The sequence below is a fragment of the Salmo trutta genome, chromosome 19 (genome assembly GCF_901001165.1).
Source record: "Salmo trutta chromosome 19, fSalTru1.1, whole genome shotgun sequence".
NCBI lineage: Eukaryota > Metazoa > Chordata > Actinopteri > Salmoniformes > Salmonidae > Salmo > Salmo trutta.
This window is the reverse complement of record NC_042975.1, coordinates 40761882-40906060: the sequence shown is the minus strand read 5'-3', so window position 1 is coordinate 40906060 and position 144179 is coordinate 40761882. Positions and strand designations below refer to the sequence as shown.

The 144179-nt window shown below is 41.9% G+C and overlaps 4 protein-coding genes across 11 annotated transcripts; all 4 read right to left on the bottom strand.

The window, feature by feature from the left end:
- Positions 1 to 60251: 60251 nt before the first annotated feature.
- On the bottom strand, positions 60252 to 76673 carry LOC115154588 (amyloid-beta A4 precursor protein-binding family B member 1). Of its 4 annotated transcripts, none has more exons than XM_029700974.1 (15): positions 76527 to 76673; positions 74927 to 75747; positions 74557 to 74762; positions 74220 to 74282; positions 73970 to 74046; positions 73798 to 73858; positions 70118 to 70264; positions 69902 to 70029; positions 69680 to 69685; positions 68626 to 68740; positions 68388 to 68472; positions 67005 to 67100; positions 64619 to 64734; positions 64306 to 64482; positions 60252 to 63403 (listed from the first exon to the last, which is right to left on the bottom strand). In XM_029700974.1, exons 2-15 carry the CDS (start codon positions 75726 to 75728, stop codon positions 63242 to 63244), a joined length of 2241 nt encoding a protein of 746 aa, XP_029556834.1. In that variant the 5' UTR covers positions 75729 to 75747; positions 76527 to 76673; the 3' UTR covers positions 60252 to 63241. The 4 variants fall into 4 exon arrangements, with proteins under 4 accessions (XP_029556834.1, XP_029556836.1, XP_029556835.1 ...); XM_029700976.1 differs by having other exon boundaries at positions 67020 to 67100; XM_029700975.1 differs by lacking the exon at positions 69680 to 69685.
- A 3490-nt stretch (positions 76674 to 80163) lies between these two features.
- Positions 80164 to 86830, bottom strand: LOC115154591 (fibroblast growth factor receptor homolog 1-like). 4 transcript variants are annotated; one of them, XM_029700986.1, is made up of 12 exons: positions 86168 to 86830; positions 85899 to 86038; positions 85708 to 85804; positions 83746 to 84004; positions 83507 to 83645; positions 83286 to 83384; positions 81410 to 81570; positions 81145 to 81282; positions 80942 to 81053; positions 80751 to 80850; positions 80535 to 80634; positions 80164 to 80391 (listed from the first exon to the last, which is right to left on the bottom strand). In XM_029700986.1, exons 2-12 carry the CDS (start codon positions 85999 to 86001, stop codon positions 80323 to 80325), a joined length of 1377 nt encoding a protein of 458 aa, XP_029556846.1. In that variant the 5' UTR covers positions 86002 to 86038; positions 86168 to 86830; the 3' UTR covers positions 80164 to 80322. The 4 variants fall into 4 exon arrangements, with proteins under 4 accessions (XP_029556846.1, XP_029556845.1, XP_029556847.1 ...); XM_029700985.1 differs by having other exon boundaries at positions 86172 to 86830; XM_029700987.1 differs by having other exon boundaries at positions 86260 to 86830.
- A 54-nt stretch (positions 86831 to 86884) lies between these two features.
- Positions 86885 to 112845, bottom strand: LOC115154587 (ubiquitin carboxyl-terminal hydrolase 32). 2 transcript variants are annotated; one of them, XM_029700973.1, is made up of 34 exons: positions 112586 to 112845; positions 107417 to 107544; positions 105725 to 105830; positions 105328 to 105446; positions 104818 to 104977; positions 104592 to 104723; positions 104394 to 104501; positions 99453 to 99568; positions 99251 to 99313; positions 99073 to 99156; positions 98912 to 98973; positions 98713 to 98815; positions 98411 to 98603; positions 98093 to 98256; positions 97837 to 97977; positions 97609 to 97729; positions 96800 to 96954; positions 96559 to 96640; positions 96401 to 96475; positions 95122 to 95260; positions 94842 to 94947; positions 94529 to 94702; positions 94191 to 94365; positions 93776 to 93927; positions 93554 to 93671; positions 93035 to 93240; positions 92739 to 92923; positions 92537 to 92623; positions 92325 to 92445; positions 90088 to 90279; positions 89642 to 89885; positions 89153 to 89544; positions 88933 to 89025; positions 86885 to 88792 (listed from the first exon to the last, which is right to left on the bottom strand). In XM_029700973.1, exons 1-34 carry the CDS (start codon positions 112641 to 112643, stop codon positions 88619 to 88621), a joined length of 4728 nt encoding a protein of 1575 aa, XP_029556833.1. In that variant the 5' UTR covers positions 112644 to 112845; the 3' UTR covers positions 86885 to 88618. The 2 variants fall into 2 exon arrangements, with proteins under 2 accessions (XP_029556833.1, XP_029556832.1); XM_029700972.1 differs by having other exon boundaries at positions 93548 to 93671; positions 112586 to 112841.
- Positions 112846 to 118084: 5239 nt separating this feature from the next.
- On the bottom strand, positions 118085 to 139925 carry LOC115154590 (amyloid protein-binding protein 2). Its single transcript, XM_029700984.1, has 13 exons — positions 139523 to 139925; positions 128973 to 129061; positions 128611 to 128762; positions 126571 to 126694; positions 126289 to 126457; positions 126101 to 126190; positions 121355 to 121422; positions 121158 to 121263; positions 120950 to 121074; positions 120471 to 120556; positions 120035 to 120225; positions 119596 to 119761; positions 118085 to 119482 (listed from the first exon to the last, which is right to left on the bottom strand). The coding sequence occupies exons 1-13, from the start codon at positions 139658 to 139660 to the stop codon at positions 119226 to 119228; spliced, it is 1761 nt and encodes a 586-aa protein (XP_029556844.1). The 5' UTR covers positions 139661 to 139925; the 3' UTR covers positions 118085 to 119225.
- Between the last annotated feature and the right edge of the window lie 4254 nt (positions 139926 to 144179).

Here is a 144179-nt window from a genome sequence, read left to right as displayed (position 1 = left end):
TAGTGAGGTCGGGCACTGATGTTGGGTGATTAGGCCTGGCTAGCAGTTGGCGTTCCAATTCATCCCAAAGGTTTTCGATGGGGTTGAGGTCAGGGCTCTGTGCAGGCCAGTCAAGTTCTTCCACACCGATCTCGACCATCCATTTATGTATGGACCTGGCTTTGTGCACGGGGACATTGTCATGCTGAAACATGAAAGGCCAAACTGTTGCCACAAAGTTGGAAGCACAGACTTGTCTAGAATGTCATTGTATGCTGTAGCGTTAAGATTTCCCTTCACTGGATTTAAGGTGCCTTGCCAGAACCATGAAAAACAGCCCCAGACCATTATTCCTCCTCCACCAAACTTTACAGTTGGCACTATGTCAGGTTCAGGCTCTCCTGACATTCGCCAAACCCAGATTCATCCATTGGACTGCCAGATGGTGAAGCATGATTCATCACTCCAGAGAACACGTTTCCACTGCTCCAATGTCCAATGGCGGCAAGCTTTACACCACTCCAGCCAACACTTGGCATTGCGCATGGTGATCTTAAGCTTATGTGCAGCTGCTCAGCCATGGAAACCCATTTCATCAAGCTCCCAACAAACAGTTCTTGTGCTGATGTTGCTTCCAAAGGCAGTTTGGAACTCGGTAGTGAGTGTTGCAACTGAGGACAGATGATTTTTAGGCACTACGTGCTTCAGCACTCGCCAGTCCCATTCTGTGTGCTTGTTTATTTTTATTTAACTAGGCAAGTCAGCTAAGAACAAATTCTTATTTTCAATGACGGTCGAGGAACAGTGTGTTAACTGCCTTGTTCAGGGGCAGAACGACAGATTTCTTTACCTTGTCAGCTCAGAGATTCGATCTTGCAACCTTTCGGTTGCTAACGCTCTAAACACTAGGCTACCTGCCACCCTTGTGTGGCCTACCACTTCGTGGCTGAGCCATTGTTGCTCCTAGGTGTTTCCACTTCACATTAACATCACTTACACTTGACCAGGCAGCTCTAGCAGGGAAGAAATTTGACAAACTGACTTGTTGGAACAGTGGCATCCTATGACGGTGCCACATTGAAAGTCACTGAGCTCTTCAGTAAGGCCATTCTACTGCCAATGTTTGTCTATGGAGATTGCATGGCTGTGTGCTGTCAGCAACATGTGTGGCTGAAATAGCCAAATCCACTAATTTGAAGGGGTGTCCACATACTTTTGTAAATAGAGTGTACTTTTTCAGTCACATTCCTGAAGCCCAAAAAACAAACACTTAGCTTCCTAGTACATTATGAATTACTTTTTGGAGGGTTACTATCAAAATTATTTATTAAATGTATAGACAATAGACATTGATGATAGGCACATGGGCCCCCAGAGCGTGTGGCTGCGTGGAGAGTCCAGTACGCCAGTGCTTCCAACCTCTCCATATTACCTTCTCCCTTATCTCTTTCTGTCCGTCCGTTGTCTCATGGCCTCATTCACCAGAGCCTGGGAGAAGTCCAGTCAGCTTTGTTACTGCATCAATTTCACTTTGTGTCCATCCATGCTGCCTGCCAAGCTGGCTGTCGGGCTGTGTCTTGCAGGTGGATGGTTTATTGTGTGCTCGAGCCTTGCCCTGATAGGGTGTCAGGAGACAGAGTGAAACACAGGGCAGGCCAGTTGACGCAGAGGAGTGCCAGCCTCTGCATTATAAACATGGGATGGGGCGATGCTGATGCCATCGAAATGATAAGCAGGGGTGGAAAAAGTACAGAATTTTCATACTTGAGTAAAAGTAAAAGTGAAAGTCACCCAGTAGAATACTACTTGTGTAAAAGTCTAAAAGTATTTGGATTTAAATGTACTTAAATATCAAAAGTAAAAGTATAAATCATTTAAAATGTCTTATATTAAGCAAACCAGACAACACGATTTTCTTGTTTTTTTTATTTATGGTTTGCTAGGGGCACAGTTCAACACTCAGACAAAATTCACAAACGAAGCATTTGTGTTTAGTGAGTCTGCCAGATCAGAGGCAGTAGAGATGATCAGGGATGTTCTCTTGATAAGTGAGTCTGCCAGATCAGAGGCAGTAGAGATGACCAGGGATGTTCTCTTGATAAGTGAGTCTGCCAGATCGGAGGCAGTAGAGATGACCAGGGATGTTCTCTGTTTAGTGAGTCTGCCAGATCAGAGGCAGTAGAGATGACCAGGGATGTTCTCTTGATAAGTGCGTGAATTAGACAATGTTCCTGTCCTGCTAAGCATTCAAAATGTAACGAGTACGTTTGGGTGTCAGGGAAAATGTAAGGAGTAAAACGTACATTATTTTCTTTAGGAACGTAGTGGAGGAAAGTAAAAGTTGTCAAAAATATAAATAGTAAAATAAAGTACAGATACCCCAAAAAACGAATTAAGTAGTACTTAAAAGTATTTTTACTTAAGTACTTTACACCACTGATGATAAGCACCCTTCACCCATCAACAGGCACAGTCACTGTTGCTGCACAGGGAGAGTGTGCATTCAGTAATGTACACTGAACAAAAATATAAACACAACATGCAACAATTTCATTACCAGGCTTGATTACCAACAATGACGAGACAGCCTACAGGGAGGTGGTGTGGTGTCAAGAAAATAACCTCTCACTCAATGTCAGAAAAACAAAAGAGATGATTGTGGACTTCAGGAAACAGCAAAGGGAGCACCACCCTATCCACATCGACAGGACAGCAGTGGAGAAGGTGGAACGTTTTAAGTTTTACATTTACATTTAAGTCATTTAGCAGACGCTCTTATCCAGAGCGACTTACAAATTGGTGCATTCACCTATAATATCCAGTTCCTCGTGTACATATCACTGACAAACAGAAATGGTCCACGCACACAGACAGTGTGTTGAAGAAGGCGCAACAGCGCCTCCTCAACCTCAGGAGGCTGAAGAAATTTTGGCTTGTCACCTAAAACCCTGACCAAATTTTACAGGTGCACAATTGAGAGCATTCTGTATCACCACCTGGTAAGGCAACTGCACCGCCCACAACCGTAGGGTTCTCCAGAGGGTGGTGCGGTCTGCACAACGCATCACCGGGGGCAAACTACCTTTCCTCCAGGACACCTACAACACCCAATGTCACAGGAAGGCAAAAAAGATCATCAAGGACAATAACCACTTGAGCCACTTCCTGCTCACCCCACTTCCATCCAGAAGGCGAGGTCAGTACAGGTCCATCAAAGCTGGACAGAGAGATTGAAAAACAAGGCCATCAGATTGTTAATCAGATTGTTAAACAGCCACCACTAGCACAGAGAGGTGGCTGCCTACCTACAGACTGATATCATTGGCCACTTTACTAAATGGAACACTAAGTTTAATAATGCCACTTTAAGAATGTTTACATCTCGCATTGCTCATCTCATATGAAAACTTAGCAAAAAAAGAAACGTCCCTTTTTCAGGACACTGTCTTTCAAAGATAATTTGTAAAAATCCAAATAACTTCACAGATCTTCATTGTAAAGTGTTTAAACACTGTTTCCCATGCTTGTTCAATGAACCATAAACAATTAATGAACATGCACTTGTGGAACAGTTGTTAAGACACTAACAGCTTACAGATGGTAGGCAATTAAGGTCACAGTTATGAAAACTTAGGACACTAAAGAGGCCTTTCTACTGACTCTGAATAACACCAAAAGAAAGATGCCCAGGGTCCCTGCTCATATGCGTGAACGTGCCTTAGGCATGCTGCAAGGAGGCATGAGGACTGCAGATGTGGCCAGGGCAATAAATTGCAATGACCGTACTGTGAGACGCCTAAGACAGCGCTACAGGGAGACAGGATGGACAGCTGACCGTCCTCGGAGTGGCAGACCACGTGTAACAACACCTGCACAGGATCGGTACATTCAAATATCACACCTGCAGGACAGGTACAGGATGGCAACAACAACTGCCCAAGTTACTCTAGGAATGCACAATACCTCCATCAGTGCTCAGACTGTCTGCAATAGGCCGAGAGAGGCTGGACTGAGGGCTTGTAGGCCTGTTGTAAGGCAGGTCCTCACCAGCCTTCACCGGCAACAACGTCGCCTATGGGCACAAACCCACCATCGCTGGACAAGACAGGACTGGCAAAGAGTGCTCTTCACTCATGAGTCGCGGTTTTGTCTCACCAGGGGTGATGGTCAGATTCGCGTTTACAGTCAAAGGAATGAGTGTTACACCGAGGCCTGTACTCTGGAGCGGGATCGATTTGGAGTTGGAGGGTCCGTCATGGTCTGGGGCGGTGTGTCCCAGCATCATCGGACTGAGCTTGTTATCATTGCAGGCAATCTCAACGCTGTGCGTTACAGGGAAGACATCCTCCTCCCTCATGTGGTAGCCTTCCTGTAGGCTCATCTTGACTTGACCCTCCAGCATGACAATGCCACCAGCCATACTGCTCGTTCTATGCGTGATTTCCTGCAAGACAGGAATGTCAGTGTTCTGCCATGGCCAACGAAGAGCCCGGATCTCAATCCCGTTGAGCACGTCTGGGACCTGTCTGATCGGAGTGTGAGGGCTAGGGCCATTCCCCCCAGAAATGTCTGGGAACTTGCAGGTGCCTTGGTGGAAGAGTGGGGTAACATCTCATAGCAAGAATTGGCAAATCTGGTGCAGTCCATGAGGAGGAGATGCACTGCAGTACTTAATGCAGCTGGTGGCCACACCAGAAACTGACTGTTACTTTTGATTTTGACCGTCCCTTTGTTCAGGGACACATTATTCAATTTCTGATAGTCACATGTCTGTGGAACTTGTTCAGTTTATGTCTCAGTTGTTGAATGTTCTTATGTTCATACAAATATTTACACATGTTAAGTTTGCTGAAAATAAACACAGTTGACAGTGAGAGGATGTTTCTTTTTTTGCTGAGGTTATATACAGTATACTGTATCCTTCACTATCTATTCTTTACTATATATTGCATCTTAGCCGCTCTGTCACTGCTCATCCATATATTTTATTTTATACTTATATATTCTCATCCCATTCCTTTACTAGATTGTGTGTATTAGGTTTTGTTGTGGAATTGTTAGATATTAGCTGTTAGATACTGCTGCACTATCAGATCCAGAAGCATAAGCATTTTGCTACACTCGCAATAGCATCTGCTAACCACATGTATGTGACCAATAACATCTGCTGGTGAGTATGGAACAACTGGAACATTTTCAGCTTCCAGGAAATGTGTACAGATCCTGGAGACATAGGGACGTGCATCATGAATGGCATGACAATGGGCCTCAGGATCTCATCACGGTATCTCTATGCATTCAAACTGCCATCGACAAAATGCAGTTGTGTTCGGTGTCCATTGCTTATGCCTTCCCCATACTATAACCCCACCGACACCATGGGGCACTCTGTTTACAATGTTGACATCAGCAAACCACTCACCTACACAACGCCATGCACACTACCTGCCATCTGCCTGGTACAGTTGGAACCGGGGTATATCCATGAAGAGCACACTTCTCGAGCATGCCAGTGGCCGTTGAAGGATTTCCCTACTGAAGTCAGTCACAATGCCAAACTGCAGTCAGGTCAAGACCCTGGTGAGGACGATGAGATGAGCTTCCCTGAGACAGTTTCTGACAGTTTGTGCAGAAATTCTTCAGTTGTGCAAACCCAGTTTCCTCAGCTGTCCGGGTTGCAGGTCTTAGATGATCCGCAGGTGAAGAAGCCGGATGTGGAGGTCCTGGGCTGGTGTGGCTACATATGGTCTGCAGTTGTGAGGCCAGTTGGACGTACTGCTAAATTCTCTAAAACAACGTTGGAGGCGGGTTTGTTTGCTGAACAGCTTTATAACTCTTATAACTCTGTCTTATAACTCTGTCAAGACTTGAGACATCTGTGGCATTGTGATGTGTGCATTTCAGAGTGGCCTTTTATTGTCACAAGCACAAGGTGCACCTGTGTAATGATCATGCTGTTTAATCAGATTCTTGATATGCCACATCTGTCAGGTGGATGGATTATCTTGACAAAGGAGAATTTCTCACTAATATGGATGTAAACACATTTGTGTAAAATATTTGAGAGAAATAAGCTTTTGAGCGTATGGAAAATGTCTGGGATCTTTTATTTCAGCTCGTGAATCATGGGATCAACTCTTTAAAGGTTGCATTTATCATTTTGTTGAGTATAAAAACATGAGCTGGTGCACACCCAGAGAAAATTATTTAGTGTAGAGGTGCTGACTAACGGTGAATAAACTGTAAGCTATAAAAACAAAGAGAGTGTTGGGTAAAACACCAATGTTTCGGCATCACTGTGCGTTCTTCAGGGTAATGTCATGAATGTTTGAACCAGGTTATGTAGACCAACAGTGTAATTAGTGTGTGTCATAATTATTTGGTTGATTAGAATGAATTGAGTGAAACTGTTTAAAGCCAGTAGTTTACAGCATATTGAATATATTAGGTTATTGTTATCATTAGCATTAGCATAAGATTAGCATCAACATACATTATTGTTTAATTTCATTTCACATATATATTTCATTGTTTCCAATTTCATTACATTTCTGTTACATGTCATCTTTTGGTTCAACCATAACGCATAATAAGCATCATCATACATTCACATGGACATAGACACACGTAGCACGCACACAAAGAGTGGATAAACACATGTATTATTTTTTACAGAGAAACACGGTGTATAACACAAAACCCAGATACTGTAACTGCAGTGCAACAGCGTTTCCCCCCTCTCTCCCATAATCAGTGCTGCAGGTTATTCCAGCCTTTAGTATCTGATGGATCTGACTCCCACCTCTTCCTATAACCACAAAGCTCTGGGCAGATCTATAGATTTAAAAAAAAATCCATGTCACTGTTTTTCCACATTGGTTTTGTGCCTGGGTGTGCACATATGATAATTAGGGTCATACTCTCCTGTGTTTTATTCTAACCTCTTGACAATCCTTCCAAATCTGTGTGGGTCCCCGTTATTGTCCTAGTGCTACAATCATAGAATTAGCTTTCATAGCGCTCTAGTGTTAGTATAATGGTTCTCAATGGTTTAATGGCTGTGTAGTGTGTGGTGAGGTGGATTTTCTTTCTTAACCTATTCTACCCAACCATTCAGTGGTGTTGCACGTGACAGTAATGACAGACAGGTGTGCCGTTTGGGAGTGTTTTCCAGTGGCAGTCTGTCTGTGACAATAGATGTGAGACAATAGACCTGTCTGTCTGGGGTTTGGGTCTGCTCTTGACCCAGAGCAGCTGCAGTACTTATCCCCCTCAACACAGAGAAGCAGTCCAGTGGCTTTAGAGAGGCCCCAGTCTAACTGTAGGGAGTATGTCCATCTGTCTATCCAGTGTCTGTCTGTCCGTCTCAGTTTTGTACACTCATATACTGTAGATCTCTACAGGTTACTAGACGGACAGAATGAAAAAGAATGAAAAATAATCCAGAATAACAGACAACCCGGGTAGAGAGACATACAGAGAGTCACCCTGTGGAGTTCATCTGGTAGAACACATTCCATAATGTGAGAATGGCCTGCAGCTTTATGGACAGGTAATTGATGACAATTTATAATGGCTGCCTGAGAAAGGGCATTGATGGTCACCTTTAAGCTGGCTGAATTTATCTGCACACAGACAGGCCTCACCCCCTCCCATTTAAATCAATATACCTCTCCCCTATTCAGCCTCTCCTGGGAGAACAGACAGACAAACAGAGGGAAGAAGACAGGGAAAGTTCAATACTGTAGCGATTATACAGCCCACTCTGCTCATCAACCGCTGCATCACAGGGCTGGAAATGAGCTTGATTAAGAACAAACTCATATTTATTTATTTCAGTTTATACACATCCAAATGTGAATGCTGTTTAAGTAAAACATTGCATGTTGTTCGTGTGAAACGTGTATTGGAAAAGGAGGGTAATAAGTAAGACTTAGCAAAGATAGATACAGGTTTATCATGTCTGCTTTTTTGTATCGCATACACAAACCCGAAACTAGACTGTCTTTCTGTTATGACAACATCTGTCTGCCCATGTACTGATGATGCTAACTGTGTTCACTCACCTCTCTTTGCTAGTGCACCCTTTCCCCTTTCGGCAATGGTCTTCATCTGACAGCCCCATGATCATGCAATGCCCAGGAAGGCTGTTCAGCAAACAAACCCAGTTAGAAAGTTAGAGAGGAGAGTAATAAACTCACTCTGGGTTTGACTCCTGGGGGACACATAGCCTGGGGGGGCAGAGTTCTCCTCCATAGCTATTTCTGTTTTTCTCCTCCGAGATGAAAGCTCATCTCACTTCCCATGAGCCTCTCTGAGGAGGTTTGTGAAGATAGGGGGTCAGGGCTGTATTGTGCTTCTCAAAGTATCCCCCAACTGAAGGAGAGAGGGAATATGGATGGAGAGAACAGGTCAAGGTCAGAAAAAGAAGAATGGAGAACAGGAGAGGAGGCGGAAATAGAACAGCACTACAGACATCTACTGAATATATCCCCTGTGAGCACGTGCGTACTCGTACATTTACCAAAAGAACAGATCGGTATTTTATGTCAGGTTTCAATGGCAGATAAAAAACATGAGCTGGCGCACACCCAGAGAAAATGATTTTATGTAGAGGCGAATATACTATAAGCTATAAAAAATAAAGAGTCGCACACTCTATACTGTATATAAACTCCGAGTAATGTATTGGGTAAATCACCAACGTTTCGGCATCACTGTACCTTCTTCGGGTTTCAATGGTAGGCCTGCAAAGACCTTGGCCAACCTATTTGTCAAACTATTTTGGAGTGCGCATTCTATGGAATTGAAAGTGTAAAATTCTAGCTGAAGTGTCTACTGAATCAGTTGCAACCTTCCCACTAGGCAAAAACTGGTTGAATCAACGTTGTTTCCACATAATTTGAACAAAAAAAATGTATGTAATGACGTTGAATCAACTTGAAAAACGTTTTGGACTTGCAGAGTCGTTAACATATGGGAATTTCACCTTTTTTTCACCCAACTTTTAACCTAAATCCAATGACATGGTGACATATTTTGTTGATTTTACGTTAGTTGACAACTCAACCAAATGTAAATAAAAAATTAATGTTGAACTGATGTCTGTGCCCAGTGGGTTGTTTTATAGTTTGAGGACAAAAATGTCCATGGTCTTTGGCTCTTTAGAGTATTTACAATGGCAATAATCTTCTAGACAAGATAGAATGTCCTGTTCTATCAAACCTGTAATACATTTAATCTCGACTGTGATGGGCTAGCAATTCAACAGAGAAAGTGCTCCTAATACTGTGAGGGAGGTGCTGAATTGTTCTAGTCCTGCTATCGAGACCAATTTGTTCTGAGGTCATCTGGACCAAATTACTCTCTCCGAGATATTGGAATGTTATAATTTCAGGCAGCCATTTGTTGATTGGCAAATAATCGAATTGATAATTGTTATGATTCTGATATTACTAGCAACAACGACATACTTTGAGCCAGGTCTACCATTGAAGGATAGTCCCACTATGGTCTGATTATGGCTGAATCCTGACTTGATATCCACATGTGTACTGTATCGAGAACTTTCACAGACAACCATTGCCACTCTCAGGCAATATGCCTCTCTCTTTTCGTTCTGCATTATTATCCTATTCTACAGTGACTCACCAGCAGCCAGCCAGACCCAGTGCCCGACAGGAGCATCGGGGCCTATTTTACTGTGTGAAAGGCTCGGCACGGTCAGGGAGTGCTCCACTACTGAGATGCCTGTCTTTGATGGCGGGAGATGTGAGAGTTAGGGAGAGGGGAGGAGAGGGGAGAGTGGGGAGGAGAGAGAGTGGCTTCAGTCACTGAAGCTGAGGCCGTTGGGGGTCCGGGCATGTCAAACACTCCACAGGAGGGTGTCAGTGAACATGGAGAAGAAAGAGCATGAGAGGGGTCTGTGGGAAAACCATGGCATGTGATAGCCTGCTGCCCCCAGAGAGATCCAACACTGACAATTGGCAACAGATAAACAGCACATAAAAAGGGAGAACAGAGTGGATGAAAACTGGGGGAAAACAGAAACAAGTAGAGAGTCTTGTGCTTGAACGTTTTTCCCTATTGTGGAAATAGCAGTTTCAATTATTCCATAGCAATGATTCCAGAGAGGTGGCACACAAGAAAATGTCAATAATCTTTTGGAAAGACAATATTTAACCGTCCTTGGCAAGAGTAAAAAAAAAGGATTGTGGTTCTTAGAGTGCTGCTCTGTTTGTGAGATAAATGTGTAATTCTACAGAGGCTGATTGCTATTTCTTCTACTCTTTTCTCCCTTTCCTCTCTGCTCTGCTCTGTTTATCAGGATTTCCTTATCAATACCCACAAACCTCAGGGGAAATAGGTGGAAAAGAACACTCCTGTAATTTAGCAGTTATACCCAAGAGCTATTGCGATACGGGTGAAGTAATGAACATTTTCTTCTCCTTCTCCACTCCTCCATCTCTCTCACTCACTCTGCACTTCCATCTTTCTCTCTCATCCTCTCTTTCATTACTGCATTCTCGGTTTTTCATTTGTCTGAGAAAAAAAACGTATTATGAACTCATCCCTATTATAATGAATAGCCTCTTCGACAATTTGGAGGCAGATAATTTGCAGTTATGATTTGACTCTTCTTCTACCCAACCAAAGTCTGTTTGTGGTGTGTCTGGGATGTTAGTGAGGTGGGATTGGAGACATTATTTTGTTAGTTGATATGCCTGATCTCAATGCCACAAGTTATATGTACTGTGCCATGGGTAATATGTCCATCTCTGAGTAAAATACAAGGGATTCACTATTCATCCATTAATGTGCTCATTGGTATGTATAGTGTTTTGATGTCATTTAAAAATGATCAGTAAATTTTTTTCCTCCTGTTTTTAATATTCACAGTGACAAACGATTATCATACTCTATCCATCCATCGGTGTGCATGGCAGTCTCTGCTTCTTTCATTCCTCAAGCTAATCAAACTCTGGCTAAATCTAAATCTAAACACAATCACATGGGGGACTTTGTAATCTAATCCTTGAATACGTATATAATGTTGTGCGCTGCTCTACATTCAGTAAACACGTTACATGACAACAGCCATGCTGTTCCTACATCATTCCCTGGTTGCCACACCAGCAAAGGAACGCTGTGCCGCCACACCAAGATTTTTCACTTAACCTGTCACAGCCACAAATGAAAAATAATAAAAGATGCAAATGATCATTAAAATGCTAATACTCTGAGGAGTTTTATTCAATGTGTTTCTATACTAAAGAAGGAGGATTGAAACAAAACGCTCTCTCTCTCCAGGCTCGTTAATATTGCATCATGGTTTCACTGCGGCGCAGGAGAGACATGGGTCACAGCCTGTTGATGAGTGGAGAAACAGAGAGAGGCGAGATAGTCCCTACTGGAGAGGGGGGCTGCTACTGCAAATCTGGAGATATGAAGGTACAGTATGAGAGAGAAAGGGGCCCACAATAATGCAAAGTACTGAAATGGAGGAGATTTGGAATGAATAGCATAATTACATTCTGCATTCTTTTGTTACATACACATCTTAATGTAATTACTCTCCTCATTCACACTCAGACTAATAGTCATGACGGACTGGAGATGTGGGTGATAAGAGCAACACAGCCGTGAGAGATGCTGAACCTACAAGCCAGTATGGAAATGACTAGACATACTATTGTTAGATACAGTGGAGGGCAGTAGCTAATTGTAGTGGGTTCCCATCACTGCCACTCTTTGGCCATTCACCCAAACCCCCTGTGTTTGTAGAAGGTGAGAGTTGATGTGTTTTGAGTCTGAATACTAGTCCTGTCACCTCAGAAATGTCTTCTGGGTACCCTGGGGAGACACTGTCATAATCTGACCAGGGAGTCCCAGGAGACCCCCCTTTGGCCTGGCCGTCTTTCTCTGTCTCTTACCAGAGAGTGTGGATTGATCGGAGCATGTAAATACTTATTGTTATTATACTTGGATGGTCAAACTTATCCAGTCAGTGTAGCCTTTCAGTCTATACGTCATTTTCAACCAATTACTCTACAGAGAAGGTATAGTCAAATTGGCTATAAACATTTTTCACATTTTCAGTAAAGCTCTTACAAAGGATGTCCGGTGATATTATCCTCAAATCCCTCTTATACCTGATAATATCACATTAGTATGAATAAAAGTGAGAGAGCGGGAATGAGGAGGCAGAGATAGAGCGAGGCGGAGATGGCCATTAGTTTGAAGCTGTTAAATTGAACCTCATATCAGAGTCACTGTGTAATTGACATTTGAGTTAGAGGACACAGGGATGAGCTGCCTTGTGCATTAGTCCAGTGATGAAGCATCAAATCAAACAGGATAAAACAACAGAGGTCCTCGGACAAGTGGCAAGGCTACATATAAGTGTGCACGTACACATGCATGCACATACACAGTTTCATATTCAGTAATTCACATTTATGTCATCTGACCTGGATTGTGTGATATTTGCCTTTCTGATTCCTCTTTCCATACAAATACACACTTTTCTTTAGACAATTTAACTTCCTGCTTCCCTCAGTCAATATTCTGAGACTCTGATAGGTGCAAATCTCCTTGGTGACCTGCTGGAGATATGACCCCTTGATCTTATCGGCCAGTTCTACATATTTTATACAGCGACTCGTTATCAATCAGTGGTGAACACAGGCACGGGAGAGAGAGGGAGATCAGTCAGTGTCTCTGCTAAAGGAAGTCAATTTACTCAGTGAGAAAGCTAGCCAGGTATGGCCCCCACATTTCCACTTCAAAAGGAGCAGATCTGGGCCCAGATCAAACCTGCACTAGCACATGAAAGAGGGGCTGAGCTAATCTCCAAAAATAACAGTGTGGAACTGCACCAGAGAAAGCCATGGGCTCCTTGGAGTGTTAAATACTGAGACCAGGTTGTGTTATACTGAACTGTATGTCAGAACAACTAACATACTTGGTCCCATAGAGCTCAGTTGGTAGAGCATAGCACTTGCAACACCTGGATTGTGGGTTCAATTCCCACAGGGGACTAGTATGAAAATGTATGCACTCACTGTGTGGTTGCTCTGGATAAGAATGTCTACTAAAATGTCTGTGTAGCTGTCCTGTTATCTCAGACCATTAATACAGTAAAGTAACAAATACACTGGCGGACAGCTGTGTGACAGGATAATTACCTGTTTCTGTGGTGAAGTGTACTGTATTTTCTCATTCAATTGTGAACTTAAGACATCACAGAGAAGCAACCTTGCTGTTTATTTGAGCAATATGAGATGGAAGGGAGTTCCATGCAATAATGGCTTTATATAATACTGTACGCTTTCTTACATTTTTCTGGATTTGGAAACTGTGAAAAGACCCCTGGTGGCATATCTGGTGGGGTAACTGTGTGTGTCAGAGCTTTGCGTAAGTTGACTATGCAAACAATTTTGGATTTTTAACACATTCATGTTTCTTATAAAAAGAAGAAGTGATGCAGTCAGTCTCTCCTCAACTCTTAGCCAAGAGAGACTTGCATGCATAGTATTTATATCAGCCCTCTGATTACAATGAAGAGCAAGAAGTACCGCTCTGTTTTGGGCCAGCTGCAGGTGAACTAGGTCTTTCTTAGCAGCACTTGACCACATAGCTGGACAATAATCAAGATAAGACAAAATCCAAGTGTGCACTGTATGAATTTATATGCCAGTAATGAGGGAATGTGTTTGTTATTCATGAGGTTAAATCATGTAAAATGAGGGGTCGTTAGGTGGGAAAACACAGAGGATCCAGTGTGATCATCCTTAAAATCTCCTGACACCCATGAGTCAATCGAATTAACATAATAACAACATTCCCATGGAAATCCATCAGTTTAAGCTAGAGATATCTGTTTTTTGCATGGGCTGCTACTCAATCCATCGCATTCACCTATGTAGTCCTTCCGCATCTGTGGTGGAAAGTGCAGGGCTACAGCGCGGTTTGTCAGACCAGGAGGAATCCTGAAAATCCGTCTTCTCACGAAAACGTCTGTAGCGTCCGAATGGTTTGGCCTACTAAGTAATCTGACCACTCTATGGAAATATGAGACTCACCAACACGATGGTGTTCTACGTTTTGCTCTACAACCCCAACAAGCCCCACAGGACTCGTCTGAAGTCAGTACTGCCGATGTGCCAACTTCTATCTGTAGCGTCCAAACTAATATGACCCCACTATGGAAAGGGGAGCCTCTCTCTGTTTTGCTCTACAACCCCCACAACTGAAGGTAACCCGGTACCGGTAGTTTTGTGCTAAAAAAAAAGAGGCTAGATATAGGACCTTATTCCTTATGATAATGTTTTTTGATTGTCTGTTTTCCATTTCTCAATGTGTTATTCAATGTGTTTCAGTGGGCTATAGTAGTAAAGACCAAATTCTATATTTTATCATATAAAAAATAAATACAAATAGCTAAATGATCCATCGTATGTCCTCCTTAAAAACAATTCCATATGTTAGTAGAACCCCTTTAGACTTTTAGAGGTTAATTAAAACCATGAGGGGGATGAAGTAGTGCTCCAGGACCGCACCCTCTCACCATCCCCATCGTCACAACATCATTGCTTAACAGATCGTTAACATGGAACAATGCTTCCCAAAGACCTTTAAACACACTCAGTTAGCTTTGATGGGGTTAATATTGTTTAATGGTCCTACCACCCCCACCCTCTCAAGCCAAATGCACATCTTCCTCACACAAGCTCTTTCTTTCAATCTCTGTATCTTCGCACTGTCTGTCTCTCACACACACACACCACCAGCTCCATTCACTCCCTGCCGCCAACTCGACATCACTCTGTTTATCTGTCGGTCCATTTTTGTGTTCCCCCTTGTTTCCTGAATTTGTGTGTCAAATGCTTTTAACAAATCGCTCAGCTTAAAGGTCAACCTCCCCTCTCATAAAAAAACATGTGATGGGTTTACCATAGGAAGGGTGTGTTCCTCCACACACAGAGTGATTCATGTGTCTGATCAATGGGTGCCTTGGAGGAAAGCCTCTTAAGGCACATCCTCCATCGGGGAGCTGATTACCTTTTTGGAGAGGTCAGGTCAGAGGTCAGGTGGGGAAATAGATCAGGAGAGCTGTGGTGTCACAGAACAGACTCTCATTAGCAACTACTATACATGGAAGCTCTAGAGTAGAGAGAGGCATAACTTTAACAGATCAAAAATCAAGTACATGCATGTTTGCGTATATGTGTGTTTCTGTGTGGAAGCTTGTATGCAGGAGTAAGTACATTGTTGTGTGTTTTTATACTGTATATCCCTACTGTATCCATTATGCCCTCTAAACCTTCATATAAAATCAAATCAAATCATGTTATTGGTCACATACACATATTATTTAGCAGATGTTATTGCGGTGTAGGGAAATGCTTGTGTTCCCAGCTCCAACATCACAGTAGTATCTAACAACTCACAACAATACACACAAATCTAAAAGTAAAAGAATGGAATAAAGAAATATATAAATATTAGGATGAGCGATGTCAGAGAGGCATTGACTAAAATACAGCAGAATAGAATACAGTATATGCATATGAGATGAGTAAAGCAGTACGTAAACATTATTAGAGTGACTAGTGTTCCATTATTAAAGCGGCCAGTGATTCCATGTCTATGTATGTATATAGGGCAGCAGTGACAGAGTCATATCAGTGTTACAGAGTTAACTCTGAACAAAGCACCCATATTGTTCTTGTGGGATTATTCCTCTCAGACATAGCTCTGCACCTGCAGCACAGCCAGACTATTCCACATGCTCTCCATAGGATATCACTCAGGTGACAAACTCATTGATTTCTGTCTGTTTTCAACGCACCAAACTCCCTGGAATCAGGTTTAAGACTAATGACTAAAGGGAGGGCAACAGTGGAGAGTAGAGGGGAGGGTTCTCTGTCTGTATGGCAAAAGGTTAAACCTTGAGTCATTCTTAGCACTAGTATAACTGAACAACAATGACAGTTCAAAAATACTGAACATAACCAATTCAAAAGCACCCAGGGCATGTTTGTCTTTCGGGAGATAATATTTTACGGAATGTGAGATCTCCCGTCTCAAGGAGCTTATTATATATTTTCTCAACAAAAAGTGAGGAGAAATAATTTCCTGGCCCTGTTGGAAGTGGAGGCTCTGGAGATTGCTGCTGCGTGCGTCTCAGCCGGAGACTTTGAGGGAGTTCTGATCTATTGGAGATTTATTCAAATGTATTTCCTGAATAAGTACACAGCCCACTGGGTGGCATGAATACCAACTGTGTTGACGACTAAGTCAGGCACACGTAGAGACAGAGCCGGACTCATCCAACCAATTACAGTGATTTAGACAGCTTCAACCAACATACTACAGTATTACTCTCATCTGTAGCCACTGCTACACCATGTACTATGAATGCTCAGCTTCATCTATTGTGCCTAAGCTCTGTGCTCTCCTACCAACACACCTATGACACACAGACTTTTCCCATAGTCCACCGCCACAGGACCTACAGGCTGAAATAGGGTTACCACTGCAGCCAACAAAAAGATACGTGCATTACAGACAAGCGATTTCATAGCTGTGAATACATTAGCATTCAAAGTGGATGGACGAACAGACAGAAATCCATACATACCATCAGGCAGCGATGTAGTGGTATTGAGTGAAAGCAAGGCGAGACCAGAGAACTGACGGACAAGCTTAGCTAAGTCTACCTCGTACCAGGGTGTAGACTGCGGAGTCGTCGTCCCCCCCCCCCCCCCTTCAGCTAACCTAGCCTGGAATTGGATCTAACCACCCATGCTTCGTATGCAGAGACTCATTGACATTATTCTGCTGCCTAGACTAGAGAACCACTATATTCAATGTGCTTTACATCCACAAGCAGTGCAAACTCAAATACCTGACATCTAGTGTGTGTTATTGGATGATACCAATGTACAGCCATTGTCTGTGTGGCCTACGTAGTCATGTTTCATCGTTACCAAACACAGAGAAGTGAAATACAACAGTTTGCTTGTGGACCACCTGCCCCTGCTTCTCCACCTCCGGTAATGTCACTGCCATAACCATGGATATCCATCACTCTTACAGTATCTTATTTATCTAACCATCTCTCCATTTTTACCATCACCCCATCCATCACTCTATAACTCTTTGTTTTCATCTGTCAAACCATTCATCCATCATGTCTCTCTGTCCATCCCTCTATCCATCCATCCATCAAGGTATTCAAATTAATCTACTTATCTATCTATCTCACTCTCTCTTTATCTCTATTGTGTGCTATTACCATATCCTTTGTTTTTCCTAAATAGTAATGAACTTGATGAGTGTAGTGTACTATTTTATGTTCATGCTTTCTTGTTGATAAATTAAGGTTGGTATTGATGAGTATCTCCTTTAGATAACCAAACAACAACATCATTAATTGGAGGCCTCTTGGATGCTCTCTGTGCCTCTTTGGCTTTAATACAAAGCTCATTAACTAACTAAATGAGACCATTAAAAACACATTGAGCTGGCTGTTACCTCCCTGACCTTCACAGTGTCGAAGTTCATCTGAGCCAAACACCTTTTGGTGCTACTGTGACAATAGCCAGAAGAAAAGAGAATGGAGGATATGCTGTTGTTCCTCAACTTAATTAAGTATATAGGTGATTAATCGCCTCTCTGATTATGATCGGCATGCACTTGAAGTTCAGCTTGCACTGTATGAAATTGTTTTGGATGCAAATGATTAGCGAATCCATGACAATAAGAAGTCAGAGGAGCAGGCAAGACTTATTCCCTACACCCCTGGGATTTCTGAGAGGCATAGATTGGTCCATCACAACGAGATGGGTGTCTCATTTTGACAAACTCACAATACAGTTACACCATCAACAAGCAATATAATAAACAGGAACTGATTCACATGTGGGAGCAGATTGGGTAGAAACAACAGTTACATATTGCCAGTGTCACGCCCTGATCTGTTTCACCTGTTCCTGTTATTGTCTCCACCCCCTCCAGGTGTCGCTTATTTTCCCCAGTGTATTTATCCCTGTGTTTCCTGTCTCTCTGTGCCAGTTCATCTTGTATGTTTCCAAGTCAACCAGCGGTTTTCCCGTTCTCTTGCTTTTTGCATTCTCCTTTTTCTAGTCCTCCCGGTTTTGACCTATGCCTGTTTCTGGACTTTATACCGCCTGCCTGACCATTCTGCCTGCCTTGACCACGAGCCTGTCTGCCACTCTGTACCTTCTGGACTCTGATCTGGTTTTGACCTTTTTGCCTGTCCACGACCGTTCTCTTGCCTACCCCTTTGAATTAATAAACATTGTGAGACTCCAACCATCTGTCTCGTGTCTGCATTTGGGTCTCGCCATGTGCCTTGATAGCCAGATTAATGCAAAACGTCACTCCAAAAACTATTGAGCCATAAGTATATTCTATTGCTTGTAACTGTCTTGTGAGTTGGTCAAAATGAGACACCCGAAGATCCCATCATTCAATTAGTTTATGGAGTGACATTTTGCATTAATCCAGAAATATGTAACTGTTGTTTCTACCCAGTCTGCTCCCACGTGTGAATCAATAACTGTTGCTTGACATTCGCATCTCCGATTCTTCTAATTGAATCAAGTGTAGATGAATCAGATATTGTTCCGAATGGGAATGGTAACTGAAACACTGAATGGAATTCTTGACCAGTTGTCTTATCTTCTGTGAAGCAAAGGTCTTTGTACAGGTACATCACAATGGCTGAGTGTTGGAAGGCAGCAGGAATAATGGTGCACCCTCCCTGCCTCCTAATGCCAGTCCTCTGTCTGCACAGAGCTACAGCCATTTCTATGGGAAGAATGGGGTGCTCCTGCAGGCTTTGAAGTCACTGGATGTTAGAGGCCCTAGTCTGTGTGTGTGTTTGGACTGGATAATGATTTATTGGGGAATAAAAGAGTGCAGAAAGAAGGGGAGACATGATGGAGGCATCCTCTACCTCATTTCTGCTCCCTACAAATGTCTGCTATTTTTGGCCAGTACACAACCATATGTATATACACATAGGCCTACAAAATACCAACAATAAAGCCATGCAGAAATGCAGGGACACACACATCCTACTGGGCACAAACTGGTTGAATCAGCGTTGTTTCAATGTAATTTGTCAACGTATTGTGACGTGAAATTTATGTGGAAAATATTAGAAAAAACTCATCAACTGTTGTTTTGAGGGTGACATTTCAGCTACATGATTGTCATTATGGTTACCAAATTTCAACATAGACAATGTGTTAAACTTGTACCTTAAAACAACGTCAGATGTTCTACGTTATATCCACTATAAGAAGAAGAAAAAAGGCTAGGCAGCTCCTCCTACCAGTGAACTGATCTACATCTACAGTTACCACCCCTTGGTCTCCCATCCAAGGTTTTACAGCCCAGCCCTGTTAGCTATGATAATTATCACTGACTATTACCAATGTGCTATCGTGAGAATGATTGTTAAGAGGTCTCTACTTAAAAACTAAATAGATTCACTGTTGCTGTAGAAGTCATTCCAAAGGGTAGGTTTAATAGAGCAAATAAAATATGACCGTACTTTATCACTCATCATCAATTAAGCTATTTATAGCATTTGCAAAGTCATCAATAGCAATTTTTTGAATTCAACACAGAATTCAACTAAAAATGGACAATACAATAGGCCTAAGGTTTCAAGCTCTGGTTGATTTCAAATCAAATTATATTCAGTAATGTTGAATTGTGTTTGGTTGTCAACGCAACCAAATATCAACATTTGAGGGAGATGCATCTTCTGCTTGGATAGTTCCATCTGTACCATTGACTAAGTGTCACGTCCTGACCAGTAAAAGGGGTTTGTTATTATAGTTTGGTCAGGGCGTGGCAGGGGGTGTTTGTTTAGGGTGTTTCGGGGTGTTTTGGTTTATGTTCTATGTTAGTGTATTTCTATGTTCGTTCTATTTGTTCTATTTCTATGCGTAGTTTATTGGGTTGACCTTCAATTGGAGACAGCTGTTCCTCGTTGCCTCTAATTGAAGGTCCTATTTAATAGAGGTGTTTTTGTCTTGGGATTTGTGGGTAGTTGTTTCTCTGTATAGTCATTTTGTCCTTACGAGACTGTTTTTTCGTCGTTGTTTTGTTTAAGTGTTTTGTATCACGTTTCTTTATAAATAAAGAAGAAGATAAGCACTTACATTCCCGCTGCGTTTTGGTCCACTCCATACGACGAACGTGACACTTAGTCTGGTTTTAATTCTAGTTTTTCTACAAATTAAAAATTGATATGTTGGATTCGTCTCCATCTCAACCAAAAATCTAAGTTAAAGAATAGGACTAAATAATATATATATCTACTGCTGTAAAGTTGCAAGAAAAAATATGGTGAACCCTTTGGAATTACCAGGATTTATACATAAATTGGTCAAAAAAATGTGATCTGATCTTCCTCTAAGTCACAACAATAGACACACACAGTGTGCTTAAACTAATAACACAACAATTATTGTATTTTTCTTGTCTATATTGAATACATAATTTAAACATTCACAGTATAGGTTGGAAAAAGTATGTGAACCCCTAAGCTAATGACTTCTCCAAAAGCTAATTGGAGTCAGGACTCAGCTTACCTGGAGTTCAATCAATGAGACAAGATTGGAGATGTTGGTTAGAGCTGCCCTGCAATATAAAAAAAACTCACAAAATGTGAGTTTGCTATTCACATGAAGCATTGTCTGATGTGAACCATGCCTCAAAAAAGATCTCAGAAGACCTAAGACCTAAGATTAAGAATTGTTGACTTGCATAAAGCTGGAAAGGGTTACAAAAGTATCTCTAAAAACCTTGATGTTCATCAGTCCACAGTAAGACAAATTGTCTATAAATGGAGAAATTTCAGCACTGTTGCTACTCTCCCTATGAGTGGTTGACCTGCAAAGATGACTGCAAGAGCACAACGCAGAATGCTCAATGAGGTTAAGAGGAATCCAAGAGTGTCAGCCAAAGACTTACAGAAATCTCTGGAACATGCTAACATCTCTGTTGATGAGTCTACAATACATAAAACACTAAACAAGAATGGTGTTCATGGGAGGACACCACAGAAGAAGCCATTGCTGTCAAAAAAAAACATTGCTGCACATCTGAAGTTTGCAAAAGAACAGATTAAACTAAAGTTGAGTTGTTTGGAAGGAACACAACACTATGTGTGGAGAAAAAAAGGCACAGCACACCAACATCAAAACCTCATCCCAACTGTAAAATATGGTGGGGGGAGCATCATGGTTTGGGGCTGCTTTGCTGCCTCAGGGCCTGGACAGCTTGCTATCATCGACAGAAAAATGAATTCCCATGTTTATCAAGACATTTTGTAGGAGAATGTAAGGCCATATGTCTGCCAATTGAAGCTCAGCAGAAGTTGGGTGATGTAACAGGACAACGACCCAAAACACAGAAGTAAATCAACAACAGAATTGCTTCAACAGAAGAAAATACGCCTTCTGGAGTGGCCGAGTCAGAGTCCTGACCTCAACCCATTTGAGATGCTATGGCATGACCTTGAGAGCGGTTCACACCAGACATCCCAATAATATTGCTGAACTGAAAAAGTTTTGTAAAGAGGAATGGTCCAAAATTCCTCCTGACCGTTGTGCTGGTCTGATACCAACTACAGAAACGTTTGGTTGAGGTTATTGCTGCCAAAGGAGGGTCAACCAGTTATTAAATTCAAGGGTTCACATACTTTTCCCACCCTGCACTGTGAATGTTTACACGGTTTATTCAGTAAAGACATGAAAACAGATAATTGTTTGTGTGTTATTAGTTTAAGCAGACTGTGTTTGTCTATTGTCGTGACTTAGATGAAGATCAGATCAAATTCTATGACCAATGTATCCTGAAATCCAGGTAATTCCAAAGGGTTCCTCTTAGTTTAGCTTGTGTAAATTCCCCCGATGTACAGACTGCATTTTGATACTGCTACAGTGCTATTTGGGTTGTTAATTGGATTTGTCACACCGTTCTTGATTTCTTGCCTTTACTTTATTGTATTTTTCTTTACATTTTAGCTGTTTGACATTTGACTGCATTGTTAGGAGCTACTAACATGAGGATTTCGCTGCACCGCTATAACACCTGCTAAACTTTTTTGTGCTTATGGAAGATTTCTGGGATTGTTTATTTCAGCACATGAAACATGGCACTTGTTGCATTTATATTTTTGTTCAGTGTAGTTATAATGGGTGTTATGGCTGACTTTCTTCCTGTGGTCATATGCTCTATTGTCAACTGTTAATAAGAGCTGCCACTTCAGAGTCTGCATTACAACTTATGTCATATGTTATTACATGATACATAAGTCTACATACCAGATGTTATAACAGGGTGCTATCAATTTACCAACCTCTGTGTCGCATTATTACATTGAATGGAACGATGGGCGTCATAACCATGTCATATGCTGAGTGTGCACAGACACCTTAAATAAAGTGACATTCATTTGAGGTGTTATAAAACAGTTATTAATGTGCTTATATCACATGGTGAGTTTAAAGTTTTACAAGCGAACCGTTCAAAGAAACAAAGGCAAATGGGAGCACAGATGTACTTTGTTTTTATTTCTATTTTGACGATGCTATAAGCTGCTCTATGTTGTACAAATTGGACCACGTTCAGATATATATAAAAAAGAAACTTAAAAAAAGAATAATAATAATTGAAAGGATGAGGGACACCTGTGAAAAATGAATGTGTGCACACTACAGTAACAATAATAAAAACCATTTTAAATGGCTAGTTAGTCAGGTAGTGTAAATACGTAGTTGATGTTGCAATTGCAACATTGAGTCGATTCCCAGTGTTGAGATCTTTGGTGAGGAGAATATTCCCCGCCGTGTTGATGGAATGTGGCAGCACTAGAAACAAGAAGAGGCCACAGGTAAGTATAAATTGGGTACCAGATTTAGTGCCACACTCACAGACATTGAAGTGTGGTCATCAATCTTACTCTTACAAAACAGTTTACTGCTTATACAAACGCACACAGACTTTATGGCAGAGGGTTGTTGGTTCCCAATTCATTCAGTTTCTCTGCACTTTGGCCTTGACCATTTCATGATAGCAGATCTGATAGCTGTATGACAGCATGATGTAAACAAAATGTTGGATGCTCAACATGAAGGTTTAGATCTAAAAGAAAAAGAGCTGAAAGTAACGTAGGTTATTTGCGTAGAGCTTCCTATTGGTTTATTCTGATACTTTGGAAAGTGGGGTATCATCTTTATACAAAAACTTTCCAAGTCGGAACTTTCCGATTGTTTTTTCTTTGTGTGATTTTTATAACATATGCAAAAGGATTCTATTTCAGTTCAAATTACTAGGCTTTCATGTCCTCGTGAGAACTTCCTAAGTTGCAAGTAGCATAAGAGCTATGTGCAGTTACAATGCAGTTACAAGTTATAAAACCGATCAGAATTCCGAAAGTCATGTCAGAATTTTTTTTTGCAGGATGTGATGTAATATGGAAGACCTGGCAAGCCAGCCTATTCCATATTATGTAAACTTCAACAGAAATAACTTCAAATATATAACTTCAAATTAAACCCCAACATTTGCATTCATGACGATTGGTTTCAATAAAATGTTCAACCAACTTACAAGCAAATACTTTATGAATTTATGGTTCCATATCAGCTTACAAGGTTGCTAGCCAACTAGCTTGCTAACGTTACGTTAGCACCAGGGGTCGGAACCGGAATCCGGAAAATAACAATATTTTTCAAAGAACAGAATCAGAACCCGGAACGAAAGTGATCTATACTCTTCTGGAACAGAACTGTTATTTTAAAAGCATGGGAACAGGTTAATAATGTTCTTTTACGGGCATTTCTTTAAAGTCCCACAAAAAAACGCAACAAAGTGCCTACTCAATTCCTCCCTCTGTCAACCAGAAACTTCTTCCAGCTTCTGCTTGCCAGCTGAAAATCTTTGCCAGTGTGTGTGCGTCTAGGCTACCTGCCCTATCCCCTCCGAAGTATAGCTGTAGTCTACTGATGTTTCAAGCTTCAAGAAGATAAGGAGAGAGATTTTAAATTAGAGAAGAATGGATTACATTTTTCAATGCTAATTAGGGATACTATGTTTATCACATTTCACATTGGAAGTGTTAGCTAGCTAGCTTCTCTGGTCCAACATTAAACCAACTCTGAAGTTCAAAGACATTCAAAGTTCCTGCATAGAAGCCGGTCCTGTAGGGATAATACTGTGAGCCTAATTCAAATAATGCATGTCATCACAAGATCCCCAGCGCTTCAAGCCAAGCCTCCTCCTCCACCCTCTCTCGCTCTCCCCCAAGAGCAAAATTTCAGTAGCATCTCACGCCGTCTTTCCATCACGCATGTAAACAACTCACTGTGCTATAGCTTGCCCGCTCCATAGCAAGCTGCTCTATCCACACTGCATGATTGTTTAAGTAATTATTTTAGCCTGCTAGGTAGCCTAGCCAGCTAACTAGCCTAGATAGCCGACCTTCACAGTCAACAGAGCTAAATAGTAAGCCAGAGAACTAGTCTAGCACAGACAGGAACCCACAGAACACACAAAATAACTGCAGTTATAAAGAGTACAGAGCGGAGAATTACCGATTGCCTGCTTAGTTAGCTACCAAAGAAGAGCCAAGGAGAGGCCTTGGGATAGGGGGCAGTATTTTCACGTTCGGATGAAAAGCGTGCCCAGAGTAAACTGCTTGCTACTCGGGCCCAGAGTCAAATATTTGCATATTATTAGATTTGGATAGAAAATACTCCGACGTTTCTAAAACTGTTTGAATGATGTCTGTGAGTATAACAGAACTCATATGGCAGGCAAAAACCTGAGAAAAATCCAACCAGGAAGTGGGAAATCTGAGGCTTGTAGTTTTTCAAGTGATTGCCTATCCAAACTACATAGTCTGTGGGGTCATTTTGCACTTCCTAATGCTTCCACTAGATGTCAACAGTCTTTAGAACCTTGTTTCATGCTTCTACTGTTACTGCGGAGAGAATAAGAGCCCATTCAACCAGTGGACTTCCTGAGACCTATGAGTTGTTTACTGCGCAGTCACATAGGCGCGCCGTTCCTTCTTTTTCCTATGTAATGAATACGCTATTGTCCGGTTGGAATATTAACGAATATTTATGTAAAAAAGACCCTAAGGATTGATTGTAAACATGGTTTGACATGTTTCTACTAACGGTAATGGAACATTTTGACTTTTCGTCTCTGGTTTTGCGCTCGCGCATTTTGCCTTTGGATAGTGATCTGAACGCGTGAACAAAAGGAGGTATTTGGACATAAATATGGAGTTTATCGAACAAAACAAACATTTCTTGTGGAAGTGGGAGTCCTGTGAGTGCATTCCAACAAAGATCAGCAAAGGTAAGTGAAGATTTATAATACTATTTCTGAGTTTTGTTGACTCCAGAACTTGGCGGGTAACTGTATAGCTTGCTTTGATGGCTGAGCTCTGTACTCAGAATATTGAACAATGTGCTTTCGCCGTAAAGCTATTTTGAAATCTGACACAGCGGTTGTATTAAGGAGAAGTGTATCTATAATTCTTTCAATAACTGTTGTAAATTTTATCAACGTTTATGATGAGCATTTTTGTAAATTGATGTGCTCATTCACCAGAGTTTTGGAGGCAATACATTTTCTGAACATCACGCGCCAATGTAAAATGGGTTTTTTGGATATAAATATGAACTTTATCGAACAAAACATACATGTATTGTGTAATATTGAGTCCTGGGAGTGTCATCTGATGAAGATCATCAAAGGTTAGTGATTCATTTTAGCTGTATTTCTGGTTTTTGTGATGCCTCTCCTTGCTTGGAAAATGGCTGTGTGGTTTTTCTTGTCAAGGTGATGTCCTAACATAATCTAATGTTATGCTTTCGCCGTAAAGCCTTTTTGAAATCGGACAATGTGGTTGGATTAACGAGAAGTTTATCTTTAAAATGGTGTAAAATAGTTGATTGTTTGAGAAATTTGAATTATGAGATTTTTGTTGTTTTGTATTTCGCGCCCTGCTATTCCATTGGCTGTTGGCGAGGTGTCCCGCTAGCGGAACGTCTGTCCATAACAGGTTTTAAGAGGTAGAGGCCGTTTCATCAGCCGAGGGAGAGTCAGCTAATCCAATAGCGATATAGTGAGGTAAACCCACATTGAATTTACCCGGTTTGTCTCCATCACTACTGACACTCTCAATGTACCAGTAAGTCGGCAGGAAACAGAGGTTTCAGGTTTCACATTCACTCTAGGCACAGCGCCTGATTCCAGTCAGAGTCTCATTCCGAATCCTGCCTTCCACCGGTTATACTAAGCCGTTAAAGTCCTCCGGGAAGTCCTCCGGGTTGAAATGAGCACCGAATACACTAGACATACTTCAACAGGACAAACCGGTCCCACTTCAAAGCTACTATCTTCTTGAGTCGTAACCCCATCCTTGTGGGTATTACTCCATTATGTGGGTATTACTGCACTAGTTACGGACAATGGAAAAATAATACAACGCTTGCGTGACTACCACTACCAAACACAGGAGAAGAGGAGATACAGTTTTTCACATTCATTTATATGGTTTCTTCTTCTTTGATGTAAATAGTAGCTCACCAATGCCAACACTTTGTCTTGAATGTAATGACATGCTAGCATGGCTAGTGGCTAATGTTATCCAGCTGGAGCTAGGTAGGTAGCACCGGTTTTCCATATGACATTGAAAATAGTGCATTGTGGGTAGCTACGAAGATATCCAAAAATAAGTTAATAAATATTTAAAAAACCCTAAACATAACTTCTTTTGGAGTTAAAGGTAACCCCACCGTGGCTACAACTAAGTTACCAAGTCTTTAACGACATGTTTTGACGACATGAGTAAAAACTCATGCTTCTTACCCTTTAAGCACTGGATTTCAATGATTAAAATTGTTTTTAAATGTTGTTTGTCAATAAATCCCCCTTTTCTTATTTCTGACATTGAATTTTACTCTTTTATTGATGTACACCGAGTGTACAAAACATTAGGAACACAGCAGGTGTCTCCCCACTTACAACTGAAAAGTCTAAACGGCTTCCTTGGGAGTGACGTCCCAACTCTGACGTCACCCCATTGAAGTTGACATTTTAAAAGTTTAGGGTTAGGTCACAGTTAGGGTAGGGGTTAAGGTTAGGGTTTAGGACATCACAAGGATTCCAGATAGCACTAACCCACTTACAACTGCACGGTCAACATAAGCTTGGGGTCACAGGTCACTTCTTTAATGTTCGTGCTTGTGTTCTACCTCATTTTTGCTGTCTAAGAATGTATTCTATTGTTGGCCAGTACAAAGGAGAAGGCACACACAACCATACAGTGCGTTCGGAAACTATTCAGACCCCTTGACTTTATCCACATTTTGTTACGTTACAGACGCTGCTATGAGACACGAAATTGGGCTCAAGTGCATCCTGATCATCCTTGAGATGTTTCTACCACTTGAATGGAGTCCAGCTGTGGTAAATTCAATTGATTGGACATCATTTGGAAAGGCTATATAAGGGTCCTCAGTTGACAGTGTATGTCGGAGCAAAAACCAAGCCATAAGGGTCGAAGGAATTGTCTGTATAGCTCAGAGACAATATTGTGTCTAAGTACAGATCTGGGGAAGGGCACCAAACAATTTCTGCAGCATTGAAAGTCCCCAAGAACACAGTGGCCTCCATCATTCTTAAATGGAAGTTTGGAACCACCAAGACTCTACCTCGAGCTGGCCACCCGGCCAAACTGAGCAATCGGGGAGAAGGGCCTTGGTCAGGGAGGTGACCAAGAACCCGATGGTTACTCTGACAGAGGTCCAGAGTTTCTCTGTGGAGATGTGAGTATCAAGGCACAAGGCGAGACCCAATTGCAGACACAGGATGCAGAAGGTTGGAGTCTTACAATGTTTATTCATTCAAAGGGTTAGGCAAGAGAATGGTTGTGGACAGGCAAAAAGGTCAAAACCAGATCAGAGTCCTGGAGGTACAGAATGGCAGACAGGCTCATGGTCAAGGGAGGCAGAATGGTCAGGCAGGCGGGTGCAAAGTCCAGAAACAGGCAAGGGTCAAAACCGGGAGGACTAGAAAAAGGAGAATGCAAAAAGCAGGAGAACAGGAAAACCGCTGGTTGACTTGGAAACATACAAGATGAACTGGTACAGAGAGACAGGAAACACAGGGATAAATACACTGGGGAAAATAAGCGGCACCTGGAGGGGGTGGAGACAATCACAAGGACAGGTGAAACAGATCAGGGCGTGACAGTGAGAACCTTCCAGAAGGACAACCATCGCTGCAGCACTCCACCAATCAGGCCTTTATGGTAGAGTGACCACACAGAAGCCACTCCTCAGTAAAAGGCACTTGACAGCCGGCTTGGAGTTTGCCAAAAGGCAACTAAAGACTCTCAGACCATGAGAAACAAGATTCTCTGGTCTGATGAAAGCAAGATGGAACTCTTTGGCCTGAATGCCAAGTGTCATGTCTGGAGGAAACCTGACACCATCCCTACAGTGAAGCATGGTGGTGGCAGCATCATGCTGTGGGGATGTTTTTCAGCAGCAGGGACTGGGAGACCAGTCAGGATCGAGGGAAAGATGAACGGAGCAAAGTACAGAGAGATCCTTGATGAAAACCTGCTCAAGACCACTCAGGACCTCAGACTGGGGTGAAGGTTCATCTTCCAACAGGACAATGACCTTAAGCACACAGCAAAGACAGTGCAGGAGTGGCTTCAGGACAAGTCTCTGAATGTCCTTGAGTGCCCCAGCCAGAACCCGGACTTGAACCCGATCTAACATCTCTGGAGAGACCTGAAAATAACTGTGCAGTGACGCTCCTCATCCAACCTAAAATACCCAAGAAGACTCAAGGCTGTAATTACTGCCAAAGGTGCTTCAACAAAGTATTGAGTAAAAGGTCTGAATACTTATGTAAATGTGATATTTCTGTTTTTTACATTTAAAAAAACAGTTTTTGCTTTGTCATTATGGGGTATTGTGTGTAGATTGATGAGGGGGATAAACTATTTAATACATTTTAGAATAAGGCTGTAATGTAACAAAATGTGGTAAAAGGCAACGGGTCTGAATACATTCTGAATGCACTGTACGAACGGAATTTATACATAGGCCTAAAACAACAATAAAGACAGGTAGAGAAGCAGACACATACACATACAGCGTGTGTGCACAGATACACACAGACACACACAGTATTTCCTCAAGTTTGAGGTCTGTTATTATCTCCCCAATTCTGTGGAAATGAGGCCATCATTGTGTCAATAATCAATATTCCATATTTCTTCTTGTTGTTCTGCTGTTTCTTATCAAGCCATTATCAAGATTGTAATTATCTTGAAATTACTGTTGTTATATTTGTTTCTTAACTTGCTTCTTATGTCTTTTGTTCATTCAATAGTGTACTGTAATGTATGCATTGTATCTATCTGCATCATTCACAACTGTATTGTTTCAGTAGTTATCACAATCCCAAGTTATCACAATTACTGCATTACTCATTATTACTCATTATTTGAACTAATAATAAGACATTTTGACACTTACATTTCCTTGGTGGATTGTGGTAAATGTGAGTGAAATTAATTGACACAATAAGATATTCAGTCTTATCCTTCAACCAAAATAATTCCTAGAGACTTTCATTCTGCAGAAAACTATGATATTCAATTGCGAAGTTTTCTTAAGTCTACTTTCATGTCTGGTATCTAATGTCATCAATTAATCAGAAGGGAAACGTGAATAAAAAACATACATTTTGAAGTATGTGATAATAATCCCCCCTGAAAGGCTTCAATGTTTTCGCTGAAGTAGCTTAATATGATTCAGCTTATTGGAGTGGAACAGCCGCATTTTTGCATGAATCACATTTTTATGAGGAAGCTAGTATTGATGCTTGAGGCCTACTCCAATAACTAACATCAATTGGGTTCCTTGAATCAAGAGAAGACAGTGTAATATACAGTGCCAGCTGTAATTATTGTGACAGTGAAGCATTTTTTCTTCTTTTGGCTCTATACTTCAAAGGTTTGTATTTGAAATCAAACAATGACTATGAGGTTAAAGTGCAGACTGTCAGCTTTAATTTGAGGGTATTTTCCTCTATAGCGGGTGAACCGTTTAGAAATTACAGCACTTTTTGTCCCCCCATTTTAGGGCAACAAAAGCATTGGGACAAATTCACTTACAATATATGTGTATTAAAGTAGTCAAAAGTTTAGTATTTGGTACCACATTCACAGCACGCAATGACTACACCAAGCTTATGACTCTACAAACTTGTTGAATGCATTTACTGTTTGTTTTGGTTGTGTTTCTGATTATTTTGTTCCCAATAGAAATGTATGGTAAATAATGTCATTTTGGAGTCCCTTTCATTGTAAATAAGAATATAATATGTTTCTAAACTCTTCTACATTAATGTGGATGCTACCATGATTTCAGATAGTCCTGAATGAATCGTGAATAATGATGAGTGAGAAAGTTACAGATGCACAAATATCATACCCCCAAGACATACTAACCTCTAACCATTACAATAACAGGGGAGGTTAGCATTTCTGGGGATATGATAATTGTGCGTCTGTAACTTCCTCACTCATCATTATTCATGATTCATTCAGAACTATCCATAATCATGGTACACTCCACATTAATGTAGAAGTGTTTAGAAACGATGGATAAAAATACCCTCAAATTAAAGCTGGCAGTCTTCACTTCAACCTCATTTCATTGTATCATTTCAAATTCAAAGTGCTGGAGGACACAGCTCAAAGAATAAAAAATTCTTCACTGTCCCAATAATTACTGTATTTCCCTTATAAGGATGTGTATCTCAAATATATTATCTATAAAGGTCAATATTGATTAAGATTGCCTTGGATAAAGATAAAGAAAAAAGAAAATAGCCTCTAAAGCTCGACTTATAGAGCTGAGCCCTGTCTCAGAGCGTTATGTAACATTAAAAAGACATGGCGAGAGAGCACCTGATCAATGTTAGTGGTACAAGGCAGTACGTTTTACAGACTTGGAAGTCAGCCAACACAACCATTTATAATTGCATTACCCCACTCTATTTATTAGCCTAGCAGATGCCCTTACTCAGGGTGACCTATCTAGCTCCATTTCATACAGAGGACTCCCTCCTAAGAGCAGACGTCTTTCACTTGGTCACTGATCAGGTGGACTGACAGTATACACTGGACAGGAGCATTCCATGCTGAACGTAGAGGTTACCAAAGGGGAGACTTTACAAAGGAATAGGATTTGTACCAACCTTCCCACCTGAATTGATTCTCATCCCCACAGTGTTAGTTTGCGTGACACAGAAATGTTATATGACAGAGACAACTAGCACGCTCTCACCAAGAAATTTGTCTCAAATCCACTCCTTCAATTCCCTTGACCAGGGCCAAACAGAAACCCTTACCTCTACCTCTCTGAGTGGCAGGGCCATACAATTCACAGGCTCTCTGAGAGAATCCTCATGATCCTCACAGTCAATGAAGAGAGCCAAGAAGTGAGATAAAGATTGCTGTTTGGCTTTTCTCTCTGGATAGTTCAGAAACTAACTGAGAAACTCTATCTGCCTTTCCATGTTAGGTAAAAGGTCAAAGGAAAAGTCAACCTACTGTGAGCCAGTCTCAGCAGGGGCACTGTATTGTATCCTCTCTCCAGGTGAAGAAGAAATGAATACCAGTGCATTTTCTATGTTTCTCAGAGATCCACATTTGGCAGCCACTGGCAAAATAACATGAGATGAACTTTTGGATCCATCTCTCACTACAACCCTGAGCAGAGTTACTGTGCTACAATGGCTAAAAAGGTCAACTATTCCAACATAGCAACCAATTACTACAGTCCTTGATAATCAGTATGTTTCCTCTCCTCAGTTCTACATGTGAAAAGATTTGGCATGGGCCCTCAGATCCTCAAAAAGGGGGCCGAACTCCCTGCCATCCAGGACCTCTATACCAGGCGGTGTCAGAGGAAGGTCCTAAAAATGGTCGAAGACTCAAACCAAGTCAAAAACTATTCTCTCTGCAATCGCACGTCAAACGGTACCAATGCACCAAGTCTGGAACCAACAGGACCCTGAACAGCTTCTACCCCAAGACATAAGACTCCTAAATAGGTAGATCAATTGTTAACCAATGAAATGCAAGAGAAAGGCCACAATGTATTATTCCAGCTTAGCCACAATTTAGATTTTGGCCACTAGATGGCAGCAGTGTATGTGCAAAGTTTTAGACTGATCCAATGAACCATTGCATTTCTGTTCAAAATGTTGTGTCAAGTCTGCCCAAACGTTTCTAGTATTATTTCCTACAACCGAGAAAAAAAAAAGTTTGTGCATTAGATCGGCGGTCACTCACCAGAAATTCAACCAGAAATGTGACTTCCCTGACCTGGATCCTTTGTTTGGACTACAGGGAGGATGTGAGAGCTCTAAAGAAAATGTTACTTTGTCCATCTTGTCTTTGGTGTCATTAACAATCCTTGGTTCCTGTCTGTGCCTGGTGAAGATATGAGGCGGGGACGTCATGATCTCCTTCTATAGACTATTTGGCAGAATGGCCAGAATACGTTTTTTAAGTTAAGATAGGAAATGGTGCCAGACACATGCCTGAACCAACCCTATGAACTGTGCCTATGTAACATCTCTGTAAACTACATTGTATAGGCATAGTTGGGACTGCCCCAGTAGAGCTCCTGACAGACTATGGTACATCAAGTTTGTTGGAACCTCTCCAGCGTGCTGATAATAAACAATGATTAATTTAAGATTGACTTCGAGTGTCCCTGGGTAAGAATTTCCACAACAGAGCCCTGGCGGAGTGGTGCAAGGTAAATAACCTCTGTCAACAAAATGAAGGAGCTGATCATGGACTACAGGAAACAGAAGAGAGTGCACACCCCCATCCACAACGACAGGGTTTCAATTGAGAGGGTCAAAAGATTCAAGTTCCTCTGCGTGCACATCACTGAGGACCTAAAATGGTCCCTCCACACCAACACCGTTGTGAAGAAGAAACAACAGCGCCTCTTCAACCTCACGAGAGAAATTTGGCTTGGCCCCTAAGACCCTCACAAACTTCTACAGATGCACCATCAAGAGCATTCTGTCAGGCTGTATCACCACCTGGTACGGCAACCCCACCGCCAGCAACTGCAGGGCTCTCCAGAGGGTGGTGCGGTCAGCCTAACGCATCACCAGTGGCACACTGCCTGCCCTCCAGGACATCAACAGTACCCGGTGTCACAGGAAGCCCAAGAATATCATCAAAGACCTCAGCCACCCGATTCACAGCCTGTTCACCCTGCTACCATCTAGCTGACAGAGACAGTACAAGTGCATCAAAGCCGGGACAGAGAGAGTGAGAAACAGCTTCTATCTCCAGGCCATCAGACTGTTGAACAGTCATCACTAGCCAGCCTCCGGCGAGTACCCTGCCCTGCATCTTAAACACTGTCACTAGTCGGGTACAGCCCGGGACACTACCCTGCACATTAGAGACTGCTACCAAACATTAAGAACACCTTCCTAATATTAATTTGCACCCCTCCCCCTTCGCCCTCAGAACAGCCTCAATTCATCAGGGCATGGACTCTACAAGGTGTCAAAAGTGTTCCACAGGGATGATACCCCATGTTGACTCCAATGCTTCCCACAGTTGTGTCAAGTTGGCTGGATGTCCTTTGGGTGGTGGACCATTCTTGATACACACAGGAAACTGTTGAGTGTGAAAAACCCAACAGAGTTGCATTTCTTGAAACAAACCGGTGTGCCTGGCCCCTACTACCATACCAGATTCAAAGACACTTAAACCTTTTGTATTTCCCATTCAGGCTCTGAATGGCACACACACACAATCCATGTCTCAATTGTCTCAAGGCTTAAAAATCCTTCTTTAACCTGTCTCCTCCCCTTCCTTAACACTGATTGAAGTGGATTTAACAATTGACATCAGTAAGGGAACATAGCTTTCACCTGGTCAGTCTATGTCATGGAAAGAGCTTCATGTTTTGTATACTCAGTGTCTATAGAGTCATTGAACACTGGCCACTTTAATAATGTTTACATAATAGCGAGATCCTATATTTATATTCCGGACTCTGACATTTCTCGTTGTAATATTTCTTATTTTCTTCTTTTTCCCTTCTGTTTTTGTGAGGGGGGATTATTTTTGTTTTAGTCTTGTACTGTTAGACACTTACTGCACTGCTGTAACTAAAAACAAGCATTTTCGCTGCACCTGCTTTAATATCTGCTAATCTGTGTAAGCAACAAATAAACTTTGATTTGAAATCTCTGTTACAGCCTCCATGGCAGGTGGCACTGATAGAGGTCTAGGTGCTGTTCCCATGTGGGATGAGGAGTTATTCATCCCAGACACTGACCTTCACATTCTCCCATTCAGCAAAGTGTCACATCCCATCAGGGCACATCCACTCTAATTCTTACTATCAAGCTATCTGCAAAGCCATGCTCCCGCTCTATAACGGTACCACTGCACACACTCAATTAGCTATTACTCTCTGTGTCCATGTCTGTGTGTGTTTGTCGTCGTCGCCCCCCCCCCCCCCCCCCATTCATTTTAAGAGTTTGTCCTGAAAATCAGTTGTTTCAACAATATTTTATATGCATGTATATAACGACATGTCTCATGTTTTATGTGCAAGATGTGGGGTCCGAAATTATTGACACCCTTGATAAAGATGAGCGAAAATTATATTATTTTATACTAATACTGTACAATTTCTCAGTGAAAGAGATTTTGTTTAACAAGTAATACTTTTTTCTCAAAACGGTAGGGGTCAAAATTATTGACACCGCTGTTTTCAATACTTTCAATACTTCCCATTGCAAGGATAACGGCACTGAACCTATTTCTAAAATGTTTTATGAGACACACAGAGAGGGATCTTAGACCATTCTTCCATACTGAATGCTTCCACTGGTCCTGGGGCTCTTGTTAAGGTCAACAGCATCATGAACTTTACCCAGTACAAGGACATTTTTTTGCCAAAAACCTGGTTGCCTCTGCCAGAAGGCTGAAACTTGGCCGCAAGTGTATCTTCCAGCAAGACAATAACCCCAAGCACACATCACAATCCACAAAGTAATGGTTAATTGGCCATAAAATCAACATTTTTCAATGGCCATCTCAGTCTTCAGAAACCCATTGGAAACCTGTGGTTTGAATTGAAGAGGGCAGTCCATAAACACAGACAAAGGATATCAGGGATCTGGAAAGATTCTGTATGGAGGAATGGTCTAAGATCCCTACCAATGTGTTCTCCAATCTCATAAAACATTATAGAAAAATGTTCAGTGCCTTTATCCTCGCAAGGTGAGGTATTGAAAGGCATTGAAAACAGGCGGTCAATCATTTGGATCCCTACCTTTTTGAGAAAAAAAGTATTACTTGTTAAACAAAATCTCTTTCTCTGAGCAATTTTATTAGTATAAAATAATTTCTCAATAATTTTTAGCATGCAATATAGCTCAGTATTTGAATTATTTTACATAGTCATTTTTGCTCATCTTCATCAAGGGTGTCAATAATTTTACTGAATTCAGGTCTATTTCCTTTTATTCAATTTGCAATTCTGTATCCTGTTTACTACTTAAATTCAAATTCAAGTCAAATTCAAGAATTCAATTGGAATTTGAGGCATTCTCAATACAATTCTTGATTGAGCCCAACCCTGACACACACACAGAGACAGACATGCACCCGTCAAACACGTGAATCCTTCAACAAGGTCAGAGTAGAAGTTAAAAGACCTGACTTGCGATGTCAGCGGAAACTGTCTTTTGGCTAACACTATTTACGGTTTCTATTAGATTAGGTCAGAGATTCCAGACCTAACTCAGCACAACTCAGGACCACCCTGTATGGATGCAGACTGTCAATGTCTCACCGTATGGGCTTCAGAAATAGTCAACCCCTGTTGTGATGTGCTGCATTCCAAAATATCGACCGTGGAGATTCATCAGCCAAGCCTGACCATGCACTTCCTGTTGACCTCACAACTGCACTATCATCAAAGTCATCTGTATCTGAACTCTTCTTTCTAAGCAAAGATGATTCAACTTTGTTTCAACACAAAGAGATTGCTTAGTTTATGAGTGCCTGTACTGTATGTGAACTTGACTATAAAGTAAGGTACACTCCCCTAGTCACGTATTTGGACAGTTTATTTAAAAAACTTTTTTTTTCTTTTTCACCTTTATTTATCCAGGTTGGCCAGTTGAGAACAAGTTCTCATTTACAACTGCGTCCTGGCCAAGATAAAGCAAAGCAGTGCAACATAAAACAACAACACAGAGTTACACGTGGGATAAACAAAAGTACAGTCAATAACACAATAGAAAAATCTATATACAGTGTGTGCATATGGAGTAAGAAGGTAAGGCAATAAATAGGCCATAGTAGCGAAGTAATTGCAATTTAGCAAATTAACACTGGAGTGATAGGTGTACAGATGATGATGTGCAAGTAGAAATACTGGTGTGCAAAAGAGCAAAATAAAGTTAATAAAAACAGTATGGGGATGAGGTACGTAGTTGGATGGGTTGTGTACAGCTAGAGCGATCGGTAAGCTGCTCAGATAGCTGATGCTTAAAGTTAGTGAGGGAGATATGTCGCCAACTTCAGCGATTTTTGCAATTCATTCCAGTCATTGGCAGCAGAGAACTGGAAGGAAAGGCGGCCAAAGCAGGTGTTGGCTTTGGGGATGACCAGTGAGATATACCTGTTGGAGCGCGTGCTACGGGTGGGTGTTGTTATGGTGACCAGTGAGCTGAGATAAGGCGGAGCTTTACCTTTACCGACAGTGATGCAACATTTTTAAATGTGTCTCTATACTCCAGCATTTTGGATTTGAGATCAAATGTTTCATACGAAGTGACTTTTGTTTGAGGGTATTGTCATGCATATCTGATTTCCCTTTTAGAAATGAAAGCACTTTATATATCTAGTGCCCCCATTTGAAGATGACAATTATTTGTACATATTTCACTTATAGTGTACCAAAGTAGTCATAATTCAGTTCGCTAAGCGCTAGGCACAATGACTACATCAAGCTTGTGATTCAACAAACTCATAGGATGCATTTGCATTTTGGTTGGGTTTTAGTTTTGTTTTGCCCAATAGGAACTGAATGATGACTGGAGTAATGTTCTTTCTAAGTGAGTAATAAGATATTTCAGTACACTTCTAAATCAATCCTGATAATTCCACGATTAAGAAAAATCATGAATGAATCATGAATAACAATGAGTGAGAACGTTACAAAGGCTACAAGAAAGCACGCTAACCTTTTTGGAGGGGTATGAAATTTGTCACTCTGCAACTTTCTCACTCATCATCGATCCCAATTCATGAATGGTTATTCATAATCACGGTAGCATCCACATTCATGTAGAAGTGTTCACAAATATTCTTACTTACAATACAACTGATTCCAAAATGAAACAACACATTATTCACCATTCACTTCCAATTGGACAAAACATAATCCAAATCAACCAAAACAAGCTGCAAATGCATCCAACAAGTTTGAGTCACATCTTGATGTAGTCATTGTGTGATAGAAATATGGGACGCAATACTCAACTTTTGTCTACTTTAATACACTATAAGTGAAATGTGTCCAAATACTTGTGACATCTTCAAATGGGGGGACTAGATATATATAAAAAAAAATCTAAATGGTAAAACTATTTGATCTCAAATCCTAAATGTTGGAGGAAAGAGACAAATTAAACATTTTTGTAGTGTTTGTGTCTGTTTCAAACAGCTATGCTGGGTAGACTTGTTGACTTAGGGTTTGTTGGCATCTAAAGCCAGTTTTTGAGAGTTACCGTGGCTATTGAGAGAGGATAAATTACAGGATATCCAGTACTTAATGAAAGGCCCAACCAGCAGCTGGAGAAATAAGTGTTCAGCCAGTCCTCTAAGCTCCAAAGCTTTATGATTACACTGCTCTGCTCAACACTGAGGATTTAGCTGAGCATGAGATAAAAAGGAAGTACACAGTCCATTACAGAATAGGGGCTTTTTCTCAGACAGATCTGCAGGTGAATCCCTCACACCTAACATGACTTTTAACTGAGCCAAAAAACTCTCTTAGGACATTCACTGCATATACTATACAGCGTTATGTACCAAAAATACAATGCTTAGGGGGTGGTTTAATGTACTTAAGTAAAAATACTTTAAAGTACTACTTAAGTCGTTTTTTGGGTATCTTTACTTTACTATTTATATTTTGGACTACTTTTACTGCACTACATTCCTAAAGAAAATAATGTACTTTTTACTCTATACATTTTCCGTAAAATACTCACTACATTTTGAATGCTTGGCAGGACAGTAAAATGGTCCAAATCACGCATTTATCAAGAGAACATCCCTGGTCATGCCTACTGCCACAAATGCTCGATTTGTAAATTATGTCCGAGTGTTGGAGTGTGCCCCTCGCTATCCGTAAATGTAAAAAAAAAAAATTGTGCCATCAGGTTTTCTTAAAATAAGGAATGTGAAATGATGTATATTATTACTTTTGATACTTAAATATATTTTAGCAATTACATTCACTTTAGATACTTAAATATATTTTAGCAATTACATTCACTTTAGATACTTAAATATATTTTAGCTATTACATTCAATTTTGATACTTAAATATATTTCAGCAATTACATTCACTTTTGATACTTAAGTATATTTAAAACCAAATACTTTTAGACTAGTATTTTAGTATTTTATCAGGTGACTTTCACTTTTACTTGAGTAATTTTCTATTAAGGTATCTTTACTTGTCACGACTTCCACCGAAGTCGGTTCCTCTCCTTGTTCGGGCGGCGCTCGGCATTGCCGGTCTTCTAGCCATCATCGATCCACTTTTCATTTTCCATTTGTTTTGTCTTGTCTTCTCACACACCTGGTCTCAATTTCCCTCATTACATGTTGTGTATTTTACCCTCTGTTCCCCCCACGTCTTTGTGCGGAATTGTTTATTGTAAGTGCATGTGCACGTTTCCTTTGGTGCGCGACGGGTTTTGTACCCATTTGTTTGTGGTTCTGGTTACTAGTGGTTTTATGAATAAAACTGCTCCGTTGATTACCAAGTTTTGCTGTCCTGTGCCTGACTTCCCTGCCGCCAGTTACGCACTCCCTTACATTACTTTTACTCAAGTATGACAATTGAGTACTTTTTCCACCACTGGTGCTAAGAACCCTACCAAATCATTAATCTACAGTGGGATTGTGCAGTCAATATACACTGCTCAAAAAAATAAAGGGAACACTTAAACAACACAATGTAACTCCAAGTCAATCACACTTCTGTGAAATCAAACTGTCCACTTAGGAAGCAACACTGATTGACAATACATTTCACATGCTGTTGTGCAAATGGAATAGACAACAGGTGGAAATTATAGGCAATTAGCAAGACACCCCCAATAAAGGAGTGTTTCTGCAGGTGGGGACCACAGACCACTTCTCAGTTCCTATGCTTCCTGGCTGATGTTTTGGTCACTTTTGAATGCTGGCGGTGCTTTCACTCTAGTGGTAGCATGAGACGGAGTCTACAACCCACACAAGTGGCTCAGGTAGTGCAGCTCATCCAGGATGGCACATCAATGCGAGCTGTGGCAAGAAGGTTTGCTGTGTCTGTCAGCGTAGTGTCCAGAGCATGGAGGCGCAACCAGGAGACAGGCCAGTACATCAGGAGACGTGGAGGAGGCCGTAGGAGGGCAACAACCCAGCAGCAGGACCGCTACCTCCGCCTTTGTGCAAGGAGGAGCAGGAGGAGCACTGCCAGAGCCCTGCAAAATGACCTCCAGCAGGCCACAAATGTGCATGTGTCTGCTCAAATGGTCAGAAACAGACTCCATGAGGGTGGTATGAGGGCCCGACATCCACAGGTGGGGGTTGTGCTTACAGCCCAACACCGTGCAGGACGTTTGGCATTTGCCAGAGAACACCAAGATTGGCAAATTTGCCACTGGCGCCCTGTGCTCTTCACAGATGAAAGCAGGTTCACACTGAGCACGTAACAGACGTGACAGAGTCTGGAGACGCCGTGGAGAATGTTCTGCTGCCTGCAACATCCTTTAGCATGACCGGTTTGGCGGTGGGTCAGTCATGGTGTGGGGTGGCATTTCTTTGGGGGGCCGCACAGCCCTCTATGTGCTCGCCAGAGGTAGCCTGACTGCCATTAGGTACCGAGATGAGATCCTCAGACCCCTTGTGAGACCATATGCTGGTGCGTTTGGCCCTGGGTTCCTCCTAATGCAAGACAATGCTAGACCTCATGTGGCTGGAGTGTGTCAGCAGTTCCTGCAAGAGGAAGGCATTGATGCTATGGACTGGCCCGCCCGTTCCCCAGACCTGAATCCAATTGAGCACATCTGGGACATCATGTCTCGCTCCATCCACCAATGCCACGTTGCACCACAGACTGTCCAGGAGTTGGCAGATGCTTTAGTCCAGGTCTGGGAGGAGATCCCTCAGGAGACCATCCGCCACCTCATCAGGAGCATGCCCAGGCGTTGTAGGGAGGTCATACAGGCACGTGGAGGCCACACACACTACTGAGCCTCATTTTGACTTGTTTTAAGGACATTACATCAAAGTTAGATCAGCCTGTAGTGTGGTTTTCCACTTTAATTTTGAGTGTGACTCCAAATCCAGACCTGGGTTGATAAATTGGATTTCCATTGATTATTTTGGTGTGATTCTGTTGTCAGCACATTCAACTATGTAAAGAAAAAAGTATTTAATAAGATTATTTCATTCATTCAGATCTAGGATGTGTTATTTTAGTGTTCCCTTTATTTTTTTGAGCAGTATACTATACCTGACCCTATCAAATGCAGCTATAATGGCCCCATCCCTCCCTGTTCCTCTGGATAATTTAAATATGTGCTAAATAAGATATCCATTACCACCAAGCAATCCTGTTGCCAATAAATCCTTAGATAATATAACATATTCACTTTCCACTAAGTTTCTTTAGTATGGATTAGTGATATTGATAGATACATTATTCACTAGGCAATTTGTTGAGGCTCAGCTATCGAACAGTCCTCTGTGAGTTCCTCCTTGACATGAGACAGAGAATGACAGACAGCTAACACTCAATAACTTGACACAGACAGTGATAGACCACAGGCGTCTAACCTGCCTCTGCTCTGTGCCATGCCGCATCTCCTCTGTGACAATATGAGCTATGTCACACTCTTCACAGGTGCTGCTTTGAATCTCACTTTCCATTCAGCCATTGGGGATTTCAGAGAAATGCCCGATCTTTTGGAGGTACTAAACTCTCTGTCTCCAACGTGTGTTAGAACTTCTCTCCCTGCATTATTGAACCATGTTATTGACCTGCATGCCTGTCAGCTTCTGTGCTGGATAGTGCAGTGGCATGAAGGAGCTGCCTTACGGAAAGATCATACACACAGCTGGGAAGACACTGAGCACACAAACACACACGCACATGCACTTTGGTAGCTTTGGGTGTATATAACCACTGCACAAGCTTCTTTGTGTTAGAGATCATTCACAAGGCTCTGACATCACTTTCTAATATTCCATCCTCTATTTCAAGCTGTCTTTAGCACACGCCCTCCCATTACTGATGCAGTGTCAGGGTAGATCACCACAAGCTAGTAACTGTCAATCAACGTGGTTGCCTGGCACAACCCTCCCTCTCTTGGGTGGCATGTGAGCTACTGTAAGCAGACCCTCCCCATCGTTCCACTGGCAGTCCCTCATGCAGGCAGACAGGCACAGTCCTCCACAGCAGAGTGGGCCTCTGGGAAGCCAAACTCATACTTACTCATGCATAGAGACTGGCTCTTAATTTACCCCCTCGAGGAGTGAGGAAGCATCCCTCGTGAACACCCCAACAAAACACCCGTCAAATGGTCGATACGCTCTCAGCAGCCATCTCTTATCCCCTCCTATTCTCCTCTGTCATTTATTATGGTTCTGCTTCACAAGGATGTTGTGATGACAGAGGGGAAAAGAGAGAGAGAGAATAAGAAAATATGATGCAGCTGATTGACAATCAACAGCAACAATACAGAAATGAATAGTGTCAATCAGCAGGAGTAGATTAGAATGCTGCAGTGTCTGTTCAGGGTGCTAGACAGTGTTTGGGAGGCCCGTGGTTGGTTGGAGCGGAGAGCTGTGTGTGGATGTAGTGAAAGAAAGGACAGGTCTCTGCTCTGGGCCTGACCTTTACCTGTGGGGAGCCAGACAGAACAGGCAGACGGCCTCGTTAGCACCAAGCACTGATAACATCCTGGGATTGAACGGCTGAAGGCATGACAGCCAGACAAAACGTCTGGCCGTCTGGAGGTATAAACAAACATAAACAAACGTTGGCTTCATTCCCCCACACCTGGCCTGTTGAATATCTAGCTCCAGTCACGCTGCAGGGCTCACGGAGCCATCTGAAAGGATAAAGGATTGACACTCAGATGTCGTCTCCTTTTTGTCTCCTTAAATGTTGTTCCCTTTCTATGGGAATGCCTTTGTTTGGGCGAACCATTCATCAATGGTTTTTGGGAAACCAAGCAGTAAATATCTGGCAGCATTTGCATATGGCAGATGAGACAGATGATGGAGATGAGAGGTAATGATAGTAGAATAGAATAGCAACGATCAGACAGAGGAGATGAATCGCCAAGGTTTAGCTCTGATGAGCGTGACCTGTCTGCTTGATGACAAAGAGATGTGTGATTTCCGGTGCACAGCCCCTTCTGTCAACTTCACAAACAGACTTCGTTATGAAAACACAAACATAACAGTATCAATGTAATTTGCTATGCTTTTATGTTGCAATATCCTTTTAAAAGTTCACTTCTACAGTTAAACCCATAACATCCTAATTTCTAAACTTCATAAACCCTCCTGGCAGGTTTGGTGCACTTCTCTAACAGGTTGGAGTAGAGATTTTTTGTTAAATCATTCATCCAGAATTGTAATTCCTCTCCCCTTTAGACCAGTGATTCATAAGTGAGCCAGCATTAGGATTCATGAGGTATGGCAGTCCTACACCTCCACAGTTCTCCACACTGCTAATCCCCCTCACCTCTGCTCTTGTGATGTGCGTCTCCATATTTAATTTCAACCATAAATCTTCTCCTCTCCCCTCTACGCACCCCCACAGTCCTGCGCTGGGCTGCGGAGCGTGTGATTGGAGGAGAGGCTGGGGGAGGGGAAGGGCTGTGAGCCCAGTGGGGGCCATAGTGGAGGAGAGATGGGAGAGAGGCTTTGGGGCATAAATAGAGACTACAGTGAAGCATTATTCAACACTGACTCCACCTGCTTTTTATGTCAATATCACCACAGGAGTTGGTGCATTGGGCCAACTGTAAGAAATCATACCAGCCCCCTTTTACTAACTTGTTTTCCACAATACAAATGATACATCGTTTTAAAATGGATGAAGTATGTTTTTCTATTGAGTGGCCACAAAGCTCCCACATGCTGTGAAAAGAAAACACTATAAGCACAGGGATCATTAGTTATTCCCAGAGACCCCACCCTATACAGAATCCCACGTTCACTCAACCGTGAAACATCATCAGTGTAATTGGAGCACAACCAATTAGTCAATGAGATCAATTACAAATGACTCCATTTGCCATTGATTCTGCATTGTGATGGGCTGACTTTTTCCCCTTGTTCAATAGGCCAACATGCTATTCATCTCACCCAACGCATACTCACAGAGACAATTAAATCTCTTGCAGGCAGCAATCGATGCTTAAAACTGTGTAAAAACATTATTGACCCAACACTTCAGAAAGTCTGAGGTATTGAGCTGCCAATCTAGTGGAAAGAGGCCCTAGAGCATATGTAGGCTATGTTTAAGGTTTTTGGGCAATGAATGAAAGATATCAAAATAAACATTTTTAATGACTAAATTCACTAATACTCCACCTTAAAGGAGAGTGTAGGAGTACATAATGAGTCTGCTTGGGACTGTTTATTCTTGTGTGGCGAGTGAAGGTGAAGCTATGCAGTGTGTATGTGTCTGTGTGTGTGTGTGTGTGTGTGTGTGTGTGTGGACATGTTTAAATATGTATACAAGAATAGTAAACAGACAAAATTTGACCAACTGGGGAAATTTTGTTAGTCCCCACAAGGTCAAATGCTATTTCTAGTGGGTTTAGGGTTAAGATTAGAATTAGTTTTACGGTTAATAGCTTGAGTTAGGTTAGTTATTTTACCTTTATTTAACAAGGCAAGTCCGTTAAGAACAAATTCTTACTTTCAATGATGGCCTAGGAACAGTGGAGTCTGCCTTGTTCAGGAGCAGAACGACAGATTTTTACCTTGTCAGCTCGGTGATTCAATCTTGCAACCTTTCGGTTACTAGTCCAACGCTCTAACCACTAGGCTACCTGCCACCCCAGGGTTAAGGGTAAGGTTAGGGAAAATAGGATTTTGATTGGGACTAAATTGGCTGTCCCCACAAGGTTAGTTGTACAAGACTGTGTGTATGTCTGCGTGCTTACGTACAATGCCTTGCAAAAGTATTCATCCCACTTGGCGTTTTTCCTAATTTGTTGTATTACAACCTGTAATTTAAATAGATTTTTATTTGGATTTCATGTAATGGACATACACAAAATAGTCCAAATTGGTGAAGTGAAATGAAAAACATTACTTGTTTCAAAATTCTAAAAAATTAAAAATGGAAAAGTGGTGCGTGCATATGTATTCACCCCCTTTACTATGAAGCCCCTAAATAAGATCTGGTGCAACCAATTGCCTTCGGAAGTCACATAATTAGTTAAATAAGTCCACCTGTGTGCAATCTAAGTGTCACATGATCTCAGTATATGTACACCTGTTCTGAAAGGCCCCAGAGTCTGCAACACCACTAAGAAAGGGGCACCACCAAGCAAGCGGCACCATGAAGACCAAGGATGTCTTCAAACAGGTCAGGGACAAAGTTGCGGAGAAGTACAGATCAGGGTTGGGTTATAAAAAAATATCAGAAGCTTTTAACATCCCACAGCGCACCATTAAATCCATTATTAAAAAATGGAAAGAATATGGCACCACAACAAACCTGCCAAGAGAGGGCCACCCACCAAAACTCACAGACCAGGCAAGAAGGGCATTAATCAGAGAGGCAACAAAGAGACCAAAGATAACCCTGAAGGAGCTGCAAAGCTCCACAGCGGACATTGGAGTATCTGTCATTAGGACCAATTTAAGCCGTACACTCCACAGAGCAGGGCTTTATGGAAGAGTGGCCAGAAAAAAAACATTGCTTAAAGAAAAAAATAAGCAAACACATTTGGTGTTTGCCAAAATGCATGTGGGAGACTCCCCAAACATATGGAAGAAGGTACTCTGGTCAGATGAGACAAAAATGTTTCTTTTTGGCCATCAAGGAAAATGCTATGTCTCGCGCAAACTCATCACCCCGAGAACACCATCTCCACAGTGAAACATGGTGGTGGCAGCATCATGCTGTGGGGATGTTTTCATCGGCAGGGACTGGGAAACTGGTCAGAATTGAAGGAATGATGGATGATGCTAAATACAGGGAAATTCTTGAGGGAAACCTGTTTCAGTCTTCCAGAGATTTGAAACTGGGACGGAGGTTCACCTTCCAGCAGGAAAATGATCCTAAGCATACTGCTAAAACAACACTTGAGTGGTTTAAGGGGAGACATTTAAATGTCTTGGAATGGCCTAGTCAAAGCCCAGACCTCAATCCAATTGGGAATCTGTGGTAGGACTTAAAGATTGCTGTACACCAGTGGAACCCATCCAACTTGCAGGAGCTGGAGCAATTTTGCCTTGAAGAATGGGCAAAACTCCCAGTGGCTAGATGTGCCAAGCTTATAGAGACATACCCCAAGAGACCTGCAGCTGTAATTGCTGCAAAAGCTGGCTCTACAAAGTATTGACTTTGGGCGGGTGAATAGAAGTTTTCATTTTTTTGGTTTTATTTCTTTGTTTGTTTCACAATGATTTTTTTTTTTTTTACATCTTCAAAGTGGTAGGCATGCTGTGTAAATCAAATGATACAAACCCCCAAAAAATCTATTTTAATTCCAGGTTGTAAGGCAACAAAATAAGAAAAATGCCAAGGTTGTTGAATACTTTCGCAAGCCGCTGTACAGGAGGTTATGTGCGGATGGTTACATGTGTGGTTCTAACAAGCCATGTGATGGTCTTTCTTTGATCCAGAGGAGCTTGGAGAGCCATGTTTTTTCTCCTCTTTCACTATGTGATTTTTAATGGCACACAGGCTCAGTCAACCCCTGTAGCAATTACCTCCCTCACTCTTTCTGTATTTCAAAATGTGGACAAAGGAGAGTTCCAGCATACATGCTCCAAGCTAGCCTGGCATGCTGAGAATACTGAAATGCAAATAAAGGTCAGTGCAATATAGTTCTGTTTACATGTAGTCACCTCTGCTGTGTAAACTATGTAGCTATTAATGGGGTCCGCAGCATATATTTCCTATGTTCCCTCAGCCCTATGATCCCTCATCCCTATGTTCCCTCAGCTCGTATGTTCCCTCAGCTCGTATGTTCCCTCAGCCCTAAGTTCCCTCAGCTCGTATGTTCCCTTATCCCTATGTTCCCTCATCCCTATGTTCCCTCAGCTCTATGTTCCCTCAGCCCTATGTTCCCTCAGCTCATATGCTCCCTCAGCCCTATGTTCCCTCAGCCCTGCTATGCTTCCTCATCCCTGCTATGTTCCCTGAGCACCAAGTTCCCTCAGCCCTAAGTTCCCTCAGCCCTATGTTCCCTCAGCCCTATGTTCCCTCAGCCCTATGTTCCCTCAGCCCTATGTTCCCTCAGACCTATGTTCCCTCAGCCCTATGTTCCCTCAGCCCTATGTTCCCTCAGCCCTATGTTCCCTCAACCCTATGTTCTCCCATCCCTATGTTCCCTCAGCCCTATGTTCCCTCAGCCCTATGTTCCCTCAACCCTATGTTCCCTCAACCCTATGTTTGCTCAGCAGTATGTTCCCTCAGCCCTGCTATGTTCCCTCAATACACACTGAAACAAAATTGGCTCAAATGCTTATTGTGCCAAGGTACAAAATGCTGATTATTTCAACATCTACACAAATATGCAAGGATATGCGCTGAGTGTACAAAACATTAAGGACACCTTCCTAGTCCCCTTTTGCCCTCAGCACAGCCTCAATTAGTCGGGGTATGGACTCTATAAGGTGTTGAAAATGTTCCACAGGGATGCTGGCCCATGTTGACTACAATGCTTCCCACATTTGTATCAAGTTGGCTGGATGTCCTTTGGGTGGTGGAAAATTATTGATACACAATCTCTGAATGGCACACATACACAATCCATGTATCCTCCCCTTCATCTACACTGACTGAAGTGGATTTAACAAGTGACATCAATATAGGATCATAGCTTTCACCAGGACTCACCTGGTCATTCTATGTCATGGAAAGAGCAGGTGTCCTTAATGTTTTGTGTACTCAGTGTATATGGGTCCTGCTGAATAATATGTTTAATCATTATGACCTTGACCTTTTGTCAATATTAAAGCAGAATTGCATTTTCTGAGATAAAAAAAAATGAATCTCAGCATCTACTCAAGTAAAAGAAATGTAATGCTTTATCGGAGCAGTTCTATGCAAGGTACAAAAACAATGTGTTACAATAAACATGCATCTGATCTGTAATTGATGGTCCTTGTTGATGAATTTATACAACAGAGGATCAACTCACTAGAAGACCTGTGTACATCAAGCATGTGAAAAATATATCCTATGTCAAATATTTATTTTCACATAACACATTTACCCTTATAAACAGGGGTACATTCCGTGCAGCTCCAAAAGTACTAGATATGAGAGAATTTGAAAAAAGGTTATTTCTCTCATTTGGGTTGCCGACCAATAGTTTAGAAGATAGAACTGAGTGAACATAGGTCTGAGGGAACATAGGGCTGTGAGAATTGAGGGAAGATAGGCCTGAGGGAACATAGGTCTGAGGGAACATAGGGCTGTGAGAATTGAGGGAAGATAGGGCTGAGGGAACATAGGTCTGAGGGAACATAGGGCTGTGAGAATTGAGGGAAGATAGGGCTGAGGGAACATAGGTCTGAGGGAACATAGGGCTGTGAGAATTGAGGGAAGATAGAGCTGAGGGAACATAGGTCTGAGGGAACATAGGGCTGTGAGAATTGAGGGAAGATAGGGCTGAGGGAACATAGGTCTGAGGGAACATAGGGCTGTGAGAATTGAGGGAAGATAGAGCTGAGGGAACATAGGTCTGAGGGAACATAGGGCTGTGAGAATTGAGGGAAGATAGAGCTGAGGGAACAAAGGTCTGAGGGAACATAGGGCTGTGAGAATTGAGGGAAGATAGGGCTGAGGGAACATAGGTGTGTGGGAACTGAGGGAACATAGGGCTGAGGGAACATAGGGCTGACAGAACAGGGCTGAGGTTACATAGGGATGAAGGAATATGTGGCTGAGGGAACGTAGGTGTGTGGGAACTGAGGGAACATAGGGCTGAGGGAACATAGGGTTGAAGGAACATAGGGCTGAAAGAACAGGGCTGAGGGAAAATAGGGAAGAGGGAACATAGAGCTGTGAGAACTGAGGGAACATAGGGCTGAGGGAACATAGGGCTGAAGGAACAGGGCTGAGGGAACATAGGGCAGAGGGAACATAGGACTGTGAGAACTGAGGGAAGTTGGGCTGAGGGAACATAGGTGTGTGGGAACTGAGGGAACATAGGTCTGAGGGAACATAGAGCTGAGAGAACATAGGGTTGAGGGAACATAGGTCTGAGGAACATGGGGCTGAGGGAACATAGGGCTGAGGGATACATAGGGCTGAGGGATACATAGGGTTGAGGGAACATAGGTCTGAGGAACATGGGGCTGAGGGAACATAGGGCTGAGGAACATGGGGCTGAGGGAACATAGGGCTGAGGGATACATAGGGCTGAGGGATACATAGGGCTGAGGGAACATAGGTCTGAGGAACATGGGGCTGAGGGAACATAGGGCTGAGGAACATGGGGCTGAGGGAACATAGGGCTGAGGGATACATAGGGCTGAGGGATACATAGGGCTGAGGGAACATAGGACTGAGGGAACATAAGGCTGAGGGAACATGGGGCTGAGGGAACATAGGGCAAAGGGAACATAGGGCTGAGGGAACATAGGCATGGCCCCTTATTTACATGCAAGTTTCTATCCAGCTCTATCACCCATTCCTTCTCTTGCCATGCACAGACATTACCCATCAACATAGGTCGCATGGAATGCTCACAAAGACTGCATTTGCACAGAAATAAACATGCACCAAAGCACACTGACTGACACCCCGTGCACGTGTGTGGATGACACCGGCTACCATCTACTCTCAACATCTGCTGGACCAGCTGGCTGCACAGGCCCTGTGTGTCCCCACATCCGCTACAGGGATTAGTGTGTTCACACACTGCCCCAGTCCCCTCCAGCGGGGTCCCCCTCTCCTCCCACCGGTCAAGTCTGGGTTGGGCCACATACTGGAGCTCAGCTGCACCATGTCCTGACTGTGTTAAAAACAACAAGACAGTAGAAAAGCACGTGAGCAGAGAGATCATGTTCACTAATGCCATTGTGATAGCAAATAGACCTCCACCTCCCTGAGGTAGACAGTTGACTAATCAAGATAGATTTATTGATTAAGTGTGAGAGAGACGGTGATCTGGCATTTGCCTCTGACACACCAAATAGAGAGCCAACATCTATGGTGAGGATAATGCATTACATACATAGGAACTGAGCCCTGTAAAACATACACTGTTCTTCCTTTAGTGGGTCTCAAGCATATATAATCAGTCCATTTGTAAAATAGTCTGTCAGGATCAGGTACGTCCAGACAGTCTGGACTGACAAAGGAGGAGAGAAGCGAGATAAGGCTCATGATTGCCCTCTTCTGGTGTCTGATGAATGTGTGTGGGTGCAAGTGTGACTGTGTGGCTGTGTGTGACTGTGTTGACTGTGTGTGGCTGTGTGTGGCTGTGTGTGCGTGTATGTGCTTAGAATGAGTACAATTGAGAGGGGTTTACAGGTAAACAACATCCTCAAATAGATTACCATGACACTCTACGTTCAGGCTTTTAAGCTTGGTCGATGAGCTCAGGTCATTTAGTCATAAGGGGATGACCAATGCCACTCACAGAGCCTGCTCATACTCAAGCTCATTCAAGTGGAACTCTCAGCATCCATTTTGACAAGCCTTTCAATATGGCAAAGCTGCTGCTTCTCCGATAACATGGAACTAGAGCCCATTACGGTATTTAAACCATAAACTACTTTTAATCTTTTCTAATCTGTCTTTTTTTTTTTCTCCCGAGAGTATCATTTCACAGACTCAACTGGGGATGGTAGTATTCATAAATAGCCACTAACCCTCGCCAGCCCTGAGGTGTAGCCTACCCACGCAACACCCTGTGGAGTATACATTCACAGTAGAGAGTCATATCTCCTTAGTTTAGCATCCACTCACATTGCATTTGACGTTACAGGATCTGGCTGCCATGAAAATGATTTCACAGGTTCAGGTATAGGTATGAAGGATCTACATGAATGAGTAGATGGGCACGTTACTAAGGGAATGAGAGGACTTGGGCTTACTTGACATACTGTATTCCTTTCAGCTCCTAGTGGATCAAAGGGCCTCATGTTAAAATTACAGAGCAACGTAACATTGTTCTAAACTAAAATAGTGGAGCAAGTAAAGGAGTATTTCCTTTCATGAGAGTTTAAAGCCGTCTTTGGTATTGCTACATGTAGAACTCGGATCACACAGGTCAAATCGTCTCTTGTCTAAAAGGATCTAAAATATTGAATATTTTATGTCAGCAAAAACGGAAATGAATTAGCTCTCTTATAAACTGAGGAACTGGCAACATATGCATGGGATTGAGTGCTGAAAGGGTTGAAGGTGAGGGCACAGGTAAACTCCAAAACACCCCATTCTACAGTATTTGAACAGACCATCACTCATGTGGATAGATTGGGCCTGAATCAGAATGGCTGATGATGCTGTGCAGGTGAGATATGGGGTGCCTACAATCCTCTAACAGGCAAAGCTATATATTTCATCAGTTGTCATACTTTTTAATTTTTTCTCTCCATCTCTCCACCTCTATAGTGTGCAGTTGCCCGCATGGGACTCCAGTCTGTGTGTGTCTGTGTCTGTTTGCGTGTGTGGCAGAAGCTCTAATTGCCAGCAGCTACAAGGTGATTAATGAAGCCCCATTGAATCTTTAATCATCACAGAAGAGATAATTTAATTCTAATGAGTCTATGAGCATAAACATCTGAACCACAGGTAATACAAGGAGTGTGACTGCATAGTAGAGGGTCAAAATTGAACACGTCTTTGATATTCCATAGTGATTTGAATTACTGCCTTACAATTTCACCGCAACACAGTATTTTAGGGAACGTGATTCCTTAGTATATGCGCGTTCATTCGGTGACAAAGGCAACAGAAATGGAACTTGTTCCTTATCCAGGTGTGAACAAAACGTCCGTATCTGATCCAGTTGAGAAATTATTCAGTACTACGAAGGTTACAACCTCAGTGCTTCGACTGCGTGCTGAAAACAGACTCGTTGTGTGTTCAAGTGTACTCGATTTCTCCTCTTGGCTGTACGATGGGCCTCTGTTCCCCCTGGCTCTCATAGGCAGGCAGCATCCCCCAGTTTTGACAATAAATCATCATTAGCTGATTCTCAACGTTTTATTAAACTCACACATTTATAAGCAATTAGAGGCATCCTCCAGGAGTGACTGCTTCACAGCAGAGAGCTGGGGGCCATATCTCACTGCTGCCAGAACCACACATACGCAGGCAGGCCACACAACAAAAAACACAAACAACATTTACAGTACACACACACACTACATTCTCTGTATATCGTCCATTACTCCAAGGCTTCAAATCCACAGAGAAAACACAAGGCAGAAATAACTTAGAGAAAAAAAGCGGTAGCTGGGTAAAACTGAGATATGATGGAGAAAGGAGGTAATGACGAGTTAGCCATTTCTCTGGTGTTATGGAACACCTTGGACATGTCATCTCGTCATTCCCAGTGATTACTGCCCATGGAAGGCCTAGCAGGCCAGCAGACACCCTCTGAAGCCAGTGATCTGTGCTGGCTAGGTCCTGCTTCACCTCCCCCTTTCCCCATCTCTCTCACGTCACCATTAACCCCAGGACAAAAAGAACCATTCACACACCAGCTTAATCATCCCCACAGCCATGGCAGGGCTCACCAGTGTAATCAAAGGCTTTTGAAAGGTATTTTAATTTTCTTATTTAACCTTTATTTAAGGTATCTGCTGGACGAAAGAGGACAGGTTAGAAAATGGAGGAGGAAATATATTGTATTGGAACAAAGAGCTTGCTAAGTGATAATCTTTAGTTGAAAAAATAACAAAGTGTACTCCATGCCACTTTTTCGGGATGGGGATGAAGAAATGTAACCACTCTTTAATTTATAGACAGAGCTATGGATGCAAGGGTTGACCATCCATGATTATAGTTTTAACTATGTTTTGAGGCTATCCAGTGTTTGTTTACATTTACATTGTTTTCAAACACTGGAGTAAAACAAGCTTATATTTTGAGTTCTGATAGCGTACAACGGTTAAACTAAGCTTATGCGGTATTTATAAGATATATTCTTCAAGAATGAAATGGGTACATATCATACATTTAGTCCAAAAAAGAATGTAGCAACTGCAGATTGCCCCTTTAAACAACAGACAGATGCTTTGCATAAAGATATTAGAAGTATCTGGCAACTCCTATCCTCTTAATGGCTGAGGTGAAATGGGGAAATTATTATTCATGCATTCTGTCACCGTGGTGATTCTGACAGCCTGGGTGAATGAATGACTACATGGGCTTTGAGGCAAGTGGCAGCTAAAGTGAAAATAAAAGCGCAAAGAAGCGCCAATTTGTGTTTCGTCATTCATTTAGAGATGTAGTGAGGCAGTCTTTTCATTGTGCTGACAGTCAGTCTCTGTGAGAGCACATCCTATTTAAAGGATTACCAAGCCTTACTGGGATGCTTCCCTGCTGTGCTCTGACAGAAACTAACATCAACATGTGCATTTCCTGTTTAGAATCCCCCTAGATTAATAATATCAGCATGAGCACTGCTCAGCAGCAGCATAAACCACTTGCATTTCCTTTTTGGTGCATTTGGAGATGAATAAAAGAAAAACTATATTTTGAAAATGTGAATTGTGGAAAAGTGAATTTGAGAGATAGGTGGGATAATGAGTATTTTATTGGACTGGAAGATACTTGAAAAGGTCAGAGAGCATCCCATTCCCTGAACCAATATATTTAATTAACTCATTTGCATAATTAACATTTCGAGCTAATCCACACAATTAAATTAGCATACATTAATGACATTCATTTGGTGAATATCAATCTAGCCTCGCTTGATAACATATTTCACGCATGCCTGTTATAAGCCCTCCTGGAATAATTACAAGACAATCCAACTGTTTTAATTGCATGTAATTTTACCTCTGAGTAACATTTCTAAAACGTCCAATGACTCATTTGTGCTGACATGTGGTGCAGTTTGAATAGAGAGACAGTACTTTGTGAATGTGGGTCCTGACTATATCGTCCTTCTCATTCAGTAGAGTAGTCTTTATTATCACTGGGGGCAATTCATTTTGCAGCACTTATTAAAAACACAGTGGACCCATGACAATAAATATACAGAAAAACTATATATACAGCAATATGTACACAGGTAGTGGACCCTTAAACCATGCATGAACAGTCAGTCAATACCTAACAGTACAGTACTAGCTACAGCTTATTGAGAAACCTGATAGCAGCTAGCATGAAGGAGAGTTTTGTTTAAAACTTAGGCAGCCTGTATCTGCGCTCCGAGGGGGGATGCTGGGAGTCCCTCAAAATGGATTAAGCCTTAAGTATGACTCATGTCTGATACAGATCAGAATGGTCAGTTATGTTCGTACCAATGATCCTGCTACTTAGTTTCACGATGTTACCAAGCCGGCAGGGTAGCGGCAGGGCAGCCTAGTGGTTAGAGCCGCCGTTGGTGTTGGACTAGTAACCGAAAGGTTGCAAACACCACATCACCTTGGAGACACAAAGCTATCCTCCAAAAGACTTCTCCCACTGCGAACAAACTAGTTAAATCAACGTTGTTTCAATGTAATTTGTCAACGTATTGTGACTTGGAATCTTCGTGGAAAATACATTAGAGCTATCCAAGCAACAGAAACGTCTCCTTCAAATGTTGAAACTTGGTTGCGTTGACAACCAAACAATTCAAGATCACTTTTGCAATAAGGTAAATAGCCGATTAACTTGTTAACAAATTATATGTTGGATTCACGTCTCCAACTCAACCAAAAATAAAAGTTAAAAAAAAAAAAAAAGGATTTAGCCAGTGGCTCAGAGATTAGAGCATTGGGACGGTAACAGAAAGGTCGCTGGTTTAAATACCCAAGCCGACAAGGTGAACATTCTGTCGATATGAACTTGAGCAAGGCACATAAAGCTAATTTGTTCCAGGGGAGCCGTACTGCTATGGCTGGCCCTGTAAAACATAACACATTTCACTGCATCTATCTGGTGTATGTGACAATCATTTGTATGTATTTTTATCCAAGCAGTAGATACATATCCTTTAAATGTTGATATTTGGTTGGGTTGTCAACCAAACCTAATTCAATATTACTTTTGTAAGACAGTAAATAGCCATATTCATTATCTCCAGCACCAAACCAGTCTATGATCTGTGGTTAAAAAAAATATAAGGTCCTAAATAATGCTTTTCTGTGACATCACAGGGCAAGATGAAAGTATAGTGTTCAGCTGACCACATGGGACTCCAGCCTCTGCGTGTCTGTGGTAGAAAGCTCTAATTGCCAGCAGCTAAAATGTGATTAATGAAGCCCCATTGAATCTTTAATCGTCACAGAAGAGATCATTTAAGTCTAATGAGCATAAACATCTGAACCACAGACAATATAAGGAGTGTGACTGCATAGTGGAGGGTCAAAAACAAACGTCTTTGATAGGCCATAGTGATTGGAATTACTGCCTTACAATTTCACCGCAACACAGTATTTTAGGGAACGTTCATTCGGTGACAAAGGCAACAGAAATGGAACTTGTTCCTTATCCAGGTGTGAACAAAATGTCCTTATCTGATCCAATTGAGAAATGATTCAGTGCTATGAAGGTTGCACCTCAAGTGTACTCGATTTCTCCTCTTGGCTGTACGATGGGCCTCTGTTCCCCCTGGCTCTCATAGGCAGGCAGCATCCCCCAGTTTTGACAATAAATCATCATCAGCTGATATAAAATATACGTATAATAATCAGTGTGTGATGACGTATCGCGTAAGTATTCATGTACTGAATAAAAATCTAAAGTTCAATGTGTTTCCATCGCATTTTCAATTCTACCAATAGTTTCGTCACAAAAACTGATGCATAGAGCGGAGCACAATTGGCTCAGCGTAGTCTAGGTTTGGCCGGGGTGGGCCGTCATTGTAAGTAAGAATTTGTTCTTAACTGACTTGCCTAGTTAAAGGTTAAATAAAAAAATAAATAATTAAAAAGCAAAATGTGCCTACTCTGGTCTTGGCATATGAGCACTAGCCAACAGCTTGCAGAATCTGTGCGGGTAGCTAGTCTACATAATGAGATTATTATGGATAAGAGTGAGAATATTTTTATTTGTCAAATGGCAGTCAAGCATTGATCATCATGTCACCAGAATAAGACCCTCAATATATATTGGAAAGGAGCATCAAGAGCGCCGTGCACTTTCACCACCCTGTGAAGTTTGTAGCCTAATAAACTGCATGGTTTCCCAGGTCGTAGCTTGACTCCAGGCTTACTTCGATATAATGGCTGTTAAATCAATATTTGCGCATTAAGGCATTTAGACCTCCATTTCTCGCATAATTCATTTTACAGACACAAAAAGATTCCACCACATAGAACGAACATATTATATGTCCGCGTTGAAAAAAATTATACAAAAAAATACGTTTAAATCACAGCTGTTGTAATAAAAAAAAAAATTGTACGGCATGGCTTTACTTGCATAAAAAATGTGGATGGAAACGTGGTTAGTGTTTGAAAATCACTGTTTTTAAAATGTTTTAACTTTTGATGTCATCGGGTAGAATTTAACATTATGCTTTATACAAAACATAGACATGCACCCTTTTCACATATGTAGACACTGGTTTGGTGCTGAAGAGAATAAATAAGAGGTTGAAAAGTGGCAGTTTCCCTTTAAAAACCTCTTAAGGATCATACCCTTTTTTTCAATTTTCGCCTAAAATAAAATACCCAAATCTAACTGGCTGTAGCTCAGGACCTGGAGCAAGGATATGCAAATTATTGATACCATTTGAAAGGAAACACTTTAAAGTTTGTGGAAATGTGAAATTAATGTAGGAGAAAATAACGCATTAGATCTGGTAAAAGATCATACAACAAAAAAAAAACATGCATTTTTATTTAATTTTGTTCCATCATCTTTGAAATGCAAGAGAAAGGCCATACTTTCAGATAGGAGTCTAGGTGTGATTTAATTTTGGCCACCAGATGACAGCAGTGTGTGTGCAAAGTTTCAGACTGATCCATTGAAGAATTACATTACAGCACAGTATTTTGGATCAAGTCTGCCAGGAGTTTTCACAAACGTGCCGAATTGGTCAAGTACATAACTAGAGAACATACAAAAATGATATGGTACTAAAAAAAAAAAGTTTACACACTACCAGGAATGTCATACATGCTTATACACTAACTTTCACACATCTAGATGGCCGGGCGGGGTGGGTGGGTGTGGAGCCAGAGACAGCAGTGGGGTCAAACTGTAGACCCCAGTTCCTACATTTTAACATAAACATTGATTTTATCAAACAAAACTATGCTACATTTTATTTCTGGGACCCTCAGGATGACAAATCAGAGCAAGATTACTGAATGTAATTCCATTATTTACCTTCAGAAGTGAATGTATCAAACCAGTTGACGTGATTAAAGTTTGTTGTTGTGCACTCTCCTCAAACAATAGCATGGCATTTTTTTCACTGTAACAGTTACTGTTAATTGAACACTGCAGTTAGATTACCACGAATTGAAGCTTTTTGCCCATATAAGACATGTTATGTCCCGGAAAGTTGGCTGTCGTATACAACGTCATTCTAGTCACATTAGTGCACGTTAGCAACAACCGTCCCGGTTTAGGGACACCCATCCCCAAGATGTTGATTAAGGCTATTTTACAAACGAATGTAAGAGTATTTATTCAATCTTGAAATGAGTAACACATCCATGGCCACATGTTGATGTTACTGTAACAATACGTCTTCTTATGTAATCATAGAAAGTGTGCATGTTCAGGGTCCCAGGTCTGTGGAAATCTTCACAATTGCTATAATAATCTGCACAGAATCTCAAACGGCATTGATCACTTACGCCATGTACTTTAATGTAATATCAACTGCAATCCAGGTCATTTGGTTGTGCTATTAGATAAAGCAGTGACAACACATTAAGTTGTTATATAAATAAACAATATATACGACATCGTTTTCCCATTTGAATTTTGATGTGTTTTTAAATGATTGAAAGCGCAGTGATAACACATTTAGGTGACAACTAAACCAAAAATCAGACATTGATTTTCCATTGGAATTTGGTTGTGCTTTTAGATGGTTGAAAGCATAGCGATAACACATTAGGAATTCGACAGACTTTTGACTCTTTTTGAGTGGGTGAAATAGGTTGGAATCTCATTGATCAACGTATCTACCAAATATTACCAAATTCTCCACATTGAAATGACGTTGTGTGCCCAGTGGGCTCATTAATTGTTTAAACAAACCTCCGAATATAGGAGAAAATTATGGAAATAATGACTGACTGATTAGTCTTAAAAAGCTGAATTACATTAAATCATGATTAGCACCTTGTGAATACAGGCAGAGTATATAAACAGCCTTTTTTCTTCATTTCAAACAGGGGAGATATAGGCCTATCAGCTGCATCTAAAGTAATACTCTATGATGAAAAAGTTCTGAGACAACAGTGTAGTTTGGACCAAGAAAGGAGACGGCATCGTGAAAATCAACAAAAGCACTGCTGGGGAACCCAACGTCTGTGACGATTAGGGAAACGGGATGAAAGCAAATACAGGGACGGGAGAATATGGAACTTGTAATCCACTGACTGTGTCAACTGGAACACAGTATATTTACATGTGAATATATTTACCCCTTGCTGTGTGTGTGTGTAACTCATTTAGGATATTAACAGCAGGCAAAGTGCAGAAGGGGGAATAAAACGTTGAAATAATTGTAGATGGTGTTGGCTTTGTTTTATTGACACAGCCTCATAAATATTCATGTTAGTAAGTCTTCATTTCAGCTGTAAACTGAGCTAACCAAGGGCATGACAATTATTCTCAATACAGTTCAGTCTTTTGAACAGTGGCACTCACATTGATGATAAAATAAACATATCCAAGTAACTCATTGTGAACTGTGTGTGTATTCATTAACTCTGCATTCATTCGTTTTTGAACAATTCCTGGAGTGCATCGTGAACATGAGGTGATGTGTAAGTAGCTACTCACAGTGTTATTTCAGCAAACACCACAATGGCCCACAAAACAATACAGTTCCACTTTTTACTTTGTCCTGTGACACAATATCAATATACATGTACACAGCACCAGTCAAAAGTTTGGACACACCTACTCATTCAAGGTTTTTTCCTATGTTCTATATTGTAGAATAATAGAAGACATCAAAACTATGAAACAGCACATATGGAATCATGTAGTAACCAAAAGTGTTAGACAAATCAAAATATATTTTATATTTGAGTTTCTTCAAATTGCCACCCTTTGCCTTGATGACAGCTTTGGCACTCTCTCAACCAGCTTCATGAGGTAGTCACCTGGAGTGCAATTCAATTAAGAAGGTGTGCCTTGTTAGAAGTTAAATTCCACAAATTATTTCCTTCTTAATGTGTTTGTGCCAATCAGTTGTGTTGTGACAAGGCAGGGGTGGTATACAAAAGATTGCCCTATTTGGTAAAAGACCAAGTCCATATTATGGCAAGAACAGCTCAAATAAGCAAAGACAAATGACAGACCATCATTACTTTAAGACATGGTGAGTCAATCTGGAAAACTTCAATAACTCTGAACATTTCTTCAAGTGCAGTCGCAAAAACCATCAAGGGCTATGACGTAACTGGCTCCCATGAGGACCGCCACAGGAAAGGAAGACCAAGAGTTACATCTGCTGCAGAAGATAGGCTGGTAACTCTAATAAACCTACGAAATTTCAGCCCAAATAAAGGACTCACAAAGTTCAAGTAACAGACATCTCAACATCAACTGTTCAGAGGAGACTGCATGAATCAGGCCTTCATGGTCGAATTGCTGCAAAGAAAACACTACTAAAGGACACCAATAAGATGAAGAGACTTGCTTGGGCCAAGAAACACAAGGTGACACTGTGATTTACTTAGAATTCAAGGCACACTTAACCAGCATGGCTACCACAGCATTCTGCAGCGATATGCCAACCCATCTGGTTTGCACTTAGTGGGACTATCATTTGTTACTACATGATTCCATGTGTTATTTCATAGTTCTGATGTCTCACTATTATTCTACAATGTAGAAAATATTAAAAATAAAGAATGCTTGAATGAGTAGGTGAACAAACTTAATTGGTACTGTATATACACACACACACACACCTCATTTACATTCTTCAGAAAACAGAACCTAAAAAAATACACATGGCTGACATACAGGAGTGTGAACAAACGGCATCACTTCACTGTAAGGTTTCCTTAATAAGGCTTAATAAATACCTCACATCGAACGGTTAACAGCACACTGAACACATCTGAAACAAAAAAAAGGCAGATATATATAAAAGTTCACGTTTGTTAAAAACTGAACCTAGATATTTTCCATGGCCTATGACAGAGGACATGATCAGAGCCCTATTATATTAGTGTTGCAGTACATTTGGATCAAAGTCTGTTTATTAACTTCAACACATGTAATCATTCAATAATTTATCTTAAGTTAAAGAAACGCATGTATTACTCATTTTTATTGCAATGATTAATCCTTAAGACAAATATGTAACCTTGAACATCACCAAAGCAACCTAAATATCTTGAGCATTACAACAAGGAATCTACATTGACAATCCGATGGGGTTTTTGTTAGTAGGGCAAACGTATACCAGTACTCAGACTTCCCATCGTGGCCTATATTTGTCCTTGCAGAGCTGAAAACACACTGAGGACCCTCTGTGCTCCCCTGTTCTGAGAAGCTAGGGTCAGTCCTTATATAACAGCCATGCAAAGTGCGCCCACCGGTTGACATCTACACTGGAGTGAATATATAAAATGGGTTATAAACGCTTTCTCAGCAAAACAAAAGAAACGGGTGAGCAATAAGTGGATTAGGGACATGTGTAGTGACAGTCACTGTTGAAATGGAAGGGAAAACATTTGACATGTGAAATGTACAGTCACATCTAAAGCCACAACATGCACAAATTCTTGAAAGTATTTTTGAGGCCTCAAAGCATGGTGCAATATTACAGTGTAAATTAAAAATAAATGATATACTAACACCAGGAAGCTCTGTTTGTACAATGCAACCAATGTCTGACAATTACAGTAAGTAGTGTAGAGTACTTAGTGTGTAGAGTAAGGAGTAAAAGATTATAGGAGTGATGAAAACCGCACAAATTCAGGTACAAAAAAAACCTACATTGTACATACACGTATCTATGTTTTTATTAGTCAGTACTTAAGAGTGAGCGAGCAACTAAAGCCAGACCAAAGCCTAACCTATGGCTTCTTGTCTGGTCAAATTGCTGTCCAAAACAGATGAGAGCTGGAGAAATGTGGCGCAATAAAGTGAAGGAGGGGGATAACTAGTATGGCGATACAGATTTGAAAACACTGCTGCACCAGTGACCACATAGTGGTAGGAACTGAGGCTAAAAAGGCATCTCCATCTCACAGATATGTTACACACACACTTAGAAAAATATAATAATTTCATTAAAAAAAGAAAGTATTTTTAACCAACTGCATTCAAAAACAAAAAGGGAAGACTACGCTCTCATCAGTCAACTATGGGATAGTGTATTTTAAAGATGTGTTTATATGATTTACACATACTGCACGCTAAGAAGGAAACTTCCACACATACTTCAGTCTGACTCTTTCATAGACAAACACTGTGGGTAAAAAATACTTTCCGTATTACAATCTTTGCACAACAAAATGCATCAGGCCTGTTAGCTCTCCTGTTGTGTTGTCAGACACACTGCTAATGAAAAATAACTATTCTTAAGCCCAGCAGAGGGCAGTCAGGAGCTTAAAAACAAATTAAAAAAGGAAGTGGGAGTTAAATGACTTGAGTTACTGACAGACGCTGTCAAGTTCAGTGACATGTCTATCACAATGATAGTGTTTCATCCCTTAGACCCAATTAATTAGGAGGCATAAAAGTTGTCAGATCTTATAAACAGTTTGAAAGGACAAGGGGGTAGCTATAAATAGCTCTGTCACTGCTCAGATGTAGCTAAATTAAACACACAAAACATGTTTAGACATACAGAATGGAGTATAGGAAAACAATTAACACGTGTAAAAATAAAAAAATAAATGGTTAAACAGATAAAAAAGTATGTGGTTACACAACAGACTAACATCTGATCATTAAAAAAAGGATGATAAAATCAACTTCAGGTCCATTTCCACACAATAGATCTGAAGAGGACCACCATAAAACACACGATTCTTTTAGCTGTGTCATCTGAATTCTTCCATCTTCCTCCAACATACTGTCCACTTGGAGTGCAGTAACAGATAGCCTAAGCTTTCTTTGAGACTTGAGAGGTTTCACTAAAACTTGAGTCATGCTCTAAAAGTATGCCATCTCCATTTTAGATTTGAGGAGTTGAACTATACACATTTTACTGCAATTTGCAATACACATACAAATAAAAATGCTGCTATAAAATAAAGATAATGCACTTGCTGGTTTACCAGCTCCCCCAGAAGGAAGAGGGGACTTTAAACAAAACGGCAAGACAACAAATGTACTATACAAACTATATATATCCAAAATATTTATTTGCCAAATATTATATTAGCTAGCTAGCTAGCTAGCTAGCATGTTTTAGTGCTTCCAGCTCAACACTTATTCACCATGCTGCATTTTATGTAGACTTCTCATGCCACTGTTTCTAATTTCTTTCAAGTCTATATCCATTTTGAAATGAAAACCAACATGATAGTGCCACAAGCACATGGCATGAGCTCAACCACATTCACAATTCAATTGCACATCTTCCATTTCTATTTTCACAATTAATATACTATATTTGTTCTGCAAAACAAATAGAGACAATGTTACAGAACGGAACTGTTTTCCTAAGCATAATTAGTGTTGGTACTTTGTAAACTAGACCAAGTTTAACCAACTCTTGCTGTCATTCAAACCACTGTCCAAGAGTCCAGCAGTTTCCTCTTAACAGACCAATAAGAAAGAGTTCCAAACATCTCTTCCTATAAAATATCATTTTCAGTCCCCCCCTCAGACCACTCCCTGACAGTCATAGCTAAATTCTTGACAAATTGCTCTTTGCTAAAAAGCTATTTTTGTTAGTTTTTGACCATTTTAACTGAAAACATATCACAGTAAGGTACTTTATTCTTACCCAGAAATTATTTGATATTGAGATAACTTCTGCACCTTTAATAATTCACAGATTAAACAAACAAGTGAAGGAAAAGATGGCCTACTTGTCCAACCAAGGGTGAAGTGAAGGAAGTGTAACGCATGGAGCAGCTGTGCGCAGCGCTAGGTTTACAGGTACCCCAACCCAACAGGCAGCCCACACTGCCCATGAGAAGGGAAGCAGGTTCTACCATAACACCTCAGAATGGGGGCGATAGAGAGGCAGTGGAGGAGTGAGGAGAACCATGGCTATCATGGTGGGCTTGGCCTGGGGGTGGAGTGGTGTGTAGTGGGTTAGTTGGCACCTCTCAGGGCGTCTGGGATCCAGACCTCTTGAAGCTGCCCAGCAGGCTCTGAACTCCCTTCTTGACACTTGAGCCCACACGGCGTGCCACGGAGTCAGCCGGCGGGCCTGGCAGGCAGGAGCTGGTACTGGGCGGCCTGGCGTCCAGACACTTCTGGTAGCGCAGCTGTCAACAGGCACACAACATTAGCACCAAATCTCATTCGAAATATAAACTTGGGATTCAAAATATATGGTGCAACAAGGCTGTGTATGTTTACTATTTTCTCTTCGTAAAACAGTCCAATCCCTGCAAACTCCTCATATCGAGAAGAACCACTCACCCAGTGTTTCTGAAAAAGTTGGCATATCAAATAAGAACCCATCCGAATGCAGTAATTTGTAGGGTAATGCTTTTTCAGGACTACACACTGCCGATTTACTGACATCACATGGAAGTGACTACAATAATTATGCAAGGAGGAATGATAGCCTACCAAGTCAACGTTGGCTACTTGCACAATGCACGTTTCTGTCCACCAGGCTTGTAAATATTCTCTGTTTCAGTGTCAATCTATTTTTCCACTTGTCTGTGCCTCCATCCTTGGTACAGTAGCTAGTTTGCAAATCAAGCTAGCTAGTTGGCTTTGTTTTGGACATTTTTAAGCTAACTACACAACCAAGCATTAGATTAGAGGGAAGCAAAATGACTTCATCTAAATACTCCTCTATGCTGCCCTTCTATGACATTTCCGTACATTTTCTTATAGGGATATCTAGCAAAACATAAAATAGCGGAACACTTCTCTCCTGTCTGCACACAGCTGTCACAAACTCAATGGCGCTTGAATCTTTGCGGGCAGAGCTCAGTTGATACAATGTTGAAAGTTTACTAGCGAGAGTGTGAGCTCAAAACAGACAGGCAGAGTAGAGAGATGATGCAATCGAAAGACAACCTGAACCAAGCTCCATGAACAGCCTATGTGATTTATAGAGGATATTGATTTAACAGGATATTTTCTGCTGGACAATTCATTTTTAATCGGACAAAAGCCAGCAATTACTGGCTGATGGAAACATTGCACTCACCATGCAGGCGGCCTGCACGGCCTCACTGAGGCTGGCTGCGTTGGGCTCACACCAGAACATGTGGCAGATGAAGTCCCCGGGGCCTTCGGCCATGATGAAGGCGAAGGTGTGGACGTCCTTCCCCACGCCCATGAAGGACAGGAACCGCACCCGGCACTCTGACAGAACCTCCTCTGTCTGAAACACAACAGGACACCTTCGGTTCTATTCCCACAGAAACTTAAACAACCTCAGACCTTCAAATTGGAAAGACATAAAAAAAAAATAGAGATTGTGCATGTACATTTGAGTGCGACCATCTATGTGTGCTCACCTCAGCAGTGATTATGGTAAGTGTGGCTGAAGCCACGTTCACAGTAACTGACGTCCACTCTTCCTTGTCTTTGGAATTCATTGCTGTGTCGAGGGCAACGTTAACTAGGTCCATACCTGGATAGGAATAACAACCAGTGCATTCGGAAAGTATCCAGACCCATTCCCCTTTTCAACATTGTTACATTAGAGCCTTTTTCTAAAATGGATTGAATCCTCATCACTCTACACACAATACCCAATAATGACAAAGCGAAAACAGGTTTTTAGATTTTTGTGCAAATATATAAATATAAATAAAACAGAAATACCTTATTTACATAACTATTCAGACCCTTCGATATGAGACTAATTTGATTTCAGGTGCTTCATTTTTTCATTGATCATCCTTGAGATGTTTCTACAACTTGGGAGTCCACCTGCGGTAAATTCAATTGATTGGACATGATTTGGAAAGGCACACATCTGTCTATATAAAGTCCCACAGTTGGCAGTGCATGTCAGAGCAAAAATCAAGCCATGAGGTCGAAGGAATTGTCCGTAAAGCTCAGAGACAGGATTGTATCGAGGCACAGATCTGAGGAAAGGGTACCAAAAATGTTTTGCCGCATTGAAGGTCCCCAAGAACACAGTGGCCTCCATCATTCTTAAATGGAAGAAGTTTGGAAGCACCAAGAATCTTCCTAGAGCTGGCCACACGGCCAAACTGAGCAATCGGGGGAGGGCGGCCTTGTTCAGGGAGGTGACCAAGAACCCGATGGTAAAAGCTCCAGAGTTCCTCTGTGGAGATGGGAGAACCTTCCAGAAGGACAACCATCTCTGCTACATTCCACCAATCAGGCCTTTATGGTAGAGTGTTCAGACGGGGAAAGGGAAAAGGGGATACCTAGTCAGTTGTACAACTGAATGCCTTCAATTGAAATGTGTCTTCCGCATTTAACCCAACCCCTCTGAATCAGAGAGGTGTGGGGGGCTGCCTTAATTGGAATCCACGTCTTTGGCACCCAGGGAACTGTGGGTTAACTGCCTTGCTCAGAGGCAGAATGACAGATTTTTACCTTGTCAGGTCGGTGATTCGATCCAGCAACCTTTCGGTTACTGGCCCAACGCTAACCACTGCCGCCCCAGGAAGCCACTCCTAAGTAAAAGGCACATGACAGCCAGCTTAGATTTTGCCAAAAGACACCTAAAGGACTCTCAGACCAGGAGAAACAAGATTCTCTGGTCTGATGAAACCAAGATTGAACTCTTTGGCCTGAATGCCAAACGTCACATCTGGAGGAAACCTGGCACCATCCTTACAATGAAGCATGGCTGAGGCAGCATTATGCTGTAGGGATGTTTTTCAGCGGCAGGGACTGGGAGACTCGTCAGGATCGAGGGAAAGATGAACGGAGCAAAGTACAGAAAGATCCTTGATATAAACCTGCTCCAAGGGATTAAGAACCTCGGAAGGTGAACCTGCTTCCCAGTCTAACAGGACAACGACCCAAAGAACACAGCCAAGACAACACATGAGTGGCTTCGGGACAAGTATCTGAATGTCCTTGAGTGGCCCAACCAGAGCCTATACTTGAACTGATAGCTGTGCAGCGACGCTCCCCATCCAACCTGACAGAGCTTGAGAGGATCTGCTGAGAAGAATGGGAGAAACTCCCCCAAATACAGGTGTGCCAAGCTTGTAGCATCATACCCAAGAAGACTCGAGGCTGTAATCGCTGCCAAATGTGCTTCAACAAAGTACTGAGTAAAGGGTCTGAATACTTATGTAAATGTGATTTTTTTTAAATATACATTTGCTAACATTTCTAAAAACATGTGTTTGCCTTCTCATTATGGGGTACTGTGTGTATATTAATGAGGGGAAAAAAAACATTTAATACATTTTTGAATAAGACTGTAACGTAACAAAACATGGAAAAAGTCAAGGGGTCTGAATACTTTCCAAATGCACTGTACATCTGTCTGAGTACACTCAATACCTGAGAATATTAGGAAAATGGAAGGAATTACAAGAAATGTGTTTGTTCATAATTCACTGAAAACCAAGAGTTAAAAGCTCAATATCCATAACAAGAGGATAGCTCATTGAAGTTGAGACTTCACACAGTAAGAAATCAGTATCACAATCTGTAGGAGAAATTAGTAGAATACGTGCAATAATTTGAGACATTCAACTATGTAAATGTGTATTGAATGCATTTCATTGAGTGAAACGGAACTTAGTAGAAAGTTAGCATTCATTTAAACACTGTACCAACATACAGGAGGACAAGTGGAATGTTAAATACAGGCAGTGGCCGAGAAGTTTCCCTGAAACATAGATCAAAACACCACAAGATACACCAACACAACAGCTAGGAAAGAGAAGAAAAAGCATTCCTTACCAAAGCGTTCCTTACCTACGGGTTTGGCCACTGGCACGTTACCCAGGTAACATACCTGGAAGCGCTGGACTAGCTCATTCTTTGGTGCAGGGAATTCTGAAGGGAGAATAGAGCAGAGTGAGAGAGACAGAATACCTCATGCTAAAAACCATACAAAGGACCTGAAGGAGCCCATAGATGCATTTGGTTTCAGATTATACATAAAGTATATAGTCATTAGGAAAGCAACAGTATGTTATCGAAACGTTCGGTATGCCCCCTAAAATTCAATACGCATATGTGAACCGCGGAATTATGGTATGCCTGTCATTTTCCTATAATTTCCAAAACGTGCTTATTGCGCTGCAGACTACACGCACGTGGTACATTCAAATCCACAGAACCAAATGCGCAGTTTGTGGCCGGTAGGGGGCTCCCGTGGGCTGACAAACTTTACTCCACAGCAATGTCTCAAAATGTGACAACCGCAGTGACCGCAACCCCCTCCCCTTAATTAAACAACCAATGGACGATTTGCAATGACATCTCAGTAGGAAACCTCCCTAAAGGGGCCCCATGAAGAGAGGGGAAACTAAAAATAAATATTCTCTCAGCTCTAACGTGACTATGGCGAGCGCCAGCGAGACAGAGAGATGCAAATTTGAATAAGCACCGCTGTCTTTCAAATCCGCTGTGTGGGAAAATTTTGGATGCAGCGTTAAATACGATGACGAGGGTAAGAAGACCGTAAACAAAGTACAGTCTGCAAGCATTGCTTTGCCACTCGGCGACTCGTGTGGAAACACTTCTAACATGATGTGTAATTTACGTGGCCATCACCCTGCGGTATCCCTTGCAGGTGGCGCTGGAGCAAGGAGTCCACCCGTTAGCGAAAACACCACATTCTCCCGCTGCTGCCATCTAACAACAATTTGCGACAAATTCAGAAAAACAAATAAATAACGAAAGCAGTGGGTGTATTCATAGCCAAAGATTTGCAGCCCTATTCGGTGGTTGCTGACTCAGTACTTTGTCACCTGATGGAATATGTTTTAACTGCGTTACAATGTCCCCTCCTGCACACATTTCAGCAGCAAAGTAATTCCCAAACTCGATGAAACATCATATTGGACACAGATACCCCATCTAGCTCTCTCCACTGATAGTTGGACCTCCAGAGCAACTCAAAGCTACCTCACTGTGACAGTTGACTATGTACTGGATTGGGAGATGAAGAGCTACGTGTTGCAAACTCATCCTCTGTATGAGAGTCATACAAACACACACTTTTCTTAAATATAAAGACACTGAAACCGTGGCCCACAAACCGTGATACATACCGAACCGTGGGCTCACTGTACCGTTGCATCCCTAATAGTCATAGTAAAAGTGCCAGTGTTTTACCCTGGAAAGGAATGTCTGCCAGTTTAGAGGGGTCTATGTTGAGTCTGTTCAGAGAGGACTTGGATGACTTCCTCTGGGCCATTATCTACAGATAAGGAAAGACAGTTTAGCCTTAAACTCAACATTTGAAAAAATGAGGACAAACATCCACCCCTGAACCACAGTTTCAAAGTCATGTGAAAAAAGTTAAATGTGGAGACCAGAGTATGGGGCAGTGCACCATAGCAGATGGGCTTACCTTAGAGCAGATGTCATGCATGCTCGTGGCAATGTTCTTAGCAGGTGTGTCACACCTGAACACATGGCACTTCAGAACATGAGTCAGTTTGTCTCTCGCCACGTAGGCAAAGTCCCTAAAGTTAGCACAAACAAAAAGAGGTATCACCAGAGAAAGAGGCTGTTATAAAGGCTGATCATGACAAATGAAGCTGATGCAATGGACAATGCTGAAATCAGTCAATACTGATCAGGATCTTTGACGAATATTGTTCAGTCTCTACTCAAGAGAACTATCAACCTAACAGTGTAAGTTTTCAAAAATACAATGAACAAATGTAACCACAATTATGACAGAGAACACTTAACATAGTCTGACTATTATTGATGGCTAGTCTACACTTGAGTGTACAAACATTAAGAACACCTGCTCTTTCCATGACAGACTGACCAGGTGAATTCTATGATCGCTTACTGATTTCACTTGTTCAATCCACTTCAGTCAGTGTAGATGAAGGGGAGGAGACAGGTTAAAGAAGGATTTTTAAAGCCTTGAGATATGGATTGTGTATGTGTGCCATTCAGAGGGTGAATGGGCAAGACCAAAGATTTAAAGTGCCTTTGAACATGATATGTTAGTATGTGCCAGGCGCACCGATTTGTGTCAAGAACTGCAATGCTGCTGGGTTTTTCACACGCAACAGTTTCCCGTGTTTATTAAGAATGGCCCACCACCCAAAGGACATCCAGCCAACTTGACACAACTGTGGGAAGCATTGGAGTCAACATGGGCCAGCATCCCTGTGGAACGCTTTCAACCCCTTGTAGAGTCCATGCCCGATGAATTGAGGCTATTCTGAGGGTAAGGGGAGGGACAATATTAGGAAGGCTTTCTTAATGTTTTGTACAGTGTATAGGTGCTACTTTCACAGAGAAACTGATCGAAAGTCATGGGTGTGAGTGAGAAACATCAAGCATTATGGGATGGGGGTGTGGAATCAACTGACAAGCCAATGTTGTAACTATGACAACCACAACCTACGTGACGGAAGATGGTGGATACAACAATACACTACCTCTCCCTGTGTGCCCAAGCGCAGCAGGTTAGAGAGAAAACACCAAATCAATTCAACAGAAAACAAAGCAGGATTCACAAAAAGGCAACTCGAGATTCAGTTAAAAGCCAGGCAAATAAAATTAAAATAAGAAACATTTCCTATAGCAAACTGGCAAAAACGGATATTTGTAGATTATATTAATAAAATAAAAATGAATAGTTAGAGTAGCAGGGGACTGGCCTGCCGTTGTCCCGGCCCACTCCCCACACTCGGATGCTGACGATAGGCTGGGTGTGCAGCAGAGTCTGGCCCAACGGATCTATCAGGTTCAAGATTTCATTCTCCAGAACAAGGAGCATGTCTTTTCCCTGTGTGGAAACATTACACAACATTTCTCTAAACATTGTTCTACCAACATTATGAGGTTATATTCCCACACACAAGCCATTCTCTGACCTCTCCCCAGATCCCAGCCGTGTCGTGCAGGTTGTGTTTGTGGTAGGAGAGCTGTCTGATGCAGTTGTTGACAGCCACACTGCTCTTCCCTGGAGCCATCTCCTCCTCTGATATCTCCACCCAGCCCAGTGACCGGACTGCAAAAACCTATTCAAATAAATGTTTATTTGTCACATGCTTCACAAACAGGTGAAGACTAACAGTGAAATGCTTACCAACAATGCAAAAATAAAAACACGTGGAATAAATACATAATGTGTAACGATAACTTGGCTACATACACAGGGTACCAGTACAGAGTTGATGTGCAGGGGTACGAGGTAATTGAGGTAGATATGTACATATAGGTAGGGGTAAAGTGACTAGGCAACATGACAGATAAACAGTAGTAGCAGCTTCTGTGAGGATTGTGTGTGTTTCGCGACAGTATGCCTGTGTGTATGTGTTATGTGTGAGTGTATGTAGGAGTGTCAGTGTAGGTGAGTGTGTGGGTAGAGTTCAGTGTGTGCATGAGTCAAAAGAGTTAACCAAATCGTTTCCTGAACTAACTACGTAGCAGTCTTATCGCTTGGAGGTAGAAGCTTTTCAGGGTCCTGTTGGTTTTCAGTCTCCTGAAGGAAAAGAGGCATTATCGTGCCTTCTTCACAACTGTGGTGGTGTGTGGACCATGTGAATTCCTTAATGACGTGGACACCAAGGAACTTGAAGCTCTCGACCCGCTCCACTACAGCCCCATCGATGTGGATGGGGGCGAGCTCGGCCCGCCGTTTCCTGTAGTCCATGATCAGCTCCTGTGTCTTGCTGACGTTAAAAGGAGAGGTTGTTATCCTGGCACCACACTGCCAAGTCACTGACCTCCTTATAGGCCATCTCATCGTCGTTGGTGATCAGGCCTACGACAGTCATGTCGTCAGCAAACTTAATGATGGTGTTGGAGTCGTTCGCGGGCAGAGTCGTGGGTGAAAAAGGAGTCCAGGAGGGGACGATGCACGCACCCGAGGGCCCACACCATGTTGTGGGTCAGCGTGGCTAATGTGTTGTTGCCCATCTACACCACCGGGGGTGCGGCCTGTCAGGAAGTCCAGGATCCAGTTGCAGAGGGAGGTGTTCAGTCCCAGGGTACTGAGCTTAGTGATGACCTTGGAGGGCACTATGGTGTTCAACGCTGAGCAATAGTCAATGAGCAGCATTCTCACATAGGTGTTCCTCTTGTCCAGGTGGGAGAGGGCAGTGTGGAGTGCAATAGTGATTATGTCATCTGTGACCCTGTTGGGGCGGTATGCGAACTGGAGTGGGTTCAGGGTGTCTGGGGTGAAGGCATTGATGTGAGCCATGACCAGCCTTTCAAAACATTTCATGGCTAGATTTGAGTGCTACGGGGCGATAGTCATTGAGACAAATTACCTTGGCTTTCTTAGGCACAGAAACTATGGTGCTCTGCTTGAAACATGTAGGTATTACAGACTGGTTCAGGGCGAGGTTGAAAATGTCAGTGAAGACACTTGCCAGCTGGTCAGTACGCATCCTGGTAATCCGTCTGGCCCTGCGGCCTTGTTAATGTTGACCTGTTTAAAGGTCTTACTCACGTCGGCTTTGGAGAACGAGATCACACAGTCGCCCGGAACAGCTGGTGCTCTCATGCATGGTTCAATGTGGCTTGCCTCGAAGCAAGAATAGAAGGCATTTAGCTCTCCTGGTAGTGTCACGTCACTGGGCAGCTCATTGCTGGGTTTCCCATTGTAATTCGTGATAGTTTGCAAGCCCTGCCACATCTGACAAGCGTCAAAGCCGGCGTAGCAGGATTCATTCTTTGCCCTGTATTGATGCTTTTCCTGTTTGATGGCTCATCGGAGGGCGTAGTGGGATTTCTTTTAAGTGTCCCGATTAGTGTCCAGCTCCTTGAAAGTGGCAGTTCTAGCCTTTAGCTCAGTGCAGATGTTGCCTGTAATCCATGGCTTCTGGTTGGGATAAGGTGAATTTGGAAAGAATTCAGACCCCTTTACTTTTTCAACATTTTGTTACGTTACAGCACTATTCTAAATCTACACACATAATGACAAAGAAAAAAAACTTTTTTTTAGAAATGTTTGCACATTTATTAAAAATAAAAACTGAAATATGGCATTTACATAAGTATTCAGACCCTTTACTCAGTGCATTGTTGAAGCACCTTTGGCAGCAATTACAGCCTCAAGTCTTTTTGGCTATGACACTACAAGCTTGGCACACCTGTATTTGGGGAGTTTATCCCATTCTTCTCTGCAGATCCTCTCAAGCTCTGTCAGGTTGGATGGGCAGCGTCGCTGCACAGCTATTTTCAGGTCTCTCCAGAGATGTTCGATCGGGTTCAAGTCCAGGCTCTGGCTGGGCCACTCAAGGACATTCAGAGACTTGTCCCGAAGCCACTCCTGCGTGGTCTTGGCTATGTGCTTAGGGTCGTTTTCCTGTTGGAAGGTGAACCTTTGCCTCAGTCGGAGGTCCTGAGTGCTCTGGAGCAGGTTTTCATCAAGGATCTCTCTGTACTTTGCTCCGTTCATCTTTCCTTCGATCCTGACTAGTCTCCTAGTCCCTGCTGCTGAAAAACATCCCCACAGCATGATATTGCTACCGCCATGATTCACCGTAGGGATGGTGCCAGGTTTCCTCCAGACATGACGCTTGACACTCAGGCCAAAGAGTTCAATCTTAGTTTCATCAGACCAGATTATCTTGTTTCTCATGGTCTGAGAGTCCTTTATGTGCCTTTTGGCAAATTCCAAGCGGGCTGTCATGTGCCTTTTACTTAGGAGTGGCTTTTGTCTGGCCACTCTACCATAAAGGCCTGATTGCTGCAGAGATGGTTGTCCTTCTGGAAGGTTCTCCCATCTCCACATAGGAACTCTGACCATCGGGTTCTTGGGTCACCTCACTGAACAAGGCCCTTCTCCCCCGATTGCTCAGTTTGGCCGGGCTGACAGCTCTAGGAAGAGTCTTGGTGGTTCCAAATGTCTTCCATTTAAGAATGATGGAGGCCACTGTGTTCTTGGGGACTTTCAATGCTGACAGAATGTTTTGGTACACTTCCCCAGATCTGTGCCTCGACACAATCCTGTCTCGGCACTCAACGGACAAGTCCTTCAACCTCATGGCTTGGTTTTTGCTCATGCACCGTCAACTGTGGGACCTTATATAGACAGGTGTGTGCCTTTCCAAATAATGTCCAATCAATTGAATTTACCACAGTTGACTCCAATAAAGTTGTATAAACATCTCAAGGATGAATGGGAACAGGATGCACCTGAGCTCAATTTCGAGTTTCATAGCAAAGGTTCTGAATACTTATGTAAGTAAGGTATTTTTTGAGGTATTATAAGGTATTTGCAAATGTTTCTAGAAACCTGTATTTGCTTTGTTATTATGGGGTAGTGTGTAGATTGATTAGGATTTTTATTTTATTTAATACATTTTAGAATAAAGCTGTAACGTAACAAAATATGGAAAAGGTCAAGGGGTCTGAATACTTTCCGAATGCACTGTACAGTGACTTTGAGGACGATGTTGTCGATGCACTTATTAATAAAGCCACACAAAGACATGAGGACAGAGAAAGAGCGACTGACCTTAGGTTGAATGTTGACAGAGAAAAATATGTGTGGGATTGGAGTGGAATGATGGTTATGTCCATGTGTGAGAGTACATACCTTAGCCTCCGGGTCATTGATGAGCGAGTTCATCTTTTCCTTTTCTTCAGATTGTGAGCAGCTAGGAGGTGAAAGGAATCAGACTATCAGTTAGTTGTCATCTACACAAGTCAGGAGCATCTAATGATAACAGACACCATACATGGTGGGGGTGGGGGTGTGGGAGACTCACTTGAGGTTGATAGAGGCATAACGCAATGTGGCTCCTTCAAAATCCTTTAGGGTCTGATCAGCCATGGCATCTTCCTCCTGAATTTAAAACAACAGTAAGTAGTCAATAATCATCAATCATATTTCTACATTTGATATAGTAAATATTAAGCAGTTGATACTTAAACATTGAACATCTTAATGTTCAATGTTTAGGTAAAGGATTTCAAACTGCATTGATGTTGGGCTTGTTTCAAGTAGTTGGCCCTTACCTTCCAGAACTCCTCGTCATTAAACCTGTTGGGGTGGGACTGGGTGAGACTATTCCACATCAACTGAAAATATATTTAAAAAAGGACAAGGACCAATTAGAAAACCAAAACAGTTCGCACTAGCAGTGGGTGCTTAATGGAAATACAATGACTGTGCGGCACAGGCAGGCATTGAGTACCGGCAGATGGGTCAATGCACGTACAATCCACTTGCTCAGACAATTTTTTCTTCAGTCCTGATGCAGTATGTGGAACAATGTAGTCTTCTATCAAATGGCAAGAACAATGTCCTCAACAAAAGGCAACAAGGCCCATCGCTCTATCCTCTAGCTCTCACCTGTGGCTCCACGTTGGGTGTGATGGCAGGGGAGGTACTGGAGGGTCTTTCTGGGGCTTCTCCCTCCTCTAGAGGAGAGGGGGGCTCCCATTGGGTGGTGCCTGTGGGAATGTGCCAGTAGTAGGTACCCGACTCGTCTCTGACCCGCATCCACCCCGCAGGCAGGTCTGTGTCCGTCTCAAACGCACTGCGGTCCCAGTAAGACTCTATACAACAAGGAGGAACGGTGAGATAAATATAAGAAGATAACCTAGAAAACAATTGGATTGTGTCCCACTTCCCGTTTATTACAAAAACAAAATGTGAATCTTACACACAAACCTACATTCAAAGCCCATCCATCGTTAAGACATTTTGTTGCCCCTCTTACCTGGGTCACTGTCTGGCGTGCTGTTGGCTGTGCTGCCCTGAGACAGTGACATGCAACTGGAGTCCTCATCACTGGGTGCTGCGTTTCTGCCCTGAAACAGCAGGCATGTGTCCTTCACTTCTCCACTGTCATATCTCTGAGACTCACTGCTACTCTGCGCCTCAGACGAGTCTGTGTCCCTCTCTCCACCTGTTGGAAGTAGTAGAGACTCTTCCTCATCCCTGTCCTCTTTCTCTTCTTCCTCTTCCTCCTTCCCATGAGGGGTCTCTAAGGTGTCGATCAGCAGAGGCTCATTCAGGTCAGAGCAGAGGGACCTCAGGGTCTTAGAAGAGGGGTTCTGCTCACTGTCTTCCTCCTGCTGGTCCATCACTAAAGAGTTATGGTTGGGGTTTCCATCTGGGCTCTCGTTGTGATTCAAATCCTGGTCAGAATTTATATTCTGGTCCTGCTGCCTCTCTGCCACTTTGCGAAGTTGATTCTGACCCTCCTTGAGCCACTTGGCATTGGTCCCGGTGCAGTGCTGTCCCTGCTCGTTCTCCTGGTTCCGGACCCTCTCCTCCTCTCTCTGTTGACTGGACTCTTCCTCATCGATGCAATTGCTACCCATGGTGCCATTCAGCAGGTCCAAAGGTGTGGATGTGGCATAGTTGTGGCGCTTCTTGGTGGAGGTGGTGGTGCCTTTGGCCTTCTTGCTCAGGTCAGAATCAAGCAGAGCACTATGTGGGGAGCGGAGGTCAAGGGTCAGCGAGGACGGCAAGCATGTGTTCTCATTGGCCAGGTCGGAGGTCTTCTCCAAAGACATGGCAGAGAGCTTAGAGCCACTGTTGGGACGTGGGGGAAACAGAAAATCAGGCCAAAAGATTAAGAAGGGTGTTTGTCTACGACAGCATACACAACTGAATGGAGAGAGTTCATTTATCAGTCTTTAAATGGTCTGCATTAAATAGATCTAATTTGAGTCTCATCTGATTTCTAAAATGTTGCATGAATATGATTGCAACCCGTTAACTACTAGCAAAGCTTGGCATGCAGTGATTTCAGCTCCTCCCATTTGGACTCCAAGGCTGTGCAAGCAACACAAACTTTAGATAAGCTAAAGTTAGGTAAAAGCCCACACTAACGTTACATATTAAGCTAGCTGACGTTAGCTCGTAAAGGCCCACTGCATGTCTAGCTCGTTGCAAGCAAGTTAGATGCTACTATGCACAAAACAAATGAGGGACAGAGGACATGTCATCTTGCGAGCTAGTTTGCCCTACATAACAAACAATGTTTGGAATGTTTGTTTGTTAGCTAACTAACCTAACTTAGCTGCCTAGTTTGCTAGCTAGCTAAAGTTGCCAAAATTTAAGGAAAAAAGGCTATCAATACTTATATTAAACCACGTATGGCACACATATTAGCTAGCTATATAATTATATTTTGTATAATAGCCTAGAAGCCGTCAAATGCATCACATTAGCTAGTTAGCTCGAGTTACTAGCGAGCTGTTTGCTAGCTAGCTACAGTAGCTAGTACGTTAGTTGTGACTCTCGTAGCACTATCATTCTCCAATTATAAATACACCCTTGTCTTGGGTGCCAGCGACATGGTAACTTACCCTAAATTGTATTTTCCACACCTTTATTTCAGTGGTAAATAGATACATGTAATGGTTTGCAACATTGAAGACGTCGTGGAACGAAACCAATTTTGTGAACCGTAGCAGCAAATCACGTTACTCATGAACGTCATTCCGTAGATTCGAAATGATCCGTAGCGCAGATGCAGGCCACTGACAATGCAGACCTAGGATCAGCGTTACCCTCCTACATTTAAACCTTTGCTGATATGGAAAACATTTTAAAGCTGATCTTATTACATAGTCAGACAAGCCAAAGATCAGAGGTGGGTAGAGAACTGAAAATCTGTTATTTAGATTGTAATTTACTCAAGTAAAAGTAGCCCTCTTAAGGAACTACTCGTAAGCGTAAAGAAGGATCTGGTCAGAAAACTACTTAAAGGACAAGTCAGCCCCTTTTAACATTTGGTTGGTTATTAGGAAGCATTTAGTGATGTCCAACACTGTTTTAGTGTAATTTTATGATTTCATGTCTATTAACTGTTTAGTGATGAACAAAACCGGAAATTGCTTCTCTGTGACGTTTTTGAATACGATCCATGAGGTGACTTTAAATTATGGACAGTCATTTTCAGTGATTTATAATAACCTGTCTGTAGTTGTGATTATAATGGAACTCCCTGCAATTTGTTGCTCAGGCTGTCTTTGTCTAATAATATCTGTAAACTGGGTGACTGAAGTCTTTGACAATTTTTTGGGCCTTCCTCTTCCTCTGTCTCCTGAGGGGGAAAAAGGTGTTGCCGTGCGCTCTTCACAACTGTCTTGGGGTGTTTTGACAATGATAGCTTGTTGGTGAAGTGGACACCAAGGAACTTGAAACTCTCGACCCGCTCCACTTCAGTCCCGTTGATGTTAATGGGGGCCTTTTCAGCCCTCCTTTTCCTGTAGTCCACAATCAGCTCCTTTGTCTTACTCACATTGAGAGAGATGTTGTCCTGGCATCACACTGCCAGGTCTCTGACCTCCTCCCTATAGGCTGTCTCATCATTGTCGGTGATCAGGCCTACCACTGTTGTGTCGTCAGCAAACTTAATGATGGTGTTGGAGTTGTGCTTGGCACGCAGTCATGGGTGAACAGGGAGTACAGGAGGAAACTAAGCATACACCCCTGAGGGGCCCCAGTGTTGAGGATAAGCGTGGCAAATGTGTAGTTGCCTACACTTACCACCTCCGGGCGGCCCTTCAGGAAGTCCAGAGGGAGGTGTTTAGTCCCGGGGTCCTTAGCTAAGTGGTGAGCTTTGTGGGCACTATGGTGTTGAACGCTGAGTTGTAGTCAATGAACAGCATTCTCAACCGAATTTGTAGTGCCTTGTTGTATTGGATTACTTGTAAACTTCACACTTTTTATTAGTTCTATAGATGAAACTCTCCTGTTATTGTTGCAAACACTATTGTTTCTGATGTAGCAGTCGGGCTAGCTAGCATACTAACTAGATACAATAACTCTGTGTTATGGTTAGCGTAGCTAGTTAGACCCTAAATGTAAATTATTTTTGAGTGTATTGCAGTTGGTTGATGACAATTACATGAACATATATTCAGCATAATGCAAGCATTATCATATATTTACAACCCGAAAGTAATGTGAAATGTACTCATAATTTATGACATACTGTAAGCAATATATTTAGACTAAGCTTAATCTGGGTTTGATAGCCAGCTAGCTAAGCTAACTGCAGGCTAACTAGGCGGAGCATTGCATCATGGGAGACGAAATGCACCGTAGGAATCGTAGTATGCTGTAGAGGGCAATACAGAAGCTTAAAAATGACAAAAACAAGAAATCGTGCAGTAAGACTAACAAAAAAAGAGCTACAATTTTTAGAAAATCTTACAGCAGTGCTAATAACAGCATAATAACTGGTTATAAAGTGGCAGAATTGCCTACTAACACATTTTGTTTGGTAATTGTTATACCATATGGTAAACTGTAACAGCAAACAGAAAGAACAACAACTTAGTGTAATTGATTTGACATTAATTTATTATTTCAGCCTGCCAGCACTATGACCAGCACCAGTTGTTGACAGTGAGCATAACGTCCCTCCCGGGAACATGCTACTTCAAGTACAGCCCACAGAGTAACTAGAAAAGTACTAGTGACACCAACCCTTACTTAAAAAGATTGCAGTCTCAGTGCAGTTCAACAGCAGTTCAACTGCAGTACACTGCAGTTATTCTGAAATTACTGCGTCCAAAATACCACAAGTCGACTGCAGTTGCTGCACTTTTACTGCAATTTCAAAACTGCAGTCTTTTTTGTAAGGGGAAAATGTGCTTAAAGATGCACTATGCAGAAATCGCTCTCCCATTTACTGGTTGCTAAAATTCTAATAGTTTGCCTAATTGAATTTTATGTAACAAAACAAACAAGTTTAGTTTAGAGAATCATTGTACCATCTGAACCAGTGTGAAATATTTTTGCCCATAACCAAAAATATTGTATTTTCAACTGTTTGAAACTGGTGTACAAAACCAAAAATAAAAGACATAAAAACGAAAGTAAAAAATGGGGAGCATAGAAATAGCTCACAAAGAACAGATCTACCGCTTCTTAGACATATCATTCTTAGACTTGCTTTCAAATAGAATGACAGATCTTTAACTCACATTTCTATGTGAATTTTTGTTGGGTCACCCAAAAAGGTACATGTTGCAGCTTTAAGTACATGTTACTTGTAGAGCGTTACTACCCACTGCTGCCAAAGATAGGCATGGGACTGTGTCTCTAGACTGTCTAGCAGTGTTTGTGGTGTCTTTTTTCAAGAACTTAGCTGGCTAACTTGCTACTCCCCTTTATTTCAAATCCATAAATCTTAGTAGGCCTAACCCTAATTCTTGCATGAACCCCTGGACAAAAACCTGAGTCCTGGCCTACGCTACACATAAATTGACTTAAAGAATATCAAAATCAGTAACAATTGTAGCCTATTTAATGACATGTACAGCTTTTCTAACACACACAATGAAAATGTTGCATTGGAACCAAATCCTGTGCACCAGTTAGATACTGTATCACGTGAATAATGTTCTTATTATTTGTACCTGAGGGGATCTGTAGGCCTTTTAGGATGCATTATTCTATATCGTTTCATTGTGGTAGACCTACTACCAGTGGTGGGAAAAGTACCCAATTTTCATACTTGAGTAAAAGTAAAGATATCTTAAAAGAAAATGACTCAAGTAAATGTGAAAGTCACCCAGTAAAATATTACTTGAGTAAAAGTCTAAAAGTATTTGGTATTAAATGTACTTAAGTATCAAAAGTAGAAGTATAAATAATTTAAAATGTCTTATATTAAGCAAACCAGACAACATGATTTTCTTGTTTTTAAAATTTACGGATAGCCATGGGCACACTCCAACACTCATAATTTCGAAACAAAGTATTTGTGTTTAGTGAGTAGGGATGACCAGGGATGTAGGGATGACCAGGGATGTTCTCTTGATAAGTGCGTGAATTAGACCATTTTCCTCATGTAATGAGTACTTTTGGGTTACAGGGAAAATGTAAGGAGTAAAAATTACATTATTTTCTTTAGGAATGTTGTGGAATAAAAGTAAAAGTTGTCAAAAATATAAATAGTCAAGTGAAGTACAGATACCCCAAAAAACGACTTAAGTAGCACTTAAAGTATTTTTACTTAAGTACTTTACACCACTGCCTACTACCTTAAGTAAAGGAAAAAAACTGGTTTTGCAAACATGCACATCCAAACATGCTATGCTACTTGAAGTAACTTAAACATATTTAGTCTCCGTGAAGGTGAGTGGGTTAGATTTGACCTTGGTCGCCAAATTCAATATTGGCCATTAGGACTCCGTTGTCCACTTTGACGTAATCCTGCAGTGCAGACAATATACAAAAACAAGGAACTGCATGAAAAGGTAAAATGTTGCATGCCCAGATTGCCTCTTAAATAATTTGAATCCACAGAGAAGGATATGAGATGCAGAAGGAATGCTAACTGAAGAAGTCACACTTACTTCATCATCCTCCAGGATGTTCTCCAGGTCTCTGACTATGTCGTTGAAGGAGGGCCTTTGGGTGTTGGGCTCCAGCCAACAGTCCCTAATCATCTGCAGTCTAGAAGTAAAGGGGTCAGTTTACTAGCACACCAGTATCATGCAAATAGACAAGAGCAGTCGATATTCTTGGAAATATTACATTAAAAATTAACCAGAAAGGGGACCATTTCTCACATCTCTGGCCTACATGTCTCTGGTACTGAGTTTCTTTGTCCAGAGCAGACGTAGCGCACCACCAACTCTGGAGCTTCCAGGTTAGGATATGGTAAGGTCCCTAAGATTAAGATGAATCATTAATGACTCATTATTAATACATTAGTGAATACATTTTATTCAGTTCATCTCAGGTGCTCTTTCCATCTTACCAAATGTTTGCATCTCCCACAGCACAATGCCAAATGCCCAGACATCCCCTTTGAAGCTGTAGTAGTTGTTTCTGAAGTACTCTGGGGGATACCAACGCAGGGGCACACTTTGCTGTGAACCGAAGCACAAAGAACAGCCAAGTCAGAGGTAGCTTTATGCTCTGGTCACAATGTCTGGGTGACTTCAGTACAGTCCTCCTCACCATGTGGTTCCCTTTGCAGCTGCTGCGATGGCTCCTTTTGTGAGTCAGGTCTTGGGCCAGTCCAAACTCTGCCAGCTTCAGCTCTCTGGGAAAATGGTTCACCATAATGTTCCTCAGGGCTAGGTCACAGTGCACCACCTGTAGTATGAACAATTGTGGAACAGAATTGATGGGGACTGTAGTCAAATATGTATGTGTGGTGACCACAGGAAAAAATTTGAATATATGACATTGTTGATGGATATTTAGAATTATTTTAATGTACCATTTTAGAGCACAGGTGTCTCATGGCATGGGCAATGTGATATGCTGCTGTGGTGAAGAGATTTTGCAGTTGACTGTCCCTGCTCAGTTGGTCTTGATTCACTTGAAGGAAACTACGCAGTGTCCCACTGTTCACCGACTCTAGGATCAGCATGTAAGGAGCTGGAGGAAAGGGAAATAAAATACACACAAAACCACCTTTCCACTTTTTACCATGGGACAAGATGCAGAAACAATCAATGCTAAATAAACGATACTGAACAAAAATATAAACTCAACATGCAACAATTTATAAGATTTTACTGAGTTGCAGTTCATACAGTGCCTTGCAAAAGTATTCATTCAGCCCCCTTGGCGTTTTTACTATTTTGTTGCTTTACAACCTGTAATTTAAATGGTTTTTATTTGGATTTCATGTAATAGACCTACACAAAATAGTCCAAATTGGTGAAGTGAAAGGAAAAAATAACTTGTTTAAAAAAAAGTGAAAAGAATTGAAGCCCCTAAATAAGATCTGGTGCAACCAATTACCTTCAGAAGTCACATTTTAGAGTGGCCATTTATTGTCCCCAGCACAAGGTGCACCTGTGTAATGATCATGCTTTTTAATCAGCTTCTTGATATGCTACACCTGTCAGGTGGATGGATTATCTCGGCAAAGTAGAAATGCTCACTAACAGGGATGTAAACTAATTTTTATTTAATTTTTTATTTTACCTTTATTTAACCAGGTAGGCAAGTTGAGAACAAGTTCTCATTTACAATTGTGACCTGGCCAAGATAAAGCAAAGCAGTTCGACACATACAACAACACAGAGTTACACATGGAGTAAAACAGTAGAAAAATAAGTACAGTAGAAAAATAAGTCTATATACAATGTGAGCAAATGAGGTGAGATAAGGGAGGTAAAGGCAAAAAATGCCATGGTGGCAAAGTAAATACAATATCGCAAGTAAGACACTGGAATGGTAGATTTGTAGTGGAAGAAAGTGCAAAGTAGAAATAGAAATAATGGGGTGCAAAGGAGCAAAATAAATAAATACAGTAGGGGAAGGGGTAGTTGTTTGGGCTAAATTATAGATGGGCTATGTACATGTGCAGTGATCTGTGAGCTGATCTGACAGCTGGTGCTTAAAGCTAGTGAGGGAGATAAGTGTTTCCAGCTTTAGAGATTTTTGTAGTTCGTTCCAGTCATTGGCAGCAGAGAACTGGAAGGAGAGACGGCCAAAGGAGGAATTGGCTATGGGGGTGACCAGAGAGATATACCTACTGAGCGCGTGCTACAGGTGGGTGCTTCTATGGTGACCAGTGAGCTGAGATAAGGGGGGACTTTACCTAGCAGGGTCTTGTAGATGACCTGGAGCCAGTGGGTTTGGCGACATGTGTATGAAGCGAGGGCCAGCCAACGAGAGCGTACAGGTCGCAGTGGTGGGTAGTATATGGAGCTTTGGTGACAAAATGGATGGCACTGTGATAGACTGCATCCAGTTTATTAAGTAGGGTATTGGAGGCTATTTTGTAAATGACATCGCCGAAGTCGAGGATCGGTAGGATGGTCAGTTTTACGAGGGTATGTTTGGCAGCATGAGTGAACGCTTTGTTGCGAAATAGGAAGCCAATTCTAGATTTAACTTTGGATTGGAGATGTTTGATGTGAGTCTGGAAGGAGAGCTTACAGTCTAACCAGACACCTATGTATTTGTAGTTGTCCACATATTCTAAATTTGTGCCCAATTTGTGCCCAACATTTGAGAGAAATAAGAGTTTTGTGAGTACGGAAGATGTCTAGGATCTTTTATTTCAGCTCATGAAACATGGGACCAACACTTTACATGTTGCGTTTATATTTTTGCAGAGTGTAGTATGTGACTCTTACCCTGTGTGATGTTCCAGTCTAGCAGCTGCAGCACGTTCTTGTGGGTACCCAGCTTCCTCATGATGCTCACCTCTCTGGCTACTCTCCTGTGAGTAGCCCCTACAGATGTTGAGGATTGGAGGGCATTATTCTGTGATTGATATTATTGTAATGATTAAAGTGCATTGTCTTTTTGGTATTGAGGATGCATGTGTTAGTGAGCTTGATGGATGTGTCCTAACCCTCTTTGATAGTCTTGCAGGTGACAATGAAGTGGCCCTTGCAGGTGCCACGTATCATCTTTGCCTTGTAGTACACCCCTTCCCGCCCTGCTTTGATGATATGCTGTAGACCTAGCCCAGACGTGTTGAAGCAGGAACCCTGGGAAATGAAGTCCACACTGTTACACCATTTCACAGCTAAATTCAAATATGAGAATATTTTTTTTTACACTGTTGCTTTTTCTCCACAGTAAGTTTACAGTTTGCCGTGGTCTCCAGAGAGACCTAGAAGCAGAGTTGGTTGTCTGCCTTTCAAGGGGAGTGGTTAAGCTGGTGTCCTGTGACTCCTGTCCCAGAGTGACAGAGACAAGCTCTCGTGTGGGATGGCTTCTAGTCTCACACCCCAAACACTTCCTCAAGGTTAGGGGACTTCTAGCTGTGGGGTTAGATGGAGGAGCTCTGCCCAATAGACCCTCAACACCCTGCAGGTCTCGAATGGTGTGAATCAAAGTGCGATACCTGGAAAGGATATGAAGCATGTTAGTAGTATTATACTACCAGTCAAAAGTGTGGACACATACTCGTTTCAGAGTTTTTCTTTATTTTTACTATTTTCTACATTGTAGAATAATAGTGAAGACATCAAAACTATGAAATAACACATGGAATCACGTAGTAACCAAAAAAGTTTACTTTTTCCGGATCGATGTTCCGTCCACGGGACGGTTGAGCTAACATAGGCTGATGCGCTTAGCATGAGGTTGTAAGTGACAAGAAAATTTCCCAGAACATAGACATATCTGATATGGGCAGAAAACTTCAATTCTTGTTAGTCTAAATGCACTGTCCAATTTACAGTAGCTATTACAGTGAAAGAATACCATGCTATTGTTGGAGGAGAGTGCACAATTTTGAACATGAAAAGTTATTAATAAACAAATTGTGCACATTTTGGAAGTCTTGATACAAAATCTTGAACAGAAATACAATGGTTCATTGGATCAGTCTAAAACGTTGCACATACACTGCTGCCATCTGGTGGACAAAATCCAAATTGCACCTGGGCTGGAATAATACATTATGGCCTTTCTCTTGCATTTCAAAGATGATGGTACAAAAATATACATAATAACTATTGTTTTTTTCTTTGTATTATCTTTTACCAGATCTATTGTGTTATATTCTCCTACATTCCTTTCACATTTCCACAAACTTCAAAGTGTTTCCTTTCAAATGGCACCAAGAATATGCATATCCTTGCTTCAGGGCCTGAGCTACAGGCAGTTAGATTTGGGTCTGTCATTTTAGGTGAAAATAAATTTAGGTTAAACAAACCAAAATATATTTTCTATTTGAGATTCTTCAAAGTAGCCACCCTTTGGCTTGATGACAGCGTTGCACACTCTTGGCATTCTCTCAACCAGGTTCATGAGTTAGTCACCTGGAATGCATTTCGATTAACAGGTGTGCCTTGTTAAAAGTTAATTTGTGGAATTTCTTTCCTTTTTAATGTGTTTGAGCCAATCAGTTGTGTTGTGACAAGGTAGGGGTGGTATACAGAAGATAGCCCTATTTGGTAAAATACCAAGTCCATATTATGGCAAGAACAGCTCAAATAAGCAAAGAGAAACAACACTCCATCATTACTTTAAGGCATGAAGGTCAGTCAATCAGGAACATTTCAAGAAGGAGAGTGATGAAGTGTTGCATCAGATGACCTGACATCCACAATCACTCGACCTCAACCCAATTGAGATGGTTTGGGATGAGTTGGACCACAGTGAAGGAAAAGCAGTCAACAAGTGCTCAGCATATGTGGGAACTCCTTCAAGACTGTTGGAAAAGCATTCCAGGTGAAGCTGGTTAAGAGAATGCCAAGCATGTGCAAAGCTGTCATCAAGGCAAAGGGTGGCTACTTTGAAGAATCTAAAATACAAAATATTGATTGATTTGTTTAACACTTTTTTGGTTACATGATTCCATATGTGTTATTTCATAGTTTTTATGTCTTCACTATTATTCTACAATGTAGAAAATAGTAAAAAAATAAGAAAAACCCTGGAATGAGTAGGCGTGTCCAAACTTTCGACTGGTACTGTATGTTATCAGCTGTATTTGGTGTAGTAAACTTGCATCCAGTATGGAACAGTCACATCTACTGCCGATACTGTATTTAGGAAAGGCACAAATGTTTGATAGCTTTACAAGTGGTGTAAGCTTACTTCCTCATCCACAGAATTGCCATTAAAATGACAATGGTGACAGTAAATCCAGAAATACTGATTAGAATGTAGAACATCCCGTTTAATCTGCCACCTCCTGAGAAAATACATATTCACCAGTTACATCAGAGCTTGAGAAACTGTCACCAGTAAGCTTTCCATCTCACATTACATATGATTACACGACTCACCTACTATAGGATCTGAGAATTTATTACCAAGATCATTTGTTATATTTGCGTTCCTGATGAGGGATGTTTCTGTGTGATTACTTGTTGCATTCCGATATGACATTTTTCTGTTGAGTGTGTATGTTGCCTTCTTCTGAGGACTTAAGAGCAAAAATATGAAATGGTATGAAACGAATTACATTGAAAGGTTTCTAAAGTAGGCAAAGAGCTATGCCTTTTTTCAAAGTTAAACACATTTAAATTGTATGGAGAAAGAGAAAACACCTCACCCACAGTGCCCAAGCTGGTAAGATATTCAAGCAACTTCTGTCCAAATTCATGTGAAATATTTTCTATTGCAACCACTGAGATGACCACTTACGTTCTTCACCTCACTTTATGTGGCTTCCTGTAGTCCCTCACTCACAGGAAGGAGCGGCTTTGTCATCAGTGTCACTATGTTTCGCTGGATCAATTAAGCTTTCAATTAATTCTATATTCATGTACTCGTATGAGTTTTTGGGCGACAACAGCAGCTGGTTAACATTTTACGACTGGCCACTAACCATTTCAAATGAAACATGACCATATTGGACCCCAATATGATTAATGGTTATCAACGGAAGTGTGTGTAAGATAGTGCTATGGGTGGGAGGCATTTTCATGCTGTGTTCTGATGCACAAAGCTTACTTTCTCCAACAGTAAAAAGGTTTGAGCATAGATTGACAAAGCCCACACAGTTCTAGGCTGTAAGGGAGGTGGAAGTGACATGGCCTCTGTGGTTTCCTTTGTTTTCAGAAATAGTACTAAAATGTATTTTCTCCAGACAGTTATTTGAGCTGTGCTTATCGAAAGTATGTGGCCCAGAGAATATGTTGTCTAGCTTTACCTAGGCTGCTGGACATTGTTATTAAGTTATGACCAATATAAAAATGTACATTCCATCCAATTGCTCATGTTAACCATCCTAATAAGACTGTACATGAAAAGGGACACAAAAGCTGTGTATTTTATTGGCTGCCTGCTTTAATAGTTAGATAAACTAGTCACTCCATATACAAGACAGATCTTTACAGTTCCTATTCCAATACATCCTTTTTCCAAAAGTATTTATGTACAGTACATGTTCATTTTTCCACAAGGGTCAGTGCAAAGTAAATTTAGACTAAACATTTTAGAAAAGTACATTAAATTAATAATAAATCAAAAGAAAACATTACAACTAAATAGACAAATAAAAAACATTCAGTAGTAATCACTGTATCAAGGTTTTCAGAGGGACAATACTGAAAATGACCACCGCAGCAGTTAGCTAAGGTTAAAAATGTAAAAAAATGAGACATCAGAATGCTTACCGTACTACCATCATACATCAGGTAGAGTGGGTGGGTTTCCGTCCAGATGTTATAATCAGTAATTGATTAACCAAATAAAAGCATACACCTCAGCAAGCCTTTAAAGACAGAGCAGAAATGAGAGCTGTGGATTGTAACAGATATAGCTCAGGGCCTAAACAGTTAGATTTTTGTGTCTTCATATGATTAGATTCATTGAACTCCTTGTGACAATGTTTCACATAGTGCATGTCAACATAGCTACAATAAATACATGTTTTCCGAAGCGCCTAGGGGAAAAGCTACCTATTCACTTGTCGCATAACGGTAAGGTGCAACCACTCAAAACTGTAAGAAATGTCCCTCTGCCTAAATCAAATACATCATACCTATGGCATTCAGAAAGATACAACATTATCCACAACTTATGCTCTTTGAAGTTGTGATCTCATTACTTGCATAAAGAATTGTGTTAAATTGGGCACAATAATAAAGTATGACATGGCCTACTGGTAGCTACTATAATGAAAGTCAACTGTTGATGTGATAACATCACAATGTTGTAATGGCACAGACTGATATGTTGTTGGAATGGACCTGCACACAGAATGGGACAAGCAGACGCTACAGGAAGATTGTCTCAGATAGGTAAGGGGTCTGAGGCTTTGTTCTTAGCAGACCTGGCATGATGAACACCAAAGACAGAGATACATTGCAATGCAAATACATGAATGTAGTTCAGCAACACTGAATTTAATCCAGGCCTATTGGTCTGGAATCTGACTCCTTTACATTTGAGGACAACAAAAAAGGGTATTTTCTAAAGAGACATTTTAGAATTGTGACTATGGATTTGACTACTGTCCAAAGCAGGGTTTGATGAGGTAGTGAACACTTGCTTCTACTGCAATCATTTTTTGAAGATTTCAATGAGGGGGGGGGGTTCAGTTACATTTCACTAGATCAATTGTATTATAACATCTTTAACTACAGAGAATACCAATCAAATGTGTCTAGTGTCTACACATATTGCCACTGGCATTGCTTTACAAACAAACAAACACACACACACACACTTGTCACATCTGGCCTAGGACCAGCACCATGGGCCTAAGCATGGTCACCCTCCGACAAGGTGTTGATGCTGAAACAAACCAATACACAGCCCTCCATTTTGTTTGACATCGCTAGCGCGAAATAACTTGAGTACCATTGCTTGAAAAAAAATGTCTATCCACTAAGAAGAGGTGGTGTAAAAATGGTTTGTGGTCCACTTCTAACCACCAGGGATGATTTCTAAGGTTCAGCTCATCTCAACCTGAGAGATTTCAGATTCAAATAGTAAGGTGGTTTTCTAGCACAAGCATGTCGATGGACCAGCAGCACATTGACACATCAACAGTTCATTACTGAAGAACACAGTACTTCTTATAATCAGACTCAAAGTCCTCGTCCATGCTAGTTGTGTCTGCCATCTTTTTGCCGTCAGTTTTGGGCATGAACAGAGAATAATCCACTCCCTGCTGCTCGTAGAACAGGATATAGGCAGAGTCTGCATCAATCTCCTCTGACCGCAACTCCTGAACACAGAAAACACAGTGCGGCTTGGTTTATACTTGTGAACTTCAAATAACTGAGTTATAGATGACAAATGGACAATGCATCACATACCAGAGATTGTATTCCAAAAACAGCATTTCAAACTCATGACTTCACTTACCTTACAGCTACTGTCGTTGTAACAGTACCACTTTTCATTTGGGTTTTTGGCATATGTCACATAGTGGCCTCCTCCGAGGATCCCTGAATGGCACTGCAGACACAAAAGTGATTGGTGGTTAAGAGGATATTTCAGGTGGTAGATAGTCACTTTGCGCTCCTGTGTCTTCAGGTTATAAAAGCAATATTCTTACAGAGAAAAACTAATATTTAATACTTACTGAAATTGCATACAAGTTGTACATTGGGTCCAAGCAGATTTTGTCTCTTTGGTCCTGGGAGGCCTCCAGATCTATGCTGTCCTCGGTGTAGCCATTGCTCTCCAGCTCAGACACAGACGTTGTGTTGTCACAGTCCCTGGCCGTGTCCTCTCCAGAGGTAGAGTCGCTGAGGCCCTCTCCCCTGCTCCCCATCCCCACCCCGCTGGCCACGAGCTCCATGGGGCTCTCCCTGCCACTGTCCAGACTCTCTTTACTGAGGGATAGCTGGTACCTGCTTTCCAGGGGCAACACCCGTCCACGGCCCTGCCTCCTGCCCTCACTCTGTGGGCTGCAGTTGGGGCTGACATCTCTGCTGAGGGGAGTGCTGGCCATCCTCCCTGAGCACAGAGACTCTGAAAATAGAACATACATTCATAGATGAACACCAGCCTCTAAATAAGTGGGATGTGACAGCTACATCTGAAACCCCAGTCAAGACTCTTTACAAACCTTTCCCATTGTTGAGAGTCAGGGTGGGGTTACAGACAGTGTCTCCACCCCCAGATTTTGGTACTCCTCCCTCTGTGTCGTGTAGCTCCTCCCCTAGCCCGTCCCTCCAGCTCTGTTGGCTTTGGTCTGCATCTCTCGGGGTCAGGAAAGCACTGGGATCAAATGTCTCCCTGGGAAACCTTACAATCTTCTGTGATTTGATCCACCGCCCATTCATAAACTGGAAACGTTTTAAATGAATAATCTGTAATTCAAATGGACAGAATAAAAGCATTTTAGAGTGGGTGATGTTCTGTGCAGTCTTGCAATTCAGACATGGCATTCAAACTGGATTGGGGGTTTCTTTCTTTCTCTTTGCATAGGTTTCAACTGTTGCCAATAGATACTAAGATGAATAGGGAGAGGACTGGGGAGTTAATGCAGATGGAATGAGCTGTATATCTGACCAGGATGGGCGGCAGCCTCCACAGGTCAAGTTTCTTGGTGGCCAGGCGGTGGGTCTTGCACTTGGAGCAGTAGTAGAGCTCATCCTCTCCCAGCTCTTCCTCACTGGTAAAGGCCTGCAGACAGCTGTCCAGACTGATGGGCTCTGCCTGGGCCCTGCGACTCTGTTCCACACTGGGGTGCTCCTCCACGATCTACAGGACACACACATTACTTAGTCTATGTCGTTTTTCCATTAGATACAGAATAAATTAGGCATGTGCATCTTTCCTTTTCAGGACGATTCGATGCATGTGCTCCCAATACAGAAACGATACGTTTTAGTTTGAAACAATTCGGTTTGATTAGAGGAACGAATCGATGCGATACACTAACATTTGTTCCATAAACACATTCACATTCATTAAAATCTGCTGCCGATAGGCCTCTCTGAGCTGACGTCTGTCTGTCTCTGTGTGTGTGTCTCTGTGTGTGTATATATAAATGTATGTGTCTATGGCAATGGTATTTAATGTTGGGGTTGCGATCGGTGGAATTGCCATTGGGTCGGCAAATAAAAATATGTTTTTTTGGGGGTGGGGGGAGGGACAAAAATTAAAAGTACAGGTTATTTTATGGGACAATATACAAACGTTAGTGAGAAAGATCATTTGAAAAATGTAATTTTATAGTAAATGTATGTATTGGTTCTCTTAAAATGAACATGTAATAAATTGAAGGTTATGTGTTGATGTGAAAATAAAAACAATTATACAGATTTTAAGGTTGTGCCAGAAAAATAATGTGTTCCCCGCTGAAAAAGTTTGAATACAGCTGGTCTATGGTGTATATAGGCACCTGACCTGAGCCGTAAGGGAAACTGGGCATCTGCTACCCCACTATCAGTTAGGGGGAGCAACGCTTATTGTTCCCCCCCACTTATGATCTGAAATCAGCATCAACCACTAATTAAGGTCATTTTTGCAGATTAAAAGTGTTAGAGCTAGTAATGTATCAATATTTATCTTACATTTTCTATGACATAACCAATTAATATATAGTACAACTTTGGATTTCACCTCTATCTCATAATCGAATGGTTTAGACTGTTTGGAAGTTGACAGACTCGGAGTGAACTTCTCTTCTCCCATGCGGGTAGCAAAAGTGATTGCTGTCCTCGTTATGAAATTATCAACTTTACCCTGAATATCTAAAAATGACAATACATTTATTTTTATTCAACCTTTATTTAACTAGGCAAGCCAGTTAAGAACAAATTCTTATTTACAATGACGGCCTACCCCGGCCAAACCTGGACAACGCTGGGCCAATTGTGCGCCACCCTATGGGACTCCCAATACATACTGATTGCTTCAAGCAAAACTACTGCTGATGGTGAACCTGAACAACTGAAATAAAATCTAATGTAAGTCCCGATCAGCATGTAGCCTTCCTATAGCCAGATGAGCGTAGTCTCCCAGGCAGTAGCTTAGGCTACTTTTACTCCGGAAAAAACAATTTAACAGCGCATTTGATAAGAATAACCTAGCAAATTACATTGGTTGTCGCTCAACTAATAAAGCCTAATATTGCACAAGCCATTTTACAAACATATAAATGCTGAAGGTGACACGCAGATGTGCCAGATCAGGAATAGGTCTTCCTCTTGTTGGTCTACGAGTGAAGCTGGGCACAGTGCGCAGTTTGACTAGCCTACAGTTATTGCCTGGGGTTGTTCTGCATGCAAAATGACTTGTAGATCAATGACTTAACACAGTTACATGCTTAGTTCAATACTGAAGGAGAGAGGACGCATCAGCTGTCACAAAAGATTGGGTATTTTCAGAAGGTAAGAAAAAGAAAATGTTATTTGACCTGTGATTCGTAACATTTGAATAGATTTTCTGACCGATGCATGCTACATTGGATCAGTTTATGGTCCTGCGGACCGATGCACTCATATCTTAAACATTTGGACTGGGGACCGACGCATATTGGTAAATCAGGTAGCCTAGTGGTTAGAGCGTTGGACTAGTAACCGGAAGGTTGTAAGATCAAATCCCCGAGCTGACAAGGTAAAAATCTGTCATTCTGCCCCTAGGCCGTCATTGAAAATAAGAATTTGTCCTTAACTGACTTTCCTAGTTAAATAAAGGTAAACATAAAAAAAAGAAAATCATTACATCCCTAGAATATATATATTGATATGACCTCTAGGGTCCCACTGCTGTGTTTATCCCCAGCCTCATGTCTCTCTTACCCTCTCCTGAGAGGTCTGGTAACGGAGGTGTAGAGCAGTGGGGTCCCAGTCCACAGCCATGAAGGCATTCCCCACAGCAGCCCTGTCATCGTTACACTCCACTGTGCAGCCTCTGCAGAACCTGTGGGGGACACCAACAGAGGATATCAATTAACACCTTCTCCATCTTCAACCATATTGTGATATGTTGTACTGTGAGGGCAGACAATTACCTGTACCACGGACACCAGGCGCAGGAGTTGCCATCTCTCTGCACCACGCGTAGGGTGAAGGGATACTGGTAGCCCATGCTGTCATCACTGTGTGTTCACAACAAACAAAAACACACAGCATCACACACACCTGTGCCATTAGGATAAAACTGCATTGCAAAGCCACCTGACAGAACACACAGAGTGGTCTGGAGAGACTGACCAGTCCTGGGCGTGGTTGCTGGCCTCCTGAGGGGGTAAGGGACTGGCCAAGCGGGACACCTGGGTCCAAACAGCGTCATACAGGTCCCTGGTCCTGGTGTGGACTGTACATGGCACGATCAACGGCATCCCAAACAGACTGGGTCGGTTTTTCTGACTGGACAGGAAGTATAACTCTGCCCGCATCTACAAAACAAACAAAAACAACAGTTTAGAAGTGAGCATTATATAGACTTTGACTAATCTTGATGCACTGATAATCTTGTCTCCATGTTTAGCCCATCCTGCAGTTCTCACCATCTTCCTATGGATGGCGATGATGTACCCAGCGAAGGGGCTGTCCAGAGGGGGCAACACGTGGCCGTTGGGGAGACCATTGGCAAGGCTGCCCTCTGTGACACAGGGCACTACAGTGCTGGGCATGCCCTTGGGGATCATTCCTAGTTTCAGAGAGTTACTCTCAGTTACCTTGGCAGCATTCCCATTCGCTAGCGCTGGAGCTTCTGGAGATGACATGAAGAACAAACAGCTTGAAAAGTTGACAGCTACTGTGATGGTCATTTAGCTTTGTTATATTGTTCAGTGTCAAAGTATCTACCTTTCCATCTGTTATCTAAAACCTTTGCATTTCTTGAAATTCTAAAACATTCTTGGTTGCTACTTTGCATTCTAAATCCCTTTCATCACTTCTCAATGATTGCTTTTAAAAAGAGCCTTATATAACAAAGGCTATGATTGAATAACTTTTCAAAAAAGTGTCTTTGAAAAGAGAAGAAACCACTGATAAACAGAAGAACCAAATCGGTATACCATCACCATCTGTTTGCGTGGGGGAGGACACCACAGACGTGGATACGCCTGACACCGGGATCTCAAACGCACATAGAAAGCCGCTCACCGCCCGACGCACTTTCTGGTTGTCCAGTGGAAAATTCTAAAAATTGGGTAGACAGACTTTCACTAGTCTATGTGCATATGAACAAGGTGATGGTTGGATGGACAGTGATGAGGACAGATGATGGCTGGTGATGGCTCTACCTTGATGTTAGAGGCATGGACTTCAGCCAGGAGGATCTGCTCAGGGTTAAGGCAGCAGAGTTCACTCAGGAGTCTCTTCAGGCCTGTGTACTTCTCATCCACATTGAGCCGGAGCCCATACCGCACTGGGCATGACCCATCCAGCTTAATGACTAGACAGAGGAAACAAAGAGAAAAGTGTTGCAGAGGCATGGGATCCAATATACTTTCTCTCACAAGAAAACAGGAACAAAGGAGCTTTCTATTCAAAACCACACTGTTATTGTAAAGCTCTGAGGCTTGCACAGGAAAGGGTGGACAGGCGACAGACTTCCTGAGACAAATATCTCCAATATGATGGTAATCTACGATGTTTCGGGAAATATTTTCTGGATGTTTAACTGTAGTCGTGTATACACTGCATTATAAGGCTCACCTATGATCTCTAAGTGCATGGAGTTATCCATGGGTAGGGGGAGAGAGAGGAAGTTGAAGGGGTCGAAGCGTGCACTGACATGGCCACAGGTCTTGCACTTGACCTGTGACCTGAGCTGGCCATGGAACAGATCCACCACGATGGAGCGGTTCCTCCTCAAGTGATTCTCCCACGCCTGGGGGAACACAACACCACATCCTCACACCAGACAACTTCTAGCAGTTCAAGATGGCACAGAAAGCTAATATTACACCCACAAATTTACACTCAACAGTTACACGAGGTAATTCACCCATTGCTCCACTATGAAAATAAGAAAAGTGTCTATGAACTCTGACCTCAGAAGCCACCTCCCAGTCTGGCCGCCCGTCGCTGTCCTTCAGCTCTACATAGGGTTTCTCGTGAACGCGGTTCAGGTCCTCGTGAAGGCCGTCCAGCAGGAATGCCAGCAGCTCCTGGGAGTCCTGCTGCTGGAAGCCATTGAAGCGCGGGGCGTACTTCGCTATCGTCCACTGACGGAAGAGACAAGGACAGAAGGGAAAAAGACAACCATTTGATCGTTTTTTTAGGTTGAAAGACTGTACTTTTTAGGTTGGTAAACTCTAGTGTTATTGGGGGGGGGGTCAGTTGAAGGCTTGTTTGTGGACGTACTCTGAGTTTCAGAGGGGCCAAGTTCTTTTGTGTTCCGCTCCACAACTCCTGTACCAGATCGCCATAGCATTTGGCCATGTGACCGCGCATCCCAATGGGATTGGTCCTGTTATGAAGAGAAACAGTAAAAATTAAAAATTAACTTTCACACTCATCTCTGCTTGCTGTGGGTGTATTTAACCAACATTTTGGCCAAAGTATATAATAAGCATGTATAATAAAAATACAGAATTTTATAATAAGAATGCATTCTTGTAAATCTAAGATAATGCACACATACCTGTTGAGCTCATAGAGGTGGTTTCCTGAGGTGAAGTAGTCTGTGAGAGGCTTAGTGTTGCTCACACACTGGATACTGGAGTTCATGAAGCACGTGTTGCCAAGGTTGCTCAGTCCAGTCGCACCTTTCTCAGTAGGGACTGTGAACAGGAGGAGGCAACAGTCTGAAGAGGCTATTTAACCATCAAAAGCTTCTACAACAGTCTGTACGACCCCTTTAATGTTGAGTGAAAGCAAAACAAGTATTGTCTGACAGGCTTATCTATAATATATCAAAGTACTTATCAGCTCAGTTTGTATAAAATTCTTAATAGATTCATTCCATGTCAATTCAGCAAGCCATGACACCCACCATCACAGATTATTCTGAAATTGTTTCTAAAGTTAGCTTGGCAAGTCAGTTAAGAACAAATTCTCATTTACAATGACGGCGTACCCCGGCCAAACCCGGACGACGCTGGGCCAATTGTGCGCCGCCCTATGGGACTCCCAATCACGGCCGGTTGTGATACAGCATGGAATCGAACCAGGGTCTGTAGTGACACCTCTAGCACTGAGATGCAGTGCCTAAGACCACTGCAACACTCGGGAGCTAAGATTAGCATTCCTGCAACATTATTTTGTTAACATATAATTTGATCTCTGAGAAATTGATTGCACCTAAATTGGCCATTTTAAATGTATAGGATATACATAACATATTCAATTAATATAGTACCCAACATCAAATTTTCTGGTGTCTTGTGTTTATTAAATGGATCACAAAATGTTCTTTGCAATTTTGGGTAGAAAATCAATAGCTTTTGCTCATGGTGAAAATAAATCGTTAAGCCAGGCCTCCATGAAAGCAATTCAGTTTGTCCTTCTCTTAGCAACCTAATACTTCAACCCAATTCTCTTTGAATAGCCCAAGAAATGGCAGTTCTCTGAGGGCTATCCCTATGTTGCTTGTGGGTGGCTGTTGATCATTGTGTTGAATTCCTCATGTCTTACTCATTGTTAGGAAGAATTATGGTCCAAAATCAGATGTTTGGTATATGAATACTATAAATTAAAAATGGCCAATTTGGGTGCAATCAATTAGCTTAATTTCTCAGAGATCAAATTATATTTCAACAAAATAATGTTTCAAGAATGCTAATCTTATCCTTTTCCAGCTATAGAAATTGAGATGGTGGGGGTCAAAATCCTCTTTCTTGTGCTTTTTGAGGTGGACTGACCCAATAACGATTACACAATAATAGTACAAATGGTGTAGCAGTACGCAGTAATGGTCTTACCATTGTGTCTGTTCATCCTGTTGTTGTTAGCGATGAAGGACATCTCCTCAGGCCAGCTCATGTCCTTGCTCCTTACTAATGAACACAAAGAAACCATCTACTCATCCTGACAATACATGATGAATCCATTTAACACAGAGATTCATTATTATACATACCTTCTATAACCATGTACTGCTCATCTGGGATCTTCAACCCCTCCAGGGAATGGTCTTCATCATCAAGAAGGGTCAGATAATTCTGTGGAATACATTGTTTTGAAAGATATCGGAGATTGAACTGTAAAAATATGAATAAAATGTGGAGTGCATTTGTGTGTGTGTGTATCGGAGCGTGAGTGTTTACTGTGCGTGTGTAGTGTATGTTGATGATGGGTCAACCTTCTGAGTCCCCACCCACCTCATTGTTAAAGAGCCACAGGCGCATGTCTTCCTCCTTGATGCGGAGTCTCTGGGCCAGGTACTCATGGATGTCTTTGATGGTGCCCACCCTACTAAAACAGCCCGTGTAGACCAGCACACGTTTTAAGGGGGCACTAGGAGAGGGGACATTACCTGGGGATGGACCGGGAGACACCATTGATTACTGTTCATAGATGGAAAACTGTAAACGCTTGTGGTAGCTCATTTCCAGAATATTTTGCTGTGGCCAAAGGCTCTGCCATTCATTGAGGCCCAACTTGAGATCATGAATGACGTCAGTGGATCGTGCACATCTTAGGATATTGCCCTGAGTGTCACAGAAAAAAAAGGGTGTATGCATAGTGAGCACCCACTTCCCCACACAGAAGTGATCTCACATGACTGAGATTAATGTGACCCCGTGCTGCCACCAGTCTTGTGACGTCTACGTAAAGGCCACACAAAAAAATTGTTTTATTGGTTGTGTGGAGAGAGAATAGAGAGCTGATCTCACAAGCTGCACACGCAGGAACTATTATTCAATAGGACAAACTATTCTAGAATTAAAGAAATGCAAAAATAGTACAACTTTTTGAAATGAGTTGAATGTAGAGTATGATCTAATCAGACACGCTTCAAACAAACAGTCTGACTGTCAGATAATCAGATTACAACATGGATGTAAAAATAGACTCACAGTGTGGCACTGACCCTGCCACACTCTTGGAGCAGAAAGTCACTAGGCTGTTGTGCTACTCTTGTCCCTCCTTTGGAGAGGTGCTTGAGACACATGCAGGGAGCTCTTACCCATATTGACCCAGACGTTGTTCTGGGGGGTGCGGGCGGGGGGCTGCTGCTGCCTCAGGAAGAGCAGGTGTCGGGGGAACAGCTCTAACTCAGCACAGTCTGTCTTGGTGTTTCTGATCACCTGGGAATGCCCACAGGAGAAGAGGAGAGGGGACGTGAATGTGAGGTTAACACAATATCAGGATTAATAACAGTAACTGGAAAATCCACAAGTTAAACTGTACATACCGGCCTGGGGAGACTCAGGTTGGCTCCGTACCAATGGTAGAGTGCCCTCCACACCGGCTCTGGCACAACCTCAAAGTCCCTGCTTAGAATCAGGGATGGGGAGCGCCTCAGTAGGCCCCCCTCCATGGTCAATGTGGGAGCCTGGGTGAACAGTTCAAGAGGGACAGGTTTAAAACTGAAACAATATGGCAATGTCAGTTTGAGGAATAGGAACATACTTCCACAGTGTTGTTGGTGGTGGTGGTGTCTACCGTACCTTTAAGGGCTCCGACATGACCAGAGGCTGGTTGTCGATGGCCCCAGGTCTTAGAACCGCCATGTTCACATCAGCTCCCAGGAAGCACTGGTTGTCTGCATCTGGGGTCTCATGCTGCCGGGCAAAGCAAATATCCGTAGGAGTCGAGCCCAGGGGTAGAAGGCCTAAAGAGAGCAAATGAATTGTTTTCAGTGACATTCAATGGAAGACTCACTCTCAGGTATGCAATAGTTAACAACTAAGTGAAATATTTCCTTAAGCTATACTAGTATCCAACTGTTTTGCTAAATGCAATGCTGAGAATTCTTAGCCACTCACTGCCACTGGTTGTCTCAGAGGCCTCTGATGCACTGGAGATGTTGTCTGAGAACTTCTCCTCTGGGGAGCTGTGGGAGCTGGCCATGCTCTCCCCCTCTGGGCCCTGCTCTGCCCTGGCCTGCGTCTGGGCCCCTACACCACTCCTCCCTGTGCCAAACACTGACGGCTGTTCCACCACGATATGCGTGTTGTCCTGGACGAGGCGCCAACAACCACAACAGCAAAGAAATTATACTGTAGAGTGGGCACATTATGATGAAACTGATGATCATGGTGTCAAGCAGCGAAAAAGCCTTGCTTACATATTTGACATAGTCCCTCCACTGCTGCCACCACGGCACTGCTATGAGGAACCAGTAGTCTCCTGGCTGGAGGCCGTGTCTGCTCTCTCTCTCCAACCAGCCCCTGCAGACACAAGTCAATGAGTTTGTGAGTGGTAGATTGATTGATGAGGGGCATGTGTATGACAGCAGGAGAGGACAATGACATGGTGACACACACCTGATTATCTTTCCCTCCTCTTCACACGAGGCAGGCCGCAGCCCCAGGACAATATGGCACACCTAGGGACCAACAGGAGAGCAGAAGACTGGTGATCCAGCAGAAATGCACACACAGCACATAATAATGACCAAAGTAGAAACACAGTGGCTGGCTCTTACCTGAAACAACAGGTTGAGGAACTCATTGGCAAGTGCACTCATCACACTCCATATTTGGTAATCCTCCAGGGTCAAATGCCCTTTCTTAAAAACAAAACAAAATTCCAGTTTCAACATCTTCTGACAAAATTGAAGAAATATGTAAGAATTCAAAGCAATGCAGGCAGTAAGGTAATACCTTAGTGGTGTCATGCTCCTTCAGGATGTCTTCCACAATGGCATGGACATTACTGTGCGTTTCCTAAGGGGACAGAGGCAGTGTAAGGTAAGAACTCAGTAGTTATGGGACAGGTTAAAACAAACAAACTACAAACACTACAACAGTTATCATTTTCTACATTATGTCCATCATATGTCCAGTATGGCCAAATGTTACTTACAGGTAGAGGGTCTGTGCGATTGTCTTTCCACACCTCCAGTAATGCCCCAACCATTTCTGTGATTTCCTCCCGAGACAGAAGCCCATCATGGTCAACATCAAACACTTTGAAACAGACTGGGGAGAAGAAACAAGGGGAAAGTCCCACATTGAAACTGTCAATAGGCAGGTTTCCATTAACCCAGGTTTATTCGACAAAAGCAATGTCGTAAACAAAATCCTTACGCCATATGTAATGGAACTGACCGATATGAGAAATTTAAACATTTTTAGAAGTTCGATTTTGTCCAACTTTATTTGCGACAAATGATGAAAACTGTGTTTTTAGAATAAATTACGAATAATTTAAGGTATGCGGGGCACATAATTTAAATCACACAACTATAAAACGCCACTCCACAATTAATTCTAAAAATTATGTTTCATTGCAGGACAAGGATTGTCCTGACTTTCAATAATGCCTGAATTCCTTCGCCTTGCTTTTCTTATTGGCTGAATTATTTCAGATCTACAGGAGTGCAAGTGTCACCATGTTACGGACCGTGGCTATATGTTGTCACGTGAGAATTATTACAATATGGCAAATACTCATCAATTAGCGCATTCTATCCATGCTGGCTTTCGCAGGCTACCTGAGACATACAGACGGGTGGGAGGGTATACAGGCAGGCAGTCAACAATTTATTAATGCGCAATTTGCCTAAATGGGTAATGGAAACACTTCATTTATATTCAATACTGTAGTTTTTTGAGAAACAACGTTTTTATTTTAGGTGTGACTAGGGCTGTGGCAGTCATGAAATTTTGTCAGCTGGTGATTGTAAAGCAAATAACTGCCGGTCTCACGGTAATTGACAATTAATTAGCATAAACACGCTTAGCATGTCCTGGCTTCCAAGCATAACCAACAAGACACTGATGCGGACCTTTGTCACATCTACATTTTAAAAAGTCTAATAAATCCATTTAATATAGCCTCCACCATCATAGTCTATTTCAGAAGAACAGAATAGCATATACTTTGAGTTGTCCTTATGTTAGGCCTTGATAAGGCTATGCCATATGGCTGTAGGCAACACTAGTTCATTTAGCAGGCAATATTTGCTTAGAATTCCATGGCATAATTAAAATATATATATATATTTGACAGTATGAAGAATACAATTGAACATAGCTTAATAAAATAAAGGATATTTCATAGGAAGTGCATGTGGCTATTCTGTGTTGAGCAGTTAAAGAAACTGGTCCTCCTATATGCTTAATTTAGAGTTATTTATGCAACTTTAGTTATTATACAAACGTTGGGCTATATGTTTTGATGTTTAATACATTGTAAGGCTACATGATGGGACTAATGATGATTTGAAAAAAGTTCTACGCTGCACACACTTCAGTCTCTCATTCACAATTTGACAAGCACTTGATAATATTCTCTCCAGGCCTCGAATGTCCCGGCAGCATCCCCCTTGTGTGGCCTTGATGCCCCCTAAAAAGATCCAATCATTGTACAGCCATTGTGCCCTTGGGCTGAGTATAATAGGCTAATTATAATTCCCTTCTGCCGACTGCCGTGCTCTGAAGCACCACTCAGTCACATGGCTCTCTCAGATGTAGCCAATGCCATCACGTGATTGTGTCCTTCTGACAGGAATTTTACCTAAGAAGTAGGCTACAAATGAATGAAGACAGACACATCTGGGACGCAACTGCGTCGCATATTGAAGATGTTAGAACTGTTCACTACTTTTCATCAGCCAATAAGATGAGTAGCCCTAACGGATAGCAAAAGCACAAGCCTATGTCAATCTGCTATCCCCCAAAGTACAAAAGCTGACCTATTCTATTGGTCAACTTGTCCTTCTGTGCAATAAATAAATATTCCAAACATATCTCTGCGACAGTAGTGGGATGCGACAGCTCCCCAAATTAATACAACCACTAGTATCAAAAAACAATGAGGCTGACCGTTTAGGTTAAAATGTTGATCAACTATTAGGCTATTCCTTCACATAAGCACAGCAATGCGCACACCCGCAGTAGGCTATAAGCATGAATGTAACAAAATGCAATCAATTAGCGGGTAAACAAGTGATGGCAAATGCGATTATTCATGTAATGCTTTATTATAACAGGGCATTTTTATGGTGAAAATTATCTTGCCCAAACTTGAATCTCACAAGCATTTGTAAAGTATTCAGACCCCTTGACTTTTTCTACATATTGTTACGCTACAGCCTTATTCTAAAACTGATTCAATATTATTTTTCCTCAGCAATCTACACACAATACTCCATAATGACAAAGCGAAAACAGGTTTTTAGAAATTGTTGCAAATGTATTAAAAATAAACATAAATACCTAATTTACATAAGTGTTCAGACCCTTTGCTATGAGACCTGAAATTGAGCTCAGGTGCATCCTGTTTTCATTGATTAGCCTTGAGATGTTTTTACAACTTGATTGGAGTCCACCTGTGGTAAATTCACTTAATTGGACATGATTTGGAAAGTCACACACCTGTCTAGGCAAGGTCCCACAGTTGACAGTGCATTTCTAAGCAAAAAAAAACATGCCATGAGGTCGAAGGAGACGTCCGTAGAGCTCCGAAACAGGATTGTGTCAAGGCACAGATCTGGAGAATGGTACCAAAACATTTCTGCTGCATTGAAGGTCCCCAAGAACACAGTGGCCTCCATCATTCTTAAACGGAAGAACCAAGACTCATCTGCCTAGAGCTGGCCGCTCAGCCAAACTCAGCAATCGGGGGAGAAGGGCCTTGGTCAGGACCAAGAACCTGATGGTCACTCTGACAGAGCTCCAGAGTTCCTCTGTGGAGATGGGAGAACCATCCAGATGGACAACCATCTCTGCAGCACTCCACCAATCAGACCTTTATAGTAGAGTGGCCAGACGGAAGCCACTTCTCAGTAAAAGGCACATAACAGCCTGCTTGGAGTTTGCTAAAAGGCACCTAAAGACTCTCAGACCATGAGAAACAAGATTCTCTGGTCTGATGAAACCAAGATTCAACTCTTTGGCCTTAATGCCAAGCGTCACGTCTGGAGGAAACCTGGCACAATCCCTACGGTGAAGCATGGTGGCGCCAGCATCATGCTGTGGGGATGTTTTTCAGCGGCAGGGACTGGGAGACTAGTCAGGATCGAGGGGAAGATGAACAGAGCAAAGTACAGAGAGATCTTTGATGAAAACCTGCTCCAAAGTGCTCAGGACCTCAGAAGGTTCACCTTCTAACAGGACAACAACCCTAAGCACACAGCCAAGACAACGCAGGAGTGGCTTTGGGACAAGTCTCTGAATGTCCTTGAGTGGCCCAGCCAGAGTCCGGACTTGAATCCGATCGAACATCTCTGGAAAGACCTGAATATAGCTGTGCAGCAACACTCCCCAGCCAACCTGACAGAACTTGAGAGGAAGAAACTCCCCAAATGCATATGTGCCAAGCTTGTGGCGTCATACCCAAGACTAGAGGCTGTAATCGTTCCCAAATGTGTTTCAACAAAGTATTGAGCAAAGGGTCTGAATACTTATGTAAATGTCATATTTTCTAAAAAACAGTTTTTGCTTTGTCATTATGAGGTATTGTGTGTAGATTGCTGAGGATAAAATACAATTTCATCCATTTTAGAATAAGGCTGTAACATAACAAAATGTGGAAAAAGTCAGGGGGTCTGAATACATTACGAATGCACTGTATGCCAGTTAGGCTCTACACCGGTTATAAAGCAGATTAATGTGGTTAATTTTAAAGATATTATTTGGCCTCTTTAGCTGTGATACAAACCTTCTCAAAACATAGGCCTATAGGTTAGGATACATGAGGTGTGGGACTATGATTTGAAAAAGTCGCAAAAAAAAGATATGCACTGTTTCTTGCACAAGCTGGGCATCAATCACAAGTGATGGGTGACAATATTAGCCTATCAAACTATTCTTAATTTAATGTTGTCTTTACATATATTAATATATATTAATTTTCATGCCAGCAGGTAGGCTCTACTCCTGCTGTAGCGAAGCAATGTGCTTTATAGTTGAGAAATAAATATAGTAGGTCTAGCCTATAGAAATATGATGGGATCCTCTGTTTTCTCACGCAATTGCATAGCCTATAGAAATGTTGCCCAACATGAGCTCATAGGCACTCATGAAGTGTTTGATTAAACAGCCATCACTAACATTGAATGGCTGCTGCCAACATACTGACTCAAATCTAGCCATTTTAATAATGTAAAAATATATGTAATAAATGTATTACTAGCCACTTTAAAACAATGCCACTTTATATAATGTTTACATACCCTACATTACTCATCTCATATGTATATACTGTACTCTATACCATCTACTGAATCTTGCCTATGCCGGTCGGCCATCACTCATTCATATATTTTTATGTACATATTCTTATTAATTCCTTTACACTTGTGTGTATAAGGTAGTTGTTGTGAAATTGTTAGGTTAGATTACTTGTTAGATATTACTGCATGGTCAGAACTAGAAGTACAAGCATTTCGCTACACTCGCATTAACATCTGCTAACCATGTGTATGTGACAAATAAAATTGATTTGATTTTCGATTACATTTGCACGAGTGATTACAGGAACAATAGAGTGCTGAGTACCAGGCAGTTAGCAAGTTTAGTAGGCTACTAATGACCATCGGCAGCATCAGAGCTTGGAGAAGCCTAATTACGTGACTACCGGTGTCCCCATAACAGTCACATCACCATAACAGCCCTAGGTGTGACGTCACTACGTCCAGCTGTTTCGAATCGACACAAGATAGTGTAATAGAAACGCACTGTAGCAGGAAATTCTCGTATCTATTTTCTAACTGTAAAAAAAACACTGGACAAGTTAATAGAAACATAGCTAACGTAATGAAGAAATGACAAACAGCTTAATGCTTGTGTATCCACTTACACTTCTGTCTCTCTGCCAAAGGCCCTCTGCAGCAAGCAGATAGGCCACACGAGATTTCCTTGAAATCTATGTGATTGTCCCTGTTTTCATCAAAGGCATGAAACAAACCTGGACACAAAGAGAAACGTTGAAGATGGAAGTAGTAACGACTGCCTTCAAAATAAGTATCCAATAAATCAATCCTATGTATGCTCTTACCTTCACTTAGGGATGCATGAATAGGGGGAGAAACTAACGGGACAAAGGTTTCCAGGTCAAATCGGCCGGTCCGAGACTGAGCTTTCAGCAGCCAGTATCTCTTCTCCAGGTCAATGATATCCGATTCCTCTACTGCAAGAGAAAAATCAATAAGTGGCATATCGGACCCTTAGCCTAGGCTATTGTTTAGTATATCTCCCAAAGGATCAGGATGAGCGTCACTCACAGTGTGTTACTCCAGCCAAGGTCTGGTAGAAGGTGGGTGTGTCACTATCGTCTGTCAGTGTGACACACACCCCACTGGACAGGAGCCAGCGGGAGAAGGTGAAAGCATCCTTGTTCTGCAGGAGCCAGCTCTTAAATTTCTCATAATTTACCTTCTCACCCTGAGAAAATAACAAAAGGTGCAATTATCTTTCTGTGTTTAGTAGCATTAGCAGCCCTGTGCACTATATTAAACAGGTAAGAAAGCCTAGGGGTGCTAAGTCCTGTCAGCAGTTTACAATTAGATAAGGCATGAGGATAGATTAGGATGTGGCATTATTGTAGTGAACAGATGTTGCAGATAAAAATTGACCTGGTAACAGAACAAAAAGGTAGCCTAATAAGTAACGGGCCACTGAATGGTAATAACAGATTTGCACCCACCCTGGAGGTCATATGTGAAAACATGGCTGTCAAAAGTTGTTTAAAACAGTAAAATACATATTCAATCAACTAAGGCATACGAGCGGACCTCTGAGAAACACTTCCTGAGAGAAAGTGGGATCTCTCCATCCATGGTCTGCAGCATACCCTCCATGTCTTCTCGTGTTGCATGATTGCCCGAATCGCTGGCAAACAGACTGAAAATGTCTGAAGGAGAGCCACAAAAGAATCTTAGCCTGTTATGCAACTCAGTCACATGTGATATTTACAAAGGGATGAATCACAGAAGATATTTTTAAGAAAATAAATTGCATACCAATCTAAAAACAAAGTGTGAAGATGATCCATTTGTTTAAACTTTGTTTAAATATTATTCTAACAGAGATCCTATTAAATTATTTATATTATTCTATGATTATTCTTGAAATTACATAATCAACACAAACATCTGTAGTGGTTTCATAAGTCTGCCTTACAACACTCACATTTAGCTTTTTCCTCATCACGTCCTCTAGTCAAGAGAACCAGCCCAACAATGAGGTTGTTGAAGTGCAGGCCTTTAGGGGTCCCGCCGAATGAGCTGTATATCACCTAGAGACAGGGGAAGGGAGCTGGGTTGAGTTCAGGTAAACATGTCAACTCATTCATGCCCAGTCCTGACCTACTTTCTTTGACAGGTTGTTGTTTTTTGGAGAGTGAGCGCTGTTGTAGAAATCTATTTTCTTTAACATTTTCTCCATTGCAAATGCAAAAGGTGAAGATTAATTAGAGCTTTAAAAAGGAGAATGTAGTTTTTTCACAACCAAAATGCAATTATTTTATGTAAATGGAATGTTATAGAAGGGTACAGACGCTTTTTTTGCAGCTTCCTTTGTTTGAGAAACTTACTCCAACCAGCGATTCACTTCCTCATCCTTGTTGTGCAGTACCGGGGTTCAGAAAAAAACATGAACAAAGGCTCCAAAAACACCCAAATATGTCCTTTTAGAAACGGAAAAGCTCTCAGTATAGTGATGCAGGTCTTTAGATGTTGCACACGTGAAAGAGTCATTCAGAATTTTATCTGCAACGTTATAGTCAATGTTGTTGTGACAAGAGCAATACCTCACCATCTATCCTAACAGTAGGCTACACGGATAATGTTAGATAGGGGAAACAGCTCGATGTGCACAAAATGGAATAAAATGATGCGGATAAAGTTCGGATTGACCATTTCCATGTGTACAACATCTAAAGACCTGTGTCACTACACTGAGAGCGTTTCAGTTTTTAAAAGGATGTATTTGTGTGTCTTTGGAGCATTTGTTCATGTTTTTTGAGCCCCCATACTGCACAACGAGAATTTGGAATTGAATTACTGGTTGGGGTAAGTTTCTCAAAAACAAGGGAAATTGCAACAACAAAATGTGTCCGGACCCTTCTATAACATGCCATTTACATTTAAAAAAACCTGTTAGTCACTTGGGTAACCAAAATTTGACTACTGATTAGACATACACTGAGTGTACAAAACATTAAGAACACCTGCTCTTTGCATAACAGACTGACAAGGTGAATCCAGGTGAAAACTATGATCCCTTATTGATGTCACATTAAATCCACTTAAATAAGTACAGATGAAGGGGAGGATATAGGTTAAAGGATTTTTAAGCCTTAAGACAATTGAGACATGGATTGTGTATGTGTGCCATTCAGAGCCTGATTTAAGTGCCTTTGAAGGGGGTCTGTAAATAGGTGCCAGGTGCACTGGTTTGTTTCAAGAACTCAAACGATGCTGGAGTTTTCCTGGTCAACAGTTTCCCATGTGTATCAAGAATGGTCCACCACCCAAAGGACATGCAGCCAACTTGACACCTGTGGGAAGCATTGGAGTCAACATGGGCCAGCATCCCTGTGGAACGCTTGACACCTTGTAGAGTCCATGCCCCGGTGAAATGAAGCTGTTCTGAGAGCAAAAGTTATGCTCGACATAATTTCACTGTCAAGCATAAGTGAAATTATGAAGAAAAAGGGCGAATCCCAATCATCACATGCTCTGCCTTGCAGGACCACATTCCAAAAGCTGTTAGGAAGAGTAAAGCCCGTTTGCTGCTAATGTGAACTAACATCGGAAGAGCACAATAGGCTACAATCCCTCCCATCAGACTGGGGCCATCTATCGGTTGAAATAGGCTCACCTCAGCAACCCTGGGTGGTACGACGTCTCCCAGCACCTCCCTGAGGAAGCACTGCTGGCTCATATAACAGGACAGGCCACTGGTCCTGCGGAAGGCATCCTTCAGACGCTGGAGCTCCACATCAGTGACTGGGAGGGATAGAGAAACCGTAAGTGTTTAGAAATTGTTATCGCTTTTCTGTAAATGAAACACGGACTATGGTTATGGCAGAGCATCAAACCATGGTCACCAACACAAGCAAAAGCTATCTGCTTAACTCCTTTACCCCAACCCACAACCACCATGGCTGTTAAATTGTATTACAATAGCAACCATCATAACTAAAATCAGGGCCTAAAACAGGGCCTAAAACAAACAGATTTTTCATCAGCCAAAATATTTTTGGGGACATAATTACACACAACCCCACCCAAAAAAAGATGAGCATGCTTTGTAATGTTCCTTATACAATAAATGTATTACTAGTAAAAAGTGATGTGGTATATTGATAAATTTTATTTCATTTTTTGGGAGGTTCCCATGGCAACAAGGGCAGGTCACTCAAGCCCTCAGTGACAGTGTGCCTATTAGATAAACAATCTGACTAGGGGTGGCAGGTAGCCCAGTAACCGAAAGGTTTTTAGATCACATCCCCAAGCTGACAAGATAAAAATCTGCCGTTCTGCCACTGAACAAGGAGTAGGTCGTCACTGTAAATAACAATTTGATAACTTACTTGCCTAGTTAGGTTAAATAAAATAGTAGCCGGTGCGTCTTCGCTAGCACTTGAAGCAAACATTGAAAAACAATCTTTCTTGTGAACAAAACAAAGGTAAATAACCAAGAAACACATTAACAAAGTCTCACTTTAGTACTTGAGTAAATTAGACCAACTTTTATGCATGTGCACAGCGCTTCTAAAAATGAACCTTCAGCCCATCAATCAGTGCGCACAGCTCCCCAGCCAGGCAGTGTTGCTGCACGTTGCACAAGGTGGGATATATATCATAGGATTAGCATTTGTGTGAGATTTGCTACCAGCTACGAAACAAAATGACAAACACTTTGAAAACAGCTACTGCTGCATTAATTTAGCTATAAAATGTGCTCATACTTGACTTATTGACTGCAGGTGAAGCCCTGACCACCCGTCAACGTGGCTGGTGAAATAGACATCTGACCCATCAATGCCAAAATCTACTCGCATTTGGCAGGTGTTAATTTTAGGCCCTGTAACTTATCAATAATTGTAGGAAGATGCATCTCTGCGACCCAAAGGAAATGGAAAAATGACTAATAACCGATGGTTATTGACGAAGACTGTCATGAAAATAACATAACCGTAAAAAAATATATATACACACACACAGTACGAGTCAAAGGTTTACACACGTACTCATTCAAGGGTTTTTATTCGTACTATTTTCCAAATTGTAAAACAATAGTAAAGGCATCAAAACTATGAAATAACACTTGAAGGAGTTCCAACATATGCTGAGCACTTGTTGGCTGCTTTTCCTTCACTCTGTGGGCCCAACTCATCCCAAACCATCTAAATTGGGTTGAGGTCATGTGATTGAGGAGGCCAGGTCATCTGATGCAACACTCCATCGCTCTCCTTCTTGGTCAAATAGCCCTTACACAGCCTGGAGGTGTGTTGGGTCATTGTCTTGTTGAAAAACAAATCATAGTCCCACTAAGCGCAAACCAGATGGGATGGCGTATCGATGCAGAATGCTGTGGTAGTCATGCTGGTTAAGTGTGCCTTGAATTCTAAATAAGTTAGACAGTGGCACCAGGAAGGCACACCCACACCATCACACCTCCTCCTCCATGCTTCACGGTGGGAACCACACATGCAGAGATCATCCTTTCACCTACTCATCGTCTCACAAAGACATGGCTGTTGGAAACAAAAATCTCAAATTTGGACTCATCAGACCAAAGGACATATTTCCACCAGTCTAATGTCCATTGCTCGTGTTTCTTGGCCCAAGCAAGTCTCTTCTTATTATTGGTGTCCTTTAATCGTGGTTTCTTTGCAGCAATTCGACCATGAAGGCCTGAGTCACACAGTCTCCCCTGAACAGTTGATGTTTACATGTTGACATGTGTCTGTTATTTGAATTCTGTGAGCATTTATTTGGGCTGCAATTTCTGAGGCTCTGCAGCAGAGGTAACTCTGGGTCTTCCTTTCCTGTGGTGAGAGCCAGTTTCATCATAGCGCTTGATGGTTTTTGCGACTGCACTTGAAGAAACCTTCAAAGTCCTTGAAATTTTCCGGATTAACTGACCTTCATGTCTTATAGTAATGATGGACAGTTGTTTCTCTTTGCTTATTTGTACTGTTCTTGCCATAATATGGACTTGGTCTTTCACTAAATAGGGCTATCTTCTGTATACCACCTCGACCTTGTCACAACACCACTGATTGACTCTAACACAATAAGAAGGAAAGAAATTCCACAAATTAACTTAACAAGGTATACCTATAAATTGAAATGCATTCTAGAAAACTACCGCATGAAGCTAGTTGAGAGAATACCAAGAGTGTGCAACGCTGTCATCAAGGCAAAGAGGGGCTTCTTTGAGGAATCTCAAATATAAAATATATATTGATTTGTTTAACGCTTTTTGATACTACATAATTCCATGTGTTATTTCAGAATTTTGATGTCTTCACTATTATTCTACAATGTAGAAAATAGTATAAAACCCTGGAATGAGTAGGTGTCCAAACTTTTGACTGGTACTGTATATATTTATTTTAGTTATTTAACTAGGCAAGTCATTTAAAAACAAATTCCTATTTACAATGACAGCCTACTGGGGAACAGTGGGTTAACTGCCTTGTTAATCTAAATAAATTTGGCTGTATGCATTTTTAGATATAGGCCTACTATAAACGTGTATTGTTGATGCTTCACCACATTTATTGCAAAAAGAAGTACATATTATTTGACAGAGGTAATAAACTTTCCATTGATCAGCACAGCAATTGATAAAACAGAACCATGTTTGAAACATAAGTGATTCTGAGCTTAATTCAATATTGCAGAGGTAAGCTAACAGTTACAGAAATCAGGAATGCAGACAGGCTCTATCTATCTGAGCTACTGTGTCCAACACACCACCACTTTCTGTTATGATGGGCAACTACTGACCAAAAAAAGGATGTTATTATGATTACATGTTTTGCTAAAATAAAGGTTTAAGGAAATACAGGCAGGCACCACATTACCACAAGAAAAAACAGCTCAATCAAGCCTGATGGTATTGTAAGTATAAAACCAAAGCTTGCATTCATTTAATTTTAAAAGTATGAAAAAGGTAGCGTAATGGGATAATGTCATACTGTGGTGTGTGAAGAATCCAATACTTTACCTTGTATGCGGTACAAATCACATTATTGTGGAAGCACCTCCTCTAAGAGTTTGAATTAGGCTGTTTGAGAAGGTTTGAATTCTAAGCAACCTGCCTACTCATACGTAATTTGAAGCACAATACCAACATAGCTATTGTAGTAGGTCAAAGCAGTGTGCTGGAAAACATGGGTGGAATAGACATTGTGGTGCTCATGTGAATTTCCTTTCTTTTTCATCTTCAGACCAATGCCTATTCGTACTTAACTTATTTTTTTTATCATCATGAATACGATAAAATTAAACATTGGCACAGCACCAGACAGACAATGTCAACGATACAGTACTGTCAGACACACACATACACCATCATCGTCAGTATAGCTACTACTAGTTAGCTCTGTCAGCTCTAACTATCGATAGGGCTCTAGAGTGGCGCCTCGGTCTAAGGCATGCATCTCAGTGCTAGAGGCATCACTACAGACCCTGGTTTGATCGTGGGCTGTATCACAACTGATTGGGAGTCCCATAGGGCGGCGCACAATTTACCCAGTGTCGTCCGGGGTAGGGTTTGGCAGGGGTAGGCCATCATTGTAAATAAGAATTATTTCTTAACTGACTAGTTAAACACAAATAAAAACATTTAAAAGATGGCCTTACAGGTCCCTGATTGCACAGTTGCTGTTCCAGCTTTAGGCTAGGCCTGAATATCATAACATACCATGAATATGATAAATTGAAAACTTAAGAGCACCAGAAAGACACAGGGTTTGTTGATAAATTCACTCTGGCTATCTATGCACTCTACACACACCTACATTGTAATATTGTTGCATGGTGGTATTATAGATATGTAGTGGTGTAATTATGTTATATGATGTACTGTTTTATATGTAAGTGCCTTGGACCCCAGGAAGAGTCGGGGATCCCTAATAAATACAAATACTCCGATTTAAAAGCACTTTTGTCCGAGTGTGCCAGAGCGCAGAATAACAGACTTAATAATTAACGCCCAACACCCGTTGAATATGACTCTTGCCAGTAAACGTATGCAAAAAAACGTTATTAAATTGACAATGTATCGCAGTGCTAGCTGTGCCACTAGAGATTCTGGGTTCGAGTCCAGGCTCTGTCGTAGCCGGCCGCGACCGGGAGACCCAATTGGCCCAGTACCATCGGTTTGGTTGGGTTGCGTTTCAGGGGACGCACGGCTCTCGACCTTCGCCTCTCCCGAGTCCATACTGGAGTTGCAGCGACGAGACAAGACTTTAACTACCAATTCGATACCACGAAATTGGGGAGAAAACGGGTAAAATTGACAATGTCAACAAACAGTTAACGTTAGCCTCTCAGTGCAGCTCCCTACTTGGTGGTGTCATTCATGCACTTCTAGATGACAGGACACTGACAGTTACTGTAGATTGCTAGCTACTAGTAGCTCTAGGCCTTATTTTCCGGTCGTTGGCCTCTCCCCAATACCTATGTCATCATCAACCTATCCTGATCCCGAAGGCAGTACTGTAACGTACATTTTTAGGGTACAAAAAAGAAAGAATAGTATATAAACTAGCTAACCGCAGTACTGCGTCTTATTACCGTTAATGCTAGCCTGGAGCTAGCAGTACTAGCTACCCATTTGAATTAAACCTTAGTCCACTAACGTTAGCTAGTTAATTGCCTGCCCTAACGTTAGCTAGCTAGTAAGGTTAGCAACGTATTACCCATCCAACAGAGCTAGCCTAAGCTAAGTTAGCCTGCTAGCTAATGAATCTAACGCTAATGTTGACAGCTAGCTAGCCAAGGTTAGCAAATTGTCAATTATGTTTACCTCTGTTGATAGCCTCGTCATACGAAAGGAAACCTATCCTTGACTCTTTGGCTCCCATGTTTTCCTCATTTCATAGCAGCAGCCTTACAAATATAAAAGGCAGCTAGCAACTGCTTTGTTCGTTTAACTAGCTTGTACACTGCGGTCAAAACTATCTAATAATGTCTAGCTAGCCTTGCGTATACCGAAGCTTTGCCGATGCCTCTTCGACTGAGTCACGTGATCACCTGTCAAGGCCAATAGTATCCAGCTGCAGCCCCGCAGTGACTATTGCAGTGTTCAAAATAACTGGGACCTCGGATAACCAAATCAGTGCTTCAAGACCGCTAGGTACTCCGGGAAAAAACGATATTTCTAAAGCTCCGACCTGAAGATCACCGACTTCATGATTTGACCTCAGTTATTTTCGAGTTCCCATTTGTCTTGAAAACACCATAAAACAAGCCTGTCACTAAACCAATACCCATCTTCTGGCCGTGGTTAATCCCTACCAGATAGATGTGAACTTTTCTTTCCTAGATTCCTTTCCTCATTTCTTAGCTTCCTTTCCTCTCTACTGGTCATAGTTAATCTCAACCACATTCATGTAAACGCCTCCTTTTCGTTCTTGAAATTCCTTTCTTCCTTTCCTCTCCTTTCCTAGCTTCCTCTCCTCCTTCCAAATCTCCCTTTCCTTATCTTTCGTAGTTCATTTTTTACTTTCCTAGCTCCCTTGTCCTAGCTTCCTTTCCTTCTTCCTTTCCTTTCCTCCTTTTCTCTCTCACTGTCCTTTCCTCCTTTCCTAGCTCCTTTTCTTTTCCTCCTTTCCTAAATTACTTTCATTTCCTAGCTTCCTTTCCTCCTTTCCTAGTTCCTTTTTACCTTTGCTTGCTTCATTTCCTTGTTCATTTTCTTTCCTCCTTTTATTTCTTAGATTCCTTTCCTCGCTCCATTTCCTTTCCTGGTTCCCTTTCTTTTCCTCCTTTCCTAGCTTCCTTTTCTTTCCTAGCTTCCTTTCCTCCTTTCCTAGCTTCCTTTCCTCAACTCCATCCCTAGTTCCCTTTCCTTATCTCTTTTCCTAGCTAATTTCCACCTTTCCTAGCTCCCTTTCCTTGTTCCTTTTCTTTCTTCCCTTTCTGCCATCATTTTCTTTCCTAGATTCCTTTCCTTGCTCCCTTTCCTTTTGTCCTTTCCACTCTCCCTTTCCTTTTGTCCTTTCCTAGCTCCCTTCTTTTTCTCCTTTCCTAGCTTCTTTCCTAGATTCCTTTCTTTCCCTACCTCCTTTCCTATCTCCTTTCTTTTCCTAGCTTCCTTTCCTCCTTCCCTGGCTTCCTATTCTCCCCTACCCCCATTTCCTCGCTTCCTTCCCAATCTCCCTTTCTTTATCTCCTTTATTTTCCTAGCTCCTTTCCTCCTTTCCTAGCTCCCTTTGCTTGCTTCCTTTTCTCTTTCCTTTAATTTCCTAATTTTCTTTCCTAGAACCCTTTCCTCTCTTCCTCGTCCCTTTCCTTTCCGTTTTTCATAGTTGGCAAAACGAGCAGCTGGCGAGAGGCTATTGGCTCGTTCTTACAGGTCTGGACAGTTCCAAATCTAGCAAGTATTTTTATATTTCCATTAGGGAGCGCCTACTCTGTGAAGTGCGCATGTGCAATAACTCAATTCGCCCTTGCACTGATTCTGAACATCCTTTTTTATTTATATATATATATATATATATTATTTTTTACTTTTGCATATTGTAAGGTGTACAAAACTTAGTCAACTCTGTTGGCAGCAAATGTTCGTTTTGGGAACAGAAAACTGTTTTTAAATCAAATGTTTCATCGATGAGAAAATGAGCAGAAATTCGGCCAAAAACCATCTCGCTCCATCTTCTCTCACTGCCGACCACTGGGCTTCCTCTCATCACCATATTTGGTGGTGAGTGGAAACGCCAGCAGGATACTTCAGATCTATAAATCCGATTAAACATCTGGCTCATTGTTCTATTAGTGCCACGGCCAGTAGTTAGGAAAGGAAGAAGGGAGCTAGGTAAGAAGGAAAGGAGCTAAGGAAAGGGACATAGTTTCCTTCCCTAAGTTAGGAAAGGATGAAAGGATGCTAATAAAGTAGGAAAGGAAGCTAGGAAAGGATTATCATAAAGGGAAATTACCATTTTACCTTTCAATTTAAATGGGGTGGGGACGTCCCAAGGATCCCGGAAAACAAGGACCGAAAAAAAGTTCACATGTGGTAGGGATTAACCACGGCCAGTAGATGGCGATAGTATTAGTTTAGTGACAGGCTAGTTTTTGTTACAGGCTGCTACGGGGCTGCATCTGGATGGAGTTCATCAAAGCCCTTGAATTATTTCAGCAAGTTAACCTATTCAAGACTTACTGACTTTAGTAAGTTTGTGTTATTGCCAAAGAATAACCGACACAGATTCCTAATGTACAAACAAGTTTAATATCATTTAATGGTGGTGCATTGCGTTACACAAGCCAAATAACGTTCATCTATCCATAAAAAAGCGCACTGTGGCACTAATGATGTCGACGTTTACATGTGTCTTTTTAATTCATAGACATGTCAATATTCCTTCATCTTTTCAGAGCTTTGTAAAATGTTAATGAAAAAATGTACAAAAACACAGTAGTGTTGATATGAAACAAAAGGAGATTACTTAAAGTCCTTTCATTTCATATTGTTTGTGCAATTTCATTTAAAGATCCCATCCTATGACAGAATAATGGGCTGACCTGTTGCCATCTGTCTGTCACTGTTGCCATCTGTTCAAATTTAGGGGTACTGCAAAAGGCAGTACATAAAATGAAAATTATTTACATTTTCTCAGTACACACATTCCACCAATTTCCTCTTACCTTTCTGGGTAGCCATGGATGTCATGATGAACAACCACTAAAGCCCACTCTTACTAGAGGACTGTATCCACACCTATGCAGCAGGCAGCACTTCACGCAGTATACAATAAATACAATATCTCAAAAGATTAATGCACACCACAGTTCTTTAAAAACTCTGATACAGCATGTATGGAATATCTGCAATCTATTTCTGCAAATACTTCTCTCAGAGTCATACCTAAACTCAAAATGTGTTTGTGTGTGTAACCTCTTTTAAAAACACATTTAGGCCAGTTTCACAGACCAAGATTAAATGATTCCAGGAGTTGGCCAAATTACCTTTCGATAATAAAGACCTTAAAATTTCAAGAACATTGTTTAACTATGGATGAAAAACAGGGTAGTTTCTGATGCAAACCTTTTAAAATGAAGTTTAGCCTTAACAGTCGTCATAGTCTTGGTCAAAAGTACAATTTAGTCCAAGAGTGGGCTCAATGTAGGTCTGTGAAACTTGCCCATAGTTATACTTCTAGAATTAGACAATCTTCTATTTACATGGGAGTTTCAGAGTGAGCAACGGTTAAAATGTTAGTGTGGAAATAAATGTGCTTTACAAAAGGCTGGCGCCTTGCAATGCATGTGAGGATATAGACAGCACGTAATAAAAACTAAATAAAAAAGCTACATGGGCTGCATTTGCTCCAGTTTCAGTGGAAAACGTGTCTAGAAGTGATCAACTCTCAATAGATGTTCCACCTATAACATACAAAGATGAAACTCCTGATTGAGGGCTATGCCTTGTTCCAGAGAGACGTCTTCAATGAATCTTATAGCAGTCTTGCTGACAGATGTAAAGGACAGGGGGGCTCAGCCCCAAATTCATGTGTGCAGCAATCACAAATACCATTAGATATTCAGACCCAAACAGTAACATTCACCAGAAACATTTAAAGCCTTGTAAACAAAACTAGGGACATAAAGACAACCATATACCAGCCACCCCAGTTTACAAGGAGGTGGATCACTTTTTTGAACATCCAATTTCCTAAATCTAAAATGTTTTATTTTCAGATGTACACAGGCAAAGCACTTGGGGGGTAAAAGGGTTGAAATTTGAGTAAGTCCATTTGCTTCACCTGTTCAGATTTTAAGATGCTATTTCTCTCCCTTGATCTGCCTCAGAACAGCCTTCCCCGTCACCTTCTGTCTCAAAGCTTCAACTCGGTTCATCCTAATTCATCACCCATGGTGCAATACTTTTCACAACAAAGCTGTTGAGTAAAGCTGGCTGACAAACAGTGCTGGCGGTCTTCCCTCAGAAGGACTGGGTGTCCTTGATTTGAGGACAACATGATCAGTCTTCGCTTGAAGAGACAATACATGGCCAAAAGTATGTAGACATCTGTTCGAACATCTCGTTCCAAATTCATGGGCATTAATATGGATCTGGTCCCCCCTTTGCTGCTATCACAGCCTCCACTCTTCTGGGGAGGCTTTCCACTAGATGTTAGAACATTTCTGCGGGGACTTACTTCCATCAGCCACAAGAGCATTAGTGAGGTCGGGCACTGATGTTGGGCGATTAGGCCTGGCTAGCAGTTGACGTTCCAATTCATCCCAAAAGGTGTTCGATGGGGTTGAAGTCAGGGCTCTGCGCAGGCCAGTCAAGTTCTTCCACACCGATCGACAAACCATTTCTATAAAGTGCACGGGGGCATGCTGAAACAAGAAAGGGCCTTCCCCAAACTGTTGCCACAAAGTTGGAAGCACATAATCATCTAGAATGTCATTGTATTCTGTAGCGTTAAGATTTCCCTTCACTGGAACTAAGGGGCCTAGCACGAACCATGAAAAACAGCCCAGTTCATTATTCCTCCTCCACCAAACTTGGCACAGTTGGCACTATTCATTGGGGGCAGGTAGTGTTCTCCTGGCATCCCCCAAACACAGATTTGTCCGTTGGACTGCCAGATGCTGAAGCATGATTCATCAATCCAGAGAACGCGTTTCCACTGCTCCAGAGTCCAATGGCGGCGAGCTTTACACCACGCCAGCCGACGCTTGGCATTTGAGCATGGTGATCTTAGGCTTGTGTGCAGCTGCTCGGCCATGGAAACCCATTTCATGAAGCGTCATTTGATGAAGCTCCCGACAAACAGCTCGTGCGGACGTTGCTTCCAGAGGCAGTTTGGAACTCAGTAGAGAGCGTTGCAACCAAGGAGAGGATTTTTATGCACTACACCCTACACTCCTGTTCTGTGAGCTTGTGTGGCCAACCACTTCGCAGCTGAGCCATTGTTGCCCCTAGACGTTTCCACTTCACAATAATAGCACTTACAGTTGACCATAGCAGCTATAGCAAGGGCATACATTTGACAAACTGACTTGTTGGAAAGGTGGCATCCTACGATGATGCCACATTGAAAGTCACTGAGCTTTTCAATATGAGCCATTCTACTGCCATTGTTTGTCCTTAGAGATTGCATGGCTGTGTCCTTGATTTTTTACACCTGTCAGCACGGGTGTAGCTGAAATAGACAAATCCACTAATTTGAAGGGATGTCCACATCATTTTGGCCATGTAGTGCATGTCAGGTCAAACATGTGACCTTCCTGTCTCTGTCCTGTGTCGGCATATGGAAACAAGCATGCTAATAACCAGAGCAAGAGCACCTTGGGCTGATCGTCCTTTAAGGCTAAGGCTTGGACTTCAGTTGGACTATAACAGCACATGTAAAATTAACAGCCACGAGACAGACGTGCATGTTCAAAAGCAAGGCAATAATTTCTATTTACCTAGTCCATACAAAATGGGGTACATTATTACTTCACACTAGGTAATCCTTCACTAGCACTACTACCTTTACTATCTTCATTCTAAAATGAAAACACGAGACCTATTCTATTGTTAACGGTGTGTTTTGAGGGTCTCAGTCTGAGCATTTGCACTGGAAGACAGGGAAGGAGTCATCTCAACAGCAGGTTTTAGCTGACTTGTTTTTGGTTTAGCTTCATGAAATTCCCTATAAATACTTGGCATTTTAATTCCGCAAAGGTACTCTAACGTACACTTTCAAATATTCCGTAAGTCAGTGGTCCAACGAATCTATTGAGCACAATTGTGGTCCAATTCAAAACACATGCTGGTGCATTTCAAATTCATCAAATCACAGACAACCTTTAAGCGCATGCATGAAGGACTGCACCAACGTCTTTAGAGTGAGGCAGAAACAGCTGTTCCAAAAAGAAATAGAACTAAAGATTTGGTCCATGGATGAAAGGTGTTGTAAACTCCCTCATGACATTAGCACAATAACATAAGGATTGCACCCAGAAAAAGTCCCTCTGGCTCTTTATAATTGACCAAAGCAAAAAGCCAAGAGGTGCTGAATCCATGCTTACAGGGGACATCAATGGTCAATAAAGGGCAAGCTCTGACCAAAAATGAAGCAGAAAACAAAACCCATGTACTATTCTATAAAAGACTATGTTCTCATTGTTTTCTTTCCCCCCCTGATCTCAATTCCTCTAACAGAAGACTGACAGTGATGAAAGCGGTGTTAGGTAATGCAAAGTGTATAGCAAGTGATTCCTCCCATCAAATGTTCTCTGCAGGGTTGATCACAGGAGAACAACAAAAAGACTGTATCAGATGCATTCCACAGGCCATAGTGCATTTCCCTAAAGCCAGGTGGCCCATTGCAAGGCCAACCCTGTAACTTGATGTGGAGAGAGGGTGTGTTCAATAGATTTAAGCGAGCTGTGAACACCTTAGCGTTTCTATCTGCGTGTGGGCATGTGTCTGTGTAGGAAGCCTAAGCAGGTGGGCCGGCCCCATGGTTCTGTGACAGTAGGAAGGACTGCACCACCTCCTCTGTGGCCTGGGGGCTGGTGTTGACGTCCTCCAGGGCATCAGCCACAGCGAACTGCCGGTCCCTCAGCCGGTTCCAATTGGATAAAATATTGTGGTACTCAAAGACTTTCTCATAGTTCCCCACAGAGTTGTACAGTTTAATTAGGCCCCTGTAGTCGTATTCCAGTCCACTGTAGCCCTCGCCAAACAGCTTCTTACCTGCAGGGGAAAAAACACACATTCTGGTAAGAATATAGAATAGGATGAGGAAGAATAGATTACAAAAGAAAAGTACAACGGTAAAATAGACCCCATCTAGCCTAGTGACTGACCGATAGCGATGGAGCGCAGGTAGAGCCTCTCAGCATCTTCATACTGGTTCATGTCGTAGTTGTAGAGAGAGGCTAGGTGGCCCACAGACAGAGCCACCTCATAGTCCTCCTGACCCAGAAGCTGCTCCTTGATCTGGATGGCCTTGATGTGCATCTCCTCTGCCTCCTGAAAAACAAAAACAGATGAGACCTCCCAGTCATCCACAGCCTTGGGGTCTGTATACAGCTTTTCAGCTACCATTTAACCCCAGAGCTTATGACATTTTAGCCTACTTAGAGAGCAGATTCCTGCTCCAAAAGTGGGTCACAGGGTTCGTAAACACTCTGGTGAACATTTGGATGGCTGTTTATGATGAAAGTGTGTCACAGGTCACCTTCTGCATGCTTTCTACAGACACTTGTCTCAGGGGTTGGAAGGGAGGGATGATCTGATTCTGACCTTGAACTTCCTCATGGATTGGTAGAGGCGGCCCAGGTTGCCATAGTGTTTCGCTGTCTGAACATTAAACTCCCCGAAGGCTTTCTTGGCCAGCTGGAGGGAGGAGAGGTGGAGGTCATGGGCATCCTGGAGCAGCCTCTCCTCTGTTTCCTTGTTGTGGCAGTCAATAGCAATCTCCTCCAGGATCAGAGCTGAGTGAGCAGCACAGCAGTCAGAAGAGGTACAGAGTCAGACGTACACCTCAAGTTAGTTAGGAAATGAAAAATGAAAAAGGTGTCAACTGATCTAATCCAAATAACACGGACCTCTCCTCCAAAATAAAAACAACTCCTCTTCAGTAATTGACTCGGCAGCAGTTGAGAATCACAGACATCATCGTGCCCATCACAGACAACGTGGGACAGGAATAAACAGATGGTTGTGAAAGCCGTTTTACCTTTGACTCTTTTGGAGGAGGCCAGCAGCAGATGATCCTCTGGAAGAATGTGAGTGATGATGTCTATGGCCCTCTCTGCGTGGAATCTGTACACAACATACCCAGGGGGCACAGCAGAGAAACAGATTTAACTCTGTGACACAGTAGCTAAAGCACAAACATTTCCTAGGAAACAGAATAAGGCAGGAACATCACTTTTGGGAGGGAAACTGCAATGGCCCTGCATGAACTTCCAAATACAAGAGAGACTAAAAGTACATACATAACATCAAATGGACAACAAGTACCTTACAGCAGTGGTTCTCAACCTTTCTCGGTTACTGTACCACCAACTGAATTTTGCTCTGCCTGGATTTCACTAGAAGTAACCCCTCATGTCCATTTTACCAGTAAAGCTATGGTCTCATGAGTCTTCAAATACCCCCTGTGGATAGGCCAAGTACCCCCAGGGGTCCTAGTACCCCTGGTTGATTACTCACAGCGCGTTGTCAAATTTTCCAGAGCTGTACAGATGGACATAGGAGGAGTATGCCAGATCCTCGTGTGCTGTGGCCACATGGATATTCTTTCCCCCGAAAACCGACTGCCGGATATCTAGAGCCGTCTGGAATATTAACACAGTTTCAATATCACACATCTGATACACCCTCTCTGCTGTCTATCGACATCTCAGACTGACTCACTCACCTGGTATATTGCAACTGATTGGCAGATGTTATCCACATTCAGCAAATAAAACCCATAATCAAGGAGAGTGTCTGAATATTTGGGATGCTTGTGTCCAAAATGCTCACTGCAGAAACGATAAGGAAACAGACATTACTAAAGGAGACAGAGACAAGGACTACAACAAACAAACAAAAAGTGTGGTGAACCTAACTTACCGTGCCAGGAAAACAGCATGCTTTATCAGCTGCTCTGCCTTACTGAACTCCCTCTTTACCACACAGGCCTGTTGGTCCAAACACAAAGGCATGAAACCACACTAAGATCCAACTACTAGGGATGTGCATCTTTCCCAGACAATTCGATACGTATCGAGATACAGTACATGGGCTCTGATACGATACAGGAACCATACATTTTAGTTTGAACTGATTCGGTAAGATTTGGTTTAATTACAAAATGAATAGATGCGATACACTAACATTTGTTGCATAAACATTCATGCCTGGTTTCCTCCAGAGATGATGCTTGACATTCAGGCCAAAGAGTTCAATCTTGGTTTCATCAGACCAGAGAATCTTGTTTCTCATGGTCTGAGAGTCCTTTTAGGAGCCTTTTGGATAACTCCAAGCGGGCTGTCATGTGCCTTTTACTGAGAAGTGGCTTCTGTCTGGCCACTCCACCATAAAGGCCTGATTGGTGGAGTGCTTCAGAGATGGTTGTCCTTCTGGAAGGATCTCCCATCTCCACAGAGGAAGTCTGGAGCTTTGACCATTGGGTTCTTGGTCACCTCCCTGACCAAGGCCCTTCTCCCCCGATTGCTCAGTTTGGCCAGGCAGCCAGCTCTAGGAAGAGTCTTGGTGGTTCCAAACTTCTTCCATTTAAGAAGGATGGAGGCCACTGTGTTCTTGGGGACCTTCAATGCTGCAGAAATATTTTGGTATCCTTCCTCAGATCTGTACCGACACAATCCTGTTTCGGAATCCTACGGACAATAGACATGTGTGTGCCTTTCCAAATCATGTCCAATCAATTGAATTTACCACAGGTGGACTCCAATCAAGTTCTAGAAACATCTCAAGGATGATCAATGAAAACAGGATGCACCTGAGCTCAATTTCGAGTCTCATAGAAAAGGGTGTGATTACTTATGTAAATGAGGCGTTTTTTATTTTTTATAATAATAATAAATAAAGACTAAAAACCTGTTTTTGCCTTGTCATTATGGGGTACTGTGTGTAGATTGGCGAGGAAAATAATGAATGTAATCCATTTTAGAATAAGGCTGAAATGTAACAAAATGTGGAAAAAGTGAAGGGGTCCGAATAAATGCACTCAACGAATAAAGCTTAAAATCACGCATTCCATTTTAGCATTTGAATACTGAAGGTGCCGCGCAGATGTGCAAGATCAGGCCGCCAACCTCGCGTTGGTCAGCACGCCAAGCTGGGTACAGTGCGCAGTTTGACTAGTCTACTGTTATTGCCTGGGGTTGTTCTGCATGCAAAATGACATGTAGATCAATGACTGTCAACACAGTTACATGCAGTTCGACACTGAAGGAGAGGACGCATCGGCTGTCACAGAAGATCAGGTACAGTGCCTTTTAGAAAGTATTCATACCCCTTGACTTGTTACACATTTGGTTGCTTTACAGCCTGAATTCAAAATTGATTAAATAGATTCTTACCCATCTACACACAATACCGCATAATGACAAAGTGAAAACATGTTTTTAGAAATCATGGCAAATTTTAAATGAAATACATAAAATCTAATTTACATAAGTATTCATGCCCTCGAGTTGATACTTTGTAGAAGCACCTTTATCAGTGATTACAGCTGCGAGTCTTTCTAGGTAAGTCTCTAAGAGCGTTCCACACATGGAAGGTGCAACATTTGTCCATTATTATTTTCAAAATTCTTCAAGCTCCATCAAATTTGTTGTTGATCATTGCTAGACAACCATTTAAGTAGATTTAAATCAAAACTATAACTTGGCCACAAAATTCACTTTCTTCTTGATAAGTAACTTGAATAGATTTGGCCTTGTGTTTTAGGTCATTGTCCTGCTGAAAGGTGTTTTAACCTCCCTGTGTCTGGTGGAAAGCAGACAACCAGGATTTCCTCTAGGATTTTGCATGTGCTTAGCGCCAGTCGTTTTATTTGTTATCCTGAAAAACTCCCTAGTCCTTAACGATGACAAGCATGCCCATAACATTAGATGCAGCCACCACTATGCTTGAAAATATGGAGAGCGGTACTTTGCAATGTGTTGTATTAGCCACAAAAACATAATATTTTGTATTAAGGACAAATTTTGCAGTATTACTTTAGTGCCTTGTTGCAAACTGGATGAATGTTTTGGAATATTTTTATTCTGTACAGGCTTCCTTCTTTTCACTCTCTCATTTAGGTTAGTATTGTGGAGGAATTACAATGTTGTTGATTCAACCTCAATTTTCTCCTATCACAACCATTAAAAAAAGTCACCATTGGCCTCATGGTGAAATCCCTGAGTGGTTTCGTTCCTCTCCGTCAACTGAGTTAAGAAGGATGCCTGTATCTTTGTAGTGACTGGGTGTATTGACACACCATCCAAAGTATAATGAAAAACTCAACCATGCTCAAAGGGATACTCAATGTCTAAAATGTATTTTATATATTTTTTTTTACACTTCTACCTATAGGTACCCTTCTTTGCGAGGCATTGGAAAAGCTCCCTGGTCTTTGTGTTGAAATTCAGTGCTCGAATGACGGGCCTTACATATAATTGTACAGTGAGGGAAAAAAGTATTTGATCCCCTGCTCATTTTGTACGTTTGCTCACTGACAAAGAAATGATCAGTCTATAACTTTAATGGTAGGTTTATTTGAACAGTGAGAGACAGAACAACAACAAAAAAATCCTGAAAAACATGTCAAAAATGTTATAAATTGATTTGCATTTTAATGAGGGAAATAAGTATTTGACCCCTCTGCAAAACATGACTTAGTACTTGGTGGCAAAACCCTTGTTGGCAATCACAGAGGTCAGACATTTCTTGTAGTTGGCCACCAGGTTTGCACACATCTCAGGAGGGATTTTGTCCCACTCCTCTTTGCAGATCTTCTCCAAGTCATTAAGGTTGAGGCTGACGTTTGGCAACTCGAGCCTTCAGCTCCCTCCACAGATTTTCTATGGGATTAAGGTCTGGAGACTGGCTAGGCCACTCCAGGACCTTAATGTGCTTCTTCTTGAGCCACTCCTTTGTTGCCTTGACCGTGTGTTTTGGGTCATTGTCATGCTGGAATACCCATCCACGACCCATTTTCAATGCCCTGGTTGATCGAAGGAGGTTCTCACCCAAGATTTCACGGTACATGGCCCCGTCCATCGTCCCTTTGATGTGGTGAAGTTGTCCTGTCCCCTTAGCAGAAAAACACCCCCAAAGCATAATGTTTCCACCTCCATGTTTGACGGTGGGGATGGTGTTCTTGGGGACATAGGCAGCATTCCTCCTCCTCCAAACACGACGAGTTGAGTTGATGCCAAAGAGCTCCATTTTGGTCTCATCTGACCACAAAACTCACCCAGTTGTCCTCTGAATCATTCAGATGTTCATTGGCAAACTTCAGACGGGCATGTATATGTGCTTTCTTGAGCAGGGGGGCCTTGCGGGCGCTGCAGGATTTCAGTCCTTCACGGCGTAGTGTATTACCAATTGTTTTCTTGGTGACTATGGTCCCAGCTGCCTTGAGATCATTGACAAGATCCTCCCGTGTAGTTCTGGGCTGATTCCTCACCGTTTTCATGATCATTGCAACTCCACGAGGTGAGATCTTGCATGGAGCCCCAGGGCGAGGGAGATTGACAGTTCTTTTGTGTTTCTTCCATTTTTGAATAATCGCACCAACTGTTGTCACTTTCTCACCAAGCTGCTTGGCGATGGTCTTGTAGCCCATTCCAGCCTTGTGTAGGTCTACAATCTTGTCCCTGACATCCTTGGAGAGCTCTTTGGTCTTGGCCATGGTGGAGAGTTTGGAATCTGATTGATTGATTGCTTCTGTGGACAGGTGTCTTTTATACAGGTAACAAGCTGATATTAGGAGCACTCCCTTTAAGAGTGTGCTCCTAATCTCAGTTCATTACCTGTATAAAGGACACCTGGGAGCCAGAAATCTTTCTGATTGAGGGGGTCAAATACTTATTTCCCTCATTAAAATGCAAATCTATTTATAACATTTTTGACATGCGTTTTTCAGGATTTTTTTGTTGTTATTCTGTCTCTCACTGTTCAAATAAACCTACCATTAAAATTATAGACTGATCATTTCTTTGTCAGTGGGCAAACGTACAAAATCAGCAGGGGATCAAACTTTTTTCCCCTCACTGTATATGTGTGTGGTTCAGAATGAGGTTGCCATAACAAAGGGATTGAATACTTATTTACTAAAGACATTTCAGCTTTTCATTTTTTATTAATTTGTAAAAAAATAAATAAACATAATTCCACTTTGACTTTATGGGGTATTGTGTGTAGGCCAGTCAATTTATTTGTGTGAATTTAAATCCATTTTAAAAATCAGGATCTAACAACAACATTTGGAAAAAGTCAAGGGGTCTGAATACTTTCTGAAAGCACTGTATTTTTCAGAAGGTAGAATTCATGTAATAAAATGTTAGTGAACCAGCAAAAAAAAAAAAAACCTTGTTAACGCAATTCGTAACGTTTGAATCGATTTTCTGACCAATGTATGCTACATTTGAATCGGTTTGGGGTCCGCAGACCGAAGCACTTGTATCTGGGACCAATGCGTATCGGTGAATCGTTACATCCCTACTAACTACAGTCCGATGCAGCATCTATGACTAACAGAGTACTGCAGTGACTCATGTGACAATAGTATGGGGACATCTCAAGAAGTATTTATTTATACATTCATAGACATGTCTATAACACAGGAAAATGGAACACTCGTACCTTGGAGGCCTGCCTCAGGACATCTACCACAACTTTAACAGGCAAACCCACAGTGATTTCTTTCATTGCCTCTATGCACCACCTGTAGGCCTGCAAAAGACAATATCAGTGATAAAATCTACATAAAAAAACAGAACATCAAAAAAATCTGACAGAACCAATTGATATATCTTTACCAGGCAACATACCTCATCATAGTGGCTCTTAGCAAAGAGCAGCGCACACAGCTCTCCATAGAGCGCAGCTTTGTTGGCCTGATGACCATGTTTGGCCAATTTGTCCATATACAACTGGGCCAACTTGACAGTCTCTTCACCAAGATGGTACTTGCAGTTGCCATTCCGGACATGAAGCAACCTAAGAGAAATAAGTGAGTCTGGTAAGCTTTTGTGGAAAAATACAGACTAAGAGTAACCAGCCATAGAACTAGAATTGGAGCCGAATATACTAACGCTCTGTGACCCACTGACCTGACACAGCACTCCACAGCACGGTACCAGTGAAGCACCTCGTCATGCAGTGTGCACAGCTGCAGACACGACAGAAACACCTTCTCTGCATCACCATACCAGCCTGCATCAGACAGAAAGCCACCTACAGGACAGGGTCAAAATTAGTACAATCAGACACAAAATGGTAAGGAAAGTAGAGGTCGACCGATTAATCGCAATGGCCGATTAACTTTCATAACAATCGGAAATCGGTATTTTTGGACACTGATTTGCCGATATATATATATATATATATATATATTATTTTTTTCTTTATTGACCTTTATTTAACTAGGCAAGTCAGTTAAGAACACATTCTTATTTTCAATGACGGCCTAGGAACGGTGGGTTAACTGCCTTGTTCAGGGGCAGAACAACAGATTTTTACCATGTCAGCTCGGGGATTCGTTTTTGCAACCTTCCGGTTACTAGTCCAACGCTCTAACCACCTGCCTTACATTGCACTCCACGAGGAGCCTGTGTGGCAGGCTAACTACCTGTTACGCGAGGGCAGCAAGAAGCCAAGGTAAGTTGCTAGCTAGCATTAAACTTATCTTATAAAAAACAATCAATCTTAACATAGTCACTAGTTAACTACACATGGTTGATGATATTACTAGTTTATCTAGCGTGTCCTGCATTACATATAATCGATGCGGTACCTGTTAATTTCTCATTGAATCACAGCCTACTTCGACAAACGGGTGATGATTTAACAAGCGCATTTGCGAACAAAAGCACTGTCGTTGCACCAATGTACCTAATGCCTTTCTTTAAAATCAATACACAAGTATATATTTTTAAACCTGCATATTTAGTTAATATTGCCTGCTAACATGAATTTCTTATAACTAGGGAAATTGTGTCACTTCTCTTGCGTTCCGTGCAAGCAGTCAGGGTATATGCAGCAGTTTGGGCCGCCTGGCTCATTGCGAACTGTGTGAAGTCCATTTATTCCTAACAAAGGCCGTAATTAATTATGACATAACATTGAAGGTTGTACAATGTAACAGCAATGCCATCCGTTAGATAAAATACGGAACGGTTCCGTATTTCACTGAAAGAATAAACGTTTTGTTTTCGAAATGATAGTTTCCGGATTTTACCATTTTAATGACCAAAGGCTCGTATTTCTGTGTGTTATTATGTTATAATTAAATCTATGATTTGATAGAGCAGTCTGACTGAGCGATGGTAGGCACCAGCAGGCTCGTAAGCATTCATTCAAACAGCACTTTCGTGCGTTTTCCAGCAGCTCTTCGCAATGCTTCAAGCATTGAGCTGTTTATGACTTCAAGCCTATCAACTCCCGAGATTAGGCTGGTGTAACCGATGTGAAATGGCTAGCTAGTTAGCGGGGTGCGCGCTAATAGCGTTTCAAACGTCACTCGCTCTGAGACTTGGAGTAGTTGTTCCCCTTGCTCTGCATGGGTAACGCTGCTTCGAGGGTGGCTGTTGTCGATGTGTTCCTGGTTTGAGCCCAGGTAGGAGCGAGGAGAGGGACGGAAGCTACACTGTTACACTGGCAATACTAAAGTGCCTATAAGAACATCCAATAGTCAAAGGTATATGAAATACAAATCGTATAGAGAGAAATAGTCCTATAATTCCTATAACCTAAAACTTCTTACCTGGGAATATTGAAGACTCATGTTAAAAAGGAACCACCAGTTTTCATATGTTCTCATGTTCTGAGCAAGGAACTTAAATGTTAGCTTTATTACATGGCACATATTGCACTTTTACTTTCTTTTCCAACACTTTGTTTTGGCATTATTTAAACCAAATTGAACATGTTTCATTATTTATTTGAGGCTAAATTTATTTTATTTATGTATTATATTAAGTTAAAATAAGTGTTCATTCAGTATTGTTGTAATTGTCATTATTACAAATAAATGAATACAAATCGGCAGCGGATTTTTTTGGTCCTCCAATAATCGGTATCGGCGTTGAAAAATCATAATCGGTCGACCTCTAAAAGAAAGGGTAGGAAAGTTGATGGGTGCGGGTGCCTACCTAAAACAAAGCCAAACTGAATGGCCTTCTCCTTCACATGGGCATCAGACTCTGCAATGTAAGAGCAGCGGCGGCTGAAGGAGTTGGCCAGGACAGAAGCCACTTTCACCCCATGATCCATCAGGGCCTGGAAGCAATGGTGCAGGAGATGTCTGGAGGGGCACACACACACACACACACACACACACACACACACACAAAGACCAGGCATGACGACATGATACAAACATAGATGAGAGCCACAGCATAAAGGCTTATTTGTCAAAATGTGTGACAATGACATTCAAAGTTGGCTCGAGACTCATCAGATCCCTTTTGCTTCACATGAAGTCAGATTACTATATAACACACACACAAAGTACCTTTTGTCAGATGCCCTTAGAACTTTGGCAAACACCTCCAGCTCACAGAACTCCCCTCCCAACTGGCAGAGCCGACCCTGCTGGTACAGCTGGAGAAAAATTAAGACAAAGTTAGGATAGCAAAAAAGGGACAGGAGTGTCAGAAGCTAGGTTTCCATCCAACTGGTCACAGATTTTCATGCACATATTCTAAAATCTGCATAAAGAAAATGTGCGCATTTTCACACCAGTGGCGTTTCCAAAATATGGAAACACATTTTGTGTAGACTTACATTTTCAACTCAACCGATAGTTTAGTCACAAAAAAAGTTGCGTTAAATAGCAAATGTCCATACTCTGGTCTCGGCAAATACGCTCTAGCCAACAGCTCGCAGATACAGTGCAGGTAGGCTGTGTGGGTAGGCTAGATTACATGAGATTATTATGGATAAGAGCGAGAATATTTTTTATTTATTTGTCAAAACAGCAGTCAAGTATCAAGCATCATGTCACCAGAATAAGACATTCAATATTTATCGTAAAGGAGCATCAAGATCACAGTGCATTTTCATCACCCTGTGGAAAGTGGTTAGCTTAGCTGTCTGGCTAGCTAGCATGGTAACAGTACAGTAGCTCTAACATTTGTTTTCATAGGTAAGAGAACTGTCAAAGTTAGTGAGAGCTAAAATATCATATGATCTGCTAACGTTAACAAGGTTATTGCCCATTTCGGTAAATTATTTTCAGCTAGCTAAGTTTATACATGGCTAGTTAGCCAACAAACAGCTTACAGTATGGTCATATATCATTTGGTAACGTTACAGTAGCATTCACTTTCAATGGGGGGAGCGGTCAGTGTTACCTGACTTTCTTTTGACTAGCTAGCTATATTATGCCAGCTAAATTAGATGCTTTGATATCCAGGGGACAAACTTCTAGTTATAAACAGTTTTAGCGAATGTAACTTCCACATCTCTGTAATGGTTTATAAAAAAAAATGTTAAAATCAGTCAGTCCATGATATAGCCTAGCTTACAAATTTGCAATGATGAGCCTACTTGCTTACTTGAATACGGACTTGTTTTCCAATAACACAGTATTATTTTAGGCTGACTGCATTAGCCTAGTTCACATTAGGTTTGCTATGTCTTGCTAATTGTTCTTGTGGTAGTGTGATAGATTCATCCTGTTGGTTTCAGATGCCTAAAAAGACCCATAAGCCCTATAAATGAATGTCCTGCTTGCGGACATTTGCCACCACAGGGGTTTGGCCTGCCAATGCAGGCAACAGGCCAGCTCCGAGGCAGAAGTGGTATGACCTCTTCCCGAAGGTATGTATTATGACAAGAGTTAAATGGCAAAACATGCATAGGCCTATGACATTTTAACTGTGTGTTCATCTAGAAAACATACCGTTTTACACTCCATGACCAAAAGTATGTGGACACCTGCTCGTTGAACATCTCATTCCAAATTCATGGGCATTAATACGGAGTTGGTCCCCTCTTTGCTGCTATAACAGCCTCCACTCTTCTGAGAAGGCTTTCCACTAGATGTTGGAGACTTGCTTCCATCAGCCACAAGAGCATTAGTGAGGTTGGCCGCTGATGTTGGGCGATTAGGCCTGGCTCACAGTTGGCATCCCAATTCATCCCAAAGGTGTTTGATGGGGTTGAGGACAGGGCTCTGCGCAGGCTAGTCAAGTTCCTCCACACCAATCGACAAACCATTTCTGTATGGACTTCGCTTTGTGCACGGGTGCATGCTGAAACCGGAAAGGGCCTTCCCCAAACTGTTGCCACAAAGTTGGAAGCAGACTCATCTAGAATGTCATTGTATGCTGTAGCATTAAGATTTCCCTTCACTGGAACTAAGGGGCCTAGCCCGAACCATGAAAAACAGCCCCAGACCATTATTCCTCCTTCAAACTTCACAGTTGGCACTACGCAATGGGGCAGGTAGCGTTCTACTGGCAACTGCCAAACCCAGATTGGTCTGTCAGACTGCCAGATGGTGAAGCGTGTCTCATCACTCCAGAAAATGCGTTTCGTCTGCTCCAGAGTTCAATGTCGGCGAGCTTTACACCACTCCAGCAGACACTTGGCATTGCGCATGGTGATCTTCGGCTTGTGTGCGGCTGCTTGGCCACTGAAACCAATTTCATGCAGCTCCCGACGAACAGTTCTTGTGCTGATGTTGCATCCAGAGGCAGTTTGGAGTGCTGCAACCGAGGACAGAGGATTTTTACGTGCTACGCACTTCAGCGGTCCCGTTCTGTGAGCTTGTGTGGCCTACCACTTCGCTGCTGAGTCGTTGATGCTGCTAGATGTTTCCACTTCACAATAACAGCACTTACAGTTGACCGGAGCAGCTCTAGCAAGGCAGAAATTTGATGAACTGACTTGTTTGAAAGGTGGCATTCTATGACGTTGACACGTCTTCAGTAAGGTCATTCTACAGCCAGTGTTTGTCTATGGAGATTGCATGGCTGGGTGTTTGATTTTATACACCTGTCAGTGATGGGTATGGCTGAAATAGCCAAACCCACTCATTTGAAGGGGTGTTGACATACTTTTATATATACAGTACGAGAAATACCGGTCATTAAATGTAAGCCTTTACTACTAATGAACAGCAACTTTATTATAATATTTGGCCATACTCTAACAAAGAGTACGCACAGTGTCAAAGCCCCAAGCTGTGATCTTATCAACCAATCACAACATGTTAATGAAAGTTCCAGAGAGAGCCAGAGTTCATCACCCCTTGACTCACGGTTTCCGTTGTTTGGGGGATGGGTTGTGGGGTGTGCTGCTTGAGAGTGCTGTGAGATGGTATAGTCACCAGCAGCCCAGGGTGGGAAATTAATCAAACTTACAGGCTAAAACATGTATTCACTTTCCTGATTAATTGAAATGAGGTACCATACTCTAGTAATGTCCCGCCTATATTTTAAAACAGGTCTCTCCAGTGAACCTGCTGGGCCAACACCTACAGCATCCCCAGCGTCTGTATCAGCTGTTCAGACTCCTCCATTGAGGACCGCATTGAACTTGTTGTCAATGGTAAATATTACATTTTTTTGTCATATTTTTTCCCAACTACTATGGTTCTGCTGCCATGACAGAACATCCTTTTGACAGGTGACTTGGTTTCCTTCTTTGATCATTGTGTCCATTAGGTTTCTCTCTCTTTTGCAGTTCAATAAGCAAAGGTTTGGGGGATCTCATGTGTCTGCAGCAAGACCAAACATTAACTCTGCAAGGAAGGCTGCTCAGGTAAATAAAAAATGCAGGCTAACCTGTCAAACTCTTAGTTTGTATTGAAACTACCTGCCTTCTAGGACACCTACAGCACCCAATGTCACAGGAAAGCCAAAAAGATCATCAAGGACAATAACCACCCGAGCCACTGCCTGTTCATCCTGCTATCATCCAGAAGGCGAGGTCAGTACAGGTGCATCAAAGCTGGGACCGAGAGACTGAAAAACAGCTTCTATCTCAAGGCCATCGGACTGTTAAATAGCCATCACTAGCACAGAGAGGCTGCTGCCTACAAACACCGACTTGAAATCATTGGCCACTTTAATAATGTTTACATATTTTGCATTACTCATCTCATATGTATATACTGTACTCTATTCCACTGTATCTTAGTCTATGCCACTGACATTGCTCGTCCATATATTTATATATTCTTATTTCATTCCTTTACGTAGATTTGTGTGTATTGGGTATACATTGTGAATTTATTAGATATTACTTGTTAGATATTACTGCACTGTTGGAACTAGAAGTACAAGCATTTCGCTACACCCGCAATAACATCTGCTAAATACGTGAGTGTGACCAATAAAATTTGATTGGTTTTTATAACAGTACAACCTTCAATAACCTTGATATGTAACTATATATATATATATATATATATATATATATATATATATATATATATATATATATATATCTTTTTTTTTTTTTTTAACAGACACTAACGTCTGCAGCCTGGCCAAGTTGTCTATGGCCTCTGTGAGTGCCCCCACCCTTGGACCAGCCTTTGAGGGTCCCCGCCCATACACAACGTCTGCAAGTGCCCCAAACCGCTGTCTGCGAGTGGCCTTTTACGTACTACATCATGCACCGTGGTCCTTTAAGAATTAACACCTAGAACTAACATTCATCAAAACATGGAGAAAAACTATTGTCATGTTTTAAATCTCACATGACCGTATTGTCAGTATTCATATACATTTATTTCCTTTATAATTTCAGCATGATGTGCCTAGGAAGCCTGTTTGGGTAAAAATGATATACACTGAGTGTACAAAACATTAAGAACATCTGCTCTTTCCATGACAGACTGACCAGGTGAAAGCTATGATCCCGTATTGATGTAACCTATTAAATCCAATTCAAATCAGTGTAGATGAAGGGGAGGAGACAGGTTAAGGAAGGATTTTTAAGCATTGAGACGGATTGTGTGTGTGTGCCACTCAGAGGGTGAATGGGCAGACAAAAGATTGAAGTACCTTTGAACAGGGTATGGTAGGTGAGGCACACCTGTTTGAGTTTGTCAAGAACTAAAACGCTGCTGGGTTTTTCACGCTCAACAGTTTCCCGTGTGTATCAAGAATGGTCCACCATTCTTGACATCCAGTCAATTTGAAACGATCATGAGAAACACGGGCCAGCATCCCTGTGGAACACTTAACACCTTGTAGTCCATGCCCTGACAAATTGAGGCTGTTCTTAGGGCAAAAGGTGGTGCAAGTCAATATTATGAAGGTGTTCTTAATGTTTTGTCCACTCAGTGTAGCTTAATCTTGAGCTGGGCGATAAAGACAAAATTGTCCCAATAACAAAATCACCCATATTAGCAAACTTATATAATTTCAAGCTTTACATTTCTATAATGTAGGCCAATTCACATAATGAACGATATCAGCCAAATGCCTGCGATAAGTGATCGGTATGCCGGTGATCATTTTCAGTGTATCGCGCCAGCTATAGCTTAACCTGTCAAGAGCTTGTTTGATTACATATTTGTTTTTAAACACAGTTTACGCTCAAATCATTTTCATAAATCTTATACATTTTCCTCTTTCTCCCCAGTCCTGCTACAGCCTGTGTGAAGACCACCACTGCCTCTGCTGTCTCTCAGGGCACTGAGCTCTCTGCTAGAGCCTCTGTAAAAGGCACCCTCATGCTTTTGAATAGATTGTGCATATATAATGATAAGATTGTGACATTTATTTTTCCATTTTTAAGGTTGGTCGAGCACACTATTTTTCTTGAGGCAAGCCGAAGTTGGTAGCCGAGGCCAACTGTAGGGATTCTTCAGTAGTCTGTCATTCAACAAGAGACGACTCGTTTTCATGCACATTATTTCATTGAGAAATACTGCACCAAACATTTTAGTTAGATGTAAAATTGCACGACTAAGGTCTCCTTGTCCAAAAAGTCCAAATTAAATGACTATTTTGAGGAAGTGTATATTGGCTACAGCATCTCAAAATGGACAAACAGTACCACTTTTTCAAGCGAAGGTCTTTTAAGGGAGTATGCAAGCATACTTGGTCGGTTAGGCTAGCCGCCAGCCGAACTGAAGCATGCCGACGCCTTAAGTGCTCTCCTCTGCTATAGCCTCTAAGACATACCAAACTGTAATTTCTTAACAAATATCATGACATACAGTGGGGAGAACAAGTATTTGATACACTGCCGATTTTGCAGGTTTTTCTACTTACAAAGCATGTAGAGGTCTGTAATTTTTATCATAGGTACACTTCAACTGTGAGAGACGGAATCTAAAACAAATCCAGAAAATCACATTGTATGATTTTTAAGTAATTAATTTGCATTTTATTGCATGACATAAGTATTTGATCACCTACCAACCAGTAAGAATTCCAGCTCTCACAGACCTGTTAATTTTTCTTTAACCTGTTTGGGATAGGGGGCAGTATTTTCACGGCCGGATAAAAAAACGTACCCGATTTAATATGGTTACTACTCCTGCCCAGAAATGCATATAATTAGTAGATTTGGATAGAAAACACCCTAAAGTTTCTAAAACTGTTTGAATGGTGTCTGTGCGTATAACAGAACTCATTTGGCAGGCCAAAACCTGAGAAGATTCCATACGGGAAGTGCCCTGTCTGACAATTTGTTCTCCTTCTGTGGCATCTCTATTGAAAATACAGCATCTCTGCTGTAACGTGACATTTTCTAAGGCTTCCATTGGCTCTAGGAAGGCGCCAGAAAGCTGGAATGACGTCTCTGCAGTCTCTGGGCGAAAAAAAGCAGGAGTTTTTGTGAGTGGTCAGGTAGGGAACAATAACAATGGAGTGCGCGTGCACGAGACGACTCCATGTTTTTCTTTCAGTCTATGAATGAATATAACGTCGCCCGGTTGGAATATTATCGCTATTTTATGAGAAAAATAGCATAAAAATTTATTTTAAACAGCGTTTGACATGCTTCGAAGTACGGTAATGGAATATTTTGAAATTTGTCACCACGAAATGCTCCCGCGCATCACCCTTCGGATACTGACCTGAACGCACGAACAAAACGGAGCTATTTGGATATAACTATGGATTATTTGGAACCAAAACAACATTTGTTGTTGAAGTAGAAGTCCTGGGAGTGCATTCTGACGAAGAACAGCAAAGGTAATCCAATTTTTCTTATAGTAAATCTGAGTTTGGTGAGGGCCAAACTTGGTGGGTGTCAAATTAGCTAGCCGTGATGGCCGGGCTATGTACCCAGAATATTGCAAAATGTGCGTTCGCCTAAAAGCTATTTTAAAATCTGACACCGCGATTGCATAAAGGAGTTCTGTATCTATAATTCTTTAAATAATTGTTATGTTTTTTGTCAACGTTTATCGTGAGTAATTTAGTAAATTCACCGGAAGTTTGCGGTGGGTATGCTAGTTCTGAACATCACATGCTAATGTAAAAAGCTGTTTTTTGATATAAATATGAACTTGATTGAACAAAACATGCATGTATTGTATAACATAATGTCCTAGGAGTGTCATCTGATGAAGATCATCAAAGGTTAGTGCTGCATTTAGCTGTGGTTTTGGTTTTTGTGACATATATGCTTGCTTTGAAAATGGCTGTGTGATTATTTTTGGGAGGGTACTCTCCTGACAATCTAATGTTTTGCTTTCGCTGTAAAGCCTTTTTGAAATCGGACAATGTGGTTAGGTAAAGGAGTCTTGTCTTTAAAATGGTGTAAAATAGTCATATGTTTGAGAAATTGAAGTTATAGCATTTGTGGTATTTGTATTTCGCGCCACGCTATACCATTGGATATTGGTGAGGCGTTCCGCTAGCGGAACGTCTGTCCCTAACAGGCTAAGAAGCCTTCCTGTTCTCCACTCATTACCTGTATTAACTGCACCTGTTTGAACTCGTTACCTGTATAAAAGACACCTGTCCACATAATCAAACAGACTCCAACCTCTCCACAATGGCCAAGACCAGAGAGCTGTGTAAGGACATCAGGGATAAAATTGTAGACCTGCACAAGGCTGGGATGGGCTACAGGACAATAGGCAAGCAGCTTGGTGAGAAGGCAACAACTGTTGGCGCAATTATTAGAAAATGGAAGAAGTTCAAGATGACGGTCAATCACCCTCGGTCTGGGGCTCCATGCAAGATCTCACCTCGTGGGGCATCAATGATCATGAGGAATGTGAGGGATCAGCCCAGAACTACACGGCAGGACCTGGTCAATGACCTGAAGAGAGCTGGGACCGCAGTCTCAAAGAAAACCATTAGTAACACACTACGCCGTCATGGATTAAAATCCTGCAGCGCACGCAAGGTCCCCCTGCTCAAGCCAGCGCATGTCCAGGCCCGTCTGAAGTTTGCCAATGACCATCTGGATGATCCAGAGGAGGAATGGGAGAGGAATGGGAGAAGGTAATATGGTCTGATGAGACAAAAATAGAGCTTTTTGGTCTAAACTCCTCACCGTGTTTGGAGGAAGAAGGATGAGTACAACCCCAAGAACACCATTCCAACCGTGAAGCATGGAGGTGGAAACATCATTCTTTGGGGATGCTTTTCTGCAAAGGGGACAGGACGACTGCACCGTATTGAGGATGGATGGGGCCATGTATCGCGAGATCTTGGCTAACAACCTCCTTCCCTCAGTAAGAGCATTGAAGATGGGTCGTGGCTGGGTCTTCCAGCATGACAACGACCCGAAACACACAGCCAGGGCAACTAAGGAGTGGCTCCGTAAGAAGCATCTCAAGGTCCTGGAGTGGCCAAGCCAGTCTCCAGACCTGAACCCAATAGAAAATCTTTGGAGGAAGCTGAAAGTCCGTATTGCCCAGCGGCAGCCCCGAAACCTGAAGGATCTAGAGAAGGTCTGTATGGAGGAGCGGGCCAAAATCCCTGCTGCAGTGTGTGCAAACCTGGTCAAGAACTACAGGAAACGTATGATCTCTGTAATTGCAAACAAAGGTTTCTGTACCAAATATTAAGTTCTGCTTTTCTGATGTATCAAATACTTATGTCATGCAATAAAATGCGAATTAATTACTTAATCATACAATGTGATTTTCTGGATTTTTGTTTTAGATTCCGTCTCACAGTTGAAGTGTACCTATGATAAAAATTACAGACCTCTACATGCTTTGTAAGTAGGAAACACTGCCGATTTTGCAGGTTATCAAATACTTGTTCTCCCCACTGTACATTAAAACATGGCAGAAACAAAACTGTGCGTCAGTGTATTGATATGATGAAGATATTGTGAGTAATATTACATTTGTCTTGTTTTGCTTTTTCATTTTCAGGAGAGCTGATTGGTGTGGACTACCTGCTCAGGCAGACTGGGATTGGACATGGACCCTCCCCGACTTGGAGACTGATTGAGAACTATGCAACGGACCCCACAGTTGGTAGTCTTCTGGATGACACCACCCCCACCACCACCACCACCACCGCTGATGATTTCCCTGCCCCACCCAGGCTGCTCCCACTACAGTCCAACCTGCTTCCTCCAGCGCCAAGCCTGCTGCCACCAGTACCTGGCCTGCTTCACCCACAGCCCAGTCTGCTGCCAGCGAACTCCACCAAAAAACCTGATTGTTTGAGAAGTGGCAACACATCAATAGTTTCCATATTAGACTCTGCTGTATTCTAGTCCTTTTTATATCTTATTTCTACAACCAGGGGCTTGATTCAATCAGATCAAGAATGAACCCAATGTTGCTCATGTGTCACAAACTACTCTCTTCTTTATTATCCTTACCGCATTAGAAGTTCAAAACGGCGGTAGAAAGTGTAGGCTATTGCATAATTTATGTTAATTTGGATGGGGGGATTTAAAGCCCATCAGTCTAGTCAGGAGTAGGGCCTATAGCCTACAATATAACTTCACGTATTTCAGTGTTTCTAACCCGGCTGCATGGGATTTGTTGCATTCAATGGCAGTGTAGGTGATTAAGGTAACAAGGTTCTGCTTGTGAATGTGACAGCTCTAACACAGTTTCAATACCGCCAAAACAACCACTATGCGGGTGTTGACCAACGCTAATCTGATTAAATCGAGCCCTAGAACTTTTAGATTGAGTTTTTTTCCCCTCTGTTTGCATGGATGTTGTCATATGTTTGGATCCGGTTGTGTCATTCACTCAGAATCAGGCAGTGCCATACCCACTCATTACCTTGGGTCCCTAGGGCCTGTGTGTGTGTGACATCTCACATTTGTCAGTAATAAACATGTTTCTATATTTCAACCAATTATTTTAATTACTTTTGATTGTAGGTCAATCATTATTCACTTCAAATAACTAAAATACATGGCTCTGAGTAAATGTTCCTAGATGTAATGTATTTATAAATACATCAGGTAATATGCAGTCCACAAGAAACTGCAACAGATAACTGATCATTTAAGATACTAATTGCATAAACAAGGTTGCGGGAGTACAGTACATAATAAACCGACCTCATTAGAACACTTATACATAACGATTGTGCTACCATAGTCCTTCCATTAACTCTTATATTGACCAATGTGACAAAGAAATTAACACTTTTGGTGGTTGTTTAGAAATGTTATTTCTGGCCGAGGCAGGATTCGAACTGGAAACCTGGTCCACTCCTCCCCTTCCTTAAACAGAGGGAAAAAAACTACATTTTCATTGTTTTTCAGCTTACCATAATAAAACACTTACATTATGACGAAGCCTCAATTTTAAAAACGTAAATTTTTTTTCCTCCTCCACCTATATTAAGATACCATCGTTCCCCAACTTTGGTGTTTGTAACGCCAGGATAGTGGGTTCGATTCCTGGGACCACCCACATGTAAAAATGTATACACGTATGACTGCAAGTCGCTCTGGATAAAAGCGTCTGCTAAATGGAATATATTGTTGTTAACCTTTTAAGCAGGATAGCTTGCAAGCAAGTTAATCAGCTGATTTGCTTTGCAAAGAGTTTACAACGTTGGCTGTAACGTTAACTGGCTAGCTAAAACGAATAACCTCGGGGACATCACATTGTATAACGTTAGTTAGCAAACTAGACTAAAAACTTACCTTGTAATACACATCAAATTGAATATTTTCTGGGAGGGAACGAATATCTCTTCGCGATCGACTGTAATTGTCCACCACTGCTGATATAGCAGTGTTGTACAGTGTCTCTGGGATCCATTCGAGCTCCAAGGCCGCCATGTTGTTTTCCTTTTCTCCAGACAGTAACACCCCCTCTGCTCGATCGACGGTCGGTAGCTAGCTAACCACCTTGCCAAGTTTGAACTCCTTTTCTTGTACCTTCTCATGTAACAAAACAGTTTTGAATGTCTCATCTGGTTAAGCACCAGCATTAACCATCGGCCATGTTCCTAGGATACGCACTGAACCAGTGCAGTCCGCCCGAAGGTCTATCTCTGCCCCCACCCTATTTTTCACACTCGGGGTCTGATTCGCCGGAGTCAAATGTACTTCGCTTCGTTCCTGAGGGAGTTTGATTAATTGAACCCGCACCGGGCTAAACAGACAGGGAGTATGGCCCGTGACACCCGTTCATACCTGAAGTGAACGGGAGGAGCGAACTTCTACGCCGCTCGGTCGTTTTCAAAGGCAGCATGATTTAATTTTTATTTTTTTATTAACCTTTATTTAACTAGGCAAGTCAGTTAAGAACAAATTCTTATTTACAATGACGCCCAATGACAGCCTACCAAAAGGCCTCCTGCAGGGACTAGGGCTGGGATTAAAAATAAAATAAATAAAATATAAATATAGGACAAAACACACATCATGACAAGAGAGACAACACAACACTACATAAAGAGAGACCTAAGACAACAACATAGCAAGGCAGTAACACATGACAACACAGCATGGTAGCAACACAAAATATGTTACAAACATTATTGGGCACAGACAACAGCACAAAGGGCAAGAAGGTAGAGACAACAATAAATCACGCAAAGCAGCCACAACTGTCAGTAAGAGTGTCCATGATTGAGTCTTTGAATGAAGACATTGAGATAAAACTGTCCAGTTTGAGTGTTTGTTGCAGGTCGTTCCAGTCGCTAGCTGCAGCGAACTGAAAAGACGAGCGACCCTTGGATGTGTGTGCTTTGGGGACCTTTAACAGAATGTGACCGGCAGAACAGGTGTTGTATGTGGAGGATGACGGCTGCAGTAGATATCTCAGATAAGGGTGATTGAGGCCTAAGAGGGTTTTATAAATAAGCACCAACCAGTGGGTCTTGTGACGGGTATACAGAGATGACCAGTTTAAAGAGGATTATAGAGTGCAGTGATGTGTCCTATAAGGAGCATTGGTGGCAAATCTGATGGCCGAATGGTAACGAACATCTAGCCGCTCGAGAGCACCCTTACCTGTCGATCTATACCTGTCGATCTATAAATGAATCAGGTTAGTTTGGCAGCTGGAGTAAAAATAGGAGCGATTAAGATAGAGGAAACCAAGTCTAGATTTATCTTCAGCCTGCAGCTTTGATATGTGCTGAGAGAAGGACAGGGTACCATCTAGCCATACTCCCAAGTACTTGTATGAGGTGACTACCTCAAGCTCTAAACCCTCAAAGGGAGTAATCACACCTGTGGGGAGAGGGGCATTCTTCTTACCAAACCACATTACCTTTGTTTTGGGAGTGTTCAGAACAAGGTTAAGGGTAGAGAAAGCCTGTTGGACACTAAGCAAGCTTTGTTGTAGAGCATTTAACACAAAATTTGGGGAGGGGTCAGCTTAGTATAAGACTGTATCATCTGCATATAAATGGATGAGTGAGCTTCCTACTGCCTGAGCTATGTTGTTGATGTAAATTGAGAAAAATGTGGGGCCTATGATCGAGTCTTGGGGTACTCCCTTGGTGAAAGGCAGTGGCTGAGACAGCAGATGTTCTGACTTTATTCACTGCGCTCTTTGAGAGAGGTAGTTAGCAAACCAGGTCAGGGCATGGGAAAAAGAGGGAGAATCATCTGGGATAGTCGCATTAGAAGGAGTGGGAAATGAAGAAATGTTGGAATCCTGTCATCATGATGGTGATTAAAGAGCTCAGCCATGTGCTTCTTGTCAGTAACAACCACATCATCAACATTAAGGGACATGGGCAGCTGTGAGGAGGGTTTATTCTCCAGGTCTTTAACCATTTTCCAGAACTTCTTGGGGTTAGACCCACAGAGAGAGAACTGCTCCTTAAAGTAACTAACTGATGCATCGTTCAGAAATATACATCTTGTTTCCAAAAAAATATATTCTCTAATTTTCAAACTAGTTTTCATTGGGAAGGCAGATATATATATTTTTTACAAAAGTGAAAACAGAATCCTACTCGTTACTCTTTATGCGTGCTTAACCTACATCACTTTTGTTTTGAGCCGACATCGCCGTCGGCCAAAATCGGGCACCTGGCTAGCGCCAGGGAGGCAGCAAGTTTCCAAACCGGATGCAGTCAACGCTAACCCGGTTCGCCCTAGGCATTAATCGAATCCCCTCACTGCTGCGCAGTTGATGATCCCGTCACAGGATTCTGTCGATAGACCGGGGTAGACCGTACTCTTGCTAATGATGCATTCAAGTGCTAGTCGGAACTAGAAAACTATGAAATGTCCAACTTGCTAACTGGTTGTAGTTATACACGTGCCGCGTTCCACCAGTTAGCAATTCGGACACTTCAGAGTTTCCGACGAGTGCGTGAAGGCGGCATAAAACCAGCGTCGCTGTGTTGTCACGTGGGTCGCGTGTCAGTCAGGCTGCTAGGTAGACTGTACTGGAACGTCAGCTGTATGCTATCTTGCCAAAGAGATCGCAAACTCCAATCTGGTGTTGCGAGAAGATGGAAGTGGAATGTGTGTGGTGTTTTCTTAATGCATCCAAAATACTTGTTCAGTTAATCAGTCACCAATCAATCACATACTCGCTGCATAATTAAAAAAAATGCATCAGCAGTTTTCATCGCTGTCCTATGGACGTCATTCCTTTTTTTTATTTTATAAAATATGTGTGTCTCTGGAACATAAACGTAACAGATCTACAGCACACAAAATACATTCTTATATTGTTGTCCCTTGACAAGCAGGCATTGTGGAAATTGATCAGAGACCACTAAGAGGCTGAATAATAGCAACTTTGAAAGCACCACAAGCTCTTGTGGCCAGACAAATGTGCATAATATGTCCCCAAGTCCACAAACCTTGTAAAAGCGAAATAGGATGTGGAGAAATTGCGAATCAACCGGCGCGCCGCCAAGCTCAAACCAAGTGCACCCACTGCAAAATTGTTGCCAGGCAGTAAAAGCGGCTGGATTGATAGGTGTAGAAATTTGACGTCGATACGTTCATTGGACCTTTGTGAAGCTAGCCACAATAACGATTATCTGCAATAGTGGAATTTGCAGTTTGCCTTCAAAATAAAAGTCCCCAATTGAAACATGCAGAAGGATACATATGTGGAATAATGCCATATTTGGACTAGATAATTCTAAACATGGTTGGAATGTTGTTACATAACTTAACAATAAATACAATAATTAACTAATTTGACAATAATTCGTTATGAATGTTCAATTACGCATAACAGACTAACTATGGATTTGCCACAGTCAAAGTCCTGCAATAAGACCTACCACGGTAATATTTGTGTAAACTCTTCAGAATTTTAATCTGTGGGTGTCACTGAGTAGGCTGATACACCAGTTCATGGGTGCACACTCTATAGGTAAGGTTGTACAGTGTAATATGAATGTTCAATACGTATAATACAGGTATGCTGATTGTTGGTTAAGATGGCATCTCATGGAGACATAACATGCGCAGTTTGAGCTACTCTCTGAAACTCACTTAATTAAATAATTCCTTTGATGATACAGTGATCAATATATGGTTATAACATCTACAGAAGAGACAGGAATGCCAATGGAGGATGTATCGCTGTTTATATTCAGAGTCATATTCCTGTAAAGCTTAGAGAGGATCTCATGTCAAATGCGGTCGAAGTAATATGACTACAGGTTCACCTACCTCAGCTAAAGCCTATTATTGTGGGAAGTTGCTATAGACCACCAAGGGCTAACAGTCAGTATCTCGATAATATGTGTGAAATGCTTGATAATGTATGTGATATCAACAGAGAGGTATATTTCTCAGTGCCGTAAATATTGACTGGCTTCCATCAAGCTGTCCACTCAAGAAAAAGCTTCAAACTGTAACCAGTGCCTGCAACCTGGTTCAGGTTATCAGTCAACCTACAAAGGTATTTACAAACAGAACAACAACTAAACCATCCACTTGTATTGACCACATCTTTATTAACGCTGCAGAAATCCGCTCTAAAGCAGTATCCACACCCATCGGATGTAGTGAACATAATATAATAGCCATGTCTAGGAAACCCAAGTTCCTAAGACTGGACCTAAAATAGTGTATAAGCAGTCATACAATAGGTTTTGCAATGATTCCTATGTTAAAGATGTGAAAAATATTTGTTGGTCTGATGTGTGTAATGAGGAACATCCTGACGCTGCACTTAAAGCATTTATGAAATTGCTTCTTCCGGTTACTGACAGCCATAAAGAAACTGACTGTTAAAACTGTATGGCTGAGAGAGATGAGGCTAGGGAATGGAAAATAAGTCTGGCAACACAGCAGATTGGCAAACACACAGTAAATTGACAAATCAAGTAACTAAACAAAAATAAGAAAAAACTATACTATGGAA

Coding starts and splice junctions, on each gene's coding strand:
- LOC115154591 (XM_029700985.1), bottom strand. CDS start 86,218: ATGAATTTGGACAGAAGTTGCTTGAATATCTTACCAGCTTGGGCACT. Junction 86,039..86,171: donor ATCTTACCAGCTTGGGCACT/GTGGGTGAGGTG, acceptor TTTGCTCTTAAG/TCCTCAGAAGAAGGCAACAT. Junction 81,054..81,144: donor GCTGCAAAGGGAACCACATG/GTGAGGAGGACT, acceptor TTCGGTTCACAG/CAAAGTGTGCCCCTGCGTTG.
- LOC115154590 (XM_029700984.1), bottom strand. CDS start 139,660: ATGGCGGCCTTGGAGCTCGAATGGATCCCAGAGACACTGTACAACACT. Junction 129,062..139,522: donor AATTTGATGTGTATTACAAG/GTAAGTTTTTAG, acceptor ATTTTTCTCCAG/CTGTACCAGCAGGGTCGGCT. Junction 119,762..120,034: donor AATCCATGAGGAAGTTCAAG/GTCAGAATCAGA, acceptor TTTGTTTTTCAG/GAGGCAGAGGAGATGCACAT.
- LOC115154588 (XM_029700974.1), bottom strand. CDS start 75,728: ATGTCTTTGGAGAAGACCTCCGACCTGGCCAATGAGAACACATGCTTG. Junction 73,859..73,969: donor TATGCCTCTATCAACCTCAA/GTGAGTCTCCCA, acceptor TTCACCTCCTAG/CTGCTCACAATCTGAAGAAA. Junction 64,735..67,004: donor CGTAGGTAAGGAACGCTTTG/GTAAGGAATGCT, acceptor ATTCCTATCCAG/GTATGGACCTAGTTAACGTT.
- LOC115154587 (XM_029700972.1), bottom strand. CDS start 112,643: ATGGGAGCCAAAGAGTCAAGGATAGGTTTCCTTTCGTATGACGAGGCT. Junction 99,569..104,393: donor TTTGGCAGAGAGACAGAAGT/GTAAGTGGATAC, acceptor TCTTCTCCCCAG/TCTGTTTCAAAGTGTTTGAT. Junction 94,366..94,528: donor ACTGGGAGGTGGCTTCTGAG/GTCAGAGTTCAT, acceptor GTGTTCCCCCAG/GCGTGGGAGAATCACTTGAG.